At 34.6% G+C, this 138,615-nt stretch overlaps 18 protein-coding genes, 1 long non-coding RNA gene and 2 pseudogenes across 28 annotated transcripts; 13 read left to right on the top strand and 8 right to left on the bottom strand.

The window, feature by feature from the left end:
• On the top strand, positions 1,543 to 6,640 carry LOC18605413 (65-kDa microtubule-associated protein 3). 3 transcript variants are annotated; one of them, XM_018117416.1, is made up of 14 exons: positions 1,543 to 1,791; positions 2,356 to 2,412; positions 2,765 to 2,848; positions 2,986 to 3,192; positions 3,281 to 3,532; positions 3,626 to 3,835; positions 3,929 to 4,084; positions 4,208 to 4,367; positions 4,468 to 4,619; positions 4,704 to 4,791; positions 4,983 to 5,056; positions 5,148 to 5,222; positions 5,388 to 5,667; positions 5,937 to 6,640. In XM_018117416.1, the coding sequence occupies exons 3-14, from the start codon at positions 2,777 to 2,779 to the stop codon at positions 6,392 to 6,394; spliced, it is 2,184 nt and encodes a 727-aa protein (XP_017972905.1). In that variant the 5' UTR covers positions 1,543 to 1,791; positions 2,356 to 2,412; positions 2,765 to 2,776; the 3' UTR covers positions 6,395 to 6,640. The 3 variants fall into 3 exon arrangements, with proteins under 3 accessions (XP_017972905.1, XP_017972904.1, XP_017972903.1); XM_018117414.1 differs by lacking the exon at positions 1,543 to 1,791 and having other exon boundaries at positions 5,937 to 6,022; positions 6,113 to 6,640; XM_018117415.1 differs by lacking the exon at positions 2,356 to 2,412.
• Positions 7,889 to 12,078, top strand: LOC18605412 (AT-hook motif nuclear-localized protein 6). Its single transcript, XM_018117520.1, has 5 exons — positions 7,889 to 8,255; positions 9,560 to 9,627; positions 10,322 to 10,453; positions 10,944 to 11,105; positions 11,405 to 12,078. Exons 1-5 carry the CDS (start codon positions 7,889 to 7,891, stop codon positions 11,699 to 11,701), a joined length of 1,026 nt encoding a protein of 341 aa, XP_017973009.1. The 3' UTR covers positions 11,702 to 12,078.
• On the bottom strand, positions 14,421 to 16,184 carry LOC18605410 (probable rRNA-processing protein EBP2 homolog). The gene is made up of 2 exons (XM_007038397.2): positions 16,071 to 16,184; positions 14,421 to 15,509 (listed from the first exon to the last, which is right to left on the bottom strand). Exon 2 carries the CDS (start codon positions 15,497 to 15,499, stop codon positions 14,609 to 14,611), a length of 891 nt encoding a protein of 296 aa, XP_007038459.1. The 5' UTR covers positions 15,500 to 15,509; positions 16,071 to 16,184; the 3' UTR covers positions 14,421 to 14,608.
• Positions 17,524 to 21,352, bottom strand: LOC18605409 (enolase). Its single transcript, XM_007038394.2, has 17 exons — positions 21,182 to 21,352; positions 20,912 to 20,975; positions 20,688 to 20,752; positions 20,435 to 20,482; positions 20,247 to 20,333; positions 20,080 to 20,160; positions 19,885 to 19,986; positions 19,724 to 19,804; positions 19,551 to 19,625; positions 19,264 to 19,326; positions 19,069 to 19,149; positions 18,777 to 18,971; positions 18,638 to 18,688; positions 18,412 to 18,500; positions 18,193 to 18,244; positions 18,013 to 18,069; positions 17,524 to 17,889 (listed from the first exon to the last, which is right to left on the bottom strand). Exons 1-17 carry the CDS (start codon positions 21,245 to 21,247, stop codon positions 17,809 to 17,811), a joined length of 1,338 nt encoding a protein of 445 aa, XP_007038456.1. The 5' UTR covers positions 21,248 to 21,352; the 3' UTR covers positions 17,524 to 17,808.
• On the bottom strand, positions 21,903 to 27,027 carry LOC18605408 (peptidyl-prolyl cis-trans isomerase FKBP53). The gene is made up of 11 exons (XM_007038392.2): positions 26,845 to 27,027; positions 26,470 to 26,543; positions 25,855 to 26,093; positions 25,551 to 25,696; positions 24,293 to 24,638; positions 24,000 to 24,155; positions 23,266 to 23,539; positions 22,860 to 22,947; positions 22,715 to 22,756; positions 22,532 to 22,580; positions 21,903 to 22,404 (listed from the first exon to the last, which is right to left on the bottom strand). Exons 1-11 carry the CDS (start codon positions 26,855 to 26,857, stop codon positions 22,323 to 22,325), a joined length of 1,509 nt encoding a protein of 502 aa, XP_007038454.2. The 5' UTR covers positions 26,858 to 27,027; the 3' UTR covers positions 21,903 to 22,322.
• LOC18605407 lies at positions 34,554 to 41,091 on the top strand. Of its 5 annotated transcripts, XM_018117413.1 has the most exons (5): positions 34,554 to 37,107; positions 39,225 to 39,820; positions 40,186 to 40,307; positions 40,466 to 40,815; positions 41,021 to 41,091. In XM_018117413.1, the coding sequence occupies exon 1, from the start codon at positions 34,760 to 34,762 to the stop codon at positions 37,103 to 37,105; it is 2,346 nt and encodes a 781-aa protein (XP_017972902.1). In that variant the 5' UTR covers positions 34,554 to 34,759; the 3' UTR covers positions 37,106 to 37,107; positions 39,225 to 39,820; positions 40,186 to 40,307; positions 40,466 to 40,815; positions 41,021 to 41,091. The 5 variants fall into 5 exon arrangements, with proteins under 5 accessions (XP_017972902.1, XP_017972901.1, XP_007038453.2 ...); XM_018117412.1 differs by having other exon boundaries at positions 39,225 to 39,577; positions 39,675 to 39,820; positions 40,186 to 41,091; XM_007038391.2 differs by having other exon boundaries at positions 39,225 to 39,577; positions 39,670 to 39,820; positions 40,186 to 41,091.
• On the top strand, positions 44,574 to 48,816 carry LOC18605406 (polyadenylate-binding protein, cytoplasmic and nuclear). Its single transcript, XM_018117106.1, has 11 exons — positions 44,574 to 44,585; positions 44,621 to 44,932; positions 45,049 to 45,138; positions 45,318 to 45,557; positions 46,064 to 46,279; positions 46,352 to 46,763; positions 46,856 to 47,052; positions 47,128 to 47,378; positions 47,468 to 47,517; positions 48,250 to 48,305; positions 48,462 to 48,816. Exons 1-11 carry the CDS (start codon positions 44,574 to 44,576, stop codon positions 48,516 to 48,518), a joined length of 1,893 nt encoding a protein of 630 aa, XP_017972595.1. The 3' UTR covers positions 48,519 to 48,816.
• Positions 49,020 to 51,487, bottom strand: LOC18605405 (protein PPLZ12). Its single transcript, XM_007038388.2, has 5 exons — positions 51,121 to 51,487; positions 50,662 to 50,782; positions 50,479 to 50,570; positions 49,881 to 49,977; positions 49,020 to 49,573 (listed from the first exon to the last, which is right to left on the bottom strand). Exons 1-5 carry the CDS (start codon positions 51,313 to 51,315, stop codon positions 49,203 to 49,205), a joined length of 876 nt encoding a protein of 291 aa, XP_007038450.1. The 5' UTR covers positions 51,316 to 51,487; the 3' UTR covers positions 49,020 to 49,202.
• LOC18605404 lies at positions 59,499 to 60,711 on the top strand. The gene is made up of 2 exons (XM_007038387.2): positions 59,499 to 59,701; positions 59,820 to 60,711. Exons 1-2 carry the CDS (start codon positions 59,510 to 59,512, stop codon positions 60,411 to 60,413), a joined length of 786 nt encoding a protein of 261 aa, XP_007038449.2. The 5' UTR covers positions 59,499 to 59,509; the 3' UTR covers positions 60,414 to 60,711.
• Positions 64,138 to 67,723, bottom strand: LOC18605403 (BRASSINOSTEROID INSENSITIVE 1-associated receptor kinase 1). Its single transcript, XM_007038385.2, has 4 exons — positions 67,026 to 67,723; positions 66,226 to 66,486; positions 65,260 to 66,129; positions 64,138 to 64,957 (listed from the first exon to the last, which is right to left on the bottom strand). Exons 1-4 carry the CDS (start codon positions 67,447 to 67,449, stop codon positions 64,476 to 64,478), a joined length of 2,037 nt encoding a protein of 678 aa, XP_007038447.2. The 5' UTR covers positions 67,450 to 67,723; the 3' UTR covers positions 64,138 to 64,475.
• Positions 74,918 to 76,625, top strand: LOC18605402 (40S ribosomal protein S13). The gene is made up of 5 exons (XM_007038384.2): positions 74,918 to 75,082; positions 75,171 to 75,243; positions 75,327 to 75,465; positions 75,629 to 75,815; positions 76,411 to 76,625. Exons 1-5 carry the CDS (start codon positions 75,060 to 75,062, stop codon positions 76,442 to 76,444), a joined length of 456 nt encoding a protein of 151 aa, XP_007038446.1. The 5' UTR covers positions 74,918 to 75,059; the 3' UTR covers positions 76,445 to 76,625.
• Positions 78,003 to 80,935, top strand: LOC18605401 (chloride conductance regulatory protein ICln). Of its 2 annotated transcripts, none has more exons than XM_018117562.1 (7): positions 78,003 to 78,397; positions 78,514 to 78,637; positions 79,458 to 79,572; positions 79,682 to 79,741; positions 79,859 to 79,921; positions 80,014 to 80,108; positions 80,571 to 80,935. In XM_018117562.1, the coding sequence occupies exons 1-7, from the start codon at positions 78,231 to 78,233 to the stop codon at positions 80,655 to 80,657; spliced, it is 711 nt and encodes a 236-aa protein (XP_017973051.1). In that variant the 5' UTR covers positions 78,003 to 78,230; the 3' UTR covers positions 80,658 to 80,935. The 2 variants fall into 2 exon arrangements, with proteins under 2 accessions (XP_017973051.1, XP_007038445.2); XM_007038383.2 differs by having other exon boundaries at positions 78,004 to 78,397; positions 79,862 to 79,921.
• On the top strand, positions 81,547 to 84,322 carry LOC108661349 (annotated as a pseudogene).
• LOC18605400 (inactive cytochrome P450 76AD1) lies at positions 86,304 to 94,337 on the top strand. Its single transcript, XM_018117501.1, has 8 exons — positions 86,304 to 87,345; positions 87,774 to 90,237; positions 91,162 to 91,373; positions 91,749 to 92,060; positions 92,204 to 92,327; positions 92,988 to 93,097; positions 93,211 to 93,270; positions 93,987 to 94,337. Exons 1-2 carry the CDS (start codon positions 86,317 to 86,319, stop codon positions 88,074 to 88,076), a joined length of 1,332 nt encoding a protein of 443 aa, XP_017972990.1. The 5' UTR covers positions 86,304 to 86,316; the 3' UTR covers positions 88,077 to 90,237; positions 91,162 to 91,373; positions 91,749 to 92,060; positions 92,204 to 92,327; positions 92,988 to 93,097; positions 93,211 to 93,270; positions 93,987 to 94,337.
• LOC18605398 (chloride conductance regulatory protein ICln) lies at positions 91,952 to 93,247 on the top strand. The gene is made up of 4 exons (XM_018117105.1): positions 91,952 to 92,034; positions 92,204 to 92,327; positions 92,988 to 93,097; positions 93,211 to 93,247. The coding sequence occupies exons 1-4, from the start codon at positions 91,952 to 91,954 to the stop codon at positions 93,245 to 93,247; spliced, it is 354 nt and encodes a 117-aa protein (XP_017972594.1).
• Positions 95,100 to 96,475, top strand: LOC108661355 (annotated as a pseudogene).
• On the top strand, positions 100,612 to 118,190 carry LOC18605394 (geraniol 8-hydroxylase). 2 transcript variants are annotated; one of them, XM_018117465.1, is made up of 3 exons: positions 100,612 to 101,706; positions 102,145 to 102,519; positions 117,486 to 118,190. In XM_018117465.1, the coding sequence occupies exons 1-3, from the start codon at positions 100,720 to 100,722 to the stop codon at positions 117,735 to 117,737; spliced, it is 1,614 nt and encodes a 537-aa protein (XP_017972954.1). In that variant the 5' UTR covers positions 100,612 to 100,719; the 3' UTR covers positions 117,738 to 118,190. The 2 variants fall into 2 exon arrangements, with proteins under 2 accessions (XP_017972954.1, XP_017972955.1); XM_018117466.1 differs by lacking the exons at positions 100,612 to 101,706; positions 102,145 to 102,519 and adding an exon at positions 115,308 to 116,391 and having other exon boundaries at positions 117,111 to 118,190.
• On the bottom strand, positions 118,121 to 120,299 carry LOC18605393 (40S ribosomal protein S20-2). 2 transcript variants are annotated; one of them, XM_007038374.2, is made up of 4 exons: positions 120,199 to 120,299; positions 119,584 to 119,715; positions 119,268 to 119,381; positions 118,121 to 118,523 (listed from the first exon to the last, which is right to left on the bottom strand). In XM_007038374.2, exons 2-4 carry the CDS (start codon positions 119,693 to 119,695, stop codon positions 118,381 to 118,383), a joined length of 369 nt encoding a protein of 122 aa, XP_007038436.1. In that variant the 5' UTR covers positions 119,696 to 119,715; positions 120,199 to 120,299; the 3' UTR covers positions 118,121 to 118,380. The 2 variants fall into 2 exon arrangements, with proteins under 2 accessions (XP_007038436.1, XP_007038437.1); XM_007038375.2 differs by having other exon boundaries at positions 119,584 to 119,712; positions 120,199 to 120,284.
• LOC18605389 (protein EXORDIUM-like 3) lies at positions 128,360 to 129,701 on the top strand. The gene has a single exon (XM_007038370.2). The coding sequence runs from the start codon at positions 128,456 to 128,458 to the stop codon at positions 129,470 to 129,472; it is 1,017 nt and encodes a 338-aa protein (XP_007038432.2). The 5' UTR covers positions 128,360 to 128,455; the 3' UTR covers positions 129,473 to 129,701.
• On the bottom strand, positions 132,708 to 135,377 carry LOC18605388. The gene is made up of 2 exons (XR_001927138.1): positions 133,770 to 135,377; positions 132,708 to 133,010 (listed from the first exon to the last, which is right to left on the bottom strand). It is a non-coding gene; the product is annotated as an uncharacterized LOC18605388 (long non-coding RNA).
• Positions 136,471 to 138,307, bottom strand: LOC18605387 (protein LOW PSII ACCUMULATION 2, chloroplastic). The gene is made up of 2 exons (XM_007038368.2): positions 137,787 to 138,307; positions 136,471 to 136,924 (listed from the first exon to the last, which is right to left on the bottom strand). Exons 1-2 carry the CDS (start codon positions 138,214 to 138,216, stop codon positions 136,779 to 136,781), a joined length of 576 nt encoding a protein of 191 aa, XP_007038430.2. The 5' UTR covers positions 138,217 to 138,307; the 3' UTR covers positions 136,471 to 136,778.

Here is a 138,615-nt window from a genome sequence, read left to right as displayed (position 1 = left end):
CAAAATTAATAATTTACATTTAAAAAAAGAAAAAATATTAATATTTTAATTATAAATAAAATATTAATATTTTAAAATATTAATTTTAATTTTTTAAGTGAAAATATAAAATAAAAATAAAAATTTTATACTCATACTTAATAATAAATTATTAAAATTTTAATTTTAATTTTAATAAAATAAAATAATTAAAAAAGAAAAAGATTACTTAATTTTATCCTTTGGTATAAATTTTACTAAATTATTTAAAGAGTATTTTTGTTTTTGATGAAAATATATCTTATTATAATAAAGAGTTTAAGTTTTCAATTATATATTAAAATATATATTGAGTTTAAAAATTTATTAAAAGTATTAATATTTTAATCATAATTATAGTTAATTTATAAATACAATATTAATATTTTAAAATTTAAATGATTAAATCATAAATAAAATATTAATATTTAAATTATCAAAATATTAATATTTTAAATAAATTATAAAATACTAATATTTAAAAATAAAATAAATAAAAATAAATAATCACAATAATATTTAAATTATAAATAATATATTAGTATTTTATAATATTAATGATTAAATTATACATAAAATATTAATATCTAAAAATAAAATAATATAAATAATAAAAAAAATTTATCTCTTATTTTTTTCTTATTTTAAAATTATTTTTGTCAACCAAATAATGTGATAAATCATAATAACTATTTTTATTTTATTTTATTCATTATATCAAATTAAATAATTATTTTATTTTAATCTTATAAAATAATTATTTTATTTAAATTTTTATCTATTTTATGAATCAAATATGCAGTTAAAGAGTCAAAAGAAGTTGGGACCTGTTACAATTTTGAATTTGATTTTATTAGTGGGAAACAGAGTTATACAGGCCCCTGGACGGCGGAGTGTTGACGATTTTTATCGTATTCGTGTTATGCGAAGCTTCGTTGTAATATAGCACAGCCGGCAATTTTTTTGTCTTTTCCTCCAACCAAATTTCACTTTGCCAGCAAAAACCCACCCTCCTGTCCGACGACAGTTCTAACCTTTTATCTATGCAGCATTCACGTGGATTTCACCTTCCTTTTTTTTCTTTTCAAATTTTTTTATTCCTTTTATGACAAAAAAGAAAGAAAGAAAGAGAAATAAGATTCAAAATGGTTGTAAACTTGTTGTTTCAATTAACCTTTACAAAGCACCTAAAAAAAACCGAAATTAATACAGTAATTACTCCTTAGAAATGGATCGGATGCAATAGGATCAAGGCCCCCCTTTCTTCTGGTGGTGACTAGTCAAAATCTTAAATGTTCTCTAAAATTGCTTCCTAGTTATCACAGTAGGCAATAAAATTTAACGCCTCTTATCATGATCCAATCTCCTACCGCTTGTGAATCTAACAACTATCGACCGTTGGATTTCGGGTCATAAGATAATCCGACGGTGTTAATTTGTATGAATCCAGTGCAGATGGGTACATACAATCGCGGCCTCCCCCTCGTGGGATTTGAAATTCAAATCGCCTGGGTTCCTAGCGAATCCAATCCCTATCATCAATAATAACAAATCCATAACAAGCGCTCTTCAACGGTCCTTTTTCCATAAACGCCTTCACTCTCTCTGTCTCTCTCTCTCAACCTTTGGTCCTCTTTGTTGCAAATCGAAAATTCAAACCTTAATTCTCGCGTTTTTTAGGTTAGCCTGCATCTTCTGACGAAATTTCACTCTTGCTAACAGAAAGATACCTTGGAGAGGAAAAACTGTTCGTTTCAATCTCTCTTTGTTCAGGTTTGTCTTCATCTCTCCACTTTTTTTCTTTTCTTTTCTTTTTGCTCTGGTTTTTTTTCCCTTCAATTTCTTATTGCCATATTTGGCTGATGAGAAATTGAAGGGGAAAAAAAAAAAACAAAAGCATGAGGAGAGCTTAAAGCTTATATCTGCTGTTCTTCATTTAATAATAGCTCATTGTGAGTTTCTAATGATTAATAACTAACATGTTTGGAAGGAGATCATGATTTAGCGTGTTATCTAGAGGTAATCAAGATAGTAAAATCCATGCAATTAATCTTTACCTCAAGACTTTAGGTCGAAAGCTTTGGCGCTTGCAGTTGATGTCTTATAGTAAGATTTTGATGACATTAGGGTTGATCTCATGGTCATGGATCAAATGTCATCTATGTCTTTCAAATGGTCATTTTCTCTTTTCTTTGACATTTTCATCGTAAGATTTTTCTTTTTTGTGGTCAATTCCTGGTTAGATTTCATTTTATATTTAATTTAGAAAAACTATGAAAATCCAGAGTCCTATGTACTGCGTGTTTGCCTAAACTAGTAACATTTCTTAATGTCCAGAACAACCACTTAATCGAACTTGGATGCTGCTGTCTTGAGATATCCTTAAATTTCAAGGTATAGATGTCCTGAACAAAGTTACTTTGTCTGTTTGTCATTTTTGGCAGTTATAAATTTAGCCTATGACTTTGTGTAGCTATGTTTTTGTTTCGAAACATGAAATAAGTATCAATTTTCATGTTCCAATGCAAGCTTAAAGCTTGAGGTTGTCTACTAACTGACTGAAACATTGTTTTTCCATTTCATTGTTCTCAATCGACGAGCTAAAATTGATCCGAACCAGTGTTGGCAATATTTTACAGTTTTATATACCATCCGGAACATCAGTTCTTGTTTTTTCTTTGTGCTTGCTATATTGTGCCTATAATTATGGACGTCTTCTGATTTGTGAAGATATTGGTTATGGCAGGAATTATTCATCATGTCTACTCCAAAAAATGATCCACTTCTTCAAGTGGAAACAACGTGTGGAACCCTTCTATACGAACTTCAGGTATTTAGCAAGATGATTCCCCTTTTTTTGTAGTTTTATTCTCCCAGTTCAAGAATGTCTTTTTAACTGTCCTATTTGTATTCTATATTTTAACACAATCTAACATTTATACTTCCATGATTACTTGAAAAAATTAGATAATCTGGGATGAAGTCGGGGAGACAGACTCTGACAGGGATAAAATGCTGCTGGAGCTCGAACAAGAGTGCCTGGAAGTATACAGAAGAAAGGTGGATCAAGCAAATCGCTGCAGAGCTCAGCTAAGACAGACAATTGCCGATTCTGAAGCCGAACTTGCTGCCATCTGTTCGGCAATGGGGGAGAGGCCAGTGCATATTAGGCAGGTCAGCAATGAAATGATAACAAACACTGGATGAAAATTTTCTGATTAGATTGGGCTATTTACTTATGTTATGGGTCAAACTTTTTCAGTCTGATCAAAACTCTGGAAGCTTGAAGGAGGAGCTCAGGAAAATTCTTCCACAATTGGAGGAGATGACGAAAAGGAAGGTCGAAAGAAGAAATCAGTTCATAGAAGTTTTAGAACAAACACAAAAGATCACAAATGAGATTTATGGATCCACAGAATCAGTTTCTTTGAAAACAGTTGTAGATGAAACTGACTTATCCTTAAGGAAGCTTGAAGAATTGCATAGACAGCTCCATGAACTTCAAAAAGAGAAGGTAAACTTTTTGTTTTTCATTTCTTTATTGTTTCCACTTTCCACCTTGTATGGTCATGACAAAAGCTCGCTGATAAATCTCTCTCTTGTACAGAGTGATCGTCTGAAGCAGGTTCAGGACCACCTTCATATGTTGAACTCACTCTGCTCGGTTATGGGTATGGATTTCAAGCTCACAGTTAGTGAGGTCCATCCTAGTTTAGGAGACTCTGACGGATTGAGGAGTATTAGCAATAATACAATTGAGAAGTTGGCTATAGCAATTAAAAAGTTACGGGAAGTTAAGATACAGAGAATGCAAAGGGTAAAAATGTTAATTTCAGCCTTTCGTATATTGCAAAATCTTCTCGCCCTCCATTTCTCTTGTCCATAATAGTTATTCTTTGACCCTTGCCAGCTTCAAGATCTTGCTACCACCATGTTGGAGTTATGGAATCTAATGGATACACCTATTGAGGAGCAGCAGATGTTTCAGAATGTTACCTGTAATATAGCTGCTTCAGAACATGAAATTACTGAACCCAACACTCTCTCTGTGGATTTCATCAACTATGTAAGTGATGCACGTTTAATGCCACCTTTACTGATCTTCTGTTGCTTCTCTTGGTTCTATAATTTTGTAATAGTAAGTGCTTTACTGCAGACTATAGAGAAGTAAACATGATATAACTTGCAGGTTGAGGCAGAAGTTTCTCGGTTGGAAGAGTTAAAGTCAAGCAAAATGAAAGAGCTTGTCCTCAAGAAGAGATCAGAGCTAGAGGATATCTGTAGAAAAACACACCTGGTTCCAGATTCAGACAGTGCGATAGAAGATGCCATTGAAGCTATTGAGTCTGGTACACACTAATGGCTATCGTTATAATATGAGTTATATTTCAATTCCAACCCCCGCTCCCCCTCTTCCTACCAAATGTCATTTCTTACTTTTATATCCAGGGGCTGTGGATGCTGCTACCATACTAGAACAAATTGAACTTCAAATTGCTAAGGTTAAAGAGGAAGCTTTTAGCAGGAAAGAAATACTTGAAAAGGTGGAGAAATGGTTGACGGCATGTGATGAGGAGTGTTGGCTGGAGGAATATAACAGGGTGCGTGTTTTTGTCATCTCTTCGGAGTGTTAATTTTTTTTATCCTACCATAATTTCCTCATTTAAATGTCTCTTATTCAACAGGATGAAAACCGATACAATGCAGGAAAAGGTGCTCATCTTACACTCAAGCGTGCTGAGAAAGCTCGATCCTTGGTTAATAAACTTCCAGGTATATAGTACATTCTAGAAAAAAGGTTGAGAAAGTTTAGATGTCACAGAGCTAAGCTTAGTTTTCTGAGTATGGTATCACATCATGAAGCCCAATTTTTTGAGGTTCCTTCCAATCAATTTCTATTTCCTACATATTTTAAGTAGAATTAGTTAACACAGTGCTGAGGTTGTTTTATAATATTAACTTAGGAATGGTGGAGGCATTGGCTTCAAAGACCCTGGCATGGGAAAAGGAGAGAGAGATCAAATTTATGTATGATGGTGTGAGTACTCTTACGAGTTACACCCTTGAATCTTCATATTCTAGATTTGCTTACACTGTTGGTATCTAACTGACCCTTTTACGCTATCCAGATTCGTCTGCTTTCTATGCTTGAAGAGTATACTATTTTACGACAAGAGAAAGAGCAGGAAAGGCGTAGATTGCGGGTATGGGTCTGTCATTATTCTAAACTTATTGTCAAATCTCAGTGCATGTATACATGCTAGTTCACCAAGTTATGAGCCATGCTTTATGTAATTATGGACTCATTATGGGCGTTTTCCTTGTTGAAACTGAGCTAATTGTCATGCACTATTATTTTTATGCTTCAGGACCAGAAGAAACTTCAGGGACAGCTAATAGCGGAGCAAGAGGCGCTCTATGGGTCAAAGCCAAGCCCATCAAAGCCCCAGAGTGTAAAAAAGGGTCCTAGGTTTTCAACTGGAGGTGCAAGCAATAGAAGAGTCTCCTTGGGAGGAGCAATGCTTCCCAATCATAAACCTGATTCACTTCACTCTGCAAAGGCTACTCCCCAAACACGTCCTAGTAAGAAAACTGAGCGAATTTTTCAAAATGACCTTCAAGATGATGCCCTTCCAGCTTACTCAGCTGGTAAGTTCTCTGTCTCTGCTTGTTACAACCAAGAACATCTTAACTGCTTCATAAAAAAAATTACAATCAACAATTGTCTATGCAAAGCATCTTGAATATTTTAAAAGGGCGATTAGTTTAAATTGCGAACCTAGGACTTTTTTGTTTGTGCCATTTTTTTGGGGCAGTCTCCCCAATCTCCCTTAGTGTTAAGTGATTCAGTGTTACTTGCCAAAACGTACTGGATTCTCAATAAAAATTTATTTACTACATTTTTCAACATTTTGCAGTTAGGAGAGGCCTGGACATTGCTGACATTCCTGTGCGAAAGCACTCTTCCAGTGCTGTAAACGCTAATGAACTAGAGTCACCATTGGTTCGTAAGCCATTCTCGCCCATCTCTTCCACAGTATCATCAAAAGCCAATATGACAAACATGCTAGAAGATAATGGTGACACTTTACAGAAAACGATTCCGACTAAGGATCTGTCATACACTACTCCCTTGAAGACAACTTCTTTGGTTGACGAAGAGAATACGACACCAAAGGCAATGCCTATTCCTGTGCCCTCCACACCTTCAACAGCGTCTATTCCGATGCAGACAGCCATGACCCCAGCTCCGCCGATACCTTTCATTACCAAGCCAGCAGAAGAAATGCCTGAAGAGATTGAACAGTCCTTCGAGGAAAGAAGGCTTGCTTTTCTGCTTTCTAAAACACAAATAACATCACTGATACAAGTATGATGTTTCATAAAACCTTGGTTGGAACTGAAAATCAAATTGATTTTATTCGTTTCTGTTTCCTCTCCGGTTTGTAATGGCACAAGTCAATTATAATTGGCTGTTCTGCTGTGTATGTAGTCTGCGAGCGTGAGCGTGGACGAAAATGTTGCAACAGTTCTTCTGACTAATGCGAGCTTTCAAATTCCAGTATGCTTGAACATATCAATATTCCCTCCCAATCAATGATAAGGGTTTTCATTTGGAAAATGATCCTCAAGTTTTGGTATTTAATTTGGAACTACGTCGGCGTTCCGATTGAACATTACTGCTTCCTTGTACACAAGCCATTGCATTTTCATTTTTGGTGAAAATTTGATTCGTTTTCTTATATTTGTACGGACAAAAATCTTTGTCTCCCTCATGTTTAAAGGTTATGGTAATAAGAGAGACAAGCACTGCATAATTTGCTTCTTCTACATGTCAGGTTTCCAAGCTGTTTCTACATTTCTGTTTGCTTAATTTTTTTTTCCTTTTTCCTGTTTTTTTGGGCAAAAGGCATAAGTCGGAGTTGCAAGTTTACAGTGGCATTAACAGTAGATTTCTTAAAATAAGAGGGTATTTAGTTTAAATTAGTATAGTCAACTTTAGTTTAACTGAAAAGACAAAGAAGATGTCAGTACTTGGAAAATGGCATGGCTCCAGCGCTAGCTTTACAGCTCTAAAATATATTTTTTAAAGCTTTAAATAATTAAAAAATGCAATTTTAAAATGGAAAAGTTTTTTTTCTTTTTCCCAAATTTTCATTTTCTTTAAGCATCCAAAATTTTCTATCTTTTGCAGCTTATTAAATCACCTTTGTTAAATTTCCAAGACGGACGTGAACCATTTTCTTAACCAAAATTCATACTTTGAATTTTGCAATTAAAATAATAATTATTAATTAAATTCACAATATTAAATCATATATACTATATTTTCATTTTTTTTAATAATTTTTTAATTTTACCAATTTTTTCTACTTTATTTATTTCTCTTGCTTTTCCTGCAAAACCCTAAATTCTTGTTTCCTGAACAAATTCATCTCGTTCACCGAAAAGTTTGCATTTTTCTTCTCTGTAATTCTTAATAATTTTTTTGTTGAATTTTTTGTCTGCATTTTCAAGCTCTGTGTATTCTCTGCAATGGTGAAGATTTAAGCCACAAAAGTGTGTTTTTCACAAAGAAAAGTGAACCCAATTTCATGCTCATAAAACTGGGTTTCTTTTGATCTTTGAATTTTAATCAAAGTTGTTGTTTTTTTAACATTTTTTTTTGCTTGTACGTTTGTTTACTCTGTAATTCAGCTGAAGTTTTGTTTTTGATTTTTTTTTCTTCAAAATTAACTCTTTTGAACCCTCTGATCACTCAAATTTGAAAGAGAGTTTGAATCTTTAATGCGTAGGTTGTAGGGTTTTAGGCAGCTGGGGGTTTTCTGGGTTTTTTTTTTATTGCTTTCTTGATCTAAAACATATGTGAATGGAGGACAAAGAGGGACCATCGCCCGGGGTCACAGTGAAAGGAGATGATGCTCCAGAGGGCTACCACGTGGCACCCAGAACGGAAAACCCTACTCCATATGCGGGGCCCACAATGCAGGCCACCGCTGCACCTCCGGCGAGAGTAGCAGCCCCGCCGGGACCTAGCACCGGTTCAGAAATGAAGAAAAAAAGAGGCAGACCAAGAAAGTACAGACCAGATGGGTCTTTGGCAATGACATTGTCGCCGATGCCGATATCGTCGTCGATTCCACTGGGCGGAGAGTTTTCCCCTTGGAAACGGGGAAGAGGGCGGCCGGTTGACGCGGTCAAAAAGTCACATAAGTATGAGTTCGAAAGCAGCCCAGGTATTTTCAAAATGAATAATTTGTTTCTATTCTTTTTTTTGTTTGCTTTCTAATCTTGGAAGAGGCTTTTAACTGATGTTTTCACTGTTACATTGGATATCGGGATCTGGGGTCAAAAATCTGTGTTAAAAAGTTAAGAGTTTCGACTCACGTTATTAATGGTTGGTAGTGTGAAAAGCTAGAGGCATTCTTTTTTTAATTTCTGGGGAGAGGGATAAATGGATAATTCATTGATTTGAGTTTTTAGGAGTCAATAGAGATTGTGTTTTTGTGGGGTTTGAAATGGGAGTGGGACCGTTATATCTGATTCTAGCCCCTATCTGGAATTAATGGTAGTTATTGGAGGACAAGATGATTTGATGATGATGTTGCAAACGAAGGGAATCTGAATATCTCTCTTGTCCAGAGTACTGTACTTGCCTTTGGACAGGGAAAATGGTAAGGTACCAGAATATTAGTCAAGGTGCAAGTGCCACCTTGTTTTGTGCTTTAGTTGGTAAGGTAAAATATACTCATTAGAGGCTTTGAGCTGACTAGGTCCACACCTCGTTGACCTGGTAATTAATTTTAACAGACCTGCTGACTGTGGTGAAATCATCATACTTGCTATTAGGAAATCACAAAAGGAAACAACAATGAAGAAGTGCATCATCTTCAATCATATTAGGGAAATTCAGGGTAAAAATGGACCCTACCGTAATTTGTCTTGGTTTGGAGTTTGGACCATTTGACCTCAAACATGAACCTCAAGACAATATTTCTGAAAATTGAATTGACCTTGCTAAAGTTTTCATTTAACATTCTTAGTATGCAAAATATCTGTAAGGTTCTGCGGTGCAGTTCCTGCTATACTCCTAATTCCTTTGCATCTCAGTCATTAGATGAAACTGGAAGTACAATTACTGTCTTGACTCCATAGTACTGTTAAGCACCATGATGAATGTATATATTTACTTTACTCTTGCGCTAGAACGCCTCTTTTCCAGTTTTCCATCTCCTTACCCAAGCAGTATGTTAGATAGAATTAAGCTTAACTGCAATATAGGAGTCGTGCTACACTTTTATGTGCTTTGGTGAATAGCCAGTTAACTTGGATGTCAATGATACTGAATTTTTTCTCATCCCCTCTTTGGACTTAGGTACCCAGCAAGAGGATCTAGTTTTACTATGACTCTGCTTGGCTATTTGATCTTTAAAAAGTTTATTTATTGATAAGACAAAGTTTTAATTTTGAGATACAATCAACATGCTGCAAAAAAATGTGCCACTTTATTTTTGTTTACTAATTTGAATACTTTTTATAGGTGACGGAATCGCGTATTTTGTGGGGGCAAATTTCACACCTCATGTGATCACTGTAAATGCTGGTGAGGTATGCCCCGGTAACATATCTTGTCACAATGAGTAAAGGGCATTTTGCTTTATTATTGTATAGTGTTTCCTTCTGTGTTTAAGCAGAAAAAAAAAATTCTCTGAACTGTTTTTATCTGCCTCACATGTGGCTCTAGAGAGGAAATAAATTCTCATAATGGAGGAAAGTAGTTGCTTCTGCACAGTTATATAATAATTAAAAAAATGTTCAAGTTTGTATTTCCCTGATTCCTGTTAAATCTTCACTCTTTTTTCTCCCTCTTTGTATTGGGTTTTATTATCCCAACTCCTTCCAAGAGTCTATGTTTCCAAGAATGGAACAAATTCATTAAACACAACCACCCCCCCCAAAAAAAAAAAAACAAAATTCTTATGACTGTCTTGGTTAGTTACAGAATTTTGTTATAATATTTTGTATAGAACCAATGGGATAAATAAATGCATATCTGTAGTCAAGCAAATAAAGAAATATAGAAATACATTCATGTTACATTAATAAGTAGTACCTTTTTTCTTTTATCTTTGGTACTACTTTGGTGGATGTTAATTGCACAATAATACAATTTTCTTCTTTTATATATAGACATGCACATATATACATACATATGTATCTCTTACTTTAGAAAGGTGACTTTTTCTTACATCTTTCAGCTATTATGTTTTTTTTCATGTTACTTTCCTTATCATTGTTATAGGATGTTACAATGAAGGTGATGTCTTTTTCTCAACAAGGAGCTCGTGCTATCTGCATTCTCTCTGCAAATGGCACTATTTCGAATGTTACCCTTCGGCAGCCTACTTCATCTGGTGGTACTCTGACATATGAGGTGTGTCCCTTCATCTCCATTAATATGAGTTCAAGTGCATAAGGATGCATGAAATTTTAGTTACTAGGCTTCCTTGTTTTATTGAGGCCCATTAAACCAGTTGAGAAGACCAGTTTGGGTTTACTTCTAAGGCAGAGGGGCAACTCCAGGGGATGGGTGTTAGTTTCCTTAGAAGGTCAATATGTGATATGCTTTGAAGCTTTTATTTTCACTTAATTCTGCAAGAAGGGCAGAAAAACATGTGGCATCTCCATAGAACTCAGTTTTACGTGGATGCACATATTAAGATGGCTTTATTTATGAGGCTACTTTGTGCCTCTTTTGCACCCAAAAAGTAACTTACGACCAGTCTAGATCCACTCAAACTTGCTTAGCTTTTGTATTAGAGGAAGCTTCCAAGCCTGGACAGTTAGTGTTATCAAGCGTTTGTTATTGTTTTATCCACATAGCTGTAAAGTAATAATCCCCAGCTTCTTTATTATTTCTCCAGGGACGTTTTGAGATCCTTTCCTTGTCTGGTTCATTTATGCCTACTGAGAATGCTGGAACAAAGAGTAGATCTGGTGGGATGAGTGTTTCATTGGCAGGCCCAGATGGTCGTGTTTTAGGAGGGGGACTTGCTGGTCTGTTGGTAGCAGCTGGTCCTGTGCAGGTAAAACCATATTCTTTGAAAGATCAAAAAAAAAAAAAAAAGAAGTTGAAGGTCATTAAGTCGTTCAAAATTTCTAAATGTACACACAAGGTTTCCATATGTTTTGATGATATCTTGTTTTGGAAGGAAAATTCAGACAGTTGATATTGACATAAAATATTAGCAAAAACTCAATGGTTAAATGTTATATCAAAGGATGTAGAATACTGCAACCCAGGCCAGTGGACAATACTAGCAATAAATACAAGGAGCACTGTCATTGTCTAATACCTTCTTTCTCAATCGTTTTGAGTGAACAGGTTGTTGTGGGCAGTTTCCTACCGGGTCACCAGCAGGAGCAGAAGCACAAGAAACAGAAAACTGAACCTGCAGCAGCTGTTGTGAGCCCTACAGCTGTGCATACGATGTCTACAGAAGAAATTAAGGTGTCCTATGGTGGAGTAAGGCCAATTCTCACCTCTCCATTCCCTGGAGACAATTTGGGTACTTTGAACCCTATCCAGGCCTTTAGAAACTCTGCTATTGACAATAAATCATCTTCAGCTGGAGAGGAATCAAAAGGCCACAGTCTATCACAGTGTGAGGTTTCCAGTTGATAGCATCCGCAAGCCAGAAGCTGGTTTGTCGTCATTGTTCTTTTTGCATCAGTTAGGCTCCCAAGTCAACCTTGTCCAAAACCACTATAAGCTCATTGGCTTCTTACCAAGGGAAAAGTAGGTTTAACATCTTGATGGTTTTAACCCATAATTGTACTCTGTCTCGTTAAGTTTAGGTAGTATTTCTAGTTTGTTAGGATCAGTTTGCGGCTGTTGTCATGGTGTATGGTGTATTTTCAAGTGTTGTCTTACCCATTGGTGTAAAATTTTATGAAATGATTGAAACCTGGTGTGCCATTCTTCTGATTTTAAGTGCCATGTATCTGAATGATTTGAAGGTTTAATTGCATTGTTGTTTTGATGATGGTTTGTAGAAACTCAAGACCCTTAATTGAATATAATTCACAAAATCCCGCATCCCACAATTTCAAGTTTGTCACAAAGATATTTGACCCTTAATTGAATATATTTCACTGTAGAATTTATTACAAGTCTCAAAGATATTTGACCTTTCCAAAGCTCGCCTTACAGTGTTTATGGCTAGTTGGGCCTCTGCAATGCTAATATTATTATACAACCTCAAAACTTATTTTCTTGGTCAATTTCAACTCAAAATCTGCCTTGTCTGACTCCATCCATACTTGCAGAAGATTATGTTCGAGGGAAGAATAAAAAGTCAGGCCAGGCCTCATCATCAAGATAACAAAGTTGCCAGTAGTAATAAATATGTCCATTTTATTATTTCATTGAATTTGAGAGTAAGATTAGTTCAAAAGACTGCCTTATCCTTACTATTTTTCTAATGAACCTTATAGTTTAATGGTCAAGAACACGGCAGTTGGGCAGCATAGAGAGAAAAAGAATCCTTCTTCAGTCAGCTCAACTTGCTTATATAAATGCCCTCGCTTCGCTTGTAAAGTATGCAAAGTCCTTTTTATACTTGAAACAAATTCTCTTGACGAGATTAACATACGTACATGAAGAGCATCTATTTCTCAGGCATGCCCCAGGCAGACAGGTTGAATCATTTTCTCTCTTTGCTTTCTTCCCTTATCCATGTGAGGAAGAAGCATTAAAGTCGATACGGATAATTTTGAACATAAGGGTTTACTTTCATTTTATTCTTCCTTCCATCATCGAAATTTACAGCCTTCAGTTACAGGAGGCAGAGTAGAATCCTAAACAAAGCTGCAGAAAGTTTTGCTGCTCTCAACTATCAAGCTAAAAAACTCATGTGTAAAAGAAAAAAAAGGAGGAATTTCCTGAAGCCATGACCCATCAATTTAAACGAAGGATTCAGGCATGATCTAAAGAAGATATATGCATTGAAGATGTATCTTTAAGCTGAAATAGACATGCCTAACTTTTCTGCTTTCCATTCTCTGTTGACCTTGGCGATAAATTCTTCTACTCTTCTCCTTAGCTCATCATCCCCTTCGTCATCTTCATCAGTAACGATGATATTGTTGCCATTAATATCATTTTTGTTCCCTTTGTTGTCCTCAGTAGCTGTCTCATAGGCACCTGGCACGCTACCGTCATTCATGGCTCGTTCACTTAGGTCAGGTGATTGCTTAACCTCTGCGTCTTGCTTATGATATGCAGGTGTTGAGAGAGGAATTTCATAGTCTTGATCGAAGCTGGAACCATGCTTCGAACCCATGAGGATCATAACAATGATCAAATTGAAGAGACAGAAAACATAAAGATTGTTGGAAACAGCTTGGCTTATCAAATCCAATGTAGAATCAAGCATGGTTGCGACTAAAGAACCAAAAAAAAAACAAGGGACCAGAAAATGAAGCGAGGAGAAAAAGGGCAACAGCTAATCAAAAGATACTGGCATTACCAGGGGATTTAAGGCTATTTATAGCGCTGCACGGTCTAAGAAAAAAGAGTGGATGAGAAGCTTTTGTGGCAGAAAGTGTTGAGTGAAAGCTATAATTTAATAGGAGCTGACAAATTATATAATGTTGTTGATCAATGATTAATGGTTTGTTTTACCCAAAAAAATCATTAATCTATTGGTGGTTTGGGACAACTGCGAGGTGGGGCTTCCCTTCATTTTACTAGTCCCAAATCCTGCACATGGAACGGAACCTTCTCCGTCTCCCGTACTCTTTTGTGTCATCAATGGATTAGCCTTGGGTAATTTCTGGCTCTTACAACGAAGCAAAGTCTACTAGAAACTTTTTGTTTTCTCCGATGAATGAGAACGAGTAGAACGAGGCAATCAAGAAACGGGCGGATCAAAATGACAAATTTCTCTTATACCGTAAGATAACTGATGATTGTTCGTTAGAAATTTGACTTCCCATATATAAATCATGTTAATTGAACATTTTGAGTTCAAAATTCGAGAACATTGTACAAATTAAGAATCATGGAAGAATCTGTCATGATAGAATTCAGAATCGGATGACAGTACAATCAAACACCAACTACCTTGCATTATTGGCCTGTTTTGTATTTTTTTCTCTCCGGATAACATATTGGCATTATTCTTTGGCAAACTTGGATTTCTTGTGGGAAGAAAATTGCATAATCCAGTTGTTGAGTTCACTTCTGAGGCCTGAGCAGCATTGGCTGAAGCAATTCCTATGCTTCCAATGTCATTTTTTTCTGATGCGAAACAAGGGTTGGATCAAGAATCAAGTTGGGAGGTTCATTGCACACTAATGATCTTGATTCAACATTACTAGTCATAATATAATTTATGTATATAGGATAATTTTCTTTGTAAATTCCAGCCAGAAAATATAGTTAACTAATATCACGACTTCAAACTACCATTACTCAACGCGAACATCAAAAAGAAAATTAATACTTAAAGATGAACCAACAGCTTAAAGTTTACATAAAAGCAAAAATGAAAAGCCCAGGAGTGAGGACAGGTCCTAGCTGTTATCACCTTCTCCTTTTCTTATTTCCTGCAACACTGCCTTTACTGAAGCCTCTCAGATCATTCGTGGTTTCAGCAGTGTTCTGCTTCTTCAAACCTTTCCTCCCTCCAAATCCAAACTTTGAATTCCTGAACTCCCTGTTTTTTCCATTCTTACCCTTTCCACCACCTTGCTTTGCCTTCCCTCCAGAGCGATCCCCTGGAAACACCCCTGGCCTTTTCTTGCCTGACCTCTCAAATGCTTTACCATCTTCGAAACCCAAGTCTAGCTCACTATCTTTGCCACCTGCAGGGAAGCCACTCTGCTGCCTGTGCTTCCTCCACTTCTTAACTGATTCAATCTCTTGTTTTTTCTGCTTAGCTCTTTCTTTCAACTTCTCAGCTTGAACCTCTTTAGCAATTCTCTTGGCCTCTCTAGCCTTCCTTCTCTCCTCAGCCTCTTCAATCTGTCTCTTTTGTGCCAAAAGCCTGCCCTTCACCTTATGCATGTGGGCATCTGTTTTAACCATCTCTGCATAATAGTCAGGAGGCCTAAGGAAAGGTAGCCCCATTGACTGAAACTTCTCAAACGCCAACCTTGTCCCCTCCAATGCCTGTGTGTAGAAAGCAAGCTCTCTTGCCAGGTCATCATTCACATCCACCTCTTTCTCTTGGTCAATATCAAAGGAAAGCTTGTGCATCCAGTCAACGTTTTCTGGCCAGCTGATATCTTGAAGTTTCTCAATGAGGCCATCCCTATTGTATATAGAGTTCTTCGAAGGCTCGGCCAACTTCACATCTTCCTCTTCTGATTCCGACCCAGATTCAGACTCTTCCTCCCTAAGATCATCCATTACATTATCATCTTCCTCTGAATTCTCAGTTAGTAAGGTTGATTTTTTACTTGGTAGTCCCATTGAGTAAAACCTACCATTAAAGAGAGGGAAATTCAAAAACTCATTAGCAGGATCCAAATAGGATACAGTAATTTTTGTACACTACTTTTTTAAACCCCATAAGGTAATCACAATCATGAGCGACCAGGCAAAGAAAATTAGCAGACCAAAATCGCTATTGCTTCTTCCAAGAAAGAAAATACCCATTAACCTATTAAATTTCTGTTAACCAGGTGTAAAAGTAATTCACCGCAAAGACAGCACAGGACACCCAACAGAGTGAATCAATTTTCCAAAACAAAATATCAAACAGAAAAAGGGTGCCACAAAGCTTCCTAAACTTCGAGTCAGAGCACAAGACAATCCTAGATTTACAAGAAGTTACATTGGACTAAACCAGATACCAGAGTAAGAAAAAACAAGACAAAAAGCAATCAAAACCTGATACCTGATATCAATATTCGTGATTTCCAGAAGAAACAATAAATGCACATACCTAAGTAAAATCCTATCATTTCATACTTCAAGAGTTGGAAACAATAAAAGAGAAATACGAGAAGTGGAAAAGCAAGTAAAATGGAGAAGAAAATACCTCTATGCAAGTCGCCGGCTCTCCAAAACCTCAGCAAAACCCTAGGCTGCTCAGAGTCGCAATTTCCAAGCCGAAGCTATTTGTTTAGGCGAGGAGAACACCAGTTGGGCTGCAGGAGACCTAGTTAGCCTTTACATTTAAACAAATTAAAAGCCCATTTAATGTAGGGCCAGGGCCAGCGGCATTTTATTCCTATGTTGGGCCCACACAAATTGCACTCTGAATTTCTCTTTTTTGGGCACCGATTCTGAACAAGATCACTGTTTAAAGAGGCTCAATCCTTCTAGTTCTACCTGGTTGTTTGTCTAGCTACTTGTTAGAGCTCAAATTTTACTCTAAAATCAATTGTAGATAAACCCTCCCCCAAAAATATCAAGGTAAAATATCTCCGTTCTCAAGTTTTGATAAAAATTATATAAATATTTATTAATTTTTAAAATAAATATTATCTCAAAAAAATATTTTTTGTTAGATATGTAAATTTAACCGTTAATCAACGATTAATATTTTTGTCAACATGACAAATATAAAAAAATAATTTTATTTTGATTAATTTTTATAATTATTATTATATAATTTTATTATTTATTATTTTTTTATTAATTTAAAAAAACCTCCCTATTTTGGAAGCACCAGAGCTCCCTAAGGGAGCCCAATGCTCCCTAACCTTTGGAGCATCGGTCGGTGCTTTTTATTTTTAGAGAGTATCCTTTTTTTATTTTTTTAAAATATAATAATTTTAAAATTAATAAAATAAATTAATATTTTAATTTTTTATAATTTTTATTAACTGTTTTTGCATTTTTGAGATGAAGTATTTATTTTGAAAATTAATAAATTTTCGTGTAATTTCAATTAAAATGTAAGAGATAAAAATATTTTACCCAAAATATTACTAACAAATAATTAAACTCCTTATGAATAATTGGCTCTTATCAATCCGTAGACTCCTAGTAGTACACGCAAAAATTGAGGTGTCACACATATACACCCAAAAAGAAAAATCAATCTAGTCACCCTGATAATTAGGACACAAGTAACCCCGAATTCTATTCTACATGAAAAATGGCCTTAAATGGCAGGGACAGAGTGGAGATGACCAATTTTGAACCCAACAAGCCATTAGTTGGAGGCGTCTTGGTGAAATAATACAGAATTGAATGCCCTCAGCCTGATTCACATGGCTAGAAAATATATCACCCTCGACGAGAAACTATCAAGTTCCTTGGGTAGACAGGCTTGCTAAGTGCTACAAATATAGCAACAACGGGAGCATTTATCAACAACTCTGACCCTAGCAAAGTATGTAGTCATTTCCACTGGGTTTACAACGTAAACGTCAATTTAATATCACTCCCCAGTCCCCACGCCTTAACTTCCCATGGGCGGACAAGACCTGGGACATGAAAGTGTCGTTCAATAATTTCCAGTATATAACCATTCAAAGCCCAAATATTCAAAAGATCATTATTAAAACCCTTGACTCTAGATTACCCAAGGTAGAGAATAGTCAAAACATCACAATCAAATTGTGAAGATTTATAACTGAAACAAGTTTTTACAAAAACACTACTCCGAAAAAGGGGGGAAAAGTGAACCCAATCAAAACAACACCTTCACTCAGCAATACCTGATATTCTTCTATGCTAACTAATTTAAACCTTCCTAATACTAGAAAGGACCCTTGACTTCCGCAGCCTCATGAAGCTTATTGCAGTACAGGGAATCGTCAATGAACCTAGTAGGGTTCTACTGGTGCTCTGAACTTTGCCCCAGCATAAACTGCAGCAGCTCCAAGCTCTTCTTCAATCCTGAGAAGCTGCAATTTTGCAATCCATATCATAAAATAGTACAATTGCAGACTATATCTGCCTCCTATAAAGAATGATAGAGATAGTAGAATGTGCCTAAAAGCTAAAAGCAACAATGAATAAGCCTTTACCTGGTTGTACTTGGCAAGACGTTCTGATCTACAAGGAGCTCCAGTCTTGATTTGGCCCTGTTTCGGAAAAAGGCAGGTCATTAACTCAAAATGGAAATAGTGAAAACAAAAATGCAAGGAACTTTTTTTTTTTTTGGTGAATACTGAGTAAAACACAATCAGAGTTAGCATAACACTTACTGTTGCCAACCCAACTGAAAGGTCCGCAATAAAAGTATCCTCAGTTTCACCACTACATTAGACGACAAAAACATTGTAAGGAGGAATACACATAACAATGATATCTAAAACCATCAGGACATATCAAATATATTTTCTTAAAATAAGTCACATATTAAATGCAGAGATCAATATAACATAAAACAATTGGTGGGGTGTTGTGAAGTGAGGGAGTCATACCTTCGGTGGCTTGCCATGACACCCCAACCAGCAAGTTTAGACATTTTTACAGCTTCAATACTTTCAGTTACAGAACCTATTTGATTCACCTGACAAATAACAAACCGTGAATACCGTCGAAGAATTTTATTAATCTCAGTAAGCCAATAGCTACAAACAAATACACTGCTAACTCTACATCATGTACAAGGTTACTTGAAGAAGAGAAAAAATGGTCAAAAGCTACCTTCAATAGAAGAGCATTGCAGGCCTTCTCCTTAATTGCTTTCTCCACACGCTGAAGCAAGCATAAAACATAAAGCATTTAACAACTCCACAAAGCCAACCTCTATATTATAATCCCAATCATAAATAAAGTCTTTTACCTTAGGATTTGTGACAAGGAGATCATCACCAACAATCTGCACTTGCTCACCAATTTCACAGGTCAATTTTGCATAGTGCTCCCAATCATCCTGATCAAATGGATCCTCAATGGAGACAATTGGATAATCAGTCACAAATGACTTGTAAACATTCTTCAAACTGTCTCCAGAAATTTTTTGCGATCCATCATTGTTCTGCAGCAACAATTTTTTGATAAGCAATCCAGTTTAACTTTAAATTAAAGAAAATGTTACAGGAAAGTTACAGATGTCATGTGAAAAAATATTTTACCTCTTCCTTGAAATTCAAGTCATAGGTTTTATCCTTGTTATCATAGAACTCTGAAGCAGCAACATCCATTCCAATAACAACCTGTCAACAAAGATAAAAAGTTAATTTTGATGATAAGCTTTCAGCAAAAACATAGTAGATAATGAAATAACTACACCAGTTTAGGTTAACATGCTGAATGTTTCTGAAACTAACCTTTCCAGTATACCCAGCTTTTGCTATAGCTGTCTTCAAGAGCTCAAGTCCCTCTTTGTTTTCCTGCAATGCAAAGCAAAGCAAATTAAATTACTTATCTAAATGGTTGGTACAATCAGCATCCTGAGGTCCATTGTTCATTACAACTCTAAGGTCCGAAGTAGTAAGTTCAATACATTTTATACATTTGCTTTATGAAAAATAAGAGAAATAAGAGAAGCAAAAAGCCCTTCATGCTAAACCAGACCTAGAATTTAGTTCCTAGCAAAGAGCAAATAATTTCCGACCTGAATGTTAGGAGCAAAGCCACCTTCATCACCAACATTGGTAGCATCCTGTCCGTACTTCTTCTTTATAACGGACTGAGAGAGCAACAAGTAAGAACAAACTACAAGTGTGGAAAAACAAGAAGCCAAGGGAGCAGGAAGAAAGTAAGTGGCAAAAAGGAAAAAAAGTCTACCTTCAGGTGATGATATACTTCTACGCCCATCTTCATGGCTTCCTTGAAAGATGATGCCCCGACTGGGAGAATCATGAATTCCTGGACAAGTACCAAATAGTTAGACTTCAATAAGGCAAAATGGAATCCAACCATCCTTCAAAAAATTTTAGTAATCTTACCTGCATCGCTAGTTTATTGCCTGCATGGGAACCTCCATTGATAACATTGAATGCAGGTACAGGCAAGACCAAGGTCTTGTTGCCAGCAAGATTAGCAATGTGCTGCAAGTTAGAAGACACAAAAAGAGTGAATCTACAGAAAAATAATATTAGGTGACAAACCAAACAGGTCAATACAACAGTATGACACATTACCTGGTAGAGAGGAATTTTCTTCACCATAGCACCTGCTTTACAAACAGCAAGTGAAACAGCCAATATAGCATTTGCTCCAAGCTGAAATAATCATCCATTAGCTAATTAGGAAATTGCAATTAAAATAACCAGAAGATAAAGAAAAAATAAAAGAAAATAAGATACACCTTTTGTTTGCACCAACCCCATTCATTAACTGTTCCATCAAGCTGCTGTACCATGAAATTATCAATTTTGCCCTGCTCTTTTGGGTCCTGTTAACATAAGGATTAACAAGATAAAAGTCAAAACATTAATAATCTTAACACAGCCAAAATAAAAAAAAAAAATCATAATTTAAAGTTCCATATAATACCTTACCAACCAAAGCAGGTCCAATGATTGTATTCACATTCTCCACAGCCTAAACATCATCAAGATAATAAAACCATGCCAAACAGTTACAACTTCATCAATAAATATACACGCGCCCGCACAATGGTTATTGGCATTTATTCTTTAATTTAACAAAAGCTTGTGAAATAGAATACCCAAAGAAGAAAGAAAAGTTGCAAATTTAACTCAAATCTATAATCTACACAACAATGGAAAAAAGAAAAAGAAATTACCTTAAGCACACCCTTCCCAAGGTAGTCAGACCCTCCATCCCTCAATTCCAGAGCTTCATATGTACCTTTCAGAGTAAACAAGGTGCGAGTAAGTGACCACATTGCATCGGTACAGATTCAGTTTTTCCATTTTTAACGATAACTAACAAAATTATAAAAAAAAATTAAATAAATGCATTCAACTAAAACAGATAATAGTAAAATGCAAGAGAGAGTAAAATTACCAGTGGAAGCACCACTTGGCACAGCAGCTCTTGCTACGGTCCCGTCAGAGAGAGTAACATCAGCCTGTTAAGTTTTTCATTCGACTCACATTTATCACTCAACTCAAAAAAAAAAAAAGTTACACTACGAAGCACTTAGGTTTCTCTTCAACCAAATAGAGCCATATGAAAAACGATGGTTAGGGGAAGAAAAAAACAAACAAACACAACAGAAATGTATATGCTAGTAGAAATATAAATCGGACGGCTAAAATGAAATCAACAACTTACTTCAACGGTGGGGTTTCCACGACTGTCGAAGATCTGACGGGCTTTCACAGACTTGATCGTAACCATTGTTTGGTAATTTTTTTTTGTTTCGATATAAACGAGGTTCGTCTTTACTACCACTCGAGCTTCGTTTCCTTCCCCTGAGAACTGAGCAAAGTCGGAGCTGCTTGGAGGGGAAAATATATAAAAAGGGTAGAGGAACCGAATGAGGGCCGTTGATCGTGGAAAGTTGGGTAATAATGTGGACGGTGGAGATTGTTTTCTTGTCGATTTTTTGGAGGGGACATAATAAGTGCCATCGCGAAAGTAATAAAGCAAATTACCAAATTCAAAAGTGAGGGTAAAACTGGAATTTTAACGAGGAGTCGCCATGAAAAGAAGTGATTCGAGCGCCCATGGTTCGATTAAACCACGGCAGCTCAAACGGTTTAGAGGCTTTTGGATTTGGAGCGTTAATTGTTTTTCTTCATGATTGTCAAACTCTGAAAACTAGTGAGAAAGTGAAGCTCCTTGCGACGGGTACAAGTCCAGGATTCATAAATGTGTTAAATAATTATGTTCATTGTCTTTTCTTTTTCTCTTTATCATTTGCTTATCGTTCATGTAACTATAACGAAACCTCTTTTTTATGGTTTGAATCTTTGCCTTTCTTTTTACTTTGTTATAAATAATTTTCCCGGAAAAAAAAAAGAATGTATTTCATTGAAATATTTTTTACATATAAAATAATCCATTTTTGTCCCTCAAAATTTCCATATAGCATTAGCCTCAATAATCGATATGTAAAACAAGAGTATCTGTCCAAGGTTTTTCCATCATTGAGCATTGCAAACAACATAGAGAGCAAAGATGTCACTTTCTGGTGCTATAGATGGATTTTTGGTAATGGAAAACCGCAAACGGTTCGTTCAAAATTTCCTATTTTCTTTCAGCTGAAACAAATTAGTATTTCTGCCAAAACTTGTCATCACGACTTCCCTCAGTCACACCACTAGAAATTGAGACAAACTATTGGATGAACTTGTGAACTTGCAAGACAATCAAAGATTGTTTTCTCATTCTTTCTTTTCCGGCTCATGGAAACTCCAAGCAGTGAAAAACCTTTTCCAGGGCTTGGGAGGTAAGAAAAAGAGCAGGCTAATCAGCGAACTCCAACCAACTCAACATCAAACTCAAGCCATGAATTTGGAGGTATCCTGCTGCCAGCACCCTTAGAACCATAACTGCAATAACAATTGCATTTAAACATGATCAAGATTCCCAGTTACAAGAAAGGTACACAACATTGTTCGACCAATTTAAATTAACTGAAGTAAAATGCAGGTACTTGAGAAATAAAGTATAGCATACCCCATTGATGGTGGAATTATGAGTTTTCTTTTATCCCCAATTCGCATGCCTGAGGTCAATATACGTTCAAGAAATATACATATACATATATATATATATATATATAAATGCTTCAAAATGGAATTAGAAGAACAAGGATAACCAAAATTCAAAAAATTTTTGACAATTTTCCAAAAAAATTACCTTCGACCCCAACATCCCATCCTTTAATGACTTCTCCTATACCTATAAAAACAAAACAAAGTAATTATACGTAATTAACTACTCAAAATTTCACCTCCAAAAAGATATCAAGTTCCGGTAATTCATAAGTCTTATGCCATAGTACCTAGACGAAATTTAAAAGGGGCCCTTCCAACATTGGAATCAAATATTTTTCCATTCTTCTTGAGCTTCCCAATATAGTGGACACTAACCTGAACCAAATGAACGGACTTGTGTAAGAATCTCCAACTAAATACTAATTATAACATGCATGCATAACATTAATACACAACTCATCTTTGACATAAAATATAGTTCAAAATCACATCATATGAATAATTGAGATCTATTCTGAGTTATTCGGGCTCCATTACCTTTTCAGGCAATCTCCTATCCATTCCCTTACTTCAGCAAATATCCATAACATGATGAAAGCATTTTCATGATTGCAGTGAAAAATAAAGCACTGATGTATTTTTTGTCAGCAGGGGAAAATTGACCAACTGAAAACTTAATGCTGAAGGAATAACCTGTTTCCCACGAGATGCTCTTTTACCATCGGGTTTTCCCATTGCTAACTCCTCAATGACCAATCCATTCGGAAAGGTTCTCACTTGAGAACACTTGCCAGCAGTTTGCTTCTCTTCAGACTTCAAAGTGGAAGTATCCTTATCTCCACTTTGTGAAACTGCTGCATTTGCATCCACTTGATTCTCCTGGGCACTCTTCTTCTTTTTTTTCTTTTTCTTCTTCTTCTCGGCAAGGTTCTCACCAGGCACATTGTCTGCATCTGAATCAAGGGCCCTGCCATGCAAACAGTAACACTTTTGGTTAATTAACATATAAATTTAGCTAAGGGCGACATATAGCACCAGCCTACCATGCAAATCAGAATCTATGCATTTGACATAATAAGTCACTTTCAACTTTCCACCACTTCAAAAGTTTGGATATGTCTATCATGAAGTACCATTGAATATTAAGCCAGCTCTTCCCACTTATGTAAAGCTTGATCAACAGATTAAGCAGAAAGTTTCTCCTCCCTACCCTGTTTTATCCAAAAGGTTTTAACTTAGACCCAACCTAATCAGTATACTTGTTATTAATGCACATCAATTTATGACCCTTTTTTATTGGGAAGGGTTTATAAAGAAAATCTCAACAAGTAAATTTACATGCATGTGCATATATATCCACAGGCACACACTGTCTAACTACAGTCATATCTCTCCATGAATACACATTAGCAAGGAACAGTACTCACATATCATTGGATGGCTGATCATGTTTGTTTCCAATAGGCAAAACCTGCTCTGGATCCTGGCTCTCTACCTTCAGAGGCTGAACTTCGTCCAGCAAACCATTGATGTTATCAGTACCCTTTTCTTTTTGTTGCTTCTTCTTCTTCTTCCTCTTTTTCCTAACAAGGTTTTCATAACCATCTCAAAGGATCAATGGATTGAGCATATTATTAGCAACTTAGGTGCCTGCATAATATATATAATAGAACTAACTAACCGAGTTCAGGGAAAACTGTTAAGTTGAAGGCCATCTCACCTTTCTTGTTGACCATCTTCATCAGTGCTTTTAACTTTTCTTTTCTTTTCACTACCATCTTTTGTTGGCTTCTTGTCTTCTTCAGCCGTTATTTTTTCTCTCTGTTTCTCTGTTTCTGGTTGAGGCTCTTGAATAGCATCTTCACTTTTATGTGAAGCAGAAACTGGAAAGCCATCTTCATCTTCACTTTCCAAAACTTTTACACCAGCACCTCCCTTGACAACAAGCTGCTGCTGGGAGTTGCTTCTTGCCTCAGAGTCCATTGATTTATTCTTTTTCTTCAATCGTTTAGATTCCACATTTCCATTTGTAGGTTTCTGTTCATCCACTATCTCCTCAATTACAACTATAATTAATTAAAAAAAACGAACAGTAAGCAAAAAGCCTGTCAAGTACCAGTACAAATGTACATAGAATAATGAACGTGCAGAAAAAACTGAGGCATTATTTTCAGAAAATGGGCAATGGATCAATAAAGTGAAATAATAAATTAATTTATTGGTAAACGCTTTCATAATGTACTCAAAACATAAAAATTTCACCAAAATTTTCCCTGTCAACCACTGAAATAATCATTTTAAAGAAAGCAGCTGAATCATTTATATTTACTAATTTTCATCTACCAAATAGTTCTTAAATCTTCCTTTGTCACATTGATTTTGGCTGATAGTTTCCACTGCAACAATCTTTCTTTTCTATACCAAGGGCCTTGTTCTAGACACTTTACGGGTTTTAAACAAAAAAAAGCTCCTCTATATTTTCACGAAAAGGCCAAACTTCTGCAGTGATGTCAACTTTAACCAAAACTTCAATTTGTTCAAAACAAACCCAAATACTTGAACCAGTCAGTCAAAATTTAGGGAACAAGTGATTGTAACAATTTTTTTTTTTTTTCTATCCCAAGGGTCACGATCTAGACACTTTGATAGACAGGTTTTAAACAAAATAAAGCTTCTCTATATTTTCAAGAAAAGGCCAAACTTATGCGGTGATATCAATTTTAACCAAAACCTCAATTTGTTCACAACAAACCCAAATTCCAGAACCAATAGGTCAAAATTTTGGGGTCAAGACTACACTACTTCAAACCAAGTTGGCCATACATTACTTCTAGGTCCTAGCCAATATAAAATTATTAAAAAATTAAAAGAAAATTCCTGTGGAAGGCTGCAGATTGATACATGTAGTACAAAAAGGAACATGTATGATCCAATCTCTAGTTAGTGAACTCCAGTAAAGCTATCAAAATGCCAAATACCTCCACTATTTGGGACAGGTGAAGGTGGAAAGAACTCAAGATCATCATCATCATCTATGAAGTCATCTTCATACGCATCGTCAGAATCATAATCAGAGGACTCATCTTCTGACTCAGTCTCAGCAATATCCTCCCCATAAGAATCACTTCATAATGTAGTAAAGAAATGAAAACTACCAACATTTCAACCATATTTGGAGTTCTAAATAATTCAACCATATTCTCAGTTCTTTTATGAAACTTCAAAAAAAATGGAATGTGCAAATTCGAGTCAGTAAGACCAGAAAGATAAATAAAAGGATACGATTCATATTCATCTCTTAGGTGATCTCCATCAGCAGCAACAAAGTAACCAGAGAGGTGGATGCTTCGAGGGCCAATTACTGAAAAAGCCACTAAATCATCATCTTCATCAAATTTAAGATCTAAGGAGCAAGTCTCATTCTGATTTGGCAACAAGGAACACAAGATAATTGGGCTCTTGTGTCCCATAGAACACTGAAGTACAGCCCTCTCTGTAGATGATCCGAGGCCTAAAGTTGCCTGAGTTATCACATAAGATAGATTAACAATGCAACATACAAGGCATCAAGAAAGAAAAAAACCAAAAATTAATTTAGAAATCTAAAAATGATTTGGAGAAGCAATTCAGAGAACTAAGCCTAAACTCTAACAAACCATAGACTAATATATGCTAAGTAAACGGTTCAACTTCAGTCCATTCCATACAGACAATCACTCCACCAAAGAAGGGTCAGAACCTCAAAGCAACTCATAAAGGCATTTAAACTACAATCAACATTACCACTACATTAATTATTATTTTTATAAAAAAATTAAATTCCAACATAAACCAATATTCAAAAAATCAAATCAATTTCTTTTTTTCACTTCCAATTTCTGAACCAGGAGAATATACCTGAGTAATGTGAAGCTTTCCCCGCACATTGTCAGAGTGATAAGGGTGCGGTTTTCCAGGTTTGACTTCAATTCCTGATCAAAAATAGAGGGTTACGAGAACAAATTGAGAATTTCAGGAATAAACAAATACTAATACTATTAATGCCCCGTTTGATTACTGGAAAATTGCAGGAAGATGATAATGAACCTTGAGATTTCCTTTCAAAACATCTACGTCAATCCAAACCCATTATCATAGTTCAATTTGCAATTTGCTTAGTCCCTACAGTTTTCCAGTAACCAAACACATCCAAAATGACATTTAAAAATGGAAATTGTAAAAAATTTGAAGCGAAAACAAAAGGGTTTTGCTCAAGACAATAGAAGAACTGACCCCAGAAACCCATTTCTTCCGGATTGAGAAAATTTTGGTCACGAAAAGCAGCTGCTTCTAAAACCCTAAGGGGTTTTTCGCCTTGGGATTTTTTTAAAACCCTAAAGCGACCGTTTTCAGGTTTGGAATGCTACATGAGATATTACGGAAAACATGTGCAACCAAAACTGAAGAGGTGACACGTGGACCTTGTCCCAAGCCTCAAACTGTTATGCAAATCTTATAGACCTCCAAGTAAATTCTTTCTTGAATGTAATAAATAGAATAAGTACTTGATGGATAATATACACAAAAACTCAAATGGTTATAATCGAAAAATATATATAAAGACTTTTAAAATAAATTATTGAATTCTATACAATAGTGTTTGGTATAAAAAAAGTAAAAATATATTTTTTAAATGTACTCAATTAAATCATTATTCATTATAAAACAAACGCTACAATGTAAAAATAATCATATTACATTTATTGCAAAACAAATATTTGATGTAATACAATTACAGCTTAAAAATAATTCAATCATATTACATTATACTCTACAATATTTTTAAAAATATTTTTATTTTTCAACTTTTAAATGAATTACTTACAATCCCTTTCAAACCTTATGCACTTCTGCTTAACTCCTTGCTGCTTCTTCTTCATTTAGCTAAAGTCCTTGCTTTTTCTTCTAGCTAAGGTCCATGCTTCTTCTTTGTCCATAATTATGGGTTGAAATCTCCCATTCTTCTCTTCTTTTTAATTTTTTATCTTTTTCTTTGCAATTCTTTGAATTGGTTTTTTTTTTTTAAATTGAGTTTTCTTCATATTTGATGAAATTGTGAGTTAAAATCTCTCGATCTTCTTTTTCTTTCTCCTTTTTATCTTCTTCTTTGTATTCTTCAAATTGTTTTTTTTTTTAATTTAAGTTTTCTTCATATTTATCATTTTTGTTTTTCTAACGTAACAATTTATCCCTTGATCGGTAAGAGGCAAGTAATTTTTTCTAAGATTTTATGAAATTTTGGGTTCTACAATTTTTTCTTAAGATCTTTTAAAATCTAACATGATGATTTTTGTTATGTTAGGTTTTCTTTGTTAATTGATGTTTAGCAAGTCTTAAAAGATATCATAATCATAATTTTTTAAAATTTTAGATTCTGCAAGTTAAAAATTATTAGAGCTGTCAATATGAGTTGGCCCGACCCAAACCTTTGTGGGTTGAGAAAATATGGATTGAGCCAGGTCAGTCAATTTTTACATAAGTCATCAAAACCTTAAGCTAACCAATCCCTTGTTAGTCAATGGGCCAAGTTGGGTCAACCTATTTTTATTAAAAAAAAAATCATTTTTATAATTCTACTTAATAAATTTTCTATCAATAAATTGTTCTATGATTTAATTCATAAATTGGATAATAAAAACATATTACAAATAAATAAATTACATCAAATATAAAAAATAAATAAATTACATAAATAAAATTTAAATCTTTAATACAAACTATCATCCCATAAATATAAGTATATAACAAATTAATAAAAACTTCAAAACTCATTTATATCCTCCTCAATCCTCGTCCTCAGGCAAAACATTTAAATTTTGTTTAGACAGTAATGATGTCTCAAGGTCTGAATTGTTATCAATTTATCATCTAGTATTAATTTTTATAAAAAAAAAGAGATAATAAGTTTTAATCTAAATTAAAATTATTAATTTGATAAGTAAATATTCAAAACATTTAAATATATAAAATAAGTAATATAATTGGTAATTACATTATTAATTTTATATAGTTAAATATATAAAATTATTAAATTAATTAAAATTATTTTTTATGGCCCACCCTAACCCACCCCAGCCCACTGATTTGATGGGTTTGCCCATTTAGATTCGGTTCTAATATAGGCCTAACTTTTCAAACCCAACTCACCCCATATTTAATAGAAAATGGATTAATCTAATGAGCTATACCCATTTTAACAGGTCTAATGATTATACCACTTGTGTATATCCTGCTCATTTTTTTCTTTTTATAAAATAAGCTGTCGCAATTAATGTATACATATACAACGAATTAATAAATAAAATGAAATATTATATTTTAAAAGAAAAAAATTTTAATATAATATATAATATAAAAAATTATGTTAAGAAATAAAATTAAAATATATAAAGTTAAAATAAAAATTGAAATAAAATAAATGACATTAAAAATATATTTAGGATATGACATTATATAAAAAATAATAGTAAAAAATACAAGCATACTAAACTTGTATTTTAATACATATAAATAATTTTAAAAATTGACATTACATTTATAATCTAACACTTATAAACCAAACGTTATAATGTTATTTTTTTTATATTTTAATCGTTACTATGCTTACATACCAAATATTTTAATATTATTTTTCTTATAATTATATTATTTATAACCATATTATTTACAATTATATTATATTATAAAATACTAAACGTAACCTATGTTTTAACCAAAAAGTATAACAAAAGTTTTATCACTCAATACTCCAAAGTCAAAAGCTATTGATTTAATTTAGTTTTAGAAAAAAAAAATTAAACGTAAAGAAGACTTCACCCACTAATAGGCCCAATTTAGCCCAACAAAAGAAAATTATGGATCAGATCAGATTTCCTCTTTTGCCTAGGAAGATCAGAATCATCATTGAGAAGGAAGAAAAGTACCATCCTTTTTTTATTATTATTTTTAAATTTAAATAAATTTATAAATTACATTAAAAAATTAATTTAATTTTTATTATTTTATTACATTCAAATAATTTTTAAAATTTTTATTTTAATTTAAATATGACCCCTCATTATTATTGATTAACTCTATTTGTCAACGGTATAATTAATAATATTTAATGTCACATCATTTACCACGTAACATATTAACTTGTCATTTTGAAAATGTCAATGTCATATAGCAAATGATATAATATTAAAAATTATTGATTTGAAATTTAGGTTTTTCTTTTTCAATTGCCTAAAAATTATTAGTTAGAAATCCAAAACAAAAAATGAAAAAAATTTTAATTGTTTCAAACAAATTACCAACTTCTTCGCTAAAGCCATCATTCCTAACAAGAAAAACCACTTTTTCATTTTAATTGAAACCATTGTTGCTTGACTGAAAGTTGATGTAAAAAAATCTAAGAATACTCATAAACAATTTTGAGAAGAAGAAAAGTAAAGGTAAGACACACAACATTTATAATATTGAAACTAGTAAAGATATACAATGTTTGTTTCACAATAAAAAAAAAAAATTCTTATCCTATCTTAGTAAAGGAAATTTGATGCTCTTGTTTTTTTTAGAATTTGTTAAAAAAAAGTTAAATCCTTATTTTCTCTTCCTTAGAGTATGTAAAAGAAATCCGATGCTCTTCGATTCCTTAAAATCTGTAAGAAAAATCTAATGGTGTTGAATTTTATTTATTCTTCCTCATATCTTTCATAAATTTTAAAAATTCAAGACTACCAATGAACGATTTTTAAAAGAGGAATAGAAATTTGCATATAGAGAGAGAATATTCTAATTATAAGGTACATTGAGTTTAGAGAATGTTGAAAAAAGTGAAAGTTTTTTTTTGGTTAGAAAGGATGGCTTCGATGGTAATCAAATAAGAAATAATGGTAATCAATTTGAAGCAATTAGTTTTTTTTTTTTCTGTTTCAAATCCCTACTCAATAATTTGTGGACATTTGAATAAGTAAAAATAAAAATCTCAATTTCTAATCAATAGTTATTGATATCACTTCATTTAACATCATATGACACATCAATATGTCACATAAAAAATAACATGATATTGACTAACTTCCGTTAGTCAATGGACAATGTAAAAAATTTATTTCACTCAAAATAAAAATTTAAAAATTTATTTAAATGTAATAAAAAGATAAAAATTAAATTAACTTTCTTGATAAAATTCAAAAATTTATTTACGTATTTATTTTTTTCCTCTTCACCCTTTTAGCCATTACAACCGGCCTCACTAAATAATATTATCAAAGTTTTAACACATACTCAACATTTACTTTATTTATTTATTTGGACATTTTCAATTATTTATTACGTTTAAAAGCAAAATATGAAACGTCACTAAAGGACAAACAACCCCCAAAGTTTGACTTCTATTTTCCTTTGTTAGTTGTGAATATTTATTTTCAAATCCAAAGACTAGCACTTAAATAACGTAGAGTTTAAGCCAGTCGAAAAAGTATTTAAAATTGATATTAGAAAAAGAAAAATCAGATTCAGTGGTTGGATTCCACCATACTTAAAAAAGCAAAATAGAATACAGAGGTTGAGGATTAAAAACATGTGCGCACATATACCTAAACATTAATGATTCTTCCAGGCTGAAAAAACAATGATTGATAATGATGTAAAGTATTTTTACCCCACACATGACCCAACCCCAGACTCGAAAGAAGCAGAGAGCGAGAGAGAGAGAATTAGCTGGTTGTTTTTAATTGCAATTTGCTCATCATTTTTTCCCCCTCTTTTGCTGTTTGGCTAAGCTGCTTTTGTTTTCTCTTGTTTTCGTTTTAGCCTTCGTAATCAGATAGTTTCTCATTGTTTAAATGATTTTTTTATTTGGGGTGGCCCTGCTTGTAACTCATCATGGTATTAACTAATTTCATGCAAACTAAATCAATCTCCCTACTAATATCTTTTTTTTTTTTCTTCAGTCTTTTATTGGTTTTTGATTGTTAGTATAATATTTAAAAAAATTATTAAACTATTAAAAAAAATTATATTCTTCTATTATATTCAATTAAGCTTTTTAATTTTATTTTAAATGAAATAAATTTTTATAATTAACGATAAATTAATTATCATTAATTATAATATCAATTATCATTCTATATTTACGTTGAAGAGTAAAAAATACCACATAATTATTATAATATCATGTAACATCAGTATGTTATGATATTATGACATGTCAATATGTCATGTGATATAAAATAATAAATAATATTTTAATTAATATAAATTAATTAATTATTAATTATAAAAAAAATATTTTATTTAAAATAAAAATATAAAAAATTGATTGAATATAATAAAAATATAAAATTTTAAAATACATATTAATATCAGTGTTTATGATCTTTATTAATTACTAATAGTAATATTCCGTTATGTTTTAGTTCTAGCATTCTTTTTATTGTAATTTGTCTTATTATTAGTGACTTTGATTTAATGGTTATTGATAGTTTTAAAAATTTTAAAATCTAAAGTTGGAATCTTTTCTTAATATTTTTCGGACATAAAAAAAAGGTATATATAAAATAAATTTCACTCGTACATGCTAACATGAAAACTATGTTCTAATGAAAACAGCTATGCATAAGAATTGGACCATGCATTAAAGCATGTGAGAGAGAGGGAAAAAACAGAAAAGGAAACAACGAAAGCGGGGGAGGAGGAGCCAAGATGATTGCCTACTTTATTAACATTGTCAAAGATAGCAAGTAAATTTCTTACAAGGCAGGGATGAAAATTTTGCCTTCAAAATTAGGAATCTTTAATAGCTATGATGAGAACGCAAAGGTTGAAATCGAATGGGTCCGTCTGTCCAGAGTATTAATTGTCACTTCGCAAAAAACTACCCAATCAGAGAGCGTAGAAGTGTAGGACCTGAAAATGTAAAAAGTCTTGAGGGCTAGACAGCACCATTTTTGCTTTAAGGTGAAATTGAGCCATCACCCCTCCCAAATATCCAAACAAAGATACCGCTTTTTTGACTTTTATTCCTCCTCCACATACCTGCCATAGGTGTAGTTTTGTATCAATCTTGACGTCTCACGAAAAAAAAGGTTTGTCTTCTTTGTATTCATTATTAAGGAAAGACACAACTAGAAATAATTATTTCCAACCTTTTCCCTAAAAAAGAAAGAGTATAATTAAAATCAATAATTTTGCCAATTTACAAACATTCATATATTGAATTAGCTAAACTGAACCTATCACTATCGTGTTACTTGAGTTTAGGATATATTAGTGACAAATACGTGCACTTATTTATTAAATTAAATTCTCTAAGCACTATATTCAATTAGGCTTTGATGATGTTCCACACGTGACTCCTCAACATAGCTTAATATATAAAAGGTTATTTTTCCGAAGTGTTTGACATGTGTTTGTTTCTAAATATAGCCGTTGTTAACACTCTTCATTTAACAGAAGAATATTGTTCCTCTAGCATGATTAAAGTATAAGAAGAAAAAGAAAGTGGCAATGCACTACGAAAGTTTTTAAATTAGTGTCGTTGAGCTTCCCCGTCTTGTCTACAAATTTGAATAATCAATGGTTGATTTAAACAAGTTTCATTTCAAAGTTTAAACCTCGATTAGAGTCGATGGAGACTTAAGTAGCGGTAGCATTAAGCTGACTTGCATTTATAAATGTCATATTGCTTAAATTATAGACAGGAACTTGCAATAATAAATGAACTCAAAAAACCTTGTTCTTGTCTTAGTCCTGGTCTTATGTTTGTAGAGGTAATAAAGTGCGACTTGATGGAAACAAAAAAAAAAATAATAAATAAATAAAAGAAAGTCATTTTAGTAGGATTTGGCTGTTACGCTTGTGAACTACTAATGATACATAATCAACCACCCAACCAAATGAACTAGCTTCGAAAGTGGAGGAAATTTAATTGAGAGTTTTAATATGAAATCATCATTCATGACACTCACAGGGTTGGAGTTTTTTTTTTTTTTTCTTTATGAAAATCTCACGTGTTGGGTTATTAAGATTATCATGAGGTGAGGGGGAAAATAAACAAAAAATATTATGCGCTTGGCTTTTTTAATATGATATAAATATAATTATTATTGAATTAAAAATTTTAATTTTTATTGAAAGAAAAAGAGAATAAAAATAAAAAAAGGTATCGAGGGGAAACGGAATGTAAAGGAGAGGAAACATTTTCCATGTGCGGGTTGATCGAGTGGTACACACGGATGAGCCTAGGAAGCAAAGGTTACCAATTAAGCAAAGCTAGCCTCTCGGCTGTCGTAAGAAGTCCGACCCTACCATCTGTGATGTGCGGGGGTGACAAGTTTTGTCCTCTTGTGAGTGACTCTCACTTCCCCCAGACAGCACGTGGACTTATATTAGTTTCTCTATATACTAAATAATAAAAATAATAATGATAATGACAATAAAATAAGAGCTATGTAAAAGTATGTTTAAAATTAATTAAAATCTTATATAATAGTTGACAATTAATATAAAGATATTTACTTCTTAGGAAAATTTTAAAGTGTCTTATTGATCTAATACTTAAACTATTGGTTAAGAAAATTTACTTGTGAGTATAAAAAATAAAAAAATTTTAATTTGATAGTAAGCATTTCCCTAAGCATTATATTACTAATACTTGATCGTCCTAAACTCATAGTAGTGGGATTCATTTGAGATCAGTAGTATATAAGTTTCTTGAATGTGAAGCTCAACAATAAAAAGGTTTTCATAATTTCATTTCTTTTAGTAATAGTTGTAGTAATTCTTTTTTGGAGGGGCAAAGACAAAGTTCTTTAACGAACAGTTTATTTTATAGTATATGGTTATATTAACTTCCAATATTAGAGATTTTGCATTTGACATAATTGTGACATCTATTAATCTATAATTCTATTTTAAACTAATCAGTGAATAGTCTGACATCACAACTATAATCATAGCCCCCCCTCCCCCCATTTCTCTTCCCTCCCTGTTCCTTCTCTCGTTTTCTCCCTCATTTATACCCTCTTCCTTCTTCTTCTTCTATCTCCCCCCTTCATCAAACCTCATACTTCTTTGCTTGTCACTCTCTCTTCTTCACCATGACCATAACATAACCGAAAACCAAATTGTGTCCTGGAACCAAACACGGCCTTAAACTGGAATGGCTTCAGCAAACTCTCTACCGCCAACAGACCCGTCTTCTTCCACGGAAGACCCAGCTGCAAAAGCCGTGAACAAGCGATACGAGGGGCTCATCACGGTTCGAACCAAGGCTACCAAGGGCAAAGGAGCCTGGTACTGGGCCCATCTGGAACCAATTCTCGTTCGAAACCCGGACACCAACCTCCCCAAAGCCGTTAAACTTAAGTGCTCCTTGTGCGACGCCGTCTTCTCCGCCTCCAACCCTTCCAGAACGGCCTCCGAGCACTTAAAACGCGGCACTTGCCCCAATTTCAGCTCCGTTTTGAGACCCAATTCCTCGCTCTCTCCTTTACCTATATCTTCATTGGCTTCCCCTTCTGCTTCTTATCATCATCATAATCATCGAAAGCGAAGTCCCTCAGTAGCTATCGTCTCTCCTTTACAAAACCAAGTAAGTAATAACAGTAACGATGATAATAATAACGCGTTGGCTATAGTTGAGTCGACTCGTTTGCTGGGTTTCTCGAGTCATAATAATAACAATAATGCTGGGTTGACTCAGCAGCATTTGGTTTTATCTGGTGGGAAAGAAGATTTAGATGCATTAGCAATGTTGGAAGATAGTGTTAAGAGGCTTAAGAGTCCTAAAACTTCTCCTGGTCCAGCTTTAAGCAAGGACCAGATTGATTCTGCATTCGATTTATTAGCTGATTGGTTCTATGAGTCTTGTGGGTCAGTCTCCTTTTCGAGCCTCGAGCACCCAAAGTTTCGGGCTTTCCTTAGCCAGGTTGGGATGCCTGCTGTGTCAAGGAGGGACCTCTCGGGTGCACGGCTTGATAATAAGTTTCATGAGGCCAAGAGGGAATCCGAGGCTAGAATCAGGGATGCAATGTTCTTTCAGGTTGCCTCTGATGGGTGGAAGAGAAAAAATTGTTGCTGTTGTAGTAGTAGTTATACTAGTAGTAGTACTAGCTCATGCTGTGTGGAGGAGAATTTGGTTAAATTTAGTGTTAATCTTCCGAATGGGAGCAGCGTGTACCAGAAGGCAGTCTTTACTGGCGGATCAGTGACTTCCAAGTATGCGGAGGAGGTTTTGTGGGAGGCAGTAATGGGGATTTCTGGAAGTGGTGTGCAGAAGTGTGTAGGAATAGTTGCAGATAAGTATAAGGCGAAGGCATTGAGGAATTTGGAGATCCAGAATCATTGGATGGTTAATCTATCTTGTCAACTTCAAGGTTTTGTTAGTTTGATAAAGGATTTTAGCAAAGAGCTACTCCTTTTCAGGACTGTCACTGAGAATTCCTTAAAGCTTGCAAATTTTGTAAATAACAAGTCGCAAGTTAGAGCAAGCTTTCAAAAGTATAGGATGCAGGAGCTTGAGTGTGCCGGGTTGATACGGGTTCCTTCCAACAAATGCGATTGCAGCAGTAATATTGCACATGTTTTTGCAATGTTGGAGGACATACTGAACTGTTCCCGAGTACTTCAGATGGTTGTGTTGGACGATTTTTACAAGGTGATCTGTGTTGAGGATCCAGTTGCACAGGAAGTTGCTGGGATTGTCCAAAATGAGGGGTTTTGGAATGATTTGGAGGCAGTTTATTCACTGGTGAAGTTGATCAGAGGTATGGCTCAAGAGATTGAGGTGGAGAGGCCACTTATTGGGCAATGCCTTCCGCTCTGGGAGGAGTTGAGGTTAAAAGTGAAGGAATGGTGTACCAAGTTCAACCTTGCTGAAGCACCTGTTGAGAAAATTGTTGAAAAGAGATTTAGAAAGAACTACCACCCTGCATGGTCAGCTGCTTTTATACTTGATCCGCTTTACTTGACACGGGAAACTAGTGGAAAATACCTTCCACCATTCAAGTGCCTGACTCATGAGCAGGAGAAGGATGTTGATAAGCTCATAACTCGTTTGGTTACCAGGGAAGAAGGTCATGTTGCACTGATGGAGCTCATGAAATGGAGATCAGAAGGGTTAGACCCACTGTATGCCCAAGCTGTTCAGGTTAAACAGCGAGACCCTGTGACTGGCAAAATGAAAATTGCTAACCCCCAAAGCAGTAGGCTAGTATGGGAAACTTGTCTTAGTGAATACAAGTCATTAGGAAAGGTTGCAGTGAGGCTTATATTCCTACATGCAACTTCTTGTGGGTTTAAATGTAACTGGTCTTTGATGAAGTGGATTTGTGTCCACAGACACTCACGAATAGGCCTTGAGAGGGCTCAGAAGATGATATTTATTGCAGCTCATTCAAAGCTTGGCAGGAGGGATTTCTCCAATGAGGAAGAAAAGGATGCAGAGCTGTTTATGATCAGTAGTGAGGATGATATGCTCAATGAAGTCTTTGCAGATGCACCATAAGTGTAATGCTTTTCTTTTAACTCCTGTAGAATTGTAAACTATAGGATTTGATCGAATTCTTTTTCCATTGTCTTTTACTATTGTCCATCTTTACTTCTTTTCTAATTGCAAATCAGGAAATATATAGATAGTGATTTAGCCACAGAATATTTATAAGAATTTCATAACTGCATATTGGAATGAATAATCAATTTATTGCCCAGCCTTGATTTCGGTTTCTTGTGTCTGTAGACAAGGTACACTTTCTAGTTTGTAAACATTAAACAGGTCTGGATTGAAAAACAAGTTGAAATGTAGTATTTTCCTAGAGTAATTTGGGATACAGTGTATTTAAGCTCTTTTTTTTAATAATTAAAAGATTGTATTTATTAAGTTCATTCTGTACTTCTTTAATCCCCTTTTTAATTTATATATTATAAACTTTTCCTGAACGAGTTTATTGCAGACCTAGTTGTCATATATGAAGCATTATACTTCATTTTAGTCTCTGTTTGAGTTGTCTATATCTGGTGGCAAAATAAATATCTATGTTAGGGATTAGCTGCAGTAAATGGCTAAGTCTTATCACTTTTCCAAATAGATGATTTTATGCTGCAGATATACAGCTGCAGCCTAGGTTTTGCATGTCAAATGCACCATTATGAAGTATCAATTATTTTATTTATGCTAGCATTTCTTACTATTTTCATAACCAGAAATGCTTAGTTTCAAAGAAACTATGATTTGATCAGGAAACTTTTAAGAATTAGGAAAATGCAGTTCTCATTTAAACCAAGAGCAACTAAAAATAGTGTTAAATTGTAGTAGAATGTGTTGCACACACTATGCACATGTATTTGTCCCTTTTTGTTTTTTTTCCCTCTCATCATATTTTAAACACTTGTAGGACAGTTATTGTCCCTGCTTTCATGGAAGAAGCTTTTCCTGAAAAAGGTGAATAATAAGTGGACTATACTAAGATTTTACAATTCATGAATTCTAATAAAGAAAATATTAGCAATAGTTAAAACATCTGCAAATGGAGAACAAATAAATGTTTTTGACTTAATACTTGATTTGCTTGTAAAGGTAAACCTTTTATTCTATGGATGGAATGCTCTCAAAGTTGTTTTGGCCTAAAATTAGTATTTTAGTCACGTCATCCCAACATGTTCTACTCTTTTATGGTCTATAGGATAAACACATGATGTCCTAAACTGTCAATGAAGTGCCGTGACCTTCAATGAGTTCATCACAAACAAACCAGAGATTCGGGGGATTTCATGAGTTTTTGATACTGGTCAGCTTCATTTTAATTTTTACTCACCAATGCAAGTTGTATGCCAACACTCACTTGAATCCCAAACAAAGAATTACAATCTCTTTCTACAAAATAATTGTGATAAGTCATCTGACTCGTGTTTTCTGAATCTTTGACCAAAGATGAAGTTAATAATGACTTCAACCTAGCTGCATCTTATATCTGGTTAATCTATTTTTTTCTGGACCCCAATCTTCTGTCTTGTAGGCACAGGAAATGCACCTTGTAAACATAAAACTATCACAAAACATCATAAACTTTCAAGTTCAAGATCTGATAAGCCAAACTGGAATTGATACTAGGATGGTCTAATCGTATTCATAATGTTACATTACATCAGTAAATTCGTGGAAGGCTGCTGGTTACTGCCTCACCGCTTGCAAACTCAGTATCCAATGCCTAGCATAGTAAATAGTAACAACAAGACTCAAGTTAGTGTCCTTGTGTATTAACATTTCTGATATTGTTTTCCCCTATATTTTCTTTTCCCCTTATTTAATATAAACCAGAGACCATGTTCTATATCTAATCCACAAAGGATAAGGAATCTTGTGAAACCAACTGTTGCTTAGAGCATCAGTTTGTGATATTACTGCATTTGGAAAAAACCACTGGTTATGGAATTAATGTCTCATGTTCTATATTGACTGTTTGTTGATCGAAAGACATGACAAAAATGTGTTTTGACTCTGCTTACTGGAAAAAGATGCATCGTGGAATATGGAATTTGTGCAGTTTACGTGATTAGAAGGTTGATAATTGCAAAAGAATGCAAATAGAATTGGTCAAGAATTTTTGAAAGCATCTTTTTTGCTGCAGAGTTGGGTTTGCTTGGACCAGTTGAGCTTGTGGTGAACCAGATTTTGATATCCACCCAAATGGGTCAACCTCGGATGAACTTCAGAACATATCTTTGTTGCTGAAGGGCACTTCTTGCTGATATGATCGACTGTATTGCCTGGGTTGTCTGGTTTTGCTAATGTGGATCCCCACCATGAGGAGTGGATGTCCATCTCAGTGCTTTGGTTGTCGTTGTCAATGAAAAGAAAGGACTAAGGGGCCTCCCTCCCCCCCTTGCCCCTATTCTCGGTTTTTTTATTAGTTTTTTATTGGTCTTGGCAGGCTTACTCCCATCATCTTCGGTAGCTTGTCTTTTAAACATTCCAATTATGGTGACATTCTTACTCTCAGGCTGGGCCCTTTTTTTTTCCGAAACTTTTATTGTCAATATTGAAAACTGAAGTTTTGCGGGGTTATCGGTTAGGATAGCTGCTACAAAGTTTTGAGCAAAGTGGAAGCAAAGAGGTCTGTCGGCTTCGGGAGGCACATAAGATGGCTGATAGGGATATTGCAACAAACTTGACCTGATTTTGCAAGTTCTACATTTCTGTGAGCATAGTTGACTAACTCAGCAGGTTGGTGTTATTAGTGTTAGTCATGCTATTTTCTTATATCAAAATTATTTTACTATTTTGGTGTCATGCAAGCATGTATCCTTGCATGAATCATGATGCAATGAATCCTTTATTATTTGGGAGTTGGGACAATAATTTACTATAAGATGAAACTGTCAAAATTTCAAATTAATACACATACACTGAAACATACATATGCATACGAAATGCTGGCTCCTATGAATAAAAAAAGATATATATATTTATTTATATATTTAAAAAAAAGGAACAAAAAAAGAAGGAACTGAGAAGCTAAAATATATTGGAATGAGATTTTACTCTTCATCTTAATCTTTGTTTATCTATTTTTAATGAAATCTTTGCAGGAACTTGGAACTGGAATTAAGGGCCTGCAGTTTCTGGCAGGTGGAGCGTTCGAATGCACTGCAGATACCACATGTGGGTATATGCTATGATTATTGTAACAGTACCCGTAATCGGTGAAAAGGTAAGTTTAGAATGAAGGCTAAAAATAGCATATGAGGTTTTTGATTGGTCATGATATTAATTTTTTCCCAATACTAGCAAAATTGCCCACTATCTTTAATTTCTTATCGATCACTCTTCATGTCACACCGCTGAGCAATCTCATAAAAATTTTTCTAGAAGCCATTGCCACAGCAATTCCTCTATTGGCTGGAAGCCCTATCTAATAATTTGAACTTTGCACCGTAGCACTGGCATTTGCTCTTTCTCTGTCTTCAGGCTTGGCTTAGGTTTGTCTACCGACCTTCATGTGTAGTTGGTATGTTATCACAAAACGTTGAAATTACTTGAGTTTTCACCTTTAGAGTCAACTAAAGTCAGCGCACAGGAGCAGAGTGAATGTAGATTTTCCACCATTTCATTTGTCGTTGCTATTTGAATTTGGAGGAGGGACAGACAGGGGCCTGTCGGCAAGGCCAAGTAACGCTGACCGCTCACCAACTAGAAAGGAGGCTTTTTTAACCCGTATGGTATGCCTTATTGTTCATTCCACTAATTTTCTTTGGTAAAGGGGAAGGAGGTATAATCATTAGTATAGGACAGGACCATCTTTCTACAAGAATCTTGACACTTTCAATGCTACCCCATGATTAACCTTCCTTTTTATCATCTTTTCTTTTTTGTTTTCCCCTTTTCCACTTATACAGCTCTTGATTGTTTTTGAATTTGAAGCAGATCCATGTAAAGACATGTGAGATGATGTTGATTTGGATTGCCATTGGTATAATATTCATTGCTTTGTGGCCCTTCCCTCTTTCCCTTAATCTTCTCTGTATGCTTTTATTTTCAAAGACTGCTATTATAGAAATCAACTTTCTGTATCTAAAAAGTAATAGTTAAAAGTAAAAATACAATAGCATAGAGTGCATAGTGGTCTGGAGTATAATAAGAACATGATGATCTCCATTAATTGCCTGTATGGAATGAACAGAGTGGAAGAAATTGTGGGTACTCTTTTGGTTGAAGCAGTGTATCTTGTGGGAGGATTTTAGAATTGGGTTTTACACCAAAGATTCACTTCCTTCGTCTCTCGTGGGTCACCTTTTCTATTTTCTTGTTTTTACTTTGTCTATTTGTTTAAACATCAGTCTAAACCCAAAGTTTATATATCCCTATTCCTCGTCCTTGGTAAAAGGAGTGAAAAGAAAAGAAAGGTTTAAAGGCCTCATAATCAAGGGAAAATAGGTGCTAGCATAGGCCTAGGGCACTTAAAAAGCTCTGATAATTCCACTCTCAGTAGGATCACTACCTTAATAATTTGGTTGTGTGAGAGAGTTTAAACTTAGCTCTCACCAAAAAGGAAACAAATTAGTACTCCTACCTATCTCTCCCAACTATCTTACCTACTAATAATCATGATTCATACTCATTACGAAAACTAATTATAATCTCCTAATATTCTCCTAACTTAATGATTACACTTTTTTTGTACGATTCAAAGCTAGCCACCTAAACCGTAGTAGTATTTTATTTTATTTTTTAAATTTCAAAGCAGACAGTTTTTCACATTGGTCCACGTTTTATGGCCCAAAGCCCTTGATGTGCCTTTTAATTTTGACTTATGGTGACGTTATAAAGCTCTGATTGGACTTGCAAGGATGCTTTTGCCGGCTTAGTGGAGGTAATTTCCGCTTAACCGTTAACTGATTTGATTTCCACCCAAACAAAAAAGAAAGTGAGTAGTAGTAATTGATATCATTACTCTTTTTTTTTGTCCTTCTTCTTTCTTTTGTATGTGTTAGGGTTGTTATTATTACTGTTATTAGTCTCTAGAAAACAGCCAAATCCTACCTGAAACTTTAAGGTTGGGGCGGTGTCTTTTGCATCTGATCTAATAAACGTTAGTTGGGATTTGGGAACATGGTTACCAGCTTCAAAGCTAAAGTGTTGGCCTAGCAGCCAGGCCTACCCCAATGGTCCATCCCATTCTTGAATTCCCCCTTCCCTCTCGAAATAATTAAAATTTCCCCACATTTCAGGTTGATGTATGGGAGCGCACATGCGTAATTCCTTTAATACTAGTAAGTAGTAACCATCTTTTAGACTTAACCACCTCTTGGCTTGTCCTCTTCTTTTGGGTCTTTTGGGTTGGTGCACTTCTTCTGCCTTCTAACTACCACCAACTTTGCAATTATTATATATACAAAATTTTCAAATTAACTAAAAGGATTTGAAAAGCATGAGAATAATAATTCTTTTTGTTATGACTGGTGTGGTGTTCGATATGTAGAAGACAAATTTAATAATTAGCAAATATTTTTTTTCTACCCCTCATTTGGTAAAACTAAAAAGTGAGGAAAATAAACTAAAATGATTGATAATAAAAAAAAAATACCTCCAAATTAAAGTGGACATGTTAGCTTGAAAACCCAATCCAACAATAGGCCCAACTCCCTTAGAATGAAATCCGTAGTTCACGGGCCTTCATCTGTCAGCCCATGTCGTGGGGAATTGGTACTACGGCCTGCAAATACTGGGGCATAGGCTCGTGATGAAGCAAATGAACTTGGCGTGGTTTAGTCTCCCAGCCTCTATCAATCTTCTTGTCCATCAGCTCCCCACTATAGAACCCTGGTTTTTCTTTTTTTTTCCCTTTAATTTTAGTAAGAATAAGAAGAAAAAACAGGTTAGAGGAGTGTCGAAATTTAGTCGATCATGCGTCGGAAGAAGAGCAGAGCTAAACGGCGAGTCGTCCCATCGAGAGAGGGAGACAATAGGGACTTGGTTCCCGCGGTGGAGATGGCATTGAATGATTCAGGACCTTAGAACAATGTTCTGAAAGTTGCTGAGGCTGGTAACGAGAAAGAGAAGGACACTGATCGGGAGATTGATTGCTTTAGAGAGGAGTTTGAAGAAGTCGATAAAGTGGTAAGTGCTGTCATGGGAATGGACGCAATAGTTCAACAGAGTAAAATAAAGAACGGCGGTCACCTGGTAGAAAATAAATCGAATTTTAGTGAAAATATATGCAAGTTTGAAACAAATGCTGGAAATGTTTTGGAAGATAGTGAGAAATCGGATGATTTTTATGTTAGTTTGAAGTGTAGTATAATTGAGGAGACAATGGAGGAAGGGAGGGTTAGGGGAAAAAATTTAAATCCGAGCATCGAAGTTTATGGTGTGGATTCAGAGAATGAAATTGAGAATGGTGAAGAAGCCAAGGTTCATGCAAACGCAGGTACTGGACTAATCACTGTCTCGCAAATTTTTTTTTCAATTCGGTTCTAGCTATTAACTGACCATTAATATTTATAGAAACAATGATTGGTATTTTTTATAACAAAAGCTTGAATGAAGTTTTATTAGTAATTGTAATTCATTTGAAAATGCACATTAGATTGCAATTTGTGCAAATTAGGAAGACTAAAAATGGTAGGAAAGGTGCATGGAATCTTTAGGCTGTTGAAATAAATATGAAATCTCTAGATTTTTACACCCTAAAATCTGGTATTATCATGCTTCTGAATACAATTAAAGAAAACGCACTTACATGTTGTGCCACCAGAAAGCGGAGGAAGCACTTATGTTGGTAAAATTTGACAAACTGAAATGAAGCTGCTATACTGTGGATATTTTCTTTTAACATTCTCCGGCAATGAAAGATCAGTGTATACTTTTCAATCTTTTGTGCACAATCTTAGGTTAGTTTCTCATTTCTTTAGTTTCTTTTGTGCATAGTTTGTATACTTGCCCCAAACTAGTGTGCACCACTATCTTTTTAGGGTTTTCCTGTTCATGAAGTTACTAGTTAGAGAAAAATCTCAACATCACTGGAATGGAACATAAATCTGTACTAACAATCTTTTATCATAACTCACTGTTTGCAGTCTTTAATGCCTTGGAAAATCTGTGCATGGAATGGTATTGAGATCCTGGTTTTTTATATTTTTATGGAGATTGATATTTTTAGTTTTTGAAATATACTATTCCTAGTAAGCATCCAGCACGTAACTGCTCCAATAATCTTTTTTATACTTGTACTCATAAGCATACTTCTGGGATTTGTATATTTCTGGTATTGTGAAAATTGTTCTCCCTCCCTTCCTCCTTGTTCTGAGAGGATGTTGTTTTTCTATTTGTTTGCTTTACCCTTTAACTGGTGATGACTTTTGCACAATTTTTATGTAAACTATATAGTAGTTAGCTTTTGTTGCTGCAGAACAGGAATCAGTTGAAGGGGAGCCTTCTGCTGCTAGAATTAAAGTTATGAAATTGGATGGGCATATTGATGACAGGTACAGCAACAAGGATGATGATTGTGGGGAGAAACAGTAGGAGAGCAGAGATGACCAGGAACAAAATAAAGACATTGAAGTTAGTGAAGCCAATGGAGTGCCTCCGGTATTTAACCAAGATTTACGAACTGAGTGGAAGAAAGAAAAGAAACTGGAACTACATGTTGGAGGTCTGCATAAAAATGCAGTTGAACAAGACTTGTTTGATGTATTTGGAAAGTTTGGGGAAGTCCAAATTGCAAGGATTGTGAGGCACCCAATCACAAGTAAAAGCCAAGGGTTTGCTTTTATTCAATATGCTACTGTTGAGCAAGCCAAGAAAGTTCTCTTTGACTTGAAGGATGGGATTGAGGTTAAAAATACAACATTCACTGGCATCTGACCTTAACAAAATCTATCACCTTTCTATTATTAAAGACTATTTTTTTTCTTTTTTTCTTCTCTTTCTTTTTCCCCTGATGCATGTAGGTGAGAGGCAAGCATGCTAAGATATCACCTAGCCATGACCGTGATACACTTTATCTGGGAAATATTTGCAAAACATGGACCAAAGAGGATGTAGGCAATAGAATTCTATATACTCTTTCAGTTTTTGTCTGGGTGCTTGTTTAGATCATGCAGTGCATTTGTACAAAGGCAAATCAAGTCATATGTCTGCCAAACCCCTTTTTTACTGCAAAAGGTAGTGACCTTAAATTCTTGATCTGATTTTCGCTCCTTTTTTTGTCTCTTTTTAGGTGCTTGAGAAATTGAAAGGTTGCGGAATTGAAGACGTTGATGAGATACAAGTACCCAATGATCCTAAGAATGAAAGGAAGATTAAAGGTTTTGCTTTCTTGAGATTTAACACCTGCTGTGATGCAAAGGCTGCATTCCACCGTTTAAGGAAGCCAGATGCACTTTTTGGCAATGCAAGATGTGCTAAAGTTGCCTTTGCTCACACCCCAGTGCATCCAAGAGAGGAAGTTCGATTACAGGTTGGGATCCAGAGATGTTATACTTTCTGTTATTTTACACTGGAAGCATGTTATGTTTGTGAGTGGTTCTGGGCTTTTATCTTTTCATATTTGACCGCTTGGACCTTTTGGTTGCTGAAAGATGCCATTGATTAAAACATTAAGCTCATAAAAGAAAAGAACTGCATTGCGCTGATAGAAAAACTAACTTTCCATCTGAAGGAGTCACATTGGTTTTTTATGGGTCAGTATGGTGATGACGGTGAATGTGAACTGCTAAATATTGAAATTTATGCAATCAAGCTATGAGATAGATGTGTTGAACTTGTAAAATTATTGTTTAAATGTTCACTGTATGGGCTTTCCTGATTTTTCTTTAGCAGAAGCAATATAGTGTGAGGGAGAATATTTGTTGATATTAAGGGTAGAAGATCCTTTCTTAGTTTTTCAAAGTACACGTTTTTATAATTAGAACTCTTTTTATCTCATAGTACGAAATGATAGAAATTTCAACTCTCCTGCTGTAGGTGAAAACTATTTATATTGAGAGGATACCAAAGTCTTGGGATGTACAGAGACTTAAAACAATCTGTGAACAATATGGTGAGACTAAAAAGGTTAAAATATCTCGGAATTTTGGCAATAAAGGCAAGGATTTTGGATTCATTTCTTTCAGTACCCATGAGAGTGCAGTAGCTTGTCTGAAAGGCGTGAACAATGTGCAGTTTGGAGGGGGAATCAAGGTGATTTTATTGTATCTCTTTTACATTTTTTCGTCTGTTTAACGGATCTCTTGGAGTCAATTTGTGTATCAGGTTAAAGCTTATATTGCAAGGCCTCTTGTTGGACGGCACCTGCAAAAGAGTACTTGTGGACGAATGAAACCTTATAAAAGGTGTAGGAGTACTGGTGGATGGAAGATAAAAGGTCATGCCAAGTCTGAGGGTGCTGAAAAAAAGAGTGATATGAATGCAAAAACTGTTATATACAAGTCTAAGACTAAGGGGACTGAAGAGAAGGCAGCTGCAGTTGTACATAAAAATAATCAGGATCCTTCAAATTCAAAGCATACCATAGAAGGTGAAACAAATGAACAAGAAAGCATTCCTCCTCAAGCTCATGCTGCTGGGCTGTATGCCAAGCCAAAGAAAACTGATGACAAGAGAAAGAATAGAAAGAGACAAAGGGACCCAATGTATAGTAAGAGGCTATCAAAGAAACTAAAAGGTTTTTGTGTTCTGTATTGCTTATTGTGTAACTAAACATAGATACTCTTAGAGAGGGAGTCACTACGTGATTTAATTATCCTCAATTCACAGGTAGTTCACATGGTCGACCTAGTCATTCATCTGGAAGTTCAAAGAGCAGATCTTACTTGAGGAAGGGACCTAACAGGAGTGGAAATTCTGTTGCATATGGCATACCATTTAAAGAGGCATATGTTGCACCCAGAAGTGGGTATCCGAGCTATGCTTATGGTGCTATTTCTGAATCCAAAAGGCTGTCTTCAGATTTGGTAATTTGCATATTTGCACACATTTATCTAGTGATGTCACATATGTTTGATCACTTAAATAATGGTTCTATTTAGGAACCCCATGCTGGATTTGTGCAATCTATCAGGCATGATGACCAGTATTATGCAGGATGTATCACACCTGCTTTTCAACATCAAGGGCGAACTTATGCAAATAATCTTAAAGTAGATACTCAATATGAAACACAACCTCCTGTTAAGTACTTCAAACATGCACTTGGGAAAGATGCCCTACCTCACGCAGGATTTCTTGAGCCTGCTTTTGGAAAGCAAAGCTTTGATATAGATGATTATCCAGCGAGAAGGTTTTTCTTGTGCATCTCACCTCTCTTAGTTTGATTTTGGAGTTTATTCTTCATTTATTTGTTTCACGAGCTTATAAATTTGTTGGCAGAACTGGCGAGTATAACAGTCCAGGCAATCAAGGGCCTGCTTACAGGGCAGGTAGCATCACCAATCTTACATTCCTTTATCCTTCTAAAATATTTACCCTAACCCCCATGCATCAGTCTCAATGTTTCTATTTGTTTATATAAATTTTTGTGAAGGCAACAGGAAACTCTACCTCTTTGTTGACAAAAACACACACGATTGATTCCCCTCCCCTTCTTATAAACCATATATATATATATGTATATGTGGCTATATATATAATATATGCACGTGCATATGTATGGAGGCAAATCTCGTTGGAGGTGGGGGTTTCAACATGAATGCCTCTTCCAATTTCTGCTTTTTTAGACCTTCAACATTTCACCTCATGTTTATTGGTACTTATTTTTCAGAAATTTTTGATGCATTTTGTGTTTAATTTTTCTTTGTAAAGAGAAATTTTAAAGGGAAACATGCCAATTGTCTGGCAGTAACTACGGAGGTCTAATTAGAGTAATACGTTCAATAGAAAGAGATCAATGAAGATTATCTGATTAGAATCATGCTTGAGGTTGTTTTGGATTGGAATGATTTTATTTCTCTAGTGAATGGAGACCATTGATAGTACTCAGAAACTATGTTCATTCTTGACCTATATTTATGTTAGCAAAATTATCTCCATTCTTTAATGGAATTTCAAACTGCTATTTCTTTTTGTGTTGCTTTTCTATTGTGGGGTTTGAAATTCTTGATATTGGTTGCTAATGGTGGATGTCGTCTGGTTATTTTTTGCTGTCACCATAGGATTGGCTTTTTCACGCTCTTATGTTCCAAACAGCTTCAGCTATGCTGGATATGAGGTGTCTCTCTTATACTCTCACTACATTGTTTGAAATTATGACACCCTTCATTCTTGCAGATGATACACTGTGTCATCCTTCAGTTGATTTCCTTCCAAAATAATGAAAATTGATCTTTGCTTTGACTAAATTGATATCTGTTCCTGTTGCATGCAGGCCAGTGGTAGTGGTAGGGTTAGTGGAGCATACCCACCAATGCAAACACGCTATTGAAAATTGACTTGAAAGGAGCGAATTTCATTCTCTCTTCTTTAGTCATCCACTTTGTTCTTGGAAAATAATTTTCCATATTGTGAAGTTTGAACTTAGTTTGTACTCGTAAACTCTGGATAGTTCCATAGGGATTAATGTAAAGCCAATGGTGATTTAGTCACCTCATCTTACCTCCTTGAACCCTAAATCATTGAAAGGACGATGTTATGTTAGTAGAAGTACAAGGAGAAACAAGTTTGATTATCCTCAATAATCTAAATCTTTGATATGTTCGTCAAAGTTTAGGCATTTTTGAATATATTTTTTTTCATTTTGTAATTTATGGCCTGTCTACCAAATGTCAATGCCTCATTGGCCATTGATATATATATATATATATATATATGCCAATGTGAAGGGTGTGGGTTCTTTTTTTGTGGGATAAAAAATCTCAGTGACGAAGAATAACGAGTCATTGGGCAGGGTTAAAGATAGTTCTGACTACTTAAAAATAAAAGGTGGTTAAAACAAACAAAAGTGACATATATCATCAAAATGTTAAATCTTTTTACAGCCTTCTATCATCCAGTCTTATCGCCTCACTGACTTAAGTAAAAGCACCGTATGACAACTCTGCCACAACGATCAACCTATTTTATTGTCTACACTTTCACTTGAAAACAACCATTTTCTTTATTCTGATATTTATTCAATATTTACATGAGCACTTGCTGCCTCCATCAACCCATTGCGTATCTGCTCACCAATATCCCTAACATGACCAGGTCCATGGGGAATAAAAACAGTAGTGTTCTTAGAGGAGTTCCCAAGGTCCTTGATTGTATCAAAGTACTGCGTGATCATTATAAGATCCATCACCTCCTTGGCTGAGGTGCCTTCGACCTTGTGAGAGAAATTCAAGATGTTCTCCCTCAAGCCATCTGTGATTGCCTGGCGCTGCCTGGCCACACCAACACCACCCAGGTACTTGGATTCAGCCTCAGCTTCTGCTTTTTTAACTTGGAACACCTTCTCAGCTTCTCCTTTGTACACACTGGCAAGCTGAAGTCTTTGAGCTGTAATGCAAAATTATTACAAAGGTTAATCTCTCTTCAACTTCTGATGAATGGCACTCAAGCGTATGTTGACTATTTACATGTCATTGAATTAGTTGCCACCATGCTCTCGTATACATCATTTACATTCATAGCTTAATTTGTGCAGGGAGAGGAAAGAAGATGGACATGATTCTCACAGCAACTGAAGCTACGTAGTAATTTTCCATCCTTTAATAAAATTTCATATGCATGTATTTTAAAAAGAAAAAAGAATTAAAAGGGTTGTCTCAATGAAGTATGAACATTCTGGTAAAAATGTCATTACCTGCATTTATCTCATTCATTGCCTTGCGCACAGCAGCATCAGGTATAATGTCAACCAACAGTATGTGCTCAATGCTATATCCATATTCTCCCATCACCTGATACATAATTTAAGATTCTGTACATGACATGAAAAGCCTAATACAGGACAGAGAGGAAGCACATAGATCGAGAAAAGGTAACAAAAAATCAGATGGAAACATAACTTCTCTCTGGTGCAATTAGATAGAAAATAGTTGTAATTTATCATGTAAAATTAAAAATCTCATGTTTTACATAACAAAAAACTTGTCCATTCCCCTCCTCCTTACACACTCATATTCCGGGAAAATCTAATTCCTCCTTTCTATTTTTTGGACAAAAGGGTGAAGTTGCTAAAGTATAGAATTTCATTAAGCATCTATTTTGGGATACACCAAATTTAAAGAAACAAGTGCACAACTGACTGCCTTAAAATATTTCAGATATCAGTGGATTTTCTTTGCTATACCAGCTCAACAGTTTCTAACCCAATATTCCTCTAATGCAGATAATTTAAGCACACTTGAGTACTTTTAGTACATGAGGGTAAAGGAGAGAACAAAAATGCACTGGATTACCTTCTCAAGTTCCTCAAGAACAGCTTTAGCAACCTCACCCTTTTGTTCAAAGAGATCGTCCAAATTCATTCTTGGAACTAGAGCTCGAACCACTTTCAAAAATAATCAGATGCATTAGTGTATATAGAAATAAAACAGGAGGGGGGTTGAACCATCAAATGAATAGAAAACCCAAAAAATTACCATCAAAAACATAAGCCTGGATCTGTTCTTTGGGATTTTGCAGCTCATAAAATGCATCATCAGCATGTACCTTTACCACTCGGTACTGAATTGAGCAAAGCAATTGCACAAACACATTGTCCTACAAAATGTAACATCACCCTATATTTAAATTCCTATTCACTCTTCTTCTTCTTCTGATAGAATAACGATATCACTATCGATATTGTTAAATAATAGTTACCAACAATTATAAAATTTCTTTCACACTCAAAACGCATTCTTTTATCTTTTATCTAAAGGAAGTAAAAACTGTCACCGCTATTGCGCCATCTTTCACCAACAAAACATGTAAAAGAACTAATCAAACACAATAAAAAAGAAAAATTATGATCAATTAAATTCAATTCTTCTAGCTAAGACATATAGGGTTAAAGGAATCGTCAGGTGTGAAATGTAGCGAGTGAATTAAGTAATTACCTTGGTTTTGGTTTCGATGCGCACATCGAGGGAGGAGATTCTGGTAGAGAGGATACCGGCGAGCCACTGACCGGCGAAGGGGTTGAAGAAGTGGAGGCCCGGATCCGCCAACTTCTCGAAACGACCCCACCTCTCCACCACGCCTATACTCGCCTGCTCGATGCACGTGCAAAATACGCACGACGTGTTCCCCATTTTTCTCGATCAAAAAGAACTGATCAAAACAAGAAAAGTAAAGGAATGTCAAAGGTTGTGTAAAGCTCTCGTTTTTAATGCGACACCGGTATTTGAAAGATCGTGGATTGAACCGACCAGGAAACAAAGCCTTAAACCGTCTGGCTTGTCTATGCGAGTGTTTACTTTGTCAACGAGGGAACTTTGTCTTTGGCACTAGTGGGAGGCTCGAGTGTGCAACGGACTACGGTAAGGATTTTGATTTTTTTCCTTCTTGCATCTTGGTGTGATTGGATGGCGATGACATGGCTTTGCTTCAAAAAAAGGAAATTGTTTCGATTGGAGTCGGATATAGGCCGTGATTAGTACGTGACGCAGGGGATCATTTCCTTTTGCCACGCCCGATTTCCCGTGCGCCAGGGGATTTGTAAAGTGATATTTATTTATTTTTTTGTTTTTTCTATTAGAAATGTAGTTAATTTCCTTTTTTGAAGATGTAGTTCTAATAGCTACTAATCGTTTGACTTTTCTAATTCCCGGCCGCTTTAGAATAGCAGTTGATCGTTTTAGAACAGTACGCTCTTCATACAGAGGTACGAATAAAGAAGGTATTTAATTTACACCAATTGTTATATAAAAAATTAAAACTATTATTTTAATAGAGTATAAAAATTAAATACATAATTTGACCCATGAAATATTATTCATCAAATTGACATTACTGCAATAAGATTATAAACTTATGATAGAAAAATTGTGATTTTGTAAATTTTAATTTTTTATTCCAATCACCCTTTTTCAATTCATCAATTTTTTTTTCAAGGAACGCTCATTTAATTGTCAACGAAAAATGAACTTCGAAATCTGAAAATTCTTTCATTTTAAAAAAAACAGAAGACTTTCAAGCTAATCAACGCATAAAACAAATCATTTTCTTGGCTAGACCTGTCCGCAAGCTGGGCATTAGATCGAATTTTTTTTAGGCATGGCCCTGCTTGAAATATTTTTTGTTTAATTTTAAATTCAAAAATTATATCTTAAAATAATAAAATTATTAATATAATGAAGTTATTTTAAATATTTTCATAATAAATACCATTTAAATAATAAATAATAAATATTAACATAAAAGTACAGTAATTATTTTAATCTAAAATATTTCTTTTTTATTATTAATATAAATAATATTCAACATTTTCACAATAAAAATTACTATTTTGATATTTTAATAACAGATATTACTAGTAATGACAAATTTTATTAATATATTTAAAATTTGAATTTTTTTTTGGAAGCCCATTTTTTAGTAAACAAAGGAGCATAACATACATAGTGTAGCATTTTGAGTTAAAAAAAGAAGGTGCATATTGATACATGTTGGATCCCTGAAGATGGAAGAGGGAGAATTATTGTGAAACAAAGTAGAAATTGTGGCTATTGCCTAAGGTTTCACCCTTTTTTAGGTGAAACGACGCTTGAAATCTTCTCATCCTGCATGAGCCCTTGGTGCCCTACAAGGATAGATAGAGATGGTAGCTCTAGGACTTGATTTTGCATCAAAGCGAACACTGGGATTCTGCAGGCTTCAGTTTTGGGCTTCTGATGGATTAAACAAAGGAGCAAACTTGGGTCATTGTATGTAACCCAAGGCTATGACGACAAAACCAAGTCTAGCTAGTCCCCAGGGAAATTAAAAGAAAGCAAACCCGATTAGAATCTACCAGTCTGCAAGGGCGCAAAATTAGTTAATGGTTGGTCCTATAAATTTAAAGCTTCAAAATGATCAGCAATCCACCCTTGCATTCAGATGGTCTTAAACGTTAGGGTCGTCTACCATCTCAGAACCAAATGAAAGTCTAATTTATTTCACTAATTTGAGAGTGAATATATAATTATAGTATAAAATAACATAATAAGTTATTACTATTTCTTTTCTTTTTCACTTCTTAATCATAAAACAAAGTTGATAAAAAGAGACCTTCATTTTCCTTTCTCTCATCCTTTCAACAAATCCAAATGGGAAAAAAACAACTCTCCGTTTCCCTCTTTTCATCTCCATCAATTCCCTCTCCTTTCCTTCCTCTCATAGTTCACAAGTGTAAGGTTAGAGTACTTACAATTTCATTCATATAAACAACATTCTTAAGCATTGATGGGAAAGTGAGGAAAAAGTTTGTCCTAAAATAAATAAAGGGAAATATATATACATGCAGTGACGGAATGAGGATTTCAAATTTGAAGAGATAAAAATAAAAATTTCAATATTTGAGAGGTAAAATTATAAAATTTTTTAAAAAATAAAGATAAAATTTTAAAATAAAACAAAAATAAAATTATAAATTTTTAAAAGTTTGGGGAGGCGGATAAATAGCAACAGGGTTACAGTTTATTTTACCTGCAGCATCATCCTGCATGCTGATGTGCGGAAACGGGGTGGAGAATGACGGCCAACAAGTTACTCGCTATTTTCAAATTATTAGTACCCAAACCCTATTATTTGTTAGGGTATACATTCGAATAGCAAGTTTCTAATTCTTGTTGCATAAATGAATGACAACAAATAGATAGGTGACTTTGTTTTCATTGCATTAAATTGACTTTTTTAAAAAATAAATATAAAATTCTTAACAGCAAATGATTTCAAGTTTTAAATTGACTTGATTGGCAATGGCAAATGTCTTTATGTTAAAGTTGCTTGAGTTCAATTATTCTTGCAAGCATGCGAGGTTTTTCTTTATTGATCATTATAATATATTAATTTATTACATATATATAAAATATAATGGGATAACAAGTATTCAAAGAGATGTCATTGAAACATGTAATAATTTTTTTTAATCTAAATCTACTCCAAATCTGATTGTAAGAGTATTCCAACCATATATAATCAGGTCAAGTAAGGTTAGGTATCTGAATATTCACTAACCTCGCCATCGCTAATTTCTACCATTTTGAAAGTGACCAAGTGCCACAAAGGATCAGATCTAGAATATATACAATTGATTTGATTAATTTGAGACGGTACAATAAGTTCTTAAAACCCTTTCTCCCTGAGTTTGTTTACTTTCCTTACACACCGCATGATTTTACTTTAAGGCCATAACCCAGTTGAATTATTCCTATAAGGAGCAAATGCTACACTTCATATTGAAAGATTGAGCTTATCTCAATTGTTCATGTGCCTCTTCTATTAAGTAGTCTTTTTTTTTCTTTTTTCGATTAAATTATCACAAAATAGTACAAAAAAGTTTGACTAGAAACAAACCTCTTAATTCACAAAATCGATCACATTTATATAAAGTCTCCTAACCATGAAAATAATAGGAAATGTTAACAAAACTGCCTTATACCTTATAATTTTTAGGGGCATTTTAAAAAATAATCTTTAAAGATAAGATGTTTTTAAAATAGTTCTATTTATAATTTTAATTATTTTTAGTTGAGTTGGATAAAATTACCCTTAATAAAGTTACACGCTCTGATGTTACACGCTATGTACAAAAACTTATGACAAGTCATGGTTAGCATGTTATACTCTATGTACAAAAATATGTGACAAGTTATAGTTAGCTTGTTACACATTATTTACAAAAATATGTAACAAGCCATGATTAGCTTGTTACACGTTATGTACAAAAAATTTGGTAAGCCATGTACAAAAACCTATGACAAGTTATGGTTAGCTTGTTACACGCCATGTACAAAAATCTGTGACAAGCTATGGTTAGCGTATTACACGTCATGTACAAAAATATGTGACAAGCCATGGTTAGCGTGTTACATGTCATGAACAAAAATATGTGACAAGCCATGTACAAAAACCCGTGACAAGCTATGGTTAGCTTGTTACACGTCATGTACAAAAACCTGTGACAAACCATGGTTAGCGTGTTACACGCTATGTACAAAAATATGTGACAAGTCATGGTTAGCTTGTTACATGTCATGTACAAAAATATGTGACAAGCCATGTACAAAAACCCGTGACAAGCTGGTTAGCTTGTTACACGTCATATATAAAAATCTGTGACAAGTCATGGTTAGCGTGTTACACGCTATATACAAAAATATGTGACAAGTCATGGTTAGCTTGTTACATACCATGTATAAAAATATATGACAAGTTATGTACAAAAACCTGTGACAAGCTATGGTTAGCTTGTTACATGCCATGTACAAAAACCTGTGACAAGCCATGATTAGGTTGTTACACGTCATGTTAAAAAAAAATACTGTTGTTACACGCTATGTAAAAAAACATATTACACGCTATGGTGAAAAAAAGGTTGTTTCACTCCATGTTGAAAAAAAAATATTATTGTTACACATCATATTGAAAAAATATTGTTGTTACACGACATATTCAAAAACATTTTGTTACACTTTAATCCTTAAAATATTGTTGTTACTTACGAACCAAAACTTCAAATCCTTTCAGTTTTTTTCTTTTTTTTTTATTTTTTAACAATTTGACACAGATTAAAGTGTTTCTAACATGTTTTCATAGATCAAAATATAAATATTTTTTTTATCTAAAACACCTACTTTAACTAAAAATAAAAAAAAATTCTTTGAAAACCTATATTTATAAATTTCAAAATTTTGAGTTTATTGGTATCTAAGTCCTGAATTGATTTAATTAAAAGCTATTTCATACATTTGTGATTATTTCTACCGTTTTAGTTTTATCCAACATACCTAAAAATCAAATTTCTCAAACAGCCACCCACCCAAGTACGTCAAAACCATTGCTTGGTGTCTTGAAAGCGTAAGAAAGAGAAATCTGAAAACGCGAGAGAGAAAAATCAGAAGCATAGTAGACAAATACTGAATAGAGAAATCGATAAAATTTGAGAAACTGAGATGGTGAGAGAAATATGAAGCACAAATGGAGAGAAATTATGATGAATTGTTTAATTTATTTGAAATAGTTTAAATGATATTTTCGTCAAGTCATGACTAAATATGACTAAAAACAGTTAAATTTATTTTGATTGTTACTTTTAAAATGTCTTTATCAAAAAAGGTCATTTCTCACAATTTTTTCTAATTTTTATCATCAACTAACATCAAATTAACACTATCATCCAATCAACACCAAGTTACAAAAATTTTCTTTAATTCATTCCTATTTTTGCAAGAATGTCAACACTATAATTTGTTTCTCTGAACGCATTCCCAAAAAGAACACATTCAATAATAATATCACGAAACTTATCAATATGTTAAAACAGTTTTCACAACTTCAAAGGTCTCTTACAACTATTTAGCACATATAATAGAGTAATCATATAAATTATTAGTGCATTAATCTAAAATTATTACCCTAATCATATAAAGCACAATTATTACACTTGGTTTTATTAGTAAAAACGTAGAAAGAAGTATTGACTTGAATTTGATTGAACGTCTCTTTTTCTATTGCTAACTCTTTATAAGTAGAATTTTTCGAGATTATATCATATGCAATGCAAGAAAGGTAACAAATCTCATCCATTCACTTTGAGATCTTTCGAGGCAATTATAAACATCAGCAAAATGCATCAAAAACTAACTTAATTAGGTTTTCGAGAGAGTACATTTTACCTCATTTTGTTTCTTTATATACATTAATTAACTCCTCTGAATTAGTCTCAACAAATTCATGGCACAGTTTGTTCACTATGAATTTTATATAGCTTAAAAGCAGCTCCTCTCATTTTGCACATGCACATATTTCCACCCATGCAGGCACGTGTTCAAACATATAGGTGGAGATATTTGGTACTCAAATTTTAATAATTAGATGAATACCTATATAAATAAGATACCGTATTAAATAAAAAATTGTACCATTATTGCTGACACATGCAGACATGTTCCCTCCAAGGATGCGTTACCCTTTCAAGCAGAATCTTGAGACCCACAACTTGTTTATTTCATTCTGCACCCCCCATTTCTCCTCAGCTTCTCACTCCCACGTTCGCTTGATTTTCCTAATAGCTTAGAAAAATTCGAGAACATCAAGTTGGCCGGACCGTTGCTATATATTCGACCACAACAATAGCATCCTCCCCCCATGCAGAATCAGACAAACGGGGGGCCTCTCATAATGCAAGATATCGTCGACCACAAGACAGGAAATTGAATGATGTGGTTTTGCTTCGTTATCCATGTGTTCGGGGCATCTTGATCTGATCTAGATTCTAGATCTCTGTTTGGGTTTTGGGGGGCAAGAATAAGAGTTTTAATAATAATGTAGCCAGCTACATTTAGTGCCTTATTCTCTGAATATTTTAAAAAGGGAGGGTTTGAAACTTTGAATGCTTGAAATGGACAATTTTGGTTCTGTTTTTCATTTGCTTTTTACGACAGTACTTTACTATCAGTTTTCAATATCTTGTTTTGTCTTGTTTGAAGGTCACGTTAATGGTACATGCACCTCTCTACTACGTAATAGGACATGGCAATTGACATATGCAACCAAAAAAGGCTAAGGCATGGAGCAGAAACATGCATTTCTGCAAATAATGTCAGCCTTATGCATTCAGCAAGAAATCCTGCTCAGGTAGATGAGATGACCTTTGATTTTTAATAACTGCCAATTGAAGCTGTACTTTGGTTTTCATTTTAAGCATAGCATAAACAAGGAAGAGCATTATGAATCCAAGACAATTATTCTGTTTAATTTGTCTTAAGATAAGGTCACAACAAAGGTGAGATAATTTTTGTTTTTATACAAAGGAAAAATTAGACTAAACACAAACATTAAACCCAAAGTGATGAAGATACTTTCACAGGAGAATCCTCACACCTCAAGTATGCAAACTAAGGCAGAGCTCATGAAATCAAGTTAGCAATACTTACCCATGAAGGTGAGATTTTATTCTCTTTTGGCTGAATAATGACAAGTAGCTAGCTACCTACTAACATAATTAAACCAGATATCCATTTGTACTTCGCAAGAAAAAATAATCCTACATATTTGACTTTCTCTTGAAACTTCATTAGTTAGTTTAAGCAAATACAGTATCCGTGATATAGCAAAAGTACACCTCAAAGTACTTTTGCTTCTTCTTCTTTATAAATTTAGTGCTTGTCAAATGGAATTTATCAAGAAACACATGCACCCCAAGAAAATGAAAAAGTTTATTGTCACAACTCCAAATACTAGGCCAACTGTCTGAGTTTCTAATTAAACCACCCGTACATTAAGGATTGTGCCTTAACGTACAACTTTTTTTTTTTTTTTTTTTACATCCGAAGAAGCAGATACAAGCCGGGAAAACATCCAGAACAGCAGCTTAATTTGCTAGTTAGATAGAATGGCTTATACCCCAACTTGCAACTTGTGTTCCAGCATTCTACCAGCATAGTTAATCTCAAAGTTTTGATTTTAATAATACGAGTTTTGTTGTGTTGTGGGCAGAGTTAACATGGAGCCTTGTCTTTTTTATCTCTAAGATACCAACATAATTTAATGCCTTGCTGTGGAGATTTTCTGATTTCATTTCAAAATTTCTGCTGTCCCTCCCATAAAGGACACAACGGGCCATTCATATATAAACATTTTCACAGTAGCGTGTACCCTACATAATTAAATCTTTTTATGCTGGTTCCAATATAATACTATAATTAAGCATATAATGTTTCTTGGAAAACTGTTGATAATTATTGAGAGGCTTCTGGGAAGTTTACATAAGATCTGTTGGTCAATAAACATATATATGTATATGCAAGTATAAGATTACCTAATGCCGTCCTTTTTTTTTCCCTAACTAATTTGGAAATAAAAACCTAGTTAGCAGGTTTATATATTTAATTGGTAGAGAATTGGAAAATGATACTATGTAAATTGATATAATGATATATGAACTAGTTAATTTTAAGATTATACCTGTCAAAGTGTTCATGTTCAGAGATAAATCCACCATTTGCAGATTGAATAAGGCAATCTACTTAATTTGATTTCTTAATACTTTGAAGATCCAGCTGTGTTCTTTTACTTAATTTTTAGTTTTATTTCCCCTTGTAATGAAGAAAAAGAAAGAAAAGAAAAATACAGGCACAAGCAAATGGAAAGAGAACTATTGGTACAATGAGAAAATAGAAATCGTTTGTTAATTACAGGTAAGATTTGAAGCCTGTCCCAGTTGGATTTTTTTCCATTTTGTTTTTTCTTTTTCTTATTAATTTTTAAACACAGCCAGTTGGATTTACATGGCACTCTTCAATAATGTCACCCTCCTTAGGTTCCCCCTTTATAAGCCCATTCTCTCTTGACCAAGACATCCATCCATCATTTGTGCAAAGGCTTGTACAACCCACTAGTTACTTTCTATCCAAAACCTGCATCAAAACTGAAAACGAGATGGCTTTCTGGTCTGCTGAGAATGCCACAAAAGCATACCTCAAAACATTGAAAATGGTAAGTTTCCCTGATATCCAAAACAATATATCAATTAGTTCTCCTTGTCCTTGTCTAGTTCCCGTTTCAATTCTCTATTAATCCTATCTGACTTGGTTTTTGTGTAATCTTCCTGCAGGGCCAGAAAGCCAAAGAACCTAATGTAGCCGAGTTCGTTTCAGCCCTTGCAGCTGGCAACAATGCACAACTAATGGTTGTGGCATATGCTACTGCTGCCAACTCTACTGCTTTTGCCCTTGTGGCCGCTGCTTCCCAAACTGGTGGCCATGTAGTTTGCATCGTCCCTGGAATTGAAGAACTTCAACTGTCCAAGAAAATCCTGGGCTATGATGCAAGCCACGTTGAGTTTGTTGTTGGTGAAGCTCAAAATCTTCTGCTAAGCCACTATAGGGAAGCTGATTTTGTGCTTATCGACTGCAACCTGGAGAATCATGAAGGAATTCTTGGAGCAGTGGAGGCAGGTACGAAACGCAACGGAGCCGTTGTTGTGGGCTATAATGCATTTTCCAAAGGTTCATGGCGGTCCAGTGGATCGAGAACTCAATTGCTACCCATAGGAGAAGGGCTGCTAGTCACTAGAATTGCTGCAAAAGCCAAAATTGATTGTGGTTTTGAAAAGAGAAGTCACTGGGTTGTAAAGGTGGATAAATGCACTGGCGAAGAGCATGTGTTCAGGGTCAGGTTTTCGCAAGGGAAAGGAATCCAAGCATAGAATTTGGGCAGTGCTTCCTTTGATTGCTTAGGAGAAGCCAGATTTCCTCTCTTTATTTCCCCTGCTTTCCAGCCAACCAAATGGAATAAAAGGTCTTTAGTATAGGTCAAAATTAGTTTATCGGAGAGCTTTTAATTTGTAAATATCGAGTTATATACAGTAAATAATTGTCTCAAAGATAAAGGATTGATTCCATTGTGCTTTGATACTGATGGAGGCAATATGAGCTTTTCACATGTACGAAAGACAAGCAGATTAATTTGTAAAGGCGTCCTTGATGAAATTTCCTTTTACAAGACCTCCAGAAATTTACATGCCCAAAAATCATCATTTACCCTCTATCACTTGATTTTAGATGATTGCCAGACAGTTAATAGGCCAATAAGGCAATTCACTGTTGATAGATAGGGTATTAAAGTAATAATAAAAAAAATTTCACATCAATTAAGAAAAAATTATTTAAAACGCATAAATATAATAAAACTATCTCTATTTATTTTCAATTAATTTTAAATTATATATCCATCTTAAAATTTAATAATAACTTTTGTTTTTACTTATCTCAGATTTACTAATCCAGCTACAAAATGGAAATATCTTTTTCCCTTGCCTTAATCTCCCTCAGAAACAAAATTCCAATAACTAATTGTCATTAGCACCCAATAGGAGAGACATAATTAGCTAGTAGTAAAAATGTAGAATTCATCTATTCATTCCTAACGGATTCACCTTAATATGATGCATATAATGAAGGCATGATTTATTAATGTAAGTCCTGCAAGTCAATCGGTTTTGTGCTTGTAAAACACTATATTAATTAGTCATGTTTCATGTTAAATACATTATGAATATTTTATATAATGTATGAGATATTTTTTTATCTATAAGTTTATTTATAAAGAGTTATAAAAGACTTGTGCAGAAAAAGCCCTTAAAACATAATGGTCTTAAAAAGAAATTATAATCATAATAATTATGAGATTTTTATACATTAAAACCTTATTTCTAAATGTGTTCCTAGTAATTGTATTATCAAGAATAAGGATATTGAAAATGCTTAAATACTGGTACATATTAAGATATTTTACTTTACAAGTAAACAATCGATCTTGAAATACCAAATCTATCTTATATGTGAATTGTCATGTTTTAATTTTACCCTTACAAGGTCTAACGGTGATACCGTGTAATACTTCATGATATATTCGAGATATTTGATGAATGATCGAATTACACTGAAATACTGTACACTGAAAGGTTAGTCAAACTATATTAACTCTCCTAACATTTGAGTGGTCATGATGTATTGCTAGATACCACTCATGATCTATAAATATAAGCAATTAAATTAATTTATATTTATTACTAACATGTTGGGGAGTTAATGAGTCACACACAATAAGGTGATAATGTGAAATTAAAAATAGGATTTGTTCCCAATTAAAAATTTGAAATTTCCAATATGAACTTAATTAAATGGTTTAATTAAGTAGAAGGGTGAAATTGTAATTAACAAAAAATTGAATCAGTAATTTAACCACACCATAAATACTTAAATGTGGATGCTGCACCAAAATGAGAAGAATTAGAGTTAAGAAACACTTGATAAAAAAATCAAAAGCTCCCTACACCTTAGAAACGTTTTTTTTAGGTGGGTTCCAAGAATCGTTTTTCTTTGTCATTTTTTCTACCAAAACCGGTTCTTTGAAAGGCGAAATTCATGAAATCTTAGCCACTAGCATTGTTTCGCAGCATACACATAATTTTTACTTTGAAGAAGGCTTTTATTTGTCACTTGTGTGGATCACCGTTAGAGACGGGACACATGAACAACTTTGATTTGCGACAACCGATCTTTGGTGTGCAATCAAGAAAAGGGGTCATGACTTGTGATTTATTGAAATCATTACTAAAGGTATGATTCTTATCATTTACTTGTAAGTATGAATGTTAATCCAATCAAATATCGAAACAAGTGATCTTATAGAAGTTTTAGTTTTCTATGTTTATTTTTGTAATGCTATTTACTTTTAATTGTTAATTTTTGAATTCTGTTCTTTTTTTTTAGCATGGTTGAAATCTAGCATGATCAACATTGATGTATATAAGAATTTCAGTAATATGAAATGATCATAGAACAGTGCAAACACAGTAAGGCCAGGTAGATTTTGCAGAGAGATAGTTTTGATCTATTTTGGTATAATTAAAGGTTGGTGATCATAATTTAATTATAATTGTTCTGAAGCAACGTGGGTCTTCCTTAATCTGTCTCTAAGATAGATTAACAATTATGCACGGTTGCAGAGTTCTTCAATTTAATGTCCCTTTTATTTTGGACATCAAAGCATGTTGATGAATATTTGGGGTGGATGTAAAGCCTGGAGTTGCCGGGATGCTTGAGAGAAAACTAATTGGAATTCGTACTTCTCAAGGGCTTGGAGTGGTGCTATAGAGTAAACTTTTTCGTTTCAAGGGCAGCAGCCACCGTTTTGGGCTCAATCTTCAACCTTCGCGCTTCCCCCAATAAAAAGAGCGTCCATCTTTAACTAGGTTTGCAGAAAGTCCGGACTCCAAAGGCCTAAGCCAGCGTCTAAAGCTCCTTGCACATGCGGAGCATCTCTCTTGGTGGGGTTGTCACACTCGTTGCAGCCTTCCCCAAGCAACTGCAGCGACTCGGAATTCCTTCGGAGCCCAGACGGCCTTAAGCCCCTAACTCTCACTTTTTAAATTGACAAGCACGTGGTTAAAAGAGAGGACAAAGGGAGAGGACAAGAACAAAGTATTACTTACACCCGCTAGTTAACTTTGGTGAGCAAACTGTTCAAATTTAAATGTTGTAAATTTGTAGGAAATTTTAGTAGAAAATATCAGTTCCACGATATGGGATCAGATTGTACATTACAACCATTTTGATGTTTTGCCCGACATGGATTCTCTCTCTTCTCCTGTTCATGATATTGTATAGTCATCCAAGATAGATCAAAATACCGCCCGTGATTGTTTCTGGAGGGGTCTTTTTTGTCCTTATCTCTGCTCGGTTATATGGGATCCCACTTTTGAGCCTGAAGAACTATAGAAAATTAGGAATCCAAGGAGCAAGGAGGAAAATACAGAGATAGTCGTCATTAAGAAGCCTAATTAATCATTCAGGTTTATGACGTTCCCCATGTTAAGGACAGGTAAACTTTGTCTGTTTGACATAATTTTGCCCCTGTGACGACATAGATATAAGTGACAAAGACTAAATTGGCCATGACTGTCTATAGATAATAATGGATCGATGGGGCCTAAACTTAAAGCATGCCAATGAAACAGGAGAGCTATCATTCCCCTTTTTCGTACTCTAAAATATCAGTATACTGCCCAGACCGATACCTTACCAGACGTCTCCCAAAGAACAGTTCAATGTCATCAAGGAGCATGTGAAAAGAGTACTTCGAAACCAACAAAAGAAGAAAGACGTGAGGAGATTTGATCGATCTTCTTTTCATGGTTCAAAATTAACTTCTTGACTTCTGAGAAGCCTACTCTGCCTTAGCTAATCAGCACCGAGAAGGAATTTTTAATATTGTTTAAATTTTTGTTTTCTACTTTTCGCTGTTTATTTATTATTTTTTTAGTTTTACCTTTTATTTTTTATTTATTTTCTAAAAATACACAAAAAAACAGAACATCAATCACATGCTCAAAACATCAATCGCAACCATAATTAAGGCACAACAAATGATCCAGGCATTGCAGGCTCAAAATAAACACGGATGATTAAAAGCCTAGAGAAATCTTGGAGATGAAGATAAATTAGGGTTACAAGCGTTCTGCAAATGGTTAAAAATCCACCAATTTACAAAATTTTCCCAAGGCTGAGGTTGATTTCACATGGAAAATCCCCTATAAAGTCCCATTAGCAGGGTATAATAATGCACAACATTCACAAGGTCTAGTCCTCAGCAGCAGGACTCAAATTAAGCATGCTCCTTTTCATCCCCAGAGAGTAGTTAGTGACACATCATCTCCAGCTTATCATCACCATTTGAAAATTTGATCAGATAAAGATTGAAGCCACTAGAGACAGCTACTGCAGTTACCCAGTTCTTGAACAACTGCGTCCATAGATGGTCTTTCGATAGGAGAGTCATGAGTGCAAAGCCAAGCAATTCTTGCAAGTTTAGCTGCTTCATATTCAAAGAACCTACCATGGAGGTTTGGGTCAATAAAATCTTGGAATCGACAAGATTCAGCTCCAAGACGTACCAAGCTAGTAACTTTTCGCTTCCCAGAAAGGACTTGGAAAACAAGAACTCCATATGCATAAACATCACTCTTCTCAGTAAAACGGCCTGTACTAGTGTATTCAGGAGCTAAGTAACCCATAGCAGCACTGGCCTTGAGTGCTGCGAAGACAATGTCATTGGTAAGTAGGTTGTGCAAGCCAGAATCTGAAAGCAGTGGGTTGAATCGCTGATCAATGAGCACTTTTTCAGCTGAAATATTTTGGTGAACCAGAGCCGGTTTGTTTGCTTTGTACCCATGCAAATATGCTATACCTGCTCCAAGAAGGACGATAGCTTAGTAAAGGTAAGTCAAGAACAACCAAATTCTAGATTTTGTAGTTGGTATTTTAGCATAAGGGATTATACAGAGAAATATGACAAAAAGAATGTCAAGAATCTCAAGGTGGCTTCTCAAAAACATAAAGCATTCGATGTCAATGCAATATCAAATTAGAAGTTAAACAGCAGCTGGGAGTTTCTAGAGACCATATTGTGAAGCACTGAGACATAATTAAACAAATCTAATTAGAGCTAGTCGTTTAACCCGCAATAGATAAAGGCAAAACTAAACCTACCTTTGGCTATGCCTTTAACTATGGAAACTCTAGTGGACCATTCCAGGACCTGGCCATCACCATCCTTCACATCAAGACAGCGTAGCAAATTCCCATTGGGAACAAAATCATAAATTAGAAAGCACTCTCCCCGGGCCTTTGAACAACAAAATCCTCTCAATCGCACTAAATTCTCATGCTTCAATGAAGCCAAAATATTCAAGCCCTTCAAGAACTCTGCATCATCAGATTTGCAACTAGTTTTACTGATGCTTTTAATAGCAACAGCAGATCCATCCCTCAGAATCCCTTTATAGGTTGCAGAAAAGTTACACTTCCCCAATAAATTTACCTCTGAAAAGTACTGAGTAGCTGTCTCCACCTCTTCTAAATTGAACCTAAAGCTTTGAAAGACATCTTGGGCAAAGCCAGTGAAATTCCTGCTATCAGCCAAAGGATCCCAACCATTAGCATACTCAAGGCTAATGAGTGGAGAGCCATTCTTCCTGTATACTCCCTTGGCTTGATCAGTGCTAAGACGGCTATCAGAAATTTCAAATGAACTACCAAGCTTCTGTTTCCGGCGACGGTATTGTGTGAATGTGAGGATTCCTATAGCTGATAATGCAACTGTGACAACAATTAGGCCCACAAGAATAGGACCCCTTTGAGATTTTGATGGCTTTGAGCACTGAGTTGGCTCACAAGGTAACTGCAGATTTGCTGTCTCTGGTATTTCTCTAGGACGACCAGTTGTCCCTGGTCCATACGCCTCAGGTCTGTTTGGATTAATATGATCAGAAGTATTGCAAGCTTCCAGTGATGAAAAACCAGACCCACATAGACCCAGATTATTTTGAAACAGGAACCCATCATTCAGTCTCTTAAGGGCTACAGCAAGCAAAGAAAAAAAAATCAAATGGAGTTTATTTTCTCCAATAAGACCAAGATGAATATTGACCGACGCTATAATAAAAAGATGATTACCAAGAGGAACATTGCCAGAAAGAGAATTGTTTCGGATGTCTAGAACTTCAAGCAGAGGAGCATCAGCTATTTTCATAGGGATTGAACCAAATAGACGATTGAAGCTCAAATCAAGCCTCATCAATGTACCCACATCTCCTAGACTTGCAGGGATTGCACCAGTAAGTTGGTTCGATTGCAGGGCAAGAACATTAAGCTTCTTCAAAGATCCCAACTGCGTCGGTATGCTTCCAGTGAGCTGGTTATAACAGAGCTGCAACACTATGCAAAAAAAAAGAACACAGTTAAGTGAAGATTAGTTTCAAACGACCAAAGACACAAAATAAATCATGGGTTAAAAGTTCAATCCTTTTCAGGAAAATTTTTGAGCTTTGTAATACTTTAAGGCTCTACATCCAGCGGGAACTAACCATTTTGTTGCAGCAGGGACAAAAAGGACATGTTAATAAGAGGCACGCTTGAATAAATTTTAAATTTTACCTTGCTATTTTCATTTTCCTAAATGAGAAAATATGACATTAATTTTGAAGCACATGCCAGTGTGTCTCACTGTCTGTCAAAAAATTTTCTCAGAATCCAAACATAGCAAGATTTGAAATTCTTTCAGTTCAACAAACAAATCATTGGCCAAAATAAAGAAAACCCATGTTAAATAAGAGACATGGAGCTGCATGACATCAAAATATATACACACCCCAAGAAAGAAGCCCAAAGCTTCTTAGAACCTCAAACCTCGAAAAATCCGTTCTAAATAAAACAGAAATTTTCAAAATTTATAAACAAAATATAGTAGCACTAACCTTGCAAGCTACCCATGTTACCAATCTCCGGAGGAATCTCACCAGAGAGATTATTCATATTCAAATATAAATCACTGAGCAGAGTCAAGTTAGCTATTTCTCTTGGTATATCTCCATACAAAGAGTTGTAATGCAAGTAAAGCCCTGTCAAGTGCTTAAGCCCAGTAATAGCTGATGAGACTTTGCCAGAAAGCCCCTTCCCTTGCAAAGAAATGTTGGCTATTTGCCCTTTCTGGTTACAGCCGACACCTTCAAAAGAACGATCACAAGGGTCACCATTGATGGTCCATGAAGAGAGATATTTGTCATCTGGGTCTAAAGCAGCTTTCATATCCAGGAGTGCTCTCAGCTCAGTATTTGCACTGAAACAACATTGGGTAGTGAAGAGAATAAAGAAAAAGAAGAGAGGTACTGTAGAAACCATGTTTTGGTTTCAAACTTTCAACTCAAAAATGGTAGAAGAAAATGGGTTGTTTTGCTCTTGAGCAAACAAATGCTTCCGATCTTCCGGCTGGGTGGTCAATCGTTTGTTTGCTTCTTGCCTTACAGGCAATAGTAGGAGCTCTTCTGTTTTTCCTCTTTTTTTTTTTTTCTCTTTCTCAGCTATCAAGTCACACTCTCTCTCGGACAAAGAGAAGAGGGCGAGGAAGAGACAAAGATGCAGAGATGTCCATGCCCTCTTTCAGTAGGAAAAAGGTGTACTAATACTATTACAGTGGAATTGCCGAAAAAAAAGTAGGTTACAGCCAAAAAAATTTAAAAAAAAAAGTAGAAGAAAAAGGAAGTAGCTATGACTTTAAAGAGTGTGGGCCGTTGGATTTTTTGACCTTTTAAAGGAGCATCGAGGAGTAATTGAGGCTCACTTGCATGATAGTGTTTCTAGTTCAGGTGGTGAAGAGGAGACTTTGGTTGACCTGTGGCGCCCTTCACATTCCATCTGATAAAGAGATATTCCAAGAGGGAAGCTTGCCTAGTGTATGGCCACTCATACAACAATATGTTACTCTCTGAAATCATAATGGGAATTTATGGCATGCAGCAATTTGCTAAGAACACTTATGAAAATTGATTACTATTTATGATTCATTGGAATTTAAAACAAGTAGTACTGTTCTTTTGATCTTGATTAGAGAACTCTTAAAAAACAATGTAGCATTTATTACTTTAATTATGTACACTAGAATATATGTTATAATCTATGCCACCAAGATTTTTTTTTTAATTTACAAAGGTAATAGTAGTAATGTATTTTCTTTTACAAATTTTGGTAAGAGTGAAGCATTGATTTTCTTCTAATATGCTAGCATCACATGTGAAGCTTATGAAAGGGGCAAATAGATTACATTAAGGAAATAATATAATCAAAGTTTAACTTTGAAAGGGCTAATTGAACCTCTATGCCTGGCTCCGTGTCTTGACTTGGTTTTGCCTGTCTTTCAGTAGGAAAGAAAGAAAGTAGCATGCCACATGCTGCTTTTTTTCTTTTTGAGAGAGAGAGACAGAGAGAAAGTTTGATCTATGCAGTCAAAAAGAATCTGACGGCCCAAATCAAATCAATCAGTGCCCGAAAATGGGTCCACGAAACGTTAAACTGAGAGCAAGTACGTATGCCACGTGGTGGTTATGGGTGGTCAGTTACGGTCCTCACGAGGTTCTGTAGCCGTTCTGTAATTGGATTCCCTTCCCCGCTCCATAGAGTAGTTCGAATTTGAAAAAAGCCACGATCCCATGCAAACATTCTACGGTAAGGCCATGATAGATAGAGCGATTTTGAGCCGTCGAGTTTCAAGATAACCTGGTTAGGGTGTTTGACTGAGTGGTGGTGATTCTGGTTAATTAGAACCGTAGGTGATAAAAAAAAAATAGAAGTAGAAACTTTATTGCCCTCCTTTCGGACCTCTCTGATTGTGCTGTGTCAGAAAAAGTCAGACTCTGACATGACTGCCTGCACTCCACTCTCCATGCCCTTAGCTTAGACAACCCTCTTCGCTGTAAATGGATTTTTTATTTTTCAGTAATTTTCTTTTTATTTCCTACTGATAACTGTAGTTAACTTTTGCTGATCAAGATTTCTTGAGTTGCCCTTAGCAGAAGTAGCCTGCTCCATTTGTTTCTTTTCAAATACTGTGTGGGGAATTTTTTTTGCTTTGTTGCTTTGTCGTTTTTGAAAATAGAAAACCTCCATTCTAAGCTTATGTTTTGTTATTTTCAAAAGTACAGAAAATCTATTCATGAATGAATTCTACTTTAAAAAAAAATACAAAAAATCTATTCAAAATTTTTGTTATTTTTTATTTTGAAAAAAGGGAGATTCAAATATATATACACCACGTTTTAAACAGAATATAATGAATTCAAATACAACATTCCATCGTTTTATTTCTCATTTGTTCTGTATTTGCTTGGTTAATTGATCAGTAGGACGGTAGGACCCGAACCCGTGATGTCTTAGAGACCGAGATACACGCGCAGTGCTCCAGTGAGCATTTATACATCACAGAGGGCTGGTAACACCAAATTGGACAAGAAAAGGATAGGCGCATCATTCATGATTGCGAACAATTACATACACACCAGCCACTTTCGCCGCCACAATCATTCATCAGTATTTCTGTTGTATACTACATTCCTTCAGCTCATTTTAATTTTTACTAGTATAATTTAGATAAAGGAAAAACTTAATTACTACTACTACTTGGTTGTGGCCAACCCTTTGCGATGGATTTTATATCTCTGTGTGCAAAAAAAAAGTTGGTAGATGAGGCTAAAATGTGTTGGTCACAACAAAATAGGTCTATTCGGTTCATGGAAAATGTGAGTAGAATTTTTGGAGTGTGCTCCTCTAATATCTCCATGAAATAACAATTAAGTGCTGAAAAGAGCCACTTTAAACCACCACCAAACATGTCCAACTTGCCTCCCAACCACCTCTAGTTGGCATGATGCGGCAGCCTCTACTAAGCTCTTGAGTGGAGATTTGAAATGGATGAGTTACTTTAATTGAATGTTCGAAATCATGGAGCGAATCATTCTTTATTTTTCTCTTGTTCTTTGCTTGTCTATCTTTCATCTCTACTTCTTTCGCTTTCACACGATTTGTCATCATAAAACCTCCGTTGTCGATCATGTGGTTGTGTTGATTTGAGTTTAGCTTATGGGATTTCGAAATTTTGATGCTGATTATGTTAACGGTTGATTTAAATATGATATTAGTGTTAATGGGTTGATTTTAATTGTTACAGTTTTTTTTTTTTTGAAAATTTCTGAAATGATTCATGTCATAGATTTTATTTAAATTTTTTTTCTAGTGAGACAAAGTGTTAAGTATTAGCACAGATCCTAGAAAAAAATAACAAAAGAAAATAACCTGCGTAAATGTAAAGCATAATTTTTGAATTTTTCCCTTTTTTACTAAATTAGTGCCTTAGTGTTAGTGGGGATTAATAAAGAATTAATTATAATTTGAATTGTATCCTATATTTGTTTTCTTTTTCCTCAAACTTGTCCAAAAAATTGTGTCCAGGTTTGCAGTAGGATCTCGGGAGACGCAAATTTTGGCTTACGTCCCCGTTATATAAATCCAGAAAAAAACCAAGTGCCAAACTGTAGTTGCCAAAAGCACTAGAGTAGGGAAGCAAAAATGAAAGTGAAAACAATATATGATATTGGACCACATTAGCAATTTGTAGTTCCAATATTGGAAGCTAGCAAACGTCAGGCATCACAAGATTTGGAATCTAGAAATACTAGATGACTACGATGGGATACGTTGCCTGATACATCCGATAAAAAAACATTTGTGTGTTTACAGAATTTGCTTTGAGTTTGTGAAAACAAAATTTGCAAGAAAAAATGACGGGATATGAACCACACTCTAAAGTAACCTGTCTTTTGCTTTTGTAACTCTTTGACAACAACAAGATCGTAGAAAGAATACGGCCTTTTCAGGCCCACCGCTTGGCAAGAATTTAGAGTCTGAAAGATTGATTGCACTGGCCACGAACATACCAACCACCTTTATATCCATTCTCCTGCTATATATCCTATTGCACTATTGATTTGAAACAAGAAAATCGATGTGTTGGTCATGATTTTGATTACCTATATGCTGTATAGATAGAATAATTGCACATTGGATACTGTCTTTTTCCTCTGATTTCTCCCGCTAACAACCGAAAGATAGGATTCTTCCATATAGATTAGCAGTTGGAGGTACATGTTAAAGTGTTTACTGAACATCAGAATATCTAGGGTTGCACAAAATTGCATCGGTGTAAGCCACAGCTTGCGTATGGAGAAACCCATATTTTATTATAACTACTTCAATCCCATTTGTTTAACACAACAAATATACCTCATTGACCGCAAAAGAAGGTTTGTTATAGCTTATTATATTCCAGTAATGTTGCTTTTTAGGCATTGGTCTATTGTAGACCAACAATGCTTTGGAGATGCGGTGCTCCCAAATTTTTGTTTTTCTGTTTTTTTATCTGTTCAACACTGTGCTCTGGACTTTGGAGGATCTATACCCTGCTGCCTCAAGCCTTTTTGAAGCTTTTCCATTTACTTTGCACAGGGACAAAGCATCTCTTGTTATATTTTATTATCCACTCATGCTTCTGTATGTGAGATTAAAAGCTTATACATATGCTAGCTAGCTAAAAGGAAGTGCTCCCACTTAGATCACCCTTTTGCGAGGCAATATGTTAAGCTCATTTCTACACGAAAATCCCAGCTTTCTTTATCCAAGAGTTAGCTTATACATATTCTAAAGCTATATATACCGTATGATGGGTCTTTGGGAAGTGGGAACATGTTGCTTTCCTTTAACTTCTGTGGTCCATTCTGTTCACATTTCTTAATAATAAAATTTACTGTATGATATGATACAATGCCAACTGCTAGCTGTCCAAGTAGATGGTGCTTCAAATACAATATCAGGCCTTTATGTAATTCAACAAAACTCAAATGTCAAATATAGGGTATTTTGGCCTTTCAAAAAAAAATATAGGGTATTTTGACAGTTTGTTGGGTTTCTTCTACTTGTCACTTTTAAGCCTTTTTATTTGTAGGAATCATGCAACAAGCTGGAGAACTTTGTAAGAATATTGCATAATAAGGTCAACATCAAATTGAGGAGCATCTCCCTTTGGTAGATGAGATAACAAAAGCTTCCATTAAAGCAGCTAGGTGGCTAAGAATTTAACTACCAAAGCACAAGAATTTGGCAAAAGAAACTTATAGAGCATAAAGTTACAAATGATGTCAATCATCCTACAAAGGTTCTTGAGCCCATTTTTCTTTTTTTCTTTTTGTAAAATTGAGTTTGGCAAAAGCTATAATGCTGGAGCTCTAAACCTATGGAAGAATTACTTTCCATAAACTCAAGACTTCTTTTTCTAAATTCTATTCTTTATCAATTAATAGAAGTGTCTTTGATTGACCATTATCAAGTTTATAAAGGGTTTATGTATCTTTTGCATCAAAGAAGGAATTTTGGGGCATGGGACCGATAATTGTGGAGTTGAATATTTTTATCTTAGTAGACTTCTTCATGAGGGTATTACCAAAGAGTTGTGTTTCCAAACAATCCATGCTGCAGAGCTGCAAGGTGTTAAAGTTGCTGAAAGAGGATGAGTTAGGTATTATGCAAAGTAATTATTTTTTTTTGAGAAAGGTGCAAAGGAAGGGTGAGAAATTAAAAAAAAACTTTAGGAGTAAATTTTTGAAAAAAAGCAAAAAATATTTTATTAAATTAAAAATAAAACTAGTATATTTATTTTTAAGAGATTGTAAAATTATATATTTATTTTTTTTAATAAAATGATAACATAAAGTTTACTGACAATATATAAGATTTATATACTGACTATACATCAAATATAAACTTTTTAACAAAAAGGGTGTGACACATATTACATTTGTATTTTGTAACAAACAAATGGACATACAGAATAAACAACACTAATTTATATATTTGATCTTGTAAGTGAAGATTTGCAGCAAAAGAATATGGGCTCATAGCTTTAAAGTGTTATGGTGAAGTTCCTTTCTCTTAGCTTTTGCGAGTCCTTTGGAGCACCACAACACCTTTTCCATCTCTTTGTTGGATCTTCCAATTCAAGTAATTGAAGTTCAAGGGGAAAAACTTAAGTCCTCTGCGTTCTGGGGTGCTTGAAATATCATGACAATCACAGGCCAAAAACAAATAAAAGATCATGACAATTTACTCCATATTTAATTTTGGTCAACTAAACATAACGTTAATGCTAGTCTTCTTTAGCAGTTCAGACTACAAAGGAACATCGCAACCACTTCAACTTAGTTAGATAACATTTCCACATGGCTACCTATGTCTTGGGACCAAATTACTTAGCTTTGCTATGACCTAGCAAAGAGGCATGTTAATTATTAAATCTAACTCAAATTGAATGCAGGAAGACATTTTGCGAGACTCGGTTACTATTTCCATCCTTTCGAGCTATACAAATAATAGCAGCTGTCCTCAGGATCATAGGCTAAAAGCAATGATTCTTATCTAATCTAGCATCTGAGCATCTTGCTTTCTTTTTCCACAGAAAAGGTTGAAGCCAGTTTTTGGCATTCTGGCGGAATGGCGGGCATGATCAGCAAAAAAAGAACTCCAAACCCTACTGAGGATTCTTGAAGTTGGTTGAGGAAACCGACTCTAAACCAGGCTGAAATGAAAACTTGGGCTTTTTCAGCTGTTTACTAAGAATGGGGCAGTTTCCTATTCTATCATCATTGAGATCGTTTCTTCAAGCGCTGTTTCATGTGGTTCAGGATAGCACAGGGTGCCATGGAAGCTTAGGTTTTGTCCAATAAGTTGCTACAACACCTGGAGGAGAAGTTAAGGGAGGTCCAGGTGGTGTGCCATGTCTTAAGGAAAGTAATTTCTATTCAAAATTTGCAGGCAATTTAAGTCCCTGATTGCTTGCTGCTATATTCTCATTTTCCCAATAAAGGCATTGCTTTCAGAAAAAGAAAAAAGAAACGTAAAAAAAGAGAAAAGATTGTATAAAAAAGGCATAGCGCTCTACCTCTCATAATTCCTCATTGAGCCCAAAGCATTAACATGCTTCACCAAACCCTGGGCCAAACCATGAAGACATACTGCATCAACGTTCTACCGGGACAATCATTCTGTTTGCTTCGGTCAGCACATAAACGGAAGAAGAGGTTGAGACCAATATACCAACTGAAAAAAGGAGGATTAATTAAGTTGAGACATGTTACGATCAAATGAGACATTCTTTTTAGCGGTAAATATGATCAAGTTAGACATGCTTATTTTTCCTGAAGCTGGCAACCACCTTTGGATTTTATTGTATTCATGGAAGTATCGGCAGCCATGAACTAAGCTTTGACTTAATTAGTACCATGTTTGAAAACTTTTAATGCATCCCAATATAATTATATACCTTATGTCCGGAAATATTATTGGATAAACCCTTTTGATTACGACATTTTTAGACTTTAGTCCTATTCAATAATATTACATTATGCTAGTATATTTTATTATGTCTGCTTTAAAGAGGGATGAAAGTTGTATGTAATAATTTCCCTTGTTTGAATTTGATTTACAATGGCTTTTTGGTCCCCGTTCAGTTCTTGCAATTATTTGATTTTGATGTGTGGATTGTTGGGCCCTGGAAAGAGAGAGGGGAATGTCAGAGAAGAAAAACGATTTAAGGCTTTTGTTCGTTAGAGCATCGATGCCTATAAAAGGCTGGCTTTTGTAAAAGAACATGGTCCATCAGCCCAAATATTAAAATCGTATAGTCTGCAGTGTTCTTGATCCCTCTCGGAGAAGGACCCAAAACTCCAAGCCCAAGGATATGCGTGTTATTTTCATAAATGCTTTGGTCAGATTAGCGAGTGTATGAAAATATAAAAACCCTAAAGAGAAACACCGCTTGAAAGGAAGCTAGGGTTTGCGCTTGCGCTTCGTTGCCGACTGCCCAGTAAAAGCCTCAGCAGAAACAGGGAAGTCTCACCACCACAGCCGTCACCATGGGTCGCATGCACAGTCGTGGGTACTATTCTCTTCCTCGCAATCTCTCTCTATATGTTTATATTTCTACGTATACTTATCTGCGTATTAACATTTTCGCTTTGTTTCAGTAAGGGTATTTCTGCCTCAGCTCTGCCTTATAAGAGAACCCCGCCAAGCTGGCTCAAGATCTCTTCTCAAGATGTGAGTCCTTTATCCCTTTTCAGATTCCTTGCTGACAGAAATGCCGAGGAAATTTTCTTATGATTCAATGTTAATTTGTTCAGGTTGAGGAAAACATATGCAAGTTTGCAAAAAAGGGTTTGACCCCCTCTCAGATTGGTGTCATTCTTCGTGATTCCCATGGTATTGCTCAGGTTAAGAGCGTTACTGGAAGCAAGATCTTGCGTATCCTCAAGGCTCATGGTAATATATTCTTCTTTCGTTTGACTATATGATTGGTCAATGTCCTTTATTCCTTCCAGTTAGCATAAAGTTTCAAGTGGAAAATATTCATTGATTATTCTTTAGATTAAACATTGTGTGGTGCATTATTTTTTATGTGCTGTTAATTTTTTTTTTTGGATAGGTCTTGCCCCTGAAATTCCCGAGGATTTGTACCACCTCATCAAGAAGGCTGTTGCCATCCGCAAGCATTTGGAGAGAAACAGGAAGGACAAGGATTCCAAGTTCAGGTTGATTCTTGTTGAGAGCAGGATTCACAGGCTTGCTCGCTACTACAAGAAAACCAAGAAGCTTCCTCCTGTCTGGAAATAGTGAGTCTGTCTCTGTTGATAGCTTGTGTTCTTATTAACATGTCAATGGGTGATATACTGATTTCATCAGCTAATTGCGTTCAATTTACATGGTCTAAGTATAATTTACATCTTGTCAAGATCACAGTCTGAGCTTTGCTGCAATTGATGTCTAGTTGCTTATATGGGTTTTGTTGCAAAATTGCTATTCATGTGAAACATGGTTATACGTAATGGTTTCAATCAAATGGAAATCTTGTTCGAGAATCTGTAAATACATGGAACACCTAAATGCGTAGATTGCTTGAAATCTATTTGTAATTTTAGAATCTGAGAGAAGCCTTAGAATATATTATGACAAGTTTCATTTCAGTAAATAATTTGGTTTACAATGTCTTATATAAATATGTAAGCCATAGCAGTAGATTGTCTTCAAAATATTTTCAGCATCTGGCAAGAAAAAACATGTTAATTGGCTTCCTTTTGATTAATTGATTTGCTTTGTTATGTTCATCACTATAGAAGCACTTCGTGCAACTATTCCTGTATATTCTACCTGGAGTTTGTTTTTTTAATGCTGTGTGTTGTAATATTGATTTATCTTTTTGGTTTGCAGCGAGTCTACAACTGCCAGCACTCTTGTTGCTTAGGTTGGGTGTGGGTTGGTGCAATTTTGGGGTATCCTGGTTCTGTGTGGATGCTCTGAGTGAGCTAGATTGTGTTCTTGTTCTAGTGAGATATGTCCTGATGTAAGACTTTATTCATATCTGTTAAAAATTTTGTTATGTCTGAAAAGAGTCCAGAACATGTTTTTCTGCTGATTCTACTCTATTCTCCTTTTTCTCTTTTGTACTTCATTTAAGATTTGAAGCAAGAAATCTTTTTAATTTTGAAATCTGTAGTATACCCCCTTACTACATTATTGTTAGCGGGATTGCTGAAAGCAGTTTAGCCTTCCCCTCCTTGAAGGGGTTAGAGTTATTTAATGTCGACCATTAACAGGGTATGGTGTTTGTAGAGGCTTCTTTGTGTCCAAAAATAGCCTCTTTCAAGGACTCAACATGGACTTTGGTAATAGGTGTCTACCATATATCAGTATTCCTCTGGTAGTGGCTTGTTTAGGGTGAAAATCCTGCTGGTTGCAGACACTTGTCACCCGGATCGAATATCATAACGACATTTATGTGTTTGTGTATTTTGAATATTAATAGATCTGAGATAAATTAAAGTGAAATTAAAAGCTAGGAGTTATTTACGCTTTATCTTACTTTGTTTTTTTTTTTTTTTTAACATCTTGAGGTATTTTCGTACTTTGGTTAAGCTCTGGTACTCCGTGGACTTGAGTTTACTAGTTGGACAATTTGCAAGCCGAATGTGTATGTTTTTGTTTAAGTAAATTTACTATTAAATTTTATAGTCTGGGTTTTTGGTTTTTAGATTGTCTTCGGACTTAAAATGACTGGAGTTTCAAAGATTCTAATGATTTGTTGATTCAAGTTTCAAGTGATTGTTTTATTTCAAAAGCAATTTTCTTCTTCTAGGTTAGACATTTCTCAGAAGTGTTTGTTAACACCATTAAATTTGACATAAGGAAAAGGCTGACCTAATATTAAATTGCTAATATAGCACAATACTACTGGGTGAGTAATGATGATACTAGAAGGATCTGTGCTAATAATTTGTCTTAAAATGTATAATGGTATAAGGTGAGACTAGAGATTGAAGAGGAATGAAAGTTGTTCGTAATAATCTCCCTTACTTTAAAATGGCGTTTGGGTCTCTACTTATTTGATTTTTATGTGTGGACTGTTAGGCCCTGGAAAGAGAAAGGAGGATGTCAAAGAAGTAAAACTATTTTAGGCTTCCATTTTGCAGCATCCAGGTCTGTAAAAGGCCGGCTATTGGAAAAGAACATTGTCCATCAGCCCAAAAGTAAAATTGGTACAGTCTGCAGTTTTCTTGATCCAGCTCAGAGAAGGGCCCAAACCTCCAAGCCTGATGTCATTTTTATAAATGCCTAAGTTAGATTAGCGAGTGCACGAAAATATAAAAACCCTAAAGACAAAAACCACTTAAAAGGAAGCAAGGTTTTTCCGCTTGCGCCTCGTTGCCGACTGCCCATTATTGTGTAAACCTTTAATTCAAAGAAATCTTTTAATTTTGGAATATATGGGGTAACCCTTTAAGCCTTCCCCTCGTGGAGGGTACGGTGTTTGAAGAGGCTTCTTTGTGTACAAAAATAGCCGCTTTTAACAACTCGACTCGGACTTTGGTAATTATATTGCGTTATTAATGTTTGAAGTCTAATGTATTAGTGTTTGCTTTGGTCCAGTCATTAGAATCTTCTGGTAGTGGCCTGTTTAGGGTGAAAACCGATAATCATAATTCATAAACCCACACCTACTCACGAGAAAACCCCAGACCCAAGCAGAGGAAATGGTGATAGGGCTTAGGCAGTTCATGGCAAGAGTTGGCAACGGAGCCGGAGAGCCCGTTCTCGATACAGATAATGGCGAGGAGCTTGTTCACGTCCAGCCTTCCGTCTCCATCGCACTTGGGAATCGTGCCCCGGAATCCCCTGGCACTCTCTACATCACCACCAAGTACCCTTAACTCTCTCTACAATTACTCGAATTGTTGCATATAATCAGCATCATTTTTAGTTGCATTTAAAGTTTAGGACTTCTGGGGTTATTTTTTCTTTTTTGGGTCGTTGCAGGCAAGTGATTTGGCTGAGTGATGTGGACAGCGCAAAGGGCTACGCTGTTGATTTTTTTTCTCTGTCGCTTCACGCTGTTTCAAGGGACCCGGAGGCCTACCATTCTCCTTGTATTTACACTCAGGTTTTCCAGACCTTTTCTTATTTCTCCTTTATTTACTTAGAAAACATACTTCCCTTGCCCTTATTAAGTTTGGCTTAGGTTTTGTGATGATTTTAGTTACTAATCATGCTCATGCTTTGCTTTCAGTTGATTAAAATAGTAAATTAAAATGTGTATTTTGCGGTCTTTTTATTCAATATCACTTTGTTTCTTTATAGCTGTTGAACTCTTTGGATGCTTGTTCAACTTTCTTTGATTGGTGAGAAGCAACCTGGGGAAAGAAAATCTTTATTATGCATTTTTATTTATTGGTGGATATGTGCAACTCGGCCAATAAAATGGGCAAGGGAGTGGCTCCAAATTTTGCCAGTTCTTTCTTAGGTTAAACTAACATGACAGTTGAAGTATGGAATTTAATGTGGAATGGAGCTGTCAGCATAAGTTTATAATTGTCATCTAGTCTCAGTGCATTTTTTCAAACCATGGGTTGAAACAAAACCAAGAATTCAGGAACGATTGGAAAAGCTCTAAACAGTAATGTCATTTAGGATGACCAATTTTTTATTATGAATAAAGTTTAAAGTTTGTAAGTTTAATATGTACTGTAATAACTACTTTCATTTCCTAATTAAGTGAGTTTCTCTGTACATTTGGACTGGGGATATGCAATTTTTTGGTTTCCAACAAGTGCTTGTAGTCCATGGTTTTCTCATTTATTGAAATCTCTCTCTCTCTCCCCCTGTAAAGTCGTTGGTGCTCCTGATCTTGTTGTCCATTATTCGCATGTTCCTTTCCTCCCTTTGGTGTATACTGGGTCTGATTAACGGTTTTTTGCCTGAAGATTGAAACTGGAGCTGATGAAGATGTGTCTGAGGACTCAGATTCAGAATGTAATGAGGTTTTAGATTTATCCAAGGTCACCGAGATGAGGCTTATTCCTTCAGATGCTAGCCAATGTGCGTATATTTCAGAATTTTCCTCTTCTAATGCTTAGATCATTTTTCTGCTGTTTTTATCTGTAGTGGCAATGAATGTTAACTTTTATTTTCATTTATTATGTGATAGTGGACACTCTGTTTCAGATGTTCTGTGAGTGTGCTGAGTTAAATCCAGAGCCTATTGAAGGTGAGTTCCGTTTCCCAGTAATCTTATGGAGTTGTAAATTGAGAAGTTTTTGCTGTTGTATGGGCATGCTACCTTTATTGATTGCATGGTTATTTATGTTTTTGGTTTATGCATTAGAAGGAGAAGAAGAAGGACCAAATTGGGTTTTTGGTGCTGATCAGTTGGAAGATGAAGCTGGAGGTATGGGATAGACAGTGTTAATACTTTCTGAAATCTCTCCATGGTTTCCTTTATGTGCTTGCATGTTCTTTACATCTCTAATGCATCTCCAGAGGGTGATGATTCGGAATGGCATTTCCCCCAGAATCCAACAAACTCAATTGGTCATTCAAATGGTGATCATGATCTAGCTCGCACAGTGCTTGAGGTATGATAGTGAAATTTCATTCTTCTAGGTGCTGGGAGGTCGTGTTTCGCTCATTCCTAATATATATTAATTTTGTCAAGGTTATCTATTATTTCCTTGTGAGCCAACACCAAAGCTGTGGCCAATTGAAACTTATCTAACAGGATATTTATTTTGTGTATAGGTTTCCTGTTAATGTTATTTGGTTTATTTTGCTTTGAAAATCATTTGCTTACTATGTTTTTGATGGCTTCCCTGTTGTCTACAATTTGTGGCTCATCTCATTTTAACATCTTCTGTTATTTGTTTGGGTCAACAACAAATTTTAGGGCTGTGATTAGATGGAACTTCTGTAATTGGCTTTTCTTATCCATGTTGTCATTGTTATACTTTGCAATTTTTCTGAAATACCTTTCTAGTGTTCCTTCTTGCTTTGCTTCTTAGGCTTTTTCTCATTTAACCCATTTCCACAAAAACATGCAGCTTCAAATCAATGATCAACGCTTTGAGGATGCGGAAGAGATGGAACAAGTTAGTGATAGCAGTCATCATCATCAACATCATCAGTGAGCTCCCATGTGACTGTCGTGTTACAGGAAATTCAGCATATGGCAAGAGTGAACATAATTCTAGTGTTGCTTTTAACTGATTTTGCTCCATGCCCAAACTTTGTTGTATATACTTGATCACTTGAACAAGTTGACATTGTTTTCTTTTAAAGAAACTTTTTAAAATTATTTTGTTCTTCGTTTTGTTATTCATGTATCAGATAGTGCTCGTAGAAGCTCAGGTTATGATACGTTCATATATGTAGTATAGTGGAGTTTGGCAACATTCTGTTGGCGACATGTTTGTCAACCTCTCGCCCTTAGCGCAAATCAAATGGATAGATGTTAGCTACAGAATACTGGTTTTAATCAAGTATGCTATGGTGTCAACAGTTCTAGCTTTAGTATCATGCCTTGGAGAACATTTTTCTGATGATAAATTTGAAGATACCTTAATCTCAAAAGTTGTAGAAGATGATTAAAATCTCATTAGGGTTGTAATTTGGATTCATATTAGCATCTAAAAGACCCAAAATGTGTTACCTACAATTATCTCATTATGTAGTTGAGCCAAAAAACAAAGGCTCTAGTTTTTTATCCTGTGTATTTGTGGCTGAAATGTGTTGGCATTTAGGACCCTTGTAACAGGGTATTTGTAGCTTTTTCGAGGCTGAATTGTGTAGCCCTTTAGATCTCTTTGGAACAGGGGATTAGCAGCTGAAGGGATCATTCTCTGCCCTATTCAATGAAATGTTCTTGCCCTTCAAAAAAAAAAATGTGAAAGAGACGTGTAATATTAGTTGAATCTCACTTTTCTTCTAGATTGGATTACGTTTTACTTGCTAAGACTGGAGAAAAACATGTTCGCAAGAGCTACATAAGTCCATTTCGTCGGCTTTCTACTATCGGACATACAACTTAATGATGTCGGGCTTCTATGATATGGTTGCAGTTCTTGCCTGCGAGGGTTGGTCATGGTGCTGCCGTGGACTCGCTGCGTATAACATCATCAGAGCGGCAGAAATTATTTTGGCAGGCGCACTGGCCACTTTCTGTTATGCACGGTGGGCTAACAAATTCACCAAAAGCAATCCGCCCCTGCCACCTCTTCCATCGGGCTTGCCTATACTAGGAAACCTTCCCTTCATCCAACCTGATTTTTATCAATACGTTGTCAAACTCTCTCAAATCTATGGCCCCATTATCAAACTCCAGCTCGGAAGCAAGATCTGCGTGGTAATAAGTTCACCTTCAGTTGCCGAAGAGGTCCTCAAAGACCATGATGCTATCTTCGCTAACCGCGAAGCACCTGCAGTAGTCGGCATGTATGGTGTGGAGACCTAATGGTCCCGAATTGCACAAGCTGCGTAAGCTTGTTGTCCGTGAAATTATGAGCAAAAGAAGCCTTGATGCTTGCTACACGCTTCGTCGACGAGAGATTCGACAAATGGTGAAGGATATTTACGGAAAGGTCGGCTCACCCGTTAACATCGGTGAACAAATGTTCCTAACCACTCTAAATGTTGTGATAAGCATGCTGTGGGGTGATTCATTGAATGGAGAGGATAGAAGCAGGCTTGGGATTGAGTTTGGGAGACGATCGGTGGAATTTGTAGAATTGGTAGGAGCACCTAATGTTTCAGATGTTTTTCCTGTGCTTACCGCATTTGATTCACAAGGTTTTCAATCCAAGGCGAAGAAGAATTTGTTGTGGTTTTATGAGGTTTTTGAATCTGTGATAGTACACCGTACAAAGGTTGAACAGGCCGATGGAGAGGGAAAGAAAAAGGAAGAAAGCAAGGATTTTCTGCAGCTGTTGTTGGAACTGAACCAACGTGGAGGTGGTAAGACCTCACTATCCATGAACGAAGTGAAGGCTTTACTGCTGGTATGTCAATGAACTTTTGATATTCCATTTTCCCCCTCTCTACGATAATTTCCTCTACCAAGGTTTGGATTATAAAACAAAAATCAATTAAATCTGCCCTCCTTTCTTTCTTTTTTCGTTTTCTTAGAAGGGGTAACAAAAAATATTCATACATAGAGAGCAGGATATTGCAACTCAACTCCTAAAGGCAAAATGAAACAAAATCAAGGGGGAGCTGTTAGACCATCTCGACTGATGATGAAGACTAGAGAGGATGGCTGTAATAAAACTCAATTTGCAATGCTCACCCCCTTTCTTTCTTGATTGGGTTGCACCCCAATCAGCCGTCAAATTAGCCTTTTTATTGACACAACTGAGCTTTGGATGTCTTCAAGAAAGGGCTACACCTCCCAACGAGCTCCCTCTCCATTATGCCTTAATTCCTTTTAAAAAACTTCTGAATCTGTCTTTAACGTTACATTTTTAAATTCTAAATCTTTTACCAACTTCAATCCTTCTTTATAGGCCAAAACTTCTGATAACAAACTCGAGTCTGCTCTCACTTTCTTTTCAATGCCTCCTGCTAGTTCCTTGGCAGTATTCCTTGCATTATGTATTCCCCCATACATTTTTTTTATAGGTACACTCTCATTATTTACTCCGTGAAGACTTTTCTTTTTTAAAACGATTGATTATATTAATGATACTCTAATTATACTCCCAAATCCCATTCTATGAATACTTTATTGTTTTCAACTATCTATCATCTGATGAGATATGGTAACCGATGTCCGAAGGGGATTTTTTTTTCTCTTTTAGGGTGATAAGGAGAGTGAACAAACCACCACACTTTTCCTCTCGTTTCGTGGTGTATGTTTTGTTTGGTTACGTTTCTGATTTTCATTGTTCTTTTGTGTATTAAATATGCTAGACATACAGGTTTATGATATGGATCCAATGCAAGATTGAGTTGCATGTACGTTAACAAATTTGTAAATATGTAGTATTGAGGATGTCACTTGATCTGTAGACTTTTGAATTGTTCTTGATATTAATCAAATTTTCCTTTTGGTTTGATGCTTTTGTTGGAGTAGAGAGTTAGTTTTGATATTTGATATTACATCTTAAATGGTTTGAAATTTTACAAAATTCTCCATCCTTTAATTTGGGGGCAGGATGTGATTCTCGGTGCTTCGGATACAACATCTACTACAATAGAGTGGGCAATGACAGAATTACTGCGGCATCCAGATAAAATGAGAAGAGTCCTTGAGGAATTGAAGACAGTGGTTGGAAACGAAAACATTGTGGAAGAGTCTCATCTTTCTCGACTGCTCTATTTGGAAGCAGTCGTAAAGGAGACACTTAGAATGCATACCCCTGCTCCGTTGCTATTGCCTCGCAAACCCAGCATGACCTGTACTATGGCTGGATACACCATTCCCAAAGATTCCAGAATTCTAATTAATGCACGTTCGATACAAAGAGACCCTGAGTTTTGGGAAGATCCACTTCAATTTGAACCTGACAGATTCTTGAAAGACACTGAGAAAGGTTATTATCTAGGAAACGATTTCCACTTTTCTCCATTTGGGTCAGGGAGGAGAATTTGTGTAGGGATTCCTATGGCGGAAAGAATGATACCACACGTCTTAGCTGCCCTGGTGCATTCTTTCAAATGGAAATTACCGGAAGGAACTAAGCTTGATATACAGGAAAATTTTGGAATAACTTTGAAGAAAGTGGAACCTCTTGTTGCTGTACCGGCTGCACGACTTTCGAATTCGGAGCAGTACCAGTAACATATGTGTCTTATATGAACGTGTATGTAAGACCCTTTGTCTTGCGTTTTTTTCCATAAAAGATGGCAAGCGCCCCTACCACATGGCATCTTTAAGTAATAAATAATGACTTAAATTCCCCATGTTTTATCTATTACTCCGCATGCAAGCATGACGCCTAAAAGGTGCATACGAGAAGGACAGAAGTACCAAACTTTGTTCTCTGTTGCTAGATTACAGTTATTGTTGAAGTCTGTGGATGAGTCTGCTGGTAGACTTAAATATCAGCTGCTGTATTAGTTTTTTTAGCCTAAGTCTCATATCTTTCTGCTGAGTTAGTTTCTGCCTTATGTCCATTGCTTTTGTTTGTACCATATGTGACATGTTTTGTTGAGATTTTTTGTGTTTATTTTTATTTTAAAGACAATGTACTTAATAGCTGTTGAAATAAGTGATAGACTATAGGGTGGTTGTGATAAAAAGAGGAAAGTTGCAAACGAATAAAAAAATTATCGAAAACAGTCAAGAAAAATATTGAAATAGTTTTTGGAGTACTGAATATTGTGATAAGTGAAAGAGAAAAAATGAAAAATACATTAACGATTGAGAATAGGTTGAAAATTAGCGAGTGATTGAGTAAAACTGAGAAACATTGAATAGAAGAGTGCTAGAAAAAGAATTTAGAGAGAAAAGCTCTGAACGAGAATGTTTAAGTTTTGGATAGAAGTCCCAAATGAATTATAAAGACTATATATATAATGTAAAAAACGGTAGTTATTCATGAATAAGTTTTAATACACATAATGAATAATATCATTAAGGACTTTAATATTAAGTGACCGTTTATTATTGAGCTTTAATGTTGAATAATGATTAAAAACTCATTATGTGATTATTGAAATAATAGATTTTATAATTATTAATAATATAATAAGATTTATTATTGAGTAAAAGGTAAATGAAAAAAATATATAGAACAAGCTATATGAAAATAAGTAAGAGAAAAAATTATATGTGAATAGGTAAAAAAAATAAAGTGTACGTGAATAGGTAAACGATAAAAAAGTAAAATAAAAAATATTTGTATTTTAAAAAAATATTTGTATTTTAAAAAAATATTAAAAAAGAAACCTTTTAATTATTTTTATATTTAAACTAACAAGTTAAATTTTTTAGAACATTTCAAAATAAAAATAATTCGTGAACTTTATTACTTATTTTAAATTATTTTAATTATTATCTGTATGAAGTAATTTTTCACTTCTCTTAGTTGTTTTGTTTAAAATAATATTTATTTATTTTAATTATTTTACGTAAATAACATTTCATTTTTAATAATTGTTTTTGCTTTTTTTTATACAATATCGGTGTATGCATATAGCACACTGTATGCGATGGTGTCAAACAATTTTAATTGCACTTCAGGTGACATCATTGATGATGAAAAATAAGGGTCAATCGCTCTTATCTCTTCCTGCACGTTATGCATGATTGAGTGTAAGAAAGATTTGCCTGTACTTGACTTGTAAGTGACCATAAAAGATAAACTTGTTGAAAAATGTGATTCTGGCTATTGGAAATTTTGGTTATGATGACGTGTAAATATTTTTTTCATGAGTGAATGTCTCGTCAATCATCATCAACGACTCTTGCGTTACTATCATCGATTGCCATTAGTATCATGTGTTGCAGAATGTACCTTAATCTCAGAAGTCGTAGAAGACGATTAAAATCTCATCAGGGTTGTAACTTGGATTCAGATTAGCATCTAAAAGACCCAAATATGTGTTACCTATAAGTATCTCGTCACGTAGTAGGGCTCAGAAAGAGAAAAGTTATCTCATGTAATTAAAGCTTTAGTTGTTTCGATGAAGGTTTGAAGAAACAAGTCAATAATCTACAATCAGCACACTGTTGCAATGATGTTTTTGAGGAAAAGATGTCCACAATGTGAAAGAGACATGTAAGAAAGTTATAATCTGACTTTTCTTCTAGATTGAATAACAGTTTCCTTGCAAAGCCTGGGGAAAAACATGTTCAGTAGAGCTATACATAAGTCCATTTCTTCTGCTTTCTATCTTCGGACATATACCTTAATGATGCCGGACTTCTATGATGAGGTCGCAGTTCTTGCCTGCGAGGGACTCGCTACGTATAACATCATCAGAGCGGCAGCAATTGTTTTGGCAGCCGCACTAGCCACTTTCTGTTATGCATGGTGGGCTAACAAATTCACCAAAAGCACGCCGCCCCTGCCACCTGGTCCACCAGGCATGCCAATACTAGGAAACCTTCCTTTCATCCAACCTGATTTTTATCAATACGTTGTCAAACTCTCTCAAATCTATGGCCCCATTATCAAACTCCAGCTCGGAAGCAAGATCTGCATAGTAATAAGTTCACCTTCAGTTGCAAAAGAGGTCCTCAAAGACCATGATGCTATCTTCGCTAACCATGACACGCCTGCAGGAGCCATAGTCGGCATGTATGGTGGACTTGACATCGCGTGGAGACCTAATGGGCCTGAATTGCACAAGCTGCGTAAGCTTGTTGTTCGTGGAATTATGAGCAAAAGAAGCCTTGATGCTTGCTACACGCTTCGTCGACGAGAGATTCGACGAATGGTGAAGGATATTTACGGAAAGGTTGGCTCACCCGTTAACATCGGTGAACAAATGTTCCTAACCAGTCTAAATGTTATGGTAAGCATGCTGTGGGGTGATTCCTTGAATGGAGAGGAAAGAAGCACGCTTGGGATTGAGTTTAGGAGACGATTGGTAGAATTTGTAGAATTGTTTGGAGCACCTAATGTTTCAGATCTTTTCCCTGTTCTTACGCCATTCGATTTACAAGGAATTCAATCCAAAACAAAGAAGAATTTATCGTGGTTTTATGAGTTTTTTGAATCAGTGATAGTACACAGAACAAAGGTTGAACAGGCCGATGGAGAGGGAAAGAAAAAGGAAGAAAGCAAGGATTTTCTGCAGCAGTTGTTGGAGCTGAATCAACGAGGAGATGATGAAACCTCATTATCCATGAACGAAGTAAAGGCTGTAATGCTGGTATGTAAATGAACTTTTGATATTCCATTTTCCCCCTCTCTAGGATAATCTCTTCTACATAGGTTTGGATTATAAAACAAAAATTAATTAAATCTACCCTCGTTTTGTGGTGTATGTTTTGTGTGGTTACGTTTCTGATTTTCAATTTTGTTCTTTTGTGAATTAAATACGCTAGACATACAGGTCTTAGACAATTATATGATTATGCTAAGGATCCAATGCAGGATTAGGTCCATGCAGGTTAAATTTGTAAATATGTAGTATTGAGGATGTCACTTGATTTACAGACTTTTGAATTTTTCTTGATGTTAATCATATCTTCCTTTTGGTATGCATTTGTTGCGTGGAGAGTTGATTTAATCTTTGAAATTACATCCTAAATGGTTTTGAAAATTTACAAAATTCTCTATCCCTCAATTTGTGAGCAGGATTTGATTGTAGGTGCTACAGATACAACATCTACCACTGTAGAGTGGGCAATGACAGTGTTACTGCGACATCCAAATAAAATGAGTGGAGTCCTTGAGGAATTGGAGGCAGTAGTTGGAAACCAAAACATTGTGGAAGAGTCTCATCTTCCTCGACTGCTCTATTTGGAAGCAGTTGTAAAGGAAACACTTCGAATGTATCCACCTACTCCGTTACTATTGCCTCGCAAGCCCAGCATGACTTGCACTGTGGCTGGTTATACCATTCCCAAAGATTCTAGAATTTTAATTAATGCATGTTAGATACAAAGAGACCCTGAGATTTGGGAAGGTCCACTTCAATTTGAACCTGAAAGATTCTTGAAAGACACTGAGAAAGGTAACTATCTAGGAAACAATTTCCACTTTTTTCCATTTGGGTCAGGGAGGAGAATTTGTGCTGGAATTCCTATGGCGGAAAGAATGATAGCACACGTCTTAGCTGCCCTGGTGCATTCTTTTGAATGGAAATTACCGGAGGGAACAAAGCTTGATACACAGGAGAAATTTGGAATACTTTTGAAGAAAATGGAACCACTTGCTGCCATTCCTGCTGCACGACTTTGTAATTCGGAGCAGTACCAGTAACATGTGTCTTATACGAGCGTGCATGTAAAGGGTCTTGCCTTTGTTCCTTAAAAGAAGGCAAGCACCCTGCCACTTGGCATCTTTGAGTAATGAATAATGACTTAAATTCCCCGTGCTTTATCTACTACTGGGCCTCGGCATGCAAGCTTGACGCTTAAAAGGTGCATCCAAAACGGATAGAAGTATTATTTTGTTTTCTGCTGCTACATTACAGTTATTGTTGAAGTAAGACAGGCATTTCTGCTGTTCTCAGCATCGAATTGGAGCTGTTCCCATTCATTGGTGGTCGAAAGCGACTCGTCAAATGCTGTTAAATGGGTACAGGAACCTAACCTAGCCTCATCGAGGATGAGAAAGCGGATACCTCATGTTGAGATGTTAAAGAAAAGAGTGACAAAGTGGGAAATTAAACATGTCAGGAGGGAGGCAAACCATCAAGCTGACAGTCTTGCCAAATCAGGTCTCGGTAGGAAAGTTGAATTGATTAATGTGTGGGAGGATGATCTAAATAGAATTTCTGAACAGAGAGGAACCTTGACTGATGAGTTTATTCAAGGATAACTATGGCTGCCTAGGTATGAAAAGTTTTCAATGAACTGTGATCGTTGAATCAAGCATGCTCTAGGCTGGAGTCTAGGTTTTTGTTTTTGTTGATCTATGTTTGGTCTGCTGTGTTTTCCTCCTTATTACAAAGTGTGGATCCGTTTGCTGTTTTGGGAGTGTTTTTTAGGCTGTAAAGGGTGTATAGGGGATGGTCTTTTGTATAGTATAGAGATACTTGTATTCTGTGATTATTTTGCAACGGTATACCCCTGGCCTTCGTAAGGGGCATATGGTGGGGAGCTCAGGCTCACCCTGTTTTTATCTATCACATGACTGGTTTTTCTCTTCGTAAATGGTGTTGGTTCAAATGGCCTCGGCAGAAGCTCTTTTTCCTCCGGTATGGCTTCCTCATTCTTCCTTGGTGTCTGTTTGGGTTGACTTGTGCTTCGTGGCAACAGGGTATAACCTGGTTTTGGAACTTCTGGTCTTATCTTTCTCTTGTTGCTATTGGTCAACATTTTCAGTGGTTTTTGACTTATTGGAATTTAGTGTGGCTTGGTTGTCTACTGCTTGAATGGGAGTCGAGGTGGTGACAAGGCTGCTGTTAACTATGATGCGGAATTTTTTCAGCCTCTGTTTTGTGCTTCCAGCGGAGAGCTTTGGTGATTTCAGTCTTGAGCTTGTTGTGGTGGGTTAATTTTCTGATGGCTGTTGCCAAGGTCTGTTTATGCCCACCAGGTATTTGATGATTCACCTAATTGGATGACAAGCACCGCCCAAGGTGTGATGTTGGCCTTGGCTGAAGGGGTGATTAGCTATTTGCTTGTCCTTTTGGATTTTTTGTATGTTTATTCTGGTAGGAATGAGTAACCTACTTAGAGGTTTGACCGTAGTTGGGATACACTTTAATGAAACTTGTATCTTAACCTTCTTTTAATGGAATACATTATGCTTTTCAAAAAACAAAACTGGGTAAGTGCTTTACTATCACAAGGGTCAAGGCGAAAGGAATGGCCGTTCTCAGCAGGTTCCACTTATAAATAATTGCTGGTGGTATAGGGGATGTTGAAGAGAGGGAGGATTGGAAATGGTTGTGGCGTTTTAAGCGTCATGAAAGACGCATGTTTTTTCTTTGGCTTTATTTGCAGGATAATGTTTTGGCAAATGTGGTTCGATTTCAGAGAAAGCTAACTACACTCCAAGTTGTCCTCGATGTGGGGCTCAAGTTGAAGACCTTGATCATATTCATAGCAGATGTTGGGTGTCTAAGGAGGTATGGCAGCAACGTGCTCAGGTTCGTAATGTGCATGGTTTCTTCTCGGTATCTTTTAATTTTTGAATTTATTTTAATACGATGAGTAAGTTGTTTTACTCTAATGACATTAGTTATAATTCTTTCTTCTCTATGGCTACCTAATACATTTGGAAAGCATGCAATCCTCAGTTCTTTTACAGTTGAAATACTGATATTTCTGGCCTTTTTCATATTTTGTTAGAGCAAGAAGAGATGTATCAATAGCCTTTAGGAAGAATATATTAGTGCAATAATTCAAACTCCTGGATAGATTTGTGAGAAAAGCCGCTGTTTCATGTTTATAAATGAAATACTGCTGCAGCCATTAAGAACCAGACAATAATTACAAATGCAGGTGGACTTGTTAGAGATTGGAAGGCAACCATGGATTTTTGGTTCCATGATTAACATAGGCTGAACAAATAGTCTGCTAGCAGAAATTTGGGCTGTAAAAGTATTGGGAGTAAGGCCTGCAGAATTCAATTCTAAGAATTTTTAGTGGATTTTTTAAGAATGGTATTGAGAATGGTCATTTGGAAATAAACTTTATAATTTTTTTTAACATATAATACTTTATTTTGATTAATAAAATTTTAGCATTGTGTTAATTATATATATATATATATATATATTATAGTATACTATATATATTATATATATATTAATCAAGTCAGGATAATCAAATATAGAAAAAAGGATGTTTCCTTCTTTTCAGTAAGGGCCCTATTGCATGAGCATTGGTGACCAATGGTCCTTACCATTCTAAATATAATATTCAGTATGGTATGGGGTGGTTCAATGCATGGAGAGGAGAGAAGCAGGCTTGGAATGAGTTCAGGCAATTTGTGGTAGAGTTTGTTGAATTGTTAGGAGTTCCTAACATTTCTGATCTTTTTCCTTTCCTTACTCGCTTCGATTTGCTAGGATATCAATCCAGAATGAAGAAGGCTTTGACATGGTTTGATGAGATTTTTTAATCAGTGATAGCACACTCAAAGAAAGGTTGATCAACCTGATGTTGGAGAGGGCAAGAGAAAGGAAGAAAGCAAGGATTTGCTGCAGTTGTTGGTGCTGAACCAACAAAGAAGCTATAAACCCTCATTATCCAATAACGAAGTTTTAAGGCTAAGCTGCTGGTATGTATCTAAGGCTAAAATTTTACGGTTAGCTAGTGGACCATTGCTTCTTCTTTTATCAGTTGTATTTTATTATCTTAGTTTTGTCCTCTGTGTATGGTATACTTGTTGAGCCAACAAAGAATAACATTACTCTACTAATTATGAAATTAGCTAGTAGATGTTATTAGATTTGTAGTATCTTTAAAAAAAAAAATACTTTTAAATTGTTCTTAATACTAATTAATTGTATCCTCTTTTCAGTTCTGAATTAATTATAATTAATTTTCATCTTTTTTTGTTAAATGTAAAATTAATTTGCATTCTGCAGTGCCATGTTAAATATTTTTAAACATTTATGATATCTAAGATACAATTGTTTTGATACAAATACAGTGTCCATTACCGTAAAGTGGACAATGACAGGTTACTAGTACATCCGGATAATATGGGAAGAGTTGAGGAACTGGATAGAGTGATTGGAGACCAAAACATTGTAGAAGAGTCTCGTCTTCCTCTACTTGTCTATTTAGATGCAGCAATAAACCCACACCCTCTAAAGAGAAAACCCTAGAAAAACCCAGACCCAAGCAGAAAGAATGGTGTTAGGGCTTAGGCAGTTCATGGCAAGAGCCGGCAACGGTGGCAGAGAGCCTGTTCTCGATTCAGATAATGGTGAGGAGTTTGTTCACATCCCCATCACACTTGGTAATCATGCCCTGGAATCCCCTTGCACTCTCTATATCACAACTCTCTACAATTACTTGAATCGTTGGATATAATCAGGATCATTTTAATTGCATTTAAAACTGAGGATTTCTGGTTCTTTTTTTTTTTTTGGGTCATTACAGGCAAGTGGTTTGGCTGAGTGATGTGGACAGTGCAAAATGGCTATGCCATTGGTTTCATGTCTCTGTTGCTGCAACCGTTTCAGGGGATCCAGAGGCCTGCCCTTCTCCCTGTATTTACACTCAGGTTTTCCAATGCTTTTCTTATTTCTCCTTTGTTTGCTTAGAAAACACACTTCCATTGTTCTTATGAAGTTTTTGCTCAGGTCTTGTAATGATTAGTTACTAACTCACGCTTTGCTTTCAGTTGATAAAAACTGTAAATTAAATTTGTAGTTTGCAGTCTTTTTTTATTCGATATCATTTTGTTTCTTTATAGCTGATTGTCTGCTAGGATGCTAGTTTAACTTTCGTTGATTAGCGAGAAGCAACCTGAGGAAAAGGAAATCTTTGTTATGCATTTTTATGGATTGGTAGATATGTGCAACTTAGCCAATTAAATGGTCAAGGGAGTGGTGCCAAACCTTGCTAGTTCTTTCTTAGTTTAAACTAACATGATAGTTAAATGTGTTGAATTTAATGTGGGACGGAACAAAACAAATAATTCAGGAATGAATGGAAAAGCTCTAAACAATAATGTGATTTAGGATGACCACTTTTTTATTATGAATAAAGTTTAACATTTGTAAATTTAAAATCTATTATAACAATATTTTCATTCCTCTGTAAATTTGGTTTGAAGATATGCAACGCTTTTGCTTCCCAATAAGTGCTTGTAGTACATTTTTTTAAATTTATTGGAAGCTCTCTCTCTCTCTCTCTTGATTAACATTTTTTTTCCCTGAAGATTGAAACTGAAGCTGATGAAGATGAGTCTGGGGACTCAGATTCAGAATTTAATGAGGTTTTAGGTTTATCCAAGTTCACAGAGATGAGGCTTATTCCTTCAGATGCTAGGTAATGTGCAAATATTTCAGTATTTTCCTCCTCTAATGCTTAGATTTTTTTCTGCTGTTTGTATCTGTAGTGGTTGTGAATGCTGACTTTTATTTTTATTTATTCTGTGATAGTGGATACTCTGTTTCAGATATTCTGTTAGTGTGTTGAGCTAAATCCGGAGCCTATTGAAGGTGAGTTCCACTTCCCAGTTTTCTTGTGGAGTTGTAACGATTTTCAAAGCAAACCTACTCTGAAAGAAAATTAAACAAAATAAGAGTAACTGATAACATATACACAAAATACAAATTTGGTTAGACAAGTTTCAATGATCAAAGTGCTGGTGTTGGGTCACAAGGAAATAATAGATAACACCAACAAAATTAATTTATTTCCAAATAGGAATGAACTGTACACGATCTCCCAGCACCTAGTAGAATGAACATCTGCTGGTGTACCTCTAGCACTGTGCGACCTAGATCATGATCACCATTTGGATGACCAATTGAGTTTGTTGGATTCTAGGGGAAATGCCATTCTAAATCATCACCTTCTGGAGATACGTTATGTTATAAGATATGTATAGAACATGCAAGCACATAAAGGAAACTATGGGGAGACATTTCAGAATGTATCAACACTGTCTATCCTATACCTCCAGCTTCAGCTACCAACTGAACAGCACTAAAAGCCCAATTATTTCCTTCTTCTCCTCCTAAGTAAAGCATAAAAGGAAGCATGCCAGACAACATATTTTAGGGCTCTGATTAGATGAAACTTCTCTAATAGGAATTTCTTACATATGTTGCTATTGTTATACTTTCATAATTTTCTTGCATACTTTTCTAGATATCCTTCTTGCTTTGCTTCTTAAGCTCCTCTTTTATCTCATTTCCACAAAAACTTGCAGCTTCAAATAAACGACCAGTGCTTTCAGGATTCAGAAGAGATGGAACAAGTTAGTGATACTGGTAGTAGTCATCATCATCAGTGAGCTACCATGTGACTGTTGCCTTGCAGGAAATTCAACATATGGTAAGAGTGAACTGAATGCACGTGTTGCTTTTAACTGATTTTGCCCCATGCCCAAACTTTATTGTGTATACTTAATCACTCGAACAAATTGGCAATGTTTTCTTTTTCAGAAACTTGTATTTTAAAATTATTTTGTTCCTGTTCTTCATTGTCATTTGTGTATCACACAGTGCCTGTAAAAGTTCTAAGCAAAGATTAATATGGGAAATCTGTCCATTATCTTTCATTCTGTGAGGTTGATAGAGACTGCTGGTTGGGAACACTTTGATCAGCGGGACATATCTTTCAGCGCAAAATGATTAAACGCGCCAGAAGCACGGATTATGATCCATTATTTATGTATCGTGGTGGAGTTTGGCAACATGCTGTTGGCGACAGGGTCGTCCACCTCTCTTCTTTAGTGCAACTTAAATGGAAAGATGTTAGCTGCAGAATGCTGGTTTTGATTTACATATTTTCTCTTCAGTAAATTGTCGACCGTCGTTGGCAGCCAGCTCAGCTATTGTCTTCTAGTTGGTGTCAATCAAATTTGACGCTGGTGACAGTTCAAATTATGGCTATTGGAAAATTTGGTTACAATGGCGTGTAAATGTTTTTAAGTGATAATGGCATTGCCGAGTAAGAGCAACAAATCGTCAACGCCTCATCAATCATCATCAATGACTAAGTCTTGCTTTAAACCATCATCAATTACCATTGGGAATGTAGCATATACTATAGTATTATATCTTTGAGAAAATTCTTATGATGATAAATTGATAATACTTTAATCTTAAAAAGTCGTAAAAGAAAATTAGAATCTTATCAGGGTTGTAACTTGGATTGATATTAGCATCTAAAGACCCAAATTTTACCCACAATGATCTCATCATGTAGTAGAGCTCAAAGAGAGAATTTATCTCAATGAGTTAAAGCTTTAATAAGTCGCTTGAAAGAGCTATAGAAGTTCATTTCTTCTGCTTTCCATTGTCGGACAGATACCTTAATGATGCCTGACTTATATGATAAGGTTGCAGTTCCTGCCTGCGAGGGCTTGTCATGGTACTGCCATGGACTCGCTGCGTATACCGTCATCAGAGTGGCAGCAATTATGTTGGCAGCCGCACTAGCCACTTTCTGTTATGCATGGTGGGCTAAGAAATTCACCAAGAGCAAGCCGCCCCTGCCACCTGGTCCCCCAGGCTTGCCTATACTAGGAAACTTTCCTTTCATCCAACCTGATTTTCATCGATACGTTGTCAAATTCTCTCAAATCTATGGCCCCATTATCAAACTCCAGCTCGGAAGCAAGATCTGCATAGTAATAAGTTCACCTTCAGTTGCCAAAAAGGTCCTCAAAGACCATGATGCTATCTTCGCTAACCGTGAAGCGCCTGCAGGAGCCATAGTCGGCATGTATGGTGGACTTTGACATCGCGTGGAGATGTAATGGTCCCGAATTGCGCAAGCTGCGTAAGCTTGTTGTTCGCGAAATTATGAGCAACAGAAGCCTTGATGCTTGCTACACGCTTCGCCTACGAGAGGTTCGACAAATGGTGAAGTATATTTACGGAAAGGTTTGCTCGGCCGTTAAAATTGGTGAACAAATGTTCCTGACCAGTCTAAATGTCATGCTAAGCATGCTGTGGGGTGGTTCACTGAATGGAGAGGAAAGAAGCAGGTTTGGGATTGAGTTTAGGAAACGATTGGTGGAATTTGTAGAATTGGTAGGAGCACCTAATGTTTCAGATGTTTTTCCAGTGCTTACCCCATTCGATTTACAAGGAATTCAATCCAAAGCGAAGAAGAATTTGTCGTGGTTATATGAGATTTTTGAATCAGTGAGAGTACACCGAACAAAGGTGGAGCAGGCCGACGGAGAGGGTAAGAAGAAGGAAGAAAGCAAGGATTTTCTGCAGCAGTTGTTGGAGCAGAACCAACGAGGAGATGATAAAACCTCATTATCCATGAACGAAGCAAAGGCTTTGCTGCTGGTAAGCCGATAAACTTTGGTGATTCCAATTTCCCCTCGCATACGTGAATCTGTCTTACCAGTTCTGGATTCTAAAAACAAAAATCAGTTAATTCTTCTGATGTCTTTAAGAATGGACTACTGCACCTCTCCATTATGCTTTAGTTCTTTAAACTAAACTTCTGAATTTGTCTCCAACGCTACATTTTTATACTCTAAATCTTTTGCCACCTTTGTCCCTTCTATAGAGCCCAAAACCTTTTATAACAAACTCGAGTCCGCCCTCACTTTCTTTTTCAATGTCTCCTGCCAGCTCCTATCAGGATTCCTTGCATTATATATTCTTCCATATTTTAATAGCTGCAGCCCCCTATATATACTATATGTTATTACTCTGTGAAGACTTTTTTTAAAACGGGTAATAATATTAATGATACTAATTATACTCTCAAATCCACTCTACGAATACTCTTTTATTTTCAACTATCTGTCATGTGATGAGATACAGTAACTGATGATCGGAGGAGATTTTCTTTCTCACTTTTTGACGTGATGAGGAGAGGGAATATACAACTTTTTCCTTCAAAATAATACAATTTTTTTTATTAGACTTGTAAATCTCATTTGTGATGTGTGTTTTTTTTGTTTACGAGTTGATTATACTAGTTTTTTTTTTTAATTTTGTGCAAAATCAAAATCAGACTCTATATATATATATATATGGTTAATCTTTTCAGTATTTTGTTACATTCCTGATTTTAGATTTTATTCTTTTGTGTATTAAATATGCTAGACATACAGGTCCTACATAATTATATGGTTATGATATGGATCCAATGCGAGATTGAGGTTCATGTACCTAAACAAATTTGTAAATATGTTATATTGAGGATGTCACTTTTTCTTGTTGATGAGCCTAGGTTTCATTAAGTATCGGGGTTTGCTCAATTCCGCGGCCTCCCAAAACATAAAAACAAAAGCTGTACTTTAATCTATAATATGTGCAGGCTACTCTTTACAAACCCAACAAGTCTCAACTCACCATACCTAACACAATCCAGCATACCTGCACTCATTCTCCCCCAATAATTTTTTTCCAAAACCAACATCATGAGATTAGACCCAAAGCCCAAACTCCCCCCTCCCATCACCAGCCCAATTGAGGATGTCACTTGATTTGTAGATTTACTTTTGAATTGTTCTTGATATTAATCATATTTTCCTTTTGGTTTGATGCTTTTATTGGAGTAGTGAGTTAATTTTGACATTTGCTATTACATCTTAAGTGGTTTTGAAAATCTTATGTAATTCTCCATCCCCCAATTTGGGGACAGGATATGATTCTCGATGCTAATTAATTGAGAATTGATAATAAACTTAATTAATAATATACTTAAAATATATTAATTTATTATATGTACATATACAAATCATATTCATAGCAATTTAATTTTTGTTACATATATATATTTATTTATTTATAAATATGTATTAATATGAAATTACAAATTATATATTTTAAATGATATAACTTATATGTTAATATTATAATATATGATAATCAATATCGTGTATATTAATATATTATAATTATTACATTTTAGTCATATTTCATAATATAAAATATTACGAATATATATATATATAATTGTATAAACATTATAATATATATTTAATTTATACATAAATATTACTATAACTTATAATAAATTTTATTCATATGATTCTACTTAATAATTTTATTAGTTATAACTCAAATTTTTATAACATATTGTTTATAATTATTTATTATTTATAAAAACTTTGATATAAAATATTATAACATATAAGTTGTGTTATTAATTTCATATACACATAATAAAGTAATATATTATATATATATATATATACATATGTTTAGGGGTGAGCAAAACCAAACTAAATCAATTATCTACTAAAACCAAATACGATTTAGGTAAAACGGTTCAGTTTAATTGGTTTATTGGATCAATTAGTTTAAAATGTTTGGTCTAATTGGTTTTTTGGTCGGTTCTTGATTTTAAATTTTTAGACCAATCCACACCCAAAAAACCAAACTAAGTTTTTATATATATATTTATATATATAATATTTTTTATATATATATTAAGAAGAATTGATGGTAAACTTAGTTAATAATATATTTAAAATGTATTAATTTATTATATATACGTGTACAAATTATAATTATAGTAATTTAATTTTAATTATATATTTATTTATAAATTTGTATTAATATGAAATTACAAGTTATATATCTTAAAGGATATAATTTATATGTTAATATTATAATATATGATAATATTATAATATATGATAATAAATATCCTACATATTAATATGTTGTAATTATTACACATTGGTAATAGCTCGTTATATAAAATGTTATGAATATATATATAATTGTATAAATATTTATATATATTTAATTTATATATAAGCATTACTATAACTTACAATAAACTTTATTTATATGATTACACTTAATAATCTTATTAATTATCACCTTAGCTTTTATAACATATTATTTATAAGTAGTTATTATTTATACAAACTTTGATATAAAACATTAAACATATAAGTTGTATCATTAATTTCATATATACATAATAAAGTAAAATATTATACATATACATATATTTAATTTATACATAAGCATTACTGTAACTTATAATAAACTTTATTTATATGATTACACTTAATAATTTTATTAAGAAAATAACATTTTTTTGTACTAAAAATTTATAATATTGTGAAGTTGGCAAAGGTCATTAATTATTTATTCTATTTAATTTCGTTTAATTTCATTAATTAATATATTATTTATTCAAATGTTCTCGAGCTAAATATGCTCGTATTAATTTTTTTAACGATTTTTAGTATATTAAAAAATATCTTTTAAATATTATAAGTGTGTTTAGAGTATGTTTTAATGAATTCTTTTGAATTTTTTTTAAAGAACTGCTTAGTTTTCAAATTATATACCTACTGCATTAAAAATTATACATATATTCTACATGTGCAATCCACATATGATCATTTTTATTGATCAGCAAAGTAACTACAACTACCAGGGAAGGGAATAAAAATTCCAAGGCTTCAACAACTACCAGGGCTACTGCCCTCTGGAACCAGATCACCTGCCAGAACCCCATATTGTCGGTATCTGCTCTTGCTTGGCCCCAACCAATGTCGGTATCTGCACTTGCTTGGCCCCAACCACCATTAATATTGAGATATAAATTCAATGGCGAATAACCAACAGCACGTATATATTGAGATAGAGATGTTAGACAGAAAAGTAAATTATGCTATAGAAATAAAATATCATTAGATTGCTATTGATTAATATTTTTGTGTGTTTTATTCTGTTTTATTTATCTTTTAAAACATAAAAAATAAAAATATCAAGCAAAGAAATTTTTATTTTTTTTCTATAATTATAAAGGTTTATATTTAATGTATTGACAGTGTATCTGTCAAGCCACCAAAATGTACCACTTTATTAATGAGATAAAACCAGAATTCATTAGGGACCTAAAACTAAATATTAAAAAGTTTTAACATTTAATGAAGTAAAAAATTAATTTTTTTTTACTCTCTCTAAAATCTGTTCCATGTTTCTCTCTAACCTTTCTAATCTCAAAAATTTTTACAAATCTTCCATGTCTCTCTAAAAAATCTTTAGGATCTTTTTTTTTCTTCTTTTCAGTTTAAAGTTGTTTTTTCCTTTGGAGTTTAAAGTGCAAAAAGAAAAAGTAACTTTCTCCCTAAACTCTAATCCACTTTTCCCTCTTACCTTTCTCTTGTTCTCTTTAAACAATCCACAATTTATTCAAGTTCAGCTTTACTTTACATGTAATTGATTAAGATATAAAATCGACAATGAAATTTTCAATTTAGAGTGTGAGATTTGAGATTGAAAGTCTTTAGTCTATATTATTGTTATCGATTCAATTAGATATTTTCATAGGATCATAATGGGTTATTACTTTTTTATATGTTTTATAATGAAAGAACTCATGGATTGATTTTTTTTTTAAAGAGTACTCATGGATTGATTTAACAATCTTGATTCCTTAAAACATGAGACATGCAAGATTTTCATTTTGATTAGTTCTTATGGTACTAGACATAAGTTAGGTATGTTATATTGTTTCTGCAATCGCCTTAGATCTAAATCTAGGAACAAGTAAAGATGATAATAGTGCAAAGGGAAAGAAGTCATGGAGGAGAGTTTATAGAGAAAGTAAAAACTTTTAATTATCATCGCTCTTGAATTTCATAATTTTATCAAATTTAATCTTAATGGAAGAAAAAGAGGAAAAGAAGATGATGGAGTTGGAAAGATTAAAAAAAAAAAACAATTGAGAGGAAGTTGGAGAGAGAAAAAAAGTTTTTTTAAAAAATATTATTAATATTTATTTTTAAGTCTTTAATGAATTTTAATTTTACCTCAAGTGTTATATTTTGGTGGACAATATACACTGCCATAATGTACAGTCGGTGGATAAGCATATCCACAAGCGTCGGACCTAAAAGTTTGCTTCTTGCGCTTTATATCTTCCAAATAAACACATTCTGGAAGTGCGACTCAACTGTTTGAGAAAACAAAAAAAGTGCGACTAAGTAAATAATCATGCCAAATCTCGCCAGTAAGGTTGCTGTTCTAGCCTGCGGGGGCTTGTCATGGTGCAGCAATGATAACGCTGAGCATACCATCATCAGAGAGGCAGCAACTCTTTTGGCAGCCGCACTAGCCATTGCCTGCTATGCATGGTGGGTTCAGAAATTCACCAAGAGCGTGCCGCCCTTGCCACCAGGTCCTCCAGGCTTGCCTATACTAGGAAACCTTCCTCTCCTCCAACCTGATTTGCATCGATACATTTCCAAACTGTCTCAAATCCATGGCCCTATTATCAAACTTCAGCTCGGAAGCAAGATCTGCATAGTTGTAAGTTCAGCTTCAGTTGCCAAAGAGGTCCTCAAGGACCACGATGCTATCTTTGCTAACCGTGACCCTCCTACGGTAGCTATAATCGGCACGTATGGTGGATGTGACATGGCATGGAGATCTAATGGCCCCGAATGGCGTAAGCTGCGAAGGCTTGTTGTTCGTGAAATTATGAGCAATACAAGCCTTGATAATTGCTATGCGCTGCGTCGACGAGAGGTTCGAGAAATGGTGAAAGATATTTACGGGAAGGTTGGCTCACCAGTTAACATTGGTGATCAAATGTTCCTTACCAATCTAAATGTGATAGTAAGCATGCTGTGGGGTGGTTCACTGAATGGAGAGGAAAGAAGCAGGCTTGGGATTGAGTTCAGGCAAGTTGTGGTAGAGTTTGTTGAATTGTTAGGAGCTCCTAACATTTCTGATCTCTTTCCTTTTCTTACCCGCTTCGATTTACAAGGATATCAATCTAGAATGAAGAAGGCTTTGAAGTGGATGGATGAGATTTTGGAATCAGTGATAGCACACAGAAGAAAGGTTGATCAACCCGATATCGGAGAGGGCAAGAACAAGGAACAAAGCAAGGATTTTCTGCAACTGTTGTTGGAGTTGAACCAACAAGGGGATTATAAATCCTCATTATCCATGAATGAAGTTAAGGCTCTGCTGTTGGTATGTATCTAATCCAGACTTTACACTCTTCAACAAAAACAATTGGTGGTTGTTTTTTATTTTGACTTTAGCTCCTCTTGTTTGTTGTTGTTTTTATCTTAGTTGTCCTTTGAATATGATATATTGTTGAACCAACAAAGGTCCTACACAAAGCAAGATCGTGGTCTATGTACATTTTACAAAGTGTGTGATTGTAATAATGACCAAAAATATACTATATATTTGTATTTTTTTTGTCAAAGTATTATTATAAATATAAGAGTATTTTTTTGGTAATATATTGTAGATGTTATTTTGATTTTTGTTGTTCTTTATACTATCTATCGTATGTTCTTTTTTAGTTCATTTCAACTTAAATTTTTTTTGACACATTTAAAATTAATTTTAATATTTGTAATGATCATATGCTAAATAAGTTTGAACATTTTTCATATCTAGGATATGATTGTCGCCGGTACGGATACAACATCCACTACTGTAGAGTGGGCGATGACAGAGTTACTGCGGCATCCAGATAAACTGAGAAGTGCCGTTGAGGAATTGGACAGAGTGGTTGGAGCCGGAAACATTGTAGAAGAGTCTCATCTTCCTCAACTTGTCTATTTAGATGCAGCAATAAAGGAGACCTTTCGATTTCATCCGCCTATTCCCTTGCTAGTACCTCGTAGTCCTAGCACGACTTGCACTGTGGCTGGATATACCATCCCCAAAGATTCCAGAGTTTTATTTAATGCGTGGGCGATACAGAGGGACCCTGAGTTTTGGGAATATCCTCTTCGATTTGAACCTGAGAGATTCTTGAAAGACGCAGAGATTTATTTTTATTTAATGCTGGATATACCATTTTTATTTTTACTTTATTCGCTCCTATGTAACTCACCACCTAAAAACATTTCATTTTTTAAAAAAGATTTATGAGCTTTGACACGGACCAGTCACCATTATTATGTGAAATTAAGAATAAATATAAATTTTTTATTTTTTTATTTATATTATTTAACTATTTATAAATTTAACAATGGTGATAAATTTATATCCAAGCAATTGATTTATTGATTGATATACGATTTTCCTACTTAAAAAATAGTATTCAAATTTCCTTTTTCTTCAAATCTAAAAAAAAAAATCATTGTATTAAATTTTGTATACCATGTTTAACTATTTATATTTTATGTATTATAGTTTATGAATTCAAGAAACATTGTTAAGTATAATTTTTTTATAAATTTTTTTTCTTATTTTTTTAATTATATATTATATAAATTATTATTTATTATAAATCTTTTTATTATTATTATTTAAATGTAACATATTAATTCTAAAAAATTTTAATCTTTATTACTTTTCATCTTTAACTCCATAAAAGGTACCTAACTCTACCCCTACCAGTACGCGGATAAGGGTTGCCATGGTCTTCATTGCAAGTGTCTAACTCCAACACTGTGCCCTGACACTTACTTTAAAGACTAAGTCTTAAACTCTAAACCCTCAAATCTTAGCTTGTTAAGTGCCTTTAGGGCACTTACTTTAAAGACTCTAGACTTTAAACCCTAAACCTTAGAACCTTTGATTGCTAATTAAGACCTTTAGGGGACGTTTAGTAAACAGCCCCTTATTATCTCGTTTGGTTTATTTTTTAACCAAAGAATAACTATTCTGCTCCTTGCGGAACAGAGTCCAACAATTTTTTTGTCAAAAATGCTCCGACTCATTTCAAAGAATTGCCAACCCTACCATATAAAATGTTTTTTTTCCTTCTATTCCTTTTCTTTCTCTTTCTTCCTCATCTGCCTCTCACCTTTTCTCTCTCTAAAAAAAGCTCCGTTGTATGTTTTTATAAAAAAAAAAAAAAAAAAAAGAAGAAAACTCCAGTGCAGTCGTCCTCCTTCGTCAGCTCCGCCAAATCCTCTTTTCTTTTTTCCTTTCAATTCTGTTGCGAGAAAAGATCAGCTCCAACGGTGAGATCTGGTTGCTAATGTCAGATTGATGCTTTTATGGCCAAATCTGGCCGCAAGCAGCACCAGACCAATGCTCCATTACTGGCGACAACAGATTTAACTAGTGGCGAATAGAGAGGGGAAGGAAAAGAAGGGGAAAAAATGAAAATAAGGAAAACTAAAAAAGTTATATTGATATTTCAATAATATATTATTAATATTTTAATAAAACTTTTGATAAAAAAAATGAAATTAAAAGATTAAAAAAGGAAAATGAAAATATAAGAAAAAATTTAAAAAAATTAAAAAGCATATTAATATTTTAATAATAACATATTATTTAAAGATAATGAATTTCAAAAACCTAAAAATTTTCATTAAGTTATAATAAAAGATTTTTATCATTTTGTTATTATTTTAAAATTATTTTTATTAACCGAACATTGAAATAATATCATAATGATAATTTCATTTAATAAATTAAATTAATTTTAATGATCACCAAATGTTCCTTTGTGAATGCTCTAGTCTTGCACCATTACTTGGAACTTAACAACATGCCAGTTTGATTATGACAAAAGGGATTATGGCACTCAAGGTCATTGATGTGTGGTATCTTCCTCTTGGGCAGAAAATTAACATTCGTCTTTACTCTTAAGGTCTCATTCGAAAAGAAATGGAGGAATTATAAAGTTGAGTTAAAAGTCAGTAAAACTTGAGTTAATAGAAGTGAATTATTTTTCGCTTGGTAAATGTGAAGTTTGTATTTTTTTTATTAAGAATTTGTTAATTGTTTTTAATTTTTTTCATACTTTAATTAAATCTGAAAAGAGAAATTAATATAGTAAACATTTAATATTTTTATCTTATTTTTATTTAAATTTAAAATGTTAAATATAAAATTATAATACATAAAATATAAATAATTAAATATGATACACAAAATTTTACATAATAATTAAATAATATAATAAACTATTACTCAACTTGGTTTTACTTCTGGCCCTCATGATTTTGGCATTATTTCCTTTACATACCGATGATGGCATTATTCTTCTTTTTTTATATGTGAATGATATAATTGTAACTTGAGATGATAGACTTATATTGTAGAATTAAAATAGTATTTTTGAAAGGTAAAATACAAAAACCCCATTCAATACATCTTTGAAGTACTTTATTCAATCTTATTTCAAAATGCATTGTTAAGTCCTTTAGCTATTCATTGCTATTAGTTAACCATTATGTATAAATATGAAAAATATAATTACTCTCAAATAATTTAAAAATAAAAATTACAAAAAATTTTATAATTTAATTTAATTAAATGATAATAATATTTTTTATTCAACATTTACTAAATTATAAAATAAAAAAACATAATGATGAAAAAGAAAAAATAAATTATTTAAAATTATTTATTAACAATTCAAACAGGCCCATATATAATTTTAAAGTAAAAAAACAAAAGTCTAAAAAAAATCAAGTAATAATAAAATCCTATGGAATATTCCAACCAAAGCATTTTAACAAAAACACCATTTTTTCTTTCTTTTTTCTTGTTTTGAAGTGAAAATAATTATTTAAGAAAATAAAAAAGAAAAACCCACTTAAAAACTAACGGTAACTAGGACTAAAGTTTCAACGGGAAATAGATTTAGACATAAATATGTCAAGAAACCAAAGTAGAACAACGTCTTTTTTCAATGAAATTGTGCTTTATTATTTTTTAAGATCCACTCCATAATTTGCTGTCTTTGCTAGATGAGGTGAGGACCAACAAAGCGATGGTTTTGTAGGGTGGGGTGGTATACACATAAAGGCCATAATCAAGGGTCCGTCATTTAAGCCTCAAAATTAAAAGCCTTCATTAACTTGGCAACTTGCTTAGCTGGTAATTAGGCCAGTTAGGAGTTAAAAGCAACATGAATACTTTCTAAGAGCCCACGTTTTCATTAGAGGGGTTTACAAAAAGTACCTTGACAGTATGCCCTGTGTAAACGAAGGCAGAGCATGGCCCTGTGTAACCTGTCCTCTGGTTAGCTTCTCTCAGGGGCGGAGGGTAGTGTAGCTTTGGGGGAGGCCTAGCCCCCTAAAATTTTTAAAAAAATATTATTTATTATATAAGGAAAGTGAGGATTTAGCTACTATGGAGTTCCAATCAGCTAGTGTAAGAGGTCAGCGACATGAGGAAAGATTGTTGGTAGGGAATGCAGATACAGAGCGCCCACTTCTCAATGGCCTTTTGGGTCAATATCAAAATCATACACCTAGTTGATACCAAAAAAAAAAATCTTCTAACATTTTCTGACCCTAAGATTGAATTCTTTCTTCTTCTGCATATATTTATTTGAAGGTTAGGTTAGTGGAATTGTTTGTATTGGAGTGGACAATGATGTTTGTGCTATGTGCATGGACGACCCAATAAATTCAAAGGTTTAAAACAAAATATTCAAATGAGATTTTTTTTTATTGAAATTTAAAAAAATTATTAAAATTTTATTCTTCTAACTTTTTGAGATAAAAAATTTTAATTAAACTTTTATAATCAAATTCTTATAATATTTCTTTTTCAATTGATAATATAGCCAATCCATTTAATCTTTCTTGAGACATTATTGATCTTTAATAAGATTTTATTAATTTCAGTTTTGAAAAACTTATTTCTCCTGAAACAACACTTACTGAAATTGTTAACATTATTCTAAAATATTTAACTATTATAATTATCTTATATTTTTTAAATGGCTAGTATAAAATTAACAATCAAAAGTTTTAATTCAAATAAATCAACTATCACATAAAATAAAAATAATATAACAATATAATATAAATCTAAATTAAAGTAAAAAAATCTGTAAATATTAGAACAATAGTACCTAATTGTTGAATGTTTATTGCAAACTGCAAATGAGGCTCACAACTTTATGAAGATAATAAAAAAACAGACTTCTTGTGTATTTTTTGGAGAAAAAATTGAAGTTAAAGGAAGAAAGAGCAAATGAGAAATGAATATCTCAAAAGTAGATATTATACATTGAAAAAAATAATTGATTTTATATATAGGAAAAAAATAGCTGTTAGAAATCATTAAATACGTTGATTGAAAATAAGATAAATAAGAAAAAAATAGCTGTTGAAGATGATTAAATACATATGATTGTTAGTTTATTGAAAATAAGAGAATATAGTTGAGAATTAATAGCATTTTAGAAATAAAAAAGTAATAAAAAATTGAGATTTATTAGGCACATAATTAAAAAAGTAAAAGAACAAATAATTTTATGAATTATTTTTTATTTTTATATATTTTTAATATAATTAATTATATTATAATTATTATATAATTATAAATCTTCCTTAAAATTGAGGCCTTCCCAAATTGGGGGCTTAAAGCCCTTGCTTGGGTGGCTTCACCTAAGGGTCAGCCCTGCCTATGTGCTTGATTGGCAAAGATGAAATTAATGGACATCTTTTACTCTATTGATATGTATAAAAAAAATAGTCCTCTCAAAAAAAATTTATTTAATAATTAATATAAATAAAAAAAAATAAAATGGTATCCACCAATCTTTTCTAACTTTATCTTAATTCTTAAATGTTTCCATACTTCTTTCTTTCTCTTCTCTTTTATCTTTTTATTTTTATTTATTCTCTTTTCTTGTGAAAAGGTTAAGAGTTTAAGAATGAAAAAATCAGATTGTTCTATCTTATTTTCTTCAAAGCTATACAAGGCTCATTTTATATTGTTATGCTGATAGGCATTCTGTTGATATGTACAAACTTAGATAAAGCATATTTCAAATATAAGAACTTAAGGCTAAACATGAAGTTATCTAATTTATCTAGATTAAGTCACCTAAGTTAATGACTTATCTAGATTATCTGCAAGGTTTCCTGATAGAAGCATAGTCTTTAACACCCCCCCTTAAGTGGAGCATGGATGTCAATGATGCTCAACTTGCTCAATAAACCATAGAACTATGCTGGTGGGAGAGCTTTAGTGAATAGGTCTGCAACTTGGTTAACAGTAGAAATGTGGAGAGGCAATATGACCCCCTGTTGAACTTTATCTCTTATGAAGTGACAATCAATCTCTATGTGCTTTGTCCTTTCATGAAATGTTGGATTCTTACAAATATGCAAAGCTGATTGATTCTCACAAAATAAGTCGACAGCTTTGGTGTGATGAATTCCAGAGTCTCTTAACAAACCAAGTAGCTAAATAACTTCACAAGCAGCAACTGCCATAGCTTTATACTCTGCCTCTGTGGAGCTTATAGCAACCACAAGCTGTTTCTTAGACCTCCAGCTAATAAGTGAGTCTCCAAGAAGCACTCCAAAACCTGTCACTGATCTCCTAGTATCTCTACAGCCTACCCAATCACTGTCTGTGAATGCTGTCAAGTGTAAGGTAGATTTAGATGAAAATAAAATGCCTTGTCCTGGGGCATTCTTTAAGTATTTAAGAACCTTGTATGCAGCTAGCAAATGATCAACAGTTGGCCTATCCATAAATTGTGACAATACTTGTACAGAGTAAGCAATGTCAGGTCTGGTGAAGGTAAGATAAATTAGTTTGCCAACGAGCTACCTGTACTATGTACAATCTGCCATGACTGAATTTCCATCATCTCTAACCAACTTATGGTTGTAATCAATAGGTGTTGAAAGTGGTTTTGCACCAAGAAATCCATAGTCATGTAGTAAATCGAGTGTATATTTTCTCTGGCACACAATAATTTCATCATCTGATTTAGCAACTTTTAGGCCAAGGAAGTATTTAGGACTTCCTAAGTCCTTTAGCTTAAACTTACTTTGTAGGAAAGATTTCACATCATTAGCTAAATTCATCGAAGAACTAGCTATTAGAATATCATTAACATATATCAAGAGAGCTAAGAACTCACCATTATCAGTTGCTTTGGTAAACAAACTATAGCCTGACCTTGACTGCTGAGAACCATATCATAGCACAACCTCAGTAAATTTGCAATTCCACTGCCTAGAAGCCTGTTTCAGTCCATATAAGGATTTGTTTAATTTGTAAACCAATTTAGAGGTTTTAGGATATTCCCCTTTAGGTTTGTACCCTTCTGGAATGTCCATGTATACAGTTTCATCTAAATCTCCATTGAGAAAAGCATTATCAATGTCCAACTGAAATAAATGCCATTGTCGAATTGCAACTACAGCCAAGAGTGTTCTCACTATAGTCTGCTTTGCAACAGGGTTAAAAGTCTCATTGAAGTCAAACCCTTCTTTTTGACTGTATCCTTTAACAACCAGTCTTGCTTTGTATCTTTTCACAATACCATTAGCATATAACTATACCTTATAAACCCATTTGCAACCAACAATGTGAGCACTAGTAGGTAATGGTACTATAGACCATGTCCCATTATCTTCTAGGGCATTAAGCTCTTCTTTTATAGCAATTGCCATTAAGAATGTTGACTAGCTTGATGAAAGGTTTTAGGTTCATGAATATGAGTGAGAGATGTTGTGAAAGCCTTATGTGGTTGAGAAAGCTGGTCAGTGGAAATGAATTTGGTAATAGGATGTGCTATCACTGTGTTTGTTTATGAATGAAGAGTGTGTTGGTAAGCTTCTAAGTATTTGGGTAGCTGTTTTGGCCTTGTGCTTCTTCTTGGTGATGAAGGGTGATTGGAATCCAAAGAAGAAGTAGGATCATCAAAAAGAATAGTTATTGGTTGAGCAGAGGCATTTGGGTCCATATTTACAAAATGATTAGAAACAGTAATTTGGTGATTATCAACAGCTGTATCATTACTAGCAGAGTTTATCTGTTGAGTTATATGATCAAAATGCATAAGGAAAATGTGATGAACATGCTGATCAGATATAGATGCACTAAAAGGAAAATGCATAGAAGTGTAATAATTCATATAACCAGATGATTCTGAATAAGAAATTGGAAATGGAATGTCAAAACCAGGTTTTATTTTTGAAAAGAATTGAATACATTCATGACTATTAGGTGCAAAATCAACATTTTTGAAAGGAAAAATGTGTTCAAAGAAACTGACATTCCTGGAAACAAAAACATTATGAGTTTGTAGATCATACAACCTGTAACCTTTGATTCCCACAGGGTAGCCTATCATGATGCATTTTCTTGCCCTATGATCAAATTTCTTCCTTTGATGAACAAGTGTTGAGGCAAAACATAAAGATCCAAACACCCTGAAATGAGAATAATCTAGTTTTTTGTTAAATAACATTTCATAAGGAGATTTGCTTTGTAAAACTGGAGAAGACATTCTGTTTATAGTATGTGCTGCTACTAAAATAGAATCTCCCCAAAATTTTAAAGGTAAAGAAGCTTGAAACATGAGAGATCTAGCAACAGTGAGTAAATGCTGATGCTTTCTCTCAACCACCCCATTTTGTTGAAGAGTCTCAACACAGGACATTTGATGCAGTATGCCATGTGAAATGAAGAAATCTGTCAAATTGAATTCAGTTCCATGATCTGATCTGATTTGCTTGATCTTAACATTGAATTGTGTATCTATAAGATTGTAAAAGGCAGGGACAATGGTCAAAACGTCTGACTTGGCTTTCATAAGATATATTCATGTAAATTTTGAATAATCATCCACTACAGTTAAAAAATAATATTGATTTTTTATAGTAGATACTGCATATGGTCCCTATATATCCATGTGTAATAGTTCAAATGGCATGACAGTGTTTTTAAAACGAATAGGAAACTTAAGTCTTTTCTGCTTTGCCAATGGACAAATTAAACAAAAATTATTTTCAACAAATGAAATGGAGGGATAAACCTTTTGAATTTGTTTTATTATAGCTGGGCCTTTTGAATTTGTTTTATTATAGCTGGGGGAGTATGTCCTAACCTCAAATGCCAAATATCAAACTATTCAACTATAGAATTACAAATACCAAAAAAATTTGAAGAATAATCCAAAGAAATTGGTGAAAACTGCTCAGAGGTAAATTTGCTAACATTTTTCATGGCTTGTGTAAAATCAGTTTGGACAGAATCATTTGACTGAGGCTTTCCTTGCAAAAAACAAAGTCCAGCTTCCATCTTAGCAAGACCAATCATAGTCCATGATTTAATTTCCTGAATTATGCAGTGAAAATCAATAAAAATCAAACAATTTTGTTCATTCTCTGTCAATTTACTAACAGATATCAAACTGAATCTGAATGATGTAACATAAAGAACATTATTTAGTGTCAAGGAAGGTGTTATTTTGACTGTTCCTATATGACTTACTAAGGCTCTAGAATTGTCTGGCATTTGCACAAATGCATTATGAATAGGTTTGGCATGTGTAAGAGAACTTAAAGAACAGATTATATGATCTGATGCACCGTGTCAGTGATCCAAGAATCTAATTTTATGACAGAAGGAATGATTTTCGATGAGTTATTTACCCTTGCATTTTGATCCATATAACTAACAGAGTTAGAAATCAAACATGCAATTGTGGAGTTGACTAACAAGGCCTTTGGTTGTTCATTGTTTGAGGCAAAGCTATCATCATCAATACTAGTTCCACCATTCTCACTGAGAGTTACCATGAGTGTCCGAACTTGATCCTTGACTAATGACAATTGAGACATAGTACTAGCAGTATCATGTTCACACTGTTTTGTGTGTGAATGTTGAACAACATTGTTGACAAATTTCCTAGGATTATTTTTACCTTTTGCAAACTTGAAGTCAGGAGGAAATTTGATCAGCTTATGACATTTATCTCTTGTATGACCATTTTTGCCATAATGACCGCATGATAGATCACTCCTATTTTTCTTTTTCCCATCAACATAAGTACTTGCCATAGCAGATGTCTGAATAAGGGGCTGTGATTGTATATGGATGCTCCTTTGAGATTCTTCTCTTAAGATCAAGTTATAAGCCTCATCAAATGAAGGAAAAGGCTTGATCATCACAATCTAAGATCTTAAACCTACATAACTCTCGTTAAGTCCATTCAAAAACTTGAAGACATTGTCCTTTTGACACTGTTGAACATATTTCTTAAAACACTCTTTGATTACATTCACCACAAGAACAATGAGGCATTGACCTAAAATTTCTAAGTTCTTCCCAAACCCTATTAAGATTTGTAAAATATTCATCTACAGACCGTGTACCTTGTGATATATTTGAAAATGTGAATTGTAAATTACATACCCGTACATCATCTGACTGGGAAAATCTTCTTTTTAAAGTGTCCTAAATATCTAATGCAGACTTCATGTAAAAGATTGTTGAAGCAATGGAGGGGAAATAGATTCCAGTAACCAAGCAACAATCAAATTGTTGTATCTTGTCCATGGCACATATGATTCATCATCCTTGGCTGGTTCTGGTATGGTACCATCAATAAAACCAGACTTGTTTCTGATGGATAGGGCTAATTGAAAGGACCAGCTCCAAGGAACATAATTGGTTGAAGTTAGTTTTGGATTTATCACTACCGATTCATGATGATCGGAGTGATGAAGAAAGTAAGGTGATAGTGGGTCTATAGAAGGTGAATTTACTAACTTTGAGACAGAAAATTTTTCCATTTTTAAGGCAAAACCTGCTCTGATACTATGTGAAAAGGTTAAGAGTTTAAGAATGGAAAAATCTTATTGTTCTATCTTATTTTCTTCAAAGCTATACAAGGCTCATTTTATATTGTTATGCTGATAGGCATTCTGCTGATATGTACAAACTTAGATAAAGCATATTTCAAATATAAGAACTTAAGGCTAAACATGAAGCTATCTAATTTATCTAGATTAAGTCACCTGAGATAATGACTTATCTAGATTATTTGCAAGGTTTCCTGATAAAAGCATAATCTTTAACATCTCTACAACTCATCGTTGAAATATACTTCATTCTTCAAAAGAAATTTATGAGCTTGTGAACTTAGACAAAAAAAGATGGGAATCACTCACCATCATTGTGTGAAATTGAGAAAAACTAAAGTTTTCTTTCATCTTCTTCTTCTCCTTTCTATTTATATTATTTGACTATTTATATATTTAATTATTATATAAAATTTTATATGTCGTATTTAACTATTTATATTTTATACATTACAGTTTTATATTTAATATTTTAAATTTAAATAGAAATAAAACAAGAATATCAAATGTTAGTTGCATTAGTTTTAAAAAATTTTAACTCTTATTCCTCTTCCTCCTTTTTGCCCCTTAACAAAAATTAGCTAATTCTGCTCTTAATTTCTCTGTTAACGTGGTGAATTAACCAATTAGTAATTTTCTTCTTCATATTCTCGATTTGCCTAATCCACATTCAGAGACATCAAGGGACTTGTCGTGGATAATTGACCCACAGAACAACATTAATAAAATCGCTTTCCAACTCGAGTTTGTGGGAATTAACCCATCTTCAGGCCACGAAGATGGTTTAAGTAATACGAATTCATAATAGTATTTAGTAGCATTAAATAAATACCTAAAATTTGGTAACTTTATTTGTCCCCACCTGATTTAAATTTCATCAATGACCTTTCATTAATAGTGATCTTAGATACACAAAACAAAATCAATCTCATAAAAAAAAAAAACTTCAATTCAACAATATTATGAAAAACACAAAATTCTAGTAACCCAATAACCACTCATTCAACCTTTTATATATATATATATATATACACACACACACACACACAATAAACTTAACTAATTATTTTAGTTTNATAAATTGATCTTCTAAGAGAAAATTTAATAATATATAAAAAAGCTAATTAAAATTTATATTTACAGATAAAATTTTTATCAATATTTATGGAATGGTTAAAATTGTCATCAACTTTTAATAAAGATGTCTATTTGAAAGAGTATTAAAACATTAGATTACTTAAAATTTTATGTACTTGATTTATGTAACAAAATTTTTTAATCTATTGATTTGGATTTTTAAATTAATTTTGATTTAAATATATTTAATAAATAAATTCACGAATTTGACCTAAAAACCATTACTTAAATTGTGTACTTAGAGAAAAGGAAGCCATGCTTGGTGAGAGTTTTCAAAGGCTGTATTTATTGGGTTTGGTAAATTAATTACTGGTTATACCAGGGAGCTAGCTACAGAATATGGTAGGGTTAAGCAGACAGACTTTTTTTTAAACCTGAAGCCCAAGCTTCATCCTTTCCATCTACTTAATTATTTTGAGATAATAAAAATATTTTTATATATATGAAAAAAGTAAATTCTGTTATGGGAATAAAATATTATTTAAATTACTTTTAATTAATTTTATTTTTTATTATTATCAAATTTTGTATTCTTTTAAAATATTAGATTTATTAATATTAATTGTTAGAAAAATTTATTAAAATTAGTAGTTTAATATTTAATTAAATTGATGTAATATTAACTAAAATGATATGACGTTAATCAATACTATAATAATGTATATAAAATTTTTGAATTGACAATTTGACATGACATTAAGCCGATGCTAAGATGATATTAAGAATGAAAATAGGTTGCTTTTAGTACTTTACAATGTAATCCCATTACAAGTAATGTGATTGCAAGGGATGTCATTGCTAATAAGATAATATTACAATATTTGGTATACTAAGGAAAGAGTGATTAAAATGCTTAGAAAATGACATTGTGTTTGGTTTACAAAAATTTTATTGAGAATGTAATATTAATTTTTAAATTGCCCCTCTATATTAAAATGTAAATTAAATATACTAGTATTTTTTATTGTAAATTTTTATATGATATCGTATCTTCAATAAATTTTTAACAAATAACCAAGCATTGGACAAGTTCATGTTAATATTAATTTAAAAATAAATTTTTATTTGTTAGTAATTTTGAAAATTTTAAAATATATTGTTATTATTATTATTTGTAATTTTCTTAAAACATTAAAAATGGAAATAATTATTTTTAGAAAAAAAACCAAAAATATAAAAAATTAAAAGAATTTTTTTAAAAAACTGACAGTAAAAAATAAAAAATTATTTTTAAAAATTTATTAAAAATTACAGAGCAGAAATCATTTTTATAATTTTAAAAAATTATGAGCATAAAAAAGAATATCTTCTATTTTTTCAAAAATTCTAAATATATTTTTTATTTTATGAATTCTCTAATCTTTTATAATTTCTTAAAAATAAAAATTTTTTCTATTTTTTATCGTTCTAGATTTTTTAATACTTAAAAATATTTTTGATTTTTCTAAAATTTTTTACAATTTATAAAAATTAAAAAATTATTTTTATGTTTTTCAAAATTTATAAATTTTTTTTCAAAAATTTAAAACTATTTTTTATTTTTAATTTTTTAATTTTTTAAAGTGAAAAAAATTTAAGTTTAAGAATTTTAATTATTAAAAAAGACAAAAATATCAAATAAATTTTGATAACATTGCGAGTAGGTTGTAACCAGAGATTGTATTAGTTTTTTAATGTAATCACATTACATCCTCATTTATTGACTGTAATATAATTATATTATAATTTTATATTATGTTGATTTGTTTTATAATAAAGGCTGTAATATAATTTAATTAAACGGATTTACATGAGTGTACATCCTTATGCCAAACGCGTCCATACTTTCTTTAAAACGGAAACTAACCTTATACGCAATCCTTGAAGCTAACGACTGTGGACCAGTACATCGGTATATCCACAATAGCTAGAGCCCGGAAGTTGGCTTCTTGGGCTTTCTATCTCCAAAACACATTCCTCCAGTGCGACTAATTAATTATTTATGCCAAATCTCTTCGGTGAATTTGCTGTTCTAGCCTGCGGGGGCCGGTCATGGTGCAGCGACGGAGTCGCTGAAAATGCCATCATCAGAGGAGCAGCAACTCTTTTGGCAGCCGCACTAGCCATTGCCTGCTATGCATGGTGGGTTAAGAAATTCACCAAGAACGTGCCGCCCCTGCCACCAGGTCCTCCAGGCTTGCCTATACTAGGAAACCTTCCTTTCCTCCAACCTGATTTGCATCGATACTTTACCAAACTGTCTCAAATCTATGGCCCCATTATCAAACTTCAGCTCGGAAGCAAGACCTGCATAGTTGTGAGTTCAGCTTCAGTTGCCAAAGAGGTGCTTAAGGACCATGATGCTATCTTCGCTAACCGTGACCCTCCTACGGTGGCTATAATCGGCACGTATGGTGCATGTGACATGGTATGGAGACCCAATGGCCCCGAATGGCGTAAGCTGCGTAGGCTTGTTGTTAGTGAAATTATGAGCAACAGAAGCCTTGATGATTGCTATGCGCTGCGCCGACGAGAGGTTCGAGCAATGGTGAAGGATATCTACGGGAAGGTTGGCTCACCTGTTAACATTGGTGATCAAATGTTCCTTACCAGTCTAGATGTGATATTAAGCGTGCTATGGGGTGGTTCACTGCATGGAGAGGAAAGAAGCAGGCTTGGGATTGAGTTCAGGCAATTTGTGGTGGAGTTTGTTGAATTGTTGGGAGCTCCTAACATTTCTGATCTTTTTCCTTTTCTTACCCGTTTCGATTTGCAAGGATATCAAACCAGAATGGAGAAGGCTTCGACGTGGTTTGATGAGATTTTTGAATCAGTCATAGCACACCGAATAAAGTTTGATCAACCCGACGTCGGAGAGGGCAAGAAAAAGGAACAAAAGAAGGATTTTCTGCAGTTGTTGATGGAGCTGAACCAACAAGGAGATTATAAATCCTCATTATCCAAGAGCGAAACTAAGGCTTTGCTGCTGGTATGTATCAAATCCAGGCTTTAATCTCATCAACAAAAACTATAATTTTCTCTTTTTTCCCCCTCTCAATCAATAATCTTCTTCTAGCAGCTATGGACTTGATATGATACAGGTTTTAGGGCAACAGAAATAAAAATTAAATCTGTTCTCCTATCTTTAGTTTTTTTTTTTCTTTGGCAAGATTTTATTAGGTTATTCCTTTCCTGTCCATAAACCTTTGTATAAAAAAAAAAATGAGATATCGATATTATATAATCAGGAATAGTACTAATTAATTATTGTCCAACATCTTAATTACTTATGATTACTTCATTATTTTGATCTATGGAAATGAATTGGGGGATTCTGTTTTTATTTTTTGAGATGACCATGGACAGTGAAATATTCCCTAAACCTAAAGGCTACTATAACTTTTAGTGTTAGCTAGTGGATCATTGCTTCTCCTCTTGTTAATTGTTGTTGTGTACTTGTGTGTTTTATGATCTCAGTTTTGTCCTTTGTATTTGTTGAACCAACAAAGGTCATACACAAATATCATTACTATACTATAAAAGAACAAAAAATTAATGGTTCTTGATACAATTTAACTATATCTGCCTCTTCAGTTCCTTCAAGTTTTGAATTGATTGTAATTAATTATGAATTGTTTACATATAAAACTAATTTTAATATTTGCAATCACATAATGCTAAATATTTTTGGACATTTATGACATTCAGGATGTGATTATCGCTGGTACGGATGCAACGTCCATTAGTTTAGAGTGGGCGATGACAGAGTTACTACGGCATCCAGATAAAATGAGAAGAGCCGTGGAGGAATTGGACAGTGTGGTTGGAGACCAGAACATTGTAGAAGAGTTTCATATTCCTCAACTCGTCTATTTAAATGCGACGGTAAAGGAGACATTTCGATTTCATCCGCCTATTCCCTTGCTTGTATCTCATAGGCCCAGCGCGACTTGCACCGTCGCCGGACATACCATCCCTAAAGATTCCAGAGTTTTATTAAACGCATGGATGATACAAAGGGACCCTGAGTTTTGGGAACATCCTCTTCGATTTGAACCTGAGAGGTTCTTGCAAGACGCTGAGAAAGGCAACTATCAAGGGAACAATTTCCACTTTATTCCGTTTGGATCGGGGAGGAGAATTTGTGCTGGAATTCCTTTGGCAGATAAAATGGTCACCAACGTCTTAGCTACGCTGTTGCATTCTTTTGAATGGAAAACACCGGATGGAACAAAGCCTGATATACATGAGAAATTCGGGTTTGCTTTGAAGAAAACAGAACCACTTGTTGCCATACCCGCCGCACGACTATCTAGTTCAGAGCAGTACCAATGATGATTTGTATCTCATACTAGTATTTTCCTTTCCCATAAAACGTGTAAACGCTACTTCTGAAATGGCAAAAAGGTACTACCTTGATCGTAGCGTCCTCCTGATTAGACACCCCCGGTACCCACTACAGGATTGCACAATCCAGAGCAATACCACATGAATGGTTCTCTTTTGAAATCAATTCGACATTCTCCCCCTACACCCAACTCTGTCCCAACTATAACCATGCACAACCAGAGGTTCTGCAGAGTCAAAACAAAACTAAAAATGTGTGCAGCCAAGAAATGGCAGAGGATAACACAAGGCAGAGAATTCACTTTTAGTTTAACTCGTTACCACACAATGGTCCTTTACCAGTCTTTCGGAATAAAATATAAAGAAGCTCATTTCATGATATTTAATGTCAAATAATGCATTAAATAAAAACATCCCAACATAATCTTTAGGCAACAAAAAGGAAACAAAATCTGGAGCCACAGAACAAAATAGAATCTTCACTTCGACAGTAGTATGGGAAAACACAAACGAGAGACCCTACAACTCATTCAAGCTTTAGGAACGTTCTCATCAAAGCGGGCCACATCGGATGTAAGACTTCTAATCAACTAAAAACTAAACAAGACCAAAACGCAAAAGTGAGGCACATTTAAGAATCTGCGATGGTGACCTCCACCTCAACACCAGGTTCAATGGTAATAGAAGTGATCTGCTTGACCACATCAGGAGAGCTGAAAAGGTCGATAACTCGCTTGTGAACACGGAGCTCAAATCGATCCCATGTGTTTGTCCCTACAAAGCACACAAATATTTTCATAGGTCATCCTAAAAATCATCAAACCCTTGGCATACTTGACTTTGTTGTTACTCAGATTGGCCTCATGTCAAAACCCAGTCATAATCAGCAGACACAATCAGCAGATATAATTTAAAAAGTAAGATCCTAACACTTAGGATACCATATACTAAAATCAAAAGGTACACAAGTACAAATCAGGTGTTTTGACATTATAAACTCCAATTATGTAGGCAAAACAAGTATACCATACATGCACCAAGTAGCTCAAGCATTCAAAACTTCTATTAGCAAGACAAGTTCAATAGATCTGAACATGCAAAATAATAGCAAATGACTATTCTTAATGATTGCTCCAAAGTTTTCTTTAAAAAAAAGGCTGATGTATAATTCATATTTATGGTGAGCAAAAAATATCAGACAGCAAGCAATGGCTGTAAAACAGCACAAAAGGCAGAGGATAGGGCAAGCACACTCATATACTCCTTACTGTAATCATATAGGGTGTTCTGATTACCAAGGAAACCAGATAGATAGCTATATCATATTCTCTTTCACAATAGGATACCATTTCTAACTTTCCTTTCCTAGACATAAGTAACTACAGCATTCATCACAGACAAAGTAGGTTTCTGAAACATATTTTCAAGACAATAATTAAACAGTCTGAATAAAAGAAATTGAGTAATATAAGCTACATAATACAATAAGCATCGGTCAAATGTAAGGCAAGTAAATACCTTCACCACAGGGAGATTTCCTTGTGGTGATGTGAAGAACCTTGGTGGGCATTCTCACTGGTCCCTTAACCCTCAGTCTCTTATCCTTGGCACCACGAACCAAATCAGCACAAACTATCAATCAAACAGAAACGCATTAGACTAACCAACACTAAGTGCATCAATTAAATCCCTATCATCAAACAAACAAAAGCACCATCCAATGAGAAACATCCCTATATGAAATCACAACAAGAAAATAAATTATAATAACAAAATTTAAGGGGTAATAACATAAATGAATAATAATCATATCTGTGTACAAAACTCTATATACCTTTCTCGAGGTTTTTTACATTCTTGGAGGAGAGAGTGATCCTGATCTTGTGAATCTGCTCCTGGGGCTCCTCCAAGCCAGGCTTGGTCGGCTTCATTGCAGCATACGCCATCGTTCTTAACTTTTTGGCTTCTATTCAGAAAAATCAAATTCCAATAAATCAAAACTTCCTCATCCAAAAATAATTCACAATGTGCAAAATCTTAAAACTATGGAATGAATCACAACAAGGGATTCAATCACTAGATTCTAACTATTAACAAAACTTTCCCATATTCCTTAAAGAGCACAAAACCAGAAATTATCACAAACAAGTAAGAAATAAGCTAATATGCAACAGAAAAGTGATCGTTTTCCAATGAAAAAACAAAACAACTCCAATAAAAGAAATAGAGCCTCTACAGTGCAGAAATGGAGAAGGTTTCAGTCTAAAGATTAGTGGGTTTTCACTTGCTTGATTGAAGATCAAGCATTAAAGCAAACAAAACGAAACGGATACATACCATAGAAGAATGAAAAAGAACACCCCAGAATAAAGAAAATCTAAGCCTCCTTACTAATTCAGGCTTTTTACAAATGAAATATATGAAGAGAAAGAGAAAGTAAGAGAGAAACCTTAACAGAGGGAAGTGTGAAACTGCGGCCTCTGCTGCCTCTTTTCTCAAACGATGAAGAACTGAGAAAGAAAGCTTTGAGGAAGATATATATGTGAGGCGCTTTATTCCTAGGGTTAGGGTTTTTGGTTGGACCTGACTTCTGTGCGGGTCGGATCGCAGATATTCGACCAAGGATGCTTCCAAGTTAAACCTAGCTTTGGGCCTTTGCTATTCAGAGCCCTTTGGGCTTCCACAGCCTTTACTTTTTGGGTTTTAAATTTTAACAGTGTTTAGTCTAAATTCCTATGCTAAACAAAATGAACAAAAAAATAATAATAAGAAATTAAAAATAATAATAATAATATATTCACAAAACTTAAAAAACATAGATTGACGTGGAGGTACATAAGCTAACACACAAATGTTATTGTGATCTAATTACAATAACTTGGAGGCAAAGCAAACATTTTTCAAAACAATATATAATCCTGGTAAGTCGTGAAAGCATATTCTTCCAATTTATTTTTTTTTTCAGTTTATTTAATGTATCTGGTATTTCTTGATGAATACAGATTTTAGTTATCAAAAGACACTCTGTTTGGACAAAAGAAATCTTGACAATGGCACATGCACCCATCAAACGTACTAAGTCGGGTGTTGAGGAATCGCATGAGCAGATTCATAGGATAAAGATCACCCTTACTACGAAGAATGTGAAAAGTCTGGAAAGGTATTGCCATATCTGTTTACAAACATTATATATATATATTGATTTTTTATAATTAGTAACTGTCTAATTTTTGTTATCATTATAATTTATGTGAAATTATAGTTTATAACGATCTGATCCGAGGAGCTAAAAGTCGAGAACTTAGGATTAAGGGACTGATGAGCATGAAAACCAAAGTTCTTCACGTACACAGCTAGGAAGTCTCCTTGTGGTGACGGTATCCCATATGACAAACTCGATTTTATCATATCTCCTTTTATGGTTTGTTGGTTTTGCTTTTGTTTTTCTATCTAATGGGCACCAACACATGGGACAGATTTGAGTTGCGCATACACAAACGACTAATTGATTTGTATAGCAATTACAGTGGAGCCCGGTGTGGAAGTTGGACGTCACTATTGCAGATATTTGATTACTGCACTTGTCAGGACTTTCAGATTAGTGAATTTCTATATATCTTTGAACTCAACAATGCTGTTTTTTATGGAGGCAAGTAGTAACCTGGCTTTATATAAGAATTTAGAACAGTCAGGATTGTGGAAATTCTGAATGCATCTTCATAAATCATGGTTCTCAACCCAAACATAACTAGCAGGTTTTAGAGCCGCTGGCCCAAGCCTAAGTCTTCAGAATGTTAAAAACTGTCGATATTCTTTCACCCTCCCATCCAGCTCGAAAGCTAAAGCCGATTGACAAACAACTCTCACGTAAACCGAAGGTGTAAGACCTGGCCCATACCATCGCCATTTTTCGGGATGATACAAATCTACTTCTCATAAAAGAATTACACTCGCTCATCCTGGGCCCAACACACAAACCCACAAGTTGTTTGGGCTTGAGCTAGGTTTAACAAACGAATATTATTTTGATAAAATAATTTTTCTTTTTAAAAGATATACTTGCAAAGGGATGTTGAAAGAAAACAGAAAACTCATGACAGTTAGTAAAGACATTAAAAGCCGGGCCATGCCTGGAGGAGCAACAAATGGTATTTGATTTAACAAGAGAGTACTATTCAGCATTTATGTGATTGATCTAGCTTTGAGGGCATGAGCCAGCATGGGCATTGGGTAAGGTAAGAGTTAGGATCCCCATTGAAAATGAATGCCCTCTGCCAGTGCCAGGAAAGGATTAAATTTCTGTTATGTTTAGAGGATCCATTCCCCTGTCATTCACCAACCCTTCATCCATCCATCCATCCATCCTCAGCTCCTGTCTGCGGATTTAAACATGGTAACTTGAAAGACTGAGTTTGGATACCTCGACACAATTTTGCATTTAATGAAAAAAAAAAACAGTAAAAGTGAATACATTCAATTTCTGAACGTTGCTGCCTTGTATTATTAGCAAATTTGCCGTTTGGCAAATTGATTTAAACCTACATTTACAAGGAAAAAAAAAAGAGAAGAGAATTGAAGCTCTAAATTAAATGAGAAATTGACCAAAGTAGGCAAAGCTTAAAGTATTACATAAAGTAAAGTGAAATGAATAGTGCAAAACCTAACTGGGACCACCTTATGCACTTAAATATATAGCCTTATGCCTGAACGATCGTAGGCTCGACAAGCCTATATTCTGCTTTTACCTTGTAGAAATTTTCAATGTTTCCAATAATGTATCTGATTACCGCCCTGGGGCCCGAATTCTGATTGACCAAATGTTGTAGAAATAAACAAAAAAAAAATTAGAAATTGACCGAAGGGAAATACTGTGCTGTGTCACATCCTGCTGCCTCTGTTTTCCTTGGCTATCCTGCTGATTATTTACGTCCATATCGATTGATGAAGTTCATCAATATTTTCTCTTGACCAATTGTTTTTAAGGATCAAATTTTCAGTTATTTGTCAGCATTTGTAGTTGGTTACACGCAGAGAAGAACGTAGTTGATTACATAATAGCGAATTTTTGTATGTATATGGTGCATCTTACTCCAAAGAAAGATTAGGTATATATGCACTATTCAGTTTATTAGATCATTTCCATAATTTCAGATACACAAATATGTATGAAATTCTTGGACTTCTTGCAGAGCCAATGAATTGTATATAATTTGGAAGGCAGAGCTAGTAAACAAATCAATTTCCATGTGTGAATTACATGAATTCCGGTTAAGTATCTTAGCTAAAAATCCCATGATGGAAAAATAAGGGCAAATATGATCGACAAGTCTAGTCAAATGCCCATGAATCAAACAAAGAAAACAGTTTCCTGATGAGCATCATTTCCAATCCACATTTACAACATCATTTTCACAAAGTAGTGTTGATTTTATTTCTTGTAATCAATTCGTGTCAAGTTAATAATGTCACTCCCCCCAAAACTTTTGTTCTTTTTCTATATGTAAAATCTTGATTTGTGGATTCTTTCGGTTCTTTTTCATTCACAATGATTATTTCCTCCATTTCGCGTCAACAAGCATCATTTTTCGGGGAAGCTTTTTGTTAAATCATGGTACAACCAATTAAGCTTTTTCTTTTTTTTTCCCCTCAACGTGATTTCCAAAAAAGAAAACTAGATAGACAATTGTCGTGACAAAATATCTCATGAAGCATTATTTGGCTTCAAAAGGAAGCAAAAGGTTAAAAAGGCGTAAAAAACAGCGAAATTGCTTAGCTGAATTATCCATACACTTTTAACTCCATGTGAAAGCGAGGAATTCCCATAATCAGTGGGTTTCATCAATAGGAAATCAGCTGAAAATCACTGAGCTATGAACGTGGTTGTGCATAAGCTATGGACATGGCTAGAATTGACTAATTCACCCGCTATGAAAATTCAACCCCTTTTTCCCCTCTACTCCTTGCCTTGTTCAATTATTTGTCTGCCTTACCTAGTGAAGCTGTACACAATGAATTCCCAAGTGCAACTTCATAATTCATAGCACTTCATAATTACAAAAATTTTCAACTCCCAATTTAAAGCTTACATTTATAAATGGACTGACTTATTCATAAAACTTAAAGGTTTCCATAATTTCTGTCTAATTACAAACTTTTCATAGCAATGTCAAATATTACATGCATATGAGTAAAACCAAATAGCAGCAGACACTAAAATCTAGAGATAATGTATTGTTAATTAAATATCAGGAGATATGTATACTGTATATTCACGGCCTTACAAAATAATTAAATACATGGATAAAACGTCTTTCGTTTGAAATATTGAAGTTTAGGCTACCATCACCATCACACTGCCTTCTCCCAAAAAAACTCTTGGAAATGACTTTCCATCAATTTAGAACATTGAACCAGAACCTGATAAAGACATAATTTAACAATGGTCAAATTTCCTCCATGTCAATAGACAAGCAATTTATGCTGCAAGAGTCAACCAAGTTGATGGGTTTTTTCTTTTTTCTCTGAAATTTTATTATGGGAATAGAAGACCAACCAATTTCCACCAGAAAGCTCATGGAAATAAAGCTGAAAACTACAGCCAACAAATCAGCATGTACATACTGGAGTTTTTAATCTTCACACTGGACCAGTTTCAAAGTTACATATAGCTGTAAAAAAAATGAAATAGAAATATATAATATATATATATATATATATATATATTCGAACTCTCTCTCGGGTCTCTCTCAGAACCCTTCAACTCTTTTATGTAGATGACAGCTTAAAGGGAAACCTCCATAGATTTCTCCCACCTACTACATAGACATTTCCCTCTCTGCCAACAGTACTTCGCTTGTTGATTTAAAGATTCTCTACGTGAAAAAAGAAATGGAGCCTCCGAGGATACTGGTCATGTCTATAATTCTCATTTAATGTGGTTTGATGAATACCGTGGTGGAGACGAGTCAATTCCCATAATCATTTATGAATACAGTAATAAAAGTTTTTGTTGATGGAGCCATTCTCGGAGGCATGCAGCTCATGAACACAATTGTTCTTGATTTCAAACCAGCTGGAATTGGCTACAATTCATTTTCCTTTATTTCACTCGAATTTTTCTCTTATAACTAGTTAGTTATATTCATAAATCATGATTAAGATTTGGGATTTGTTATATAAGTCTAAACAAGCCCTTTTTTACCTAAACTTGCAAAATGGATCCTTATGAACGACTATTAATAGCATGTACTTCCATTATAGGGACATGCATGCTTGAAGAAATTGAAATTTGATTAATCTTTGATTTAAGTAGCCTATTTGTCCCAAACGACTAATGATATAATCAAACTAGAACCATGAAATTTAGAAACTTCGTCTACAAATTGAAATACTAGTACAAAGTACTTTTTGTGGCTAGCCAGGAAATGACTGAAAAAGTGATAGCTGGCAGATAGGAATAGCTTAACAAGTTCTCACAAAAGGGTTTTTGTATATCATTATCTCCATTAAAATGCGACATAGTTATAGAGGAGTTAACATCAAAATATGAACTGTCCATGAAAATGAAGCAAGCAGCAGCAACTTATATGTATAAAAAAAAACACACAATTGAGCCTCACAATCCTCACAAGAAATGAAGATATGAAACCTTGGGCGTGCTTCACACGCTCTACACCCCAACGTATGACAGTCACCATTGCAGAGCATGTAGCCCCATGCACCCGCATACACCCCAAAGTTTCCGCGGCGCTGCCTCGGTCGCAGCCGATGCATAATACACGCGCGTGAGAGATGTCAGTCGAGTGCACGCGTGGAAAGGGGAAAGGTGACATCACATTCAAGGAAGCGGGGTCCACACAGTATTTTGATTGGATCAGTTGTTAAAATTGTGGGGTCCAGACCAGAAAAAAGCGCGTCGCTCTCAATCTGAGCTGGGCGATTGCTACTGGCTGCTCTTCTTGTCCATCTGTCATGATTAGCAGCCGCGCAAATTACTCCGTGATTAAGCAGCATGCAGCATCAGGCATCCATCCCCTATCCTCCTCCGCTTGCTGCCACTGCCACTGCCACTGCCACTTGTCTCTTGACACCTTCATTTCTACCCCCTTTCGGAGGCAAATCCCATTGTCTTTGCGGTGCAGTACACTCCACCAAAGAGTTTCAGTTCATTGACAATGTGGGTACAAAGAAAATAGTACAGTATATCAAAATTAAGCTAAAAGAACTCTTGTCCAGTTTCATATTGCAAGCTCACTTAAACTTGAAGTTAAGGCAATTGTTTGTACTTAGTTAAAAGCTTAAAAAGCCATTGAGAAATCCACTCCTTTTAACTCTTGAACATAACCTTTTCAATAGTGTAATCCAACCGTGCAAATCTAATAAAAGAAAAAAAAACACCACTCAAATTTTGCGAAACCCATCATCTCCATCGATGGGTTTTGATTGTAAAACCTTAACCAGTTTGCATTGACATCATTTGGTCTTTTATTACTTTCTCATATTTTTTTCTTGTAGAACAAGACATAGAGGGGTCCGGATTGTAAAAAAGCTGCAGCCATGAGACAACATAGACTTGATAGGCTGATGGCGATGTAGAAAATATTATAGTAATAAGGTGTCCATGGCGCTTCTTTTTTTTTTTTCCCCATGGTTTTTTTTTTTAATTTAAGCCGTGAAAATTCAAGAATACCCTTCGTGTTAAGGATTGTCCTGCAATATGAAGACACAAGAAAGGGGTCCCAGTCGTCACAATTTGTACAGCACAAAAGCCGAAAGAGGGGACAGTATCGTAAATTAGAACAAAGAGTGTTGAAGGACTGATATGGACTGAAATGTCAGGGTGCTACGCTCTGCTACGCTGGCCGCTTGGAGCCATCGAGTTCACATTTTGCCTTTTAAGTATAAAAGGATAATGCCCTTGCTTTCTTTGCTTGATGGGTGGCACAAAACTTTTTTTTTAAAAAAAAAAATTGGTTTCCTTTGTAATTATTAGTAGTTGTTAGAGTATATGGTAGATGATGAAATTAACAAATGCTTGAACATTTGAAAGCTTCAGGGAGAAGGGTTGTATTATCTCATCAACTAATAATTACAAATGAAAAAAAGAAAAGAAAGCAATGAAATAAGACGTGATGTATGCTCTGAAAGCATACAAAAACCCCTCATACGCATGGAGTTAAATGAGACTGTTTGGTCATAAATTGCATTCCCAACAAACTACAAGTAGTCACTCATGAAGATTTATGGTTAACACATATTAGCTGTTGGAAGGATATCAGCTTCGAATACAGAAATAGATCCCTTTCCTTGTTTTCTTCTTTCTTATTGACGAAAAGGATGATATAGTTTTATAGGGCTTCCCAATTTACTTCTTTCAATTTTATTTTCAAAAGTAACGGCATCACAGGTATAGATCAATGTAGGCAGTAAGCATTTTCATGTACTCAACTGAATTTAATATCGTAAAGAGTGAAGACGAATTGGAATTACAAAATTAAAAAGTCATCAAAAGAGTCAATAATGCAAATAACAATGTCTCTGCTTTTGATACGGGGAACAAGTATGTTTGTTTGGTCTTGGGAAAATATACTCTTTGTTTTAATCTTTTCAAGTTATGTTCATTTTTCTTTAATACCCAATCGATAAAAATTCATATCAATGATCCGTACAACTCGACGATTTAAAAAGAAATTAAGAAAGCAAAAGACCATCATGAATAAGAGATAAAACAGTGAATAATATAAACATAAGCCTAAAGAAAGATAATCTAAAGGAAGGTAGATTTCACTCATTAAGTTATTGGAACAATATCATAAATGTAATAATGATTGTCATGCAATGTTAACATGTGGATGGTAGTAGCCAAATACCATTAAATTTCCGATACAAAAATAACTTTAAACTAAAGATGTAATAATGATTATCATGCTGTTTTTTTTTTTTAATTTCTTTTTCTATAGGCTCAACTTTGGCAGTGGCACATAGGCAATAGGAAAATATATATGGCTTTATGGGACTGTGACTTGAAGGTCCCTTGTGGACAGAGCTGCACAGAGACGAGCAGCAGCTGCCGATAAACTGAATTTGTAAACACCACACCACCTGACTCTGGTCTGATCGATTTTAACCAGGTGGCCAATGTATAGACGAAGATACATTTGTGGTTGGTAGCTCGACAAAACACAGTGTCCATCCCCAGAGGAAACCCCTCGTGGTCCCTCGGATATCCAAACAAGCCATAAAAACTACATGTTAGTCCCCAGACTACCCTCCTCCGCCATATTTTCCCGCGTATTAGTAACATAAAGTTAATCAGATCAGATCAGATGACGACGACCACGACCACCGCCATGATGAACATCATACCCCACTCTGACCTGGTAGGCCCCACTTTTGCCTCCCCACCCCTTCCCTTAGCGCCTCCTCTCTTCAGTCTTCGGTCTTCACTTTAAAGAATCTATCTGTCCTCCATTACCCGCAAATCAATGCCCATAAAAATTCTAAAAAACTTTTATATTTCTCCTTTTTTCGATATACCCTCAAGCCCCAAAGAGTAAAATTCAAAATATTATATTGTATTAACTTTTTTAAAATTAAATTTCTAAATTCCCTCTCTCTATATATATACACCCCTAATCACCATCGCAAACACTGGAGTACTAAGCCTTCCAAATTTTTTCCGCTCTCTGCAAATACACTCGCCAAAAATGCACCGAGTTCCGGTGCTTCTCAGCCTCATTGCAGCTGCTACACTGCTGATAGTAACTCCGGTCATCGGATATCGTCCATGGCCCCACCTAAAACCCAACAGCTCTGATTTAATGTTCGGAGGTTCCAAGAAATTTGAGGGCTCATCAGAGTTCGTCCACATGAGATACCACATGGGCCCAGTCCTCACCGCCAACATCACCATCCACACAATCTGGTACGGCCGGTGGCAAAAATCTCAAAAGAAAATCATCCGCGAGTTCATCAACTCTATCTCGGCGGTTAATGCCAAGCACCCTTCGGTTACCGGGTGGTGGAAGACCGTACAGCTTTACACGGACCAAACGGGAGCCAACATCTCCCGTACGGTGCATTTAGGGAAAGAGAAAAACGATCGGTTTTACTCGCACGGCAAGTCGCTCACGCGCTTATCGATACAGTCCGTGATAAAAAGCGCGGTAACAGCGAGGACGAAGCCATTGCCGATAAATCCCAAGAGTGGGCTCTACCTCTTGCTCACATCCGATGACGTGTACGTCCAGGATTTTTGCGGCCAAGTTTGTGGGTTCCACTATTTCACTTTCCCATCCATCGTGGGGTACACGCTCCCATACGCATGGGTGGGGAACTCCGCGAAGCTTTGCCCGGGAATATGCGCGTACCCCTTCGCCGTTCCGGAGTACATGCCCGGGTTGAAGCCGTTAAAGTCACCGAACAATGACGTGGGAGTAGACGGGATGATAAGCGTGATCGGGCACGAGGTTGCCGAGCTGGCAACCAACCCGTTGGTAAACGCATGGTACGCCGGACAAGACCCCGTGGCTCCCGTGGAAATAGCGGATTTATGCGAGGGTATTTACGGAACTGGAGGTGGAGGGTCCTACACAGGGCAGCTATTAAACGATAAAGACGGTGCCACGTATAACATGAATGGGATCAGACGGAGGTACTTGGTTCAGTGGGTTTGGAACCACATTGTGAGTTACTGTACTGGGCCTAATGCGCTTGATCAGTGATTTTTATTTTTATATTTTTTGTCAAAAAAAATTTTGGGTTTCTGTTTTTGGTTTTTGGCACTTTGTTTTGTCTTTGTTCATCTTTTTTATGTTCTTTGGGGCTCTGGGTGTTGTGGTGGCTGTTGATGCGTAATTAGTTAAGGTAGTTAAGTTTGTTAAATATGTACTTTTTTTGTAATAATTATTCCTAATACTGTTTTTGTATACCACTTCAATTCCCGTCTTCTTTTCAAATTGCCCCCTTGGATCAATGTTTCCTACATTTCTCCGAGAAAAGCTCAGTTATACCAATTAGAACCCAGCATTTTTTATTGTTCCAACAACAACAATATCAAACTTTTTATTCTTTTTACCTTCGTTTTTGTCCAGCATTACATGCACTGCCCGATGATTATATGTCTGTTTAATTTCAATGTACTTTTCCTCAAGCAAAGCAAAGGAAAGAAAAGATTATTAAGATTAAGAAAAGATTATTAAGATTTCAATTAGCTCTGTTCCAAACATAAAACTTTTATCATTGGTAAGGAAAATGAAAAAGATTTTGATTGGGTGATGGTAGTAAAATGTTGGGCAAGTGGTCTGATAATCAAGTTTTGAGAGGCAGGTGTTAAGCACAATTTATAAGCATTGTCACAGGGACTTTGCTGTTTCTCCAGAATCTCTGCTCGGTGCAACTGTGTCTTAAAAATCAACCAACTTGAGGGATCAGGACCCACCATTGTTATCTCTTTTCGCTTTTTCTAAGGAACTTTTTCGGTATTTGCGCCGTGAGGCTTAGGATGATGTACTCTTTATATTTTTGTTTTTTTAAAGGTTTTTTGCGGTATTAGATGAAGAATTTTGAACGCCCTTTTTCAGTTTACGGTCTTCCTCTCACAAAAGCAGTTCTTTTTTTTTGGTAACGTACGGTTACTTGCATTAAGTTACCGGGGCATTTCTTCGTTTTTTAGATAACGTTTGGTGCAAAGGAAGTGAAAATACATTTTTTGTAACGTGTTAACGTGCTCAATTAAATTATATTATAATATTTATTTTATAATAAATTATTATAATGTAAGATTATAATACAATTATATTACAGTTAAAGATATAATATGATTATAATCTAAAATCAATACAATCACATAACACTATATTTTATAATATTCTTAAAAATACTTTTACCTTTCAACTTTATTACTTGTTAAAAATATTTTATAACGTTATAATTAAAATTAAAAAATTAAAATAAATATAAAATATAAAAATAAAATAAAATATAACAAATTAAAATTTATATAATATAAGTAAAAAATTAAAATATAATATATAATATAAAAAATTATATTAAAAATAAAATATATACAATTATAATAAAAACTAAAAATAAAATATATAACATTAAAAATATATTTAAGAGATGATATTATATAAAAATTAATAATAAAAAATATAAGTATATTAAACTTACATTGTAATAAATAGAGATAATTTTAAAAATTAACATTATATTCTCAACAAAGTACTTGTAAACTAAACGCTGTAATATTATCTTTCATGTATTTTAATCATTATTTTACTTGTATATCAAATATTGTAATGTTATTTTTCCTGCAATCACATTATTTATAATCACATTATCTGTAATCACATTACATTATAAAATACCAAACGTCACTTTACAGTATTTCGCTTTGAAATGACTAATTGTTCTTATTCTAGGTACAATGGTTGGGTTTTTAGGTTGAAACGTGTTGGACAAAATTGAAAACCATAGCCAATCGATCAATTCATCAGACGTTTCCATCGAAAACTATCTTTTTTTTTTTTTAAATACCCATTTTTAAGTGCAACATCGAAAGCCTATCCATGGAAGTCCAAGGTGGGTTGACGTTCTCTTTTAATTTGAAAGGGGCCCCTTCTGCATCACTACTAGTGTATTTTCAAGATTGAAACAAAGATATTTTAGGTAAAAACCAGCTGGATCTCATATCGAGTGATGCATCAAGTTTCAGTTTGAGAAGAAAGAAGACAAGAATTTTACATACATTTCTTGAAATTTTGGAATCACTCAAGAGAGTAGGTGAAGAGTGGCTGAAAGTGGAAAAGTGGAGGATGGGGCAGCGGCGCGTGAAAGCTTGAATCTTTTGACCTACAACAAACCCCTTATGGCAAATAAAAATATGACCCATGCCGATATGGTCTACAACCTTGTCTTCCTCTTCCTTAAACCTGTTTTGATTAGGGGGGAAAAAAAACAGATGAGAAATGAAGATTCTTTTTGGGTCCCATTAATCTTCTTTATTAGGATTAGGAGCTTGACTTTATCACTAAGCATGCAACTAAATCGCTATATAATCACATTCAACATATTTCATGTACATAAAAGGAAAAAAAAAAACAAAAAAGAAAGAAGTATCTTCCAAATGACATCAACATAGTTAGAAAGAGTCACATGCTATAAATTCACAATTATCTAATTTTGTACTATGTATGCGTGACATGCAACATGTTAAAGATGACGTTTGTCTATATTTTAATATTTTGAATATGAAGGATCAAATCAAGTGCCACGATCTTTCATCATTTCCCTTCAAGTGGTTGAATGAAACTAGTTTAAACAAGCATGTGTGAAAACCGATTCGAAAGCAAAGACAAAGTTACTCCTGAAAAATACTAGCTTGCATTGCATCCTTTTTTTTACTTTACGGTCAATAACATGTTCTACTACTTGATTTCTTCTCCTTCTGTGGTGTGGCCTTTGGAGGATGCCGCGGACTGCTTTGGCTTTTTATTCATTTACCCTTTTGAAAATTAAACTCTAAATACCGAAAAGAAGGAAGAAAAGAGAATGAAAAAGATTGATAAAGGAGTTGGTGCAAATTGATTAGCATTAAAAGAGGAAGAGGAGCAATTATTAGAGTATGGGGACCTCCAAGGTCTCAATGTCATCCCATTTTTCACACAACTTTGGCGAAGTGACGCAGTTAGCCTAACACTGAATCGGTTTGGAGCAACAGAAACCAACCGGTACGCGCTGATCTAATGATTTGGTGGTCCAAAAAACAGATGATCTTGAGATGCTCTTTGTGGGACAAACAACAAGCAGCATGACCTTTTGGGAATTCAGATAGTTTGAATGACAAGTTACCTGATCTGATCTCCGGCCGGTCTCTGGGGTGAAGGAACAACACTTGTTACTAGTTTCTGCAATACATTTCAATTTCATCATACCTAGCCAAATACACATATATCATATCATAACATTATGTAGCTTTATTTAGTAGCATGCAGAATGATTCTAAATCATATGTAATCACATCCTTTGCATTCACAATCTGATAAAGTAATACTTCAAAGCATCAGCTATCCATTTAAGAGGTTCATCACCCACCTCGCAACCGTCTTACCAAACTTAGTGGAGACATTGATCTTTTATTGTGCGTCTCTGTTGCTTGTAGAGTCATCCATCCTTTAATGCTCCATATGCATTCCATCTGACCAAATTTTCTCCCGTCAGTTTTGGTTGATGCATTTTCTCACCCCTGACAAAATGCACCTGCACAAACACAAGTCATTACGTACAACTGAGCCCACATCCATTTCTCCACCATTTTTGACTGTGTAAAAGGACACTTGCAAATTGAGAAGCTAAAATCTATCGATGATAAGGTAGAAAAGTACCAGCACTTCAATGATTTTCTTCTTCCCCTTTTTCTTGGTTGGGGTATTTAAATGTATGGCTATGAAGAAGGCCATATACGGACATAAAATACATCCATGTACCTATAAACACTTATTATAGCCATTGGCCTTCTACCCTGTTCCCTCACTACTATGCCCGCAACTCTTGCTATAGCATCTCTTCCTGGTAGAGAACATATAAAGAAGCTTTTAACATCTGGTTGTATAGCTAACTCAATGTTTGTTGTGAACCATTGCTTTAGATAAGCCTCAATGCAACAATATATGGAACTTCCTAATATCGAAACCATCCATTCCAAAGCATGGAAAATCAATGGTGGAAGTTCTTTTTTCTTTTTTTAGGTGAAGCAATGGTGAAAGTTCTTTACTCAATTGTGTCCCCATGATACTAAAGAGAGGCTATTATGTAATATTGCTCATTATATGCTGGAGAAAGTTTTCCTTGTCTATTTCAGCTAGATCACTGACTAGCAAAAATCAAGGAGCATGTTTGTAAGAGTAATTCTAGTCAGAAAGAGCATAAACAGATAAAAGAGTATGAGGCAACAGTTCAGAGAGATAATACATCAATAAAAGAGCAGGGGCTGCTCATTAACCAATATTAATATCTTACCAGAACAAAGAAAATGATCATAAATTTTGCTTCTAATATACAACCGCTCCATCATGTGTCATGGCTGATGATTATCACTGAGCAAAGTCCACCAAGACAAAAGGTAGGCAGGCTCAATCAATTGAATGACTTATGCTACAGTTTAGCCCATATATTTTATTATTTCCAGAGCTTTACAACAACTTTGTAGATATTAGGAGGTTGATGAGCATCTTCATAGCTGCAGGACAATTGCACAAAGGAGGTAGAGACTCCATGCTAGGATAAAAATAACGGCCATGCCTGTTTAGTAAAATATCCATTTTGCTTTTTGATTATTATGTGCTATTTACAGATTGTAATTGATAAAGAAAACAGTGATTGTTCAACATCATTAAGGAGTAGCTGAAGCTTTGTGCTAGGATCAACAAAACAGATGAAGGATAAAAAAAGAGGGGCAGTCAATATTAATAGAAGAGAAAAAAAGAAAACTTATAGAAAGAGTTAGGAAACTAATGCTCCAATTGATGAAGGAATTAGGATAGAAAGTGAAAGTCAAAATAAGCAACAGAGGAATCAGAACATCCTTCTTATGCAGCCAGGACCAAATGGGACTTAAAATATATCCACTAAATTTGAGTTTTGCACCAGCATGTGGAGTTCAATCATGATGAGACCTAATCAAACAACTGGTAGACAGTCCATAAATTAACTCCTCAAGAACAATGAGTAATTTTAATGATTCCGGCTTTTAAGTGGTACACTAGAAGAGAAGAGGGGCATTTGCATATTCAAGAATGGATGTCTGTCAGAACAGATATAATACAGAGTATTAAAACTCTTCCACCCTAGGGCTTCACTTTTTTGGTTCAACTGTAATAAGTTTTACAATCATAACCTTTGCTTTCTTAAAGGAATCTAAGATATTAGAACAGAAAATAAATAAATATATCTCATGGACTCCAGCTTTGTATATTAATGCAATTACCTCCTATTTAGTTAGCCTCTCTGTCTACCTTTAAAATTTCTGGTACAAAGTAAAACTACTTATTAGCTCATTTCCAAATTGAAGGCTAGCAATTCTATCATTTACTCATGTATTGCATTTGATGTGACCTACCAGGCTACCATCAGGAGATTTAGGCCTTTACCAGCAATAAGGCATAAGCTTTTATGTGATCAATCCAAGGTGACCTTTGTGCAATTAGACAATGCTGTAGTTGGAAGACAAATTAAAACTTATCAGTCACACATTATCGATAGTTACAATTACCCAAGAGAAGCAAATAGTGACTAAAGCCATAGTTAGATGAACAACAGAATTAATAAAATTGATGTTTTAAAATAACCATTAAAACTACTCTTACTAATTCATCGACAAAATGAGGAAAAGAAATTTTCAGCAAAAAATTAGTCCACCACCAATTTTGATCCAATAGCTGCAACATGGCATAAATAAATAGCAACACTTCATTACACAAGCACAGAGAGAAAGAGATGTAGACATAGTTATCGGCTTATAGCTCCTTAAACAAATAAAGCAATCCTGGAGAGAAGATGGTCGTTGCTCATTGCAAAGTAAATTATACAAAGTCAAACAATGTAGAAATTATATTTATAAGAATTAACCAATCAGGGAAATACATGCTTCATGCAACATCATTGAAGTGACACGACCTTATCAACCAAAAAATACAGTGATATGAATAGGCGAATTGTTGGTCCTTATTGATGTTAATGACAACAAAATTATATAAATTCCATAAAGCATGAGAAAAAATCAAGCACTGTGAAATTTACTGCTTTGCCTCAGATGAATAATTTCGAAACATTAAAAAAAGTGTACATAGTTCTAGATGATCGACAACTAAGCTGCTTGGTTTTTTGACGATATTGATGCACACGACCGTTTTCATCCAATCTCTCTTTGGATTCAATACTCTTTTTCCTAAGACATAGTGGATCCAGCATAACTACAAGAACACTAAAGGCCCATATGGTTGCACAGGGCAGTGTGGTGGGGGGAGGTGGGGTTCCTCACTGCACTGACCTCCTGATTTTTCATGGGACCTACCAGTGCCCCATGTTACCAAACGGGCTCAAAATCTCAGGGGTTACCTTGAAGAAAAGTAAAAACTAAAAAGTCTAACTTTCCATGTATCACATTCAGATGCTGAAAATACTGTAGCTTTATAATCTAGATGAGGTGGACACTTCTTCCAGGTTTTACAAGCCAGAGATCTCACATTCATCAACTGCACTGGCACTTATGTATACACCTGAAGACAATTGCTCTTTCATGGAAAGGAAAAAGAAAAACTATGGAACCAACAAATAGAATACCTTATGAACAACTCAGGCTAACCCTAGCGGTTGTTACCTTCCTTAGGAGTTTTGAGATCCAAGGATTGAATCTCCACTCCCCCTTTGTATTTCTCCCAAGTACCAAAAAAGAAGAAAAAAGAATACCTCATGATTGTAACTCTAACAAGCACGGCATATATAGCAAACTTCCATGCATCATTGCCAGCAAGTACATGTATAGGAACTCAACATCCCACTGAACTCCATTGGGTGAAACACTGAAAAAAATGGTCTTCAGAGTTTGAAGAGTCAGTACAGTACCATTGCTCCAAACAAAAGCAAGCAGTTATAAATCCTATTTGTCAAATTGTAATGTAAACATAAATTCCTTGTAAATTGTGTTTTGAGGTAAAAAAGGTAACAAATAACTCCGCTTCGCTTTCAAAGAATTCAGACATAACAGAATCAAAACAGTTCATATATTGAGATACACAATTTTGAGCTGCTGCTTCAGTGGCCAATCATAAAGCCGCTGATCACTGATAAGGATGGTTGACATCCCTTGCAGGAAAATTCCTTTGTTGTGCTCTTTAATACAATTCTCTTAACAAGGAAAGCACTAGAACTGAAAGTACAGCTTACGGAAATGTACAAATGCTCACTTGCTTTTCATGACAGCAGTCTGCTCTTACAATTTGGAAATATCAGATAATTGGAATGATATATTTAATTTTGGTCTTTAAGATTCTCATTTTGCAGATACTTCAGCACTCCATATGCAACAGTTCCAGCAAGAAACAAGAGAACAGTTGGGGTGAAAGATGGGTACAAGTACTTCACAAAGAACTTATCCCACTCTTCTGGTAGGAAGCCTGTAAATGTAAAACGGTAACAAGTTATTTGGGATCACAACTCATAGCTTCAAAATGTCAACATAAATCATTTTCATACTTTGACATGTCCAATTTCATAGAAATGAAATCATTTTGACATCACGATACATTTATCAGAGCTGAAAAAGCCTAGAAAAGTAGCTCTGCAGGCCCCTATTTTCTAACACAGCATGGGATTACTATTAACAACCCTAATACAGGACAGCAAACAAAACATGATGAATCTTTACACACATCCTTCTGAAGAATGACGAACCTAAACATCCTTGTACGGTGTCAACACTTCAGCAGTCAGTAACCCAATTGGAACACAATCATGTCAGCAGAAAAAATTGTATCATTAACATTTCTGGTCCACCATGTAATAAGTAATAACATTGATGTGTTTTTTTCTGAATCAGATATGACCTAAGGCTTAATAAATCACGAACCTCATTATGGAATGCTATGCTTCTAATTATTAATTAACGAGGATTTTAAAAACTGTCATACTTGCCAGCCTTGCCCCTCACTGGACAAGACTAAATTTGACTCTTGGTCTCCAGAAACATGATATATAGCAGTCTCAAAGGTTTAATCCAATCCCAAATGTGCTTGATTTTACCACAATAATCTTTGCAATTGTTGTAACAATCCGACAAAATTACTAAATTTATCTTTCTTGATGTCCAAAACTTCTTAAACAGAAAGTATTCTTTCTCCTAAAATGTTCAACTTCAATCTCATTTTACCTAAAATCAGGTTGAAATGTCTAATCCAAATGTATACCAAAGTGAAATCACCCTCCACTACACAACTTTAACCGAACAGCATAAAGAACAACACTTAATTCTAGACATACCTGAAGCAGCAAGAACAATGCCTTGCACAAGTATGACCCCACCAAGCCCTAACCACGCCAGTAAAAAGGCACTCTCATTTTTTCTCTGTTCCTCAGCTTTAGCCTCTTCTTCTTTGCTCACAAACGCAGGTTTCTCAACGGGCGACCGCCTTATTATCGAAGCACTCACTCTTTTTCCCTTCTGCTTCTTCTTGCCGCTGCTTATGCTTGACTTGCCGGAGGGTAGGGATGAAGAAGAGGAAGGAGAGGAGGAGCCAAACCCTTGGCCTGGCGCGGCGGGCTTCTTGGGCGTGGAGCTGGGCTCAGGAGAGGGCTCGGCGTCATCGGTAGGCTTCTGGGATTTGATCGAAAAAATAGGTTTTGGGAAGATGAAGTTGCGATGATAGAGTCCGTTAGTGAAAGAAGATGGAGTGTGGATTTGTAGCGCCATTTTCAGTTTAGTTGGTTAAACTGATGCCCTTCGGTTTTGCGCTTCAACTCCCGTCCGTCTGGATTTTTTGTTATATCTCTTATCTCTCCCCTCTTATTCTAGTATTTATGCTTCTGCCCCTTTTATTTTCTTTTTTTCTCCTGAAAAATTGAAATTGTTCGGGTAAGCACTTTCCTATTTCTATTCTATAGCACTCTTCACCGGCTATGCAATATTTAAAATTATTTTATTTTTCATTATTAAAATTAATATAAATAATTACTGATCTATTATCAATGAAAATTAGAAATTGTTACAATAAATACATATATTTTTTATTCAAAGAACTGATTTTGAATGTTTATTTTTTAAAATAAAAAATATTTTAATAATTCATTAAAATAAGAAAACTATTTGAAT

The sequence above is a fragment of the Theobroma cacao genome, chromosome 3, assembly GCF_000208745.1.
Source record: "Theobroma cacao cultivar B97-61/B2 chromosome 3, Criollo_cocoa_genome_V2, whole genome shotgun sequence".
Classification (NCBI taxonomy): domain Eukaryota; kingdom Viridiplantae; phylum Streptophyta; class Magnoliopsida; order Malvales; family Malvaceae; genus Theobroma; species Theobroma cacao.
This window is presented reverse-complemented; position numbering and strand designations above follow the sequence as displayed.

What these genes read in the sequence shown, in the direction of transcription:
- LOC18605413 (XM_018117415.1), top strand. Translation starts at nt 2,777, where the DNA reads ATGTCTACTCCAAAAAATGATCCACTTCTTCAAGTGGAAACAACGTGT. An exon ending in CATTGAAGCTATTGAGTCTG is followed by an intron (nt 4,368 to 4,467) that starts GTACACACTAAT and finishes TTTTATATCCAG; the next exon opens with GGGCTGTGGATGCTGCTACC. An exon ending in AGGAAAGGCGTAGATTGCGG is followed by an intron (nt 5,223 to 5,387) that starts GTATGGGTCTGT and finishes TTTATGCTTCAG; the next exon opens with GACCAGAAGAAACTTCAGGG.
- LOC18605412 (XM_018117520.1), top strand. Translation starts at nt 7,889, where the DNA reads ATGGAGGACAAAGAGGGACCATCGCCCGGGGTCACAGTGAAAGGAGAT. An exon ending in TCACTGTAAATGCTGGTGAG is followed by an intron (nt 9,628 to 10,321) that starts GTATGCCCCGGT and finishes TCATTGTTATAG; the next exon opens with GATGTTACAATGAAGGTGAT. An exon ending in GTGGTACTCTGACATATGAG is followed by an intron (nt 10,454 to 10,943) that starts GTGTGTCCCTTC and finishes TTATTTCTCCAG; the next exon opens with GGACGTTTTGAGATCCTTTC.
- LOC18605410 (XM_007038397.2), bottom strand. Translation starts at nt 15,499, where the DNA reads ATGGGACTACCAAGTAAAAAATCAACCTTACTAACTGAGAATTCAGAG.
- LOC18605409 (XM_007038394.2), bottom strand. Translation starts at nt 21,247, where the DNA reads ATGGTTACGATCAAGTCTGTGAAAGCCCGTCAGATCTTCGACAGTCGT. An exon ending in GCTTTGCTCCTAACATTCAG is followed by an intron (nt 19,327 to 19,550) that starts GTCGGAAATTAT and finishes TTTGCATTGCAG; the next exon opens with GAAAACAAAGAGGGACTTGA. An exon ending in TTTCAGTTGGGTTGGCAACA is followed by an intron (nt 18,070 to 18,192) that starts GTAAGTGTTATG and finishes TTTCCGAAACAG; the next exon opens with GGCCAAATCAAGACTGGAGC.
- LOC18605408 (XM_007038392.2), bottom strand. An exon ending in CCCTTTTAAATTTCGTCTAG is followed by an intron (nt 22,757 to 22,859) that starts GTACTATGGCAT and finishes TTGTTTTTATAG; the next exon opens with GTATAGGAGAAGTCATTAAA. An exon ending in ATAATTCCACCATCAATGGG is followed by an intron (nt 22,405 to 22,531) that starts GTATGCTATACT and finishes TTGTTATTGCAG; the next exon opens with TTATGGTTCTAAGGGTGCTG.
- LOC18605407 (XM_018117412.1), top strand. Translation starts at nt 34,760, where the DNA reads ATGGCTTCAGCAAACTCTCTACCGCCAACAGACCCGTCTTCTTCCACG.
- LOC18605406 (XM_018117106.1), top strand. An exon ending in GAGAGGAAGTTCGATTACAG is followed by an intron (nt 45,558 to 46,063) that starts GTTGGGATCCAG and finishes CTCCTGCTGTAG; the next exon opens with GTGAAAACTATTTATATTGA. An exon ending in AGGGCCTGCTTACAGGGCAG is followed by an intron (nt 47,518 to 48,249) that starts GTAGCATCACCA and finishes CTGTCACCATAG; the next exon opens with GATTGGCTTTTTCACGCTCT.
- LOC18605405 (XM_007038388.2), bottom strand. Translation starts at nt 51,315, where the DNA reads ATGGGGAACACGTCGTGCGTATTTTGCACGTGCATCGAGCAGGCGAGT. An exon ending in CCAGGCTTATGTTTTTGATG is followed by an intron (nt 50,571 to 50,661) that starts GTAATTTTTTGG and finishes TATTTTTGAAAG; the next exon opens with TGGTTCGAGCTCTAGTTCCA. An exon ending in AATGAATGAGATAAATGCAG is followed by an intron (nt 49,574 to 49,880) that starts GTAATGACATTT and finishes TTTGCATTACAG; the next exon opens with CTCAAAGACTTCAGCTTGCC.
- LOC18605404 (XM_007038387.2), top strand. Translation starts at nt 59,510, where the DNA reads ATGTCACCCTCCTTAGGTTCCCCCTTTATAAGCCCATTCTCTCTTGAC. An exon ending in ACCTCAAAACATTGAAAATG is followed by an intron (nt 59,702 to 59,819) that starts GTAAGTTTCCCT and finishes ATCTTCCTGCAG; the next exon opens with GGCCAGAAAGCCAAAGAACC.
- LOC18605403 (XM_007038385.2), bottom strand. Translation starts at nt 67,449, where the DNA reads ATGGTTTCTACAGTACCTCTCTTCTTTTTCTTTATTCTCTTCACTACC. An exon ending in TAACATGGGTAGCTTGCAAG is followed by an intron (nt 66,487 to 67,025) that starts GTTAGTGCTACT and finishes TTTTTTGCATAG; the next exon opens with TGTTGCAGCTCTGTTATAAC. An exon ending in AGTTAAAGGCATAGCCAAAG is followed by an intron (nt 64,958 to 65,259) that starts GTAGGTTTAGTT and finishes TTCTTGGAGCAG; the next exon opens with GTATAGCATATTTGCATGGG.
- LOC18605402 (XM_007038384.2), top strand. Translation starts at nt 75,060, where the DNA reads ATGGGTCGCATGCACAGTCGTGG. An exon ending in GGTCGCATGCACAGTCGTGG is followed by an intron (nt 75,083 to 75,170) that starts GTACTATTCTCT and finishes GCTTTGTTTCAG; the next exon opens with TAAGGGTATTTCTGCCTCAG. An exon ending in CTTCCTCCTGTCTGGAAATA is followed by an intron (nt 75,816 to 76,410) that starts GTGAGTCTGTCT and finishes TTTGGTTTGCAG; the next exon opens with CGAGTCTACAACTGCCAGCA.
- LOC18605401 (XM_018117562.1), top strand. Translation starts at nt 78,231, where the DNA reads ATGGTGATAGGGCTTAGGCAGTTCATGGCAAGAGTTGGCAACGGAGCC. An exon ending in TCCTTCAGATGCTAGCCAAT is followed by an intron (nt 79,573 to 79,681) that starts GTGCGTATATTT and finishes ATTATGTGATAG; the next exon opens with TGGACACTCTGTTTCAGATG. An exon ending in AAATCCAGAGCCTATTGAAG is followed by an intron (nt 79,742 to 79,858) that starts GTGAGTTCCGTT and finishes TTTATGCATTAG; the next exon opens with AAGGAGAAGAAGAAGGACCA.
- LOC18605400 (XM_018117501.1), top strand. Translation starts at nt 86,317, where the DNA reads ATGTTCAGTAGAGCTATACATAAGTCCATTTCTTCTGCTTTCTATCTT. An exon ending in AAGTAAAGGCTGTAATGCTG is followed by an intron (nt 87,346 to 87,773) that starts GTATGTAAATGA and finishes ATTTGTGAGCAG; the next exon opens with GATTTGATTGTAGGTGCTAC.
- LOC18605398 (XM_018117105.1), top strand. Translation starts at nt 91,952, where the DNA reads ATGGTGTTAGGGCTTAGGCAGTTCATGGCAAGAGCCGGCAACGGTGGC. An exon ending in GATTCAGATAATGGTGAGGA is followed by an intron (nt 92,035 to 92,203) that starts GTTTGTTCACAT and finishes GGGTCATTACAG; the next exon opens with GCAAGTGGTTTGGCTGAGTG. An exon ending in CTTATTCCTTCAGATGCTAG is followed by an intron (nt 93,098 to 93,210) that starts GTAATGTGCAAA and finishes ATTCTGTGATAG; the next exon opens with TGGATACTCTGTTTCAGATA.
- LOC18605394 (XM_018117465.1), top strand. Translation starts at nt 100,720, where the DNA reads ATGCCAAATCTCGCCAGTAAGGTTGCTGTTCTAGCCTGCGGGGGCTTG. An exon ending in AAGTTAAGGCTCTGCTGTTG is followed by an intron (nt 101,707 to 102,144) that starts GTATGTATCTAA and finishes TTTCATATCTAG; the next exon opens with GATATGATTGTCGCCGGTAC. An exon ending in GATTCTTGAAAGACGCAGAG is followed by an intron (nt 102,520 to 117,485) that starts ATTTATTTTTAT and finishes CAAGACGCTGAG; the next exon opens with AAAGGCAACTATCAAGGGAA.
- LOC18605393 (XM_007038374.2), bottom strand. Translation starts at nt 119,695, where the DNA reads ATGGCGTATGCTGCAATGAAGCCGACCAAGCCTGGCTTGGAGGAGCCC. An exon ending in TGTAAAAAACCTCGAGAAAG is followed by an intron (nt 119,382 to 119,583) that starts GTATATAGAGTT and finishes TTTGATTGATAG; the next exon opens with TTTGTGCTGATTTGGTTCGT. An exon ending in GAAATCTCCCTGTGGTGAAG is followed by an intron (nt 118,524 to 119,267) that starts GTATTTACTTGC and finishes TGTGCTTTGTAG; the next exon opens with GGACAAACACATGGGATCGA.
- LOC18605389 (XM_007038370.2), top strand. Translation starts at nt 128,456, where the DNA reads ATGCACCGAGTTCCGGTGCTTCTCAGCCTCATTGCAGCTGCTACACTG.
- LOC18605387 (XM_007038368.2), bottom strand. Translation starts at nt 138,216, where the DNA reads ATGGCGCTACAAATCCACACTCCATCTTCTTTCACTAACGGACTCTAT. An exon ending in CATTGTTCTTGCTGCTTCAG is followed by an intron (nt 136,925 to 137,786) that starts GTATGTCTAGAA and finishes TTACATTTACAG; the next exon opens with GCTTCCTACCAGAAGAGTGG.